The 104,794-nt window shown below is 38.5% G+C and overlaps 5 protein-coding genes and 1 pseudogene across 12 annotated transcripts in view; 4 read left to right on the top strand and 2 right to left on the bottom strand.

Moving 5' to 3' along the window:
* Positions 1-11,176: 11,176 nt before the first annotated feature.
* Positions 11,177-17,804, bottom strand: PIERCE2 (piercer of microtubule wall 2). The gene is made up of 2 exons (XM_027123081.1): positions 17,525-17,804; positions 11,177-11,731 (listed from the first exon to the last, which is right to left on the bottom strand). Exons 1-2 carry the CDS (start codon positions 17,540-17,542, stop codon positions 11,384-11,386), a joined length of 366 nt encoding a protein of 121 aa, XP_026978882.1. The 5' UTR covers positions 17,543-17,804; the 3' UTR covers positions 11,177-11,383.
* Positions 17,799-56,605, top strand: CCPG1 (cell cycle progression 1). 5 transcript variants are annotated; one of them, XM_027123074.1, is made up of 11 exons: positions 18,054-18,428; positions 21,672-21,728; positions 33,911-33,979; positions 36,759-36,879; positions 38,576-38,652; positions 39,617-39,821; positions 42,047-42,142; positions 43,944-44,195; positions 48,601-48,722; positions 51,422-52,830; positions 55,314-56,605. In XM_027123074.1, exons 3-11 carry the CDS (start codon positions 33,920-33,922, stop codon positions 55,501-55,503), a joined length of 2,532 nt encoding a protein of 843 aa, XP_026978875.1. In that variant the 5' UTR covers positions 18,054-18,428; positions 21,672-21,728; positions 33,911-33,919; the 3' UTR covers positions 55,504-56,605. The 5 variants fall into 5 exon arrangements, with proteins under 5 accessions (XP_026978878.1, XP_026978876.1, XP_026978875.1 ...); XM_027123075.1 differs by lacking the exon at positions 21,672-21,728 and having other exon boundaries at positions 18,006-18,085; XM_027123073.1 differs by lacking the exon at positions 21,672-21,728.
* Positions 55,314-84,015, top strand: PIGBOS1 (PIGB opposite strand 1). Of its 4 annotated transcripts, none has more exons than XM_027123083.1 (2): positions 55,314-55,411; positions 82,978-84,015. In XM_027123083.1, exon 2 carries the CDS (start codon positions 83,033-83,035, stop codon positions 83,195-83,197), a length of 165 nt encoding a protein of 54 aa, XP_026978884.1. In that variant the 5' UTR covers positions 55,314-55,411; positions 82,978-83,032; the 3' UTR covers positions 83,198-84,015. The 4 variants fall into 4 exon arrangements, with proteins under 4 accessions (XP_026978884.1, XP_026978885.1, XP_026978883.1 ...); XM_027123084.1 differs by lacking the exon at positions 55,314-55,411 and adding an exon at positions 70,063-70,889; XM_027123082.1 differs by lacking the exon at positions 55,314-55,411 and adding an exon at positions 80,652-80,874.
* On the bottom strand, positions 56,074-80,570 carry PIGB (phosphatidylinositol glycan anchor biosynthesis class B). Its single transcript, XM_027123078.1, has 12 exons — positions 80,323-80,570; positions 78,547-78,682; positions 78,006-78,123; positions 74,302-74,406; positions 72,584-72,714; positions 69,891-70,031; positions 68,552-68,603; positions 63,073-63,284; positions 62,392-62,456; positions 59,796-60,009; positions 56,787-56,967; positions 56,074-56,458 (listed from the first exon to the last, which is right to left on the bottom strand). Exons 1-12 carry the CDS (start codon positions 80,453-80,455, stop codon positions 56,321-56,323), a joined length of 1,626 nt encoding a protein of 541 aa, XP_026978879.1. The 5' UTR covers positions 80,456-80,570; the 3' UTR covers positions 56,074-56,320.
* Positions 81,687-82,720, top strand: LOC113629350 (methyltransferase-like 26 pseudogene; annotated as a pseudogene).
* Positions 84,016-95,066: 11,051 nt separating the features above from the next.
* The window catches only part of RAB27A (RAB27A, member RAS oncogene family), a 74,185-nt gene continuing 64,457 nt past the window's right edge, over positions 95,067-104,794 (top strand). Inside the window, exon 1 of the mRNA XM_027123070.1 lies at positions 95,067-95,190. The gene's annotated coding sequence lies outside the window, so the exon portion shown is untranslated. The remainder of the gene's footprint in view (positions 95,191-104,794) is intronic.

Below are 104,794 nucleotides of genomic sequence, written 5' to 3'. Positions count from 1 at the left end.
ATCTTCAACTTTAGTTGTGGGAAGTGTTTGCCAAAGTGTCGATCATATTTCATAACACTATCTGGTGATGATAAATTTTCTAGTGAGATTTTTTCTAGTACCTTCAAGTACATCAGGAAAAAAACAAAAGAAGGCAGCAGGGACTTCCTTGGTGGCCCAGTGGTTAAGAATCCGCCTGCCAATGCAGGGGACATGGGTTCGAGCCCTGGTCCGGGAAGATCTCACATGTCGCAGAGCAACTAAGCTCACGCACCACAACCACTGAGCTTGCACTCTAGAGCCCGAGAGCCACAACTACTGAGCCTGCGTGCCACACCTACTGAAGCCTGTGCGCCTAGAGTCTATGCTCCGCAACAAGAGAAGCCACCGCAATGAGAAGCCCACACACCGCAACGAAGAGTAGCCCTTGCTCGCTGCAGCTAGAGAAAGCCCGTTCGCAGCAACAAAGTCCTAACACAGCCAAAAATAAATAAATTTATTAAAAAAAAAAAAGGAAGCAAAGGTGAAAATGTTAACTTCGAGTATTATGATACTGACACTGGATTGCACCACCACTTGTGTTGTATCTCTGTGATGATGCAAGCATTAAGCAAAACCAGTACAGCTTCCCTTTTGCATCCAATAGTTGTCACATTTCTCTGTGATTATATGTAGAGGATTTTTAGGAAAACAAAACAAAATTTTTTGGAGTAAGTTTTATAGTATTTGTTCATCAGGTGTCATTCAAGTGGATCATAAAACAGCCTCTTTCTTAAAGAAAAAATGCAGTACTTTTTTGAATATGTAAGAGTATCCTAGTTCAGCAACCTTGAAATTTTTACTTCTATAAAGCAACTCTTGATAAATTCTATAGCAGTTCTGCCCAGTTATCAGACCTTCTGGTGAGACAGGATTGCTTTTTTCTTATAATCAACCCTTGTTTGGTTTTTTTGTTTTAATTAATTAATTAATTTATGGCTGTGTTGGGTCTTTGTTGCTGCAGTGAGCAAGGGCTACTCTTTGTTGTGGTGCATGGGCTTTTCATCGCGGTAGCCTCTCCTTTGCCAAGCACGGGCTCTAGGCACACGGGCTTCAGTAGTTGTGGCACTCGGGCTTAGTACTTGTGGCTCACAGGCTCTAGAACACAGGCTCAGTATTTGTGGTGCACGGGCTTAGTTGCTCCGCGGCATGTGGGATCTTCCTGGACCAGGGCTCAAATGCATGTCCCCTGCGTTGGCAGGCGGACTCTCAACCACTGTGCCACCAGGGGAGTTCCCCTGGTTTGCTTTTATTTTTAAAAATAAATGTAACCAAAATAGAGGTGGTTCTTCTGTTTGACACATACCAGTTTGACATTCAAAATACTTTAACCAAACTAGTCTTTCCTCATGCTCTTCCTGTTGCAGGAAAAATGGGGCACACGAGTATGGTCATGTCCCAGGTCTTGGGTGAGTCCCTGGGACAGGCCGCCGAGTGAGGGTCCTTGGCTTCGCGCAGGAAAGAATTCAAGAGTGAGCCATAGTAAAGCGAAAGCAGGTTTGTTTAGAGAGATACACATTCCATAGTCAGAATGTGGTCCGTCTCGAAAGGCAAGAGTGGTGCTGAGGTGTGGGGGGGATCGTTTTTACGGCTGGGTAATTTCATAGGTGGGAGGATTATTCCTACTATCTTGGACAAGGGGCAGGGATTTCCACAGCCCACTTTTTGGCCTTTTATGGTCAGCCTTGGAGCTGTCATGGTGCCTGTGGATGTATCATTTAGCTAATGTATTGATATTACAATGAGCGTGTACTGAGGCGCAAGGGCTACTGGAAGTTGAATCTTCTGCCATCTTGGACCTAGTTGGTTCTAACTAGTTTTTTTCCTGCATCCTCAATGGCTGTGTCATTCTTTTAAAGGTTGTGCCCTGCCCCCTTCCCTCCTGTCTCATTCCTATTACTATCTCAGTCAGAAAACAAAAACTGGCCCCAATAGCTACCATAAGAGCAAAAGAATCTATTTTTGGAGGAGGTAGAAGAAGGGAGTCTTAAGTAGTTATTTATTCTTTTTGACCCTATCCTCTAAGTCTTGGTTTAAAAGCAACAGACACTCATTTGTATTCACTTGACCTTTTTTTTGAGCAATCTTCTATTAAGGGACTTCTGTCTTAGACTGAAGTAGTGATAGAGTTAAAATATAGATATAGACATTCCCATTTCATTTATGATAAAAACATGTTTCCCAAATAATAGTGTGATCATTAAAGCCTATGAATAAAATTATTAAAAGAAAAAATTGTCATGGTAGTCCTTTGACATGACCAAGCCAAAGAAGGAAGGATTTATTACTTGCAGCAAGTAAGGAGAACACTGGGGATCTTTCCTGAGGCAGTGTCTCCCAGAACAGCAAACTTGGGGAAGTTTTAAGCTAAGGGTCCATGCATATTCATGAAAGAGCTTGAGCAGAGAATTCTGCATGGAATTGGGCAAAGGTCAACAGAGTTCCAAGCTTTAGTTGATTGAAGTCATGAAGGTCAGAAAAGGTCAACATCATCATCCCTTAGCTTCCAGTAGATAATGGTGGTTGAGCCCTAGAGGGGGGTTAAATTCTTCAGAACAGCTCAAGAAAGTGCTTCAGGCTAATCTTTACCATTGAAACAGATCTGGGAAGTCTTTCTTATCTGATTTGTTGTCTTTGTTGTTGTTCCTTCTCTTGCCTGATAAGAGTACTTTGTTCTTTTGTTCCCTTAAGATTATTATTACTGAGGGCAAGCATTGTGGCCAGGCTTAGATCACAAAATGGCTTAGGCCTAAAATGGCTTCTCTTATGTCAAGAAAACCATGCCTGGATCTCTTTCTCTGAGGACCCCCTACCATAACTGCTTATTACATAAATACACAGTGTACACATTAATTAAAGAAAACTTTTCCGCTAAGTTGGTAATAAATATCAAAGCTATATCACAATTTTGCATGCAAAGGAAAAACTGCTAGTTAGTCCATTTTGCAATTGATCCTTTATAGAAATAGGAAATGTTAAAAAACAGAGTTCAAAGTCTGAAGACCTAATTGGCCTTATTCAGTGATTCATAATTTAAGCAGTATCATATCTAGGAACTAGAAGCGCCCTCTGAAGGGTTGTACAAAAGGGAAGGTTTTTATAGAAAGAAGGGTGGGGCACAAGGGAGCTATTGATGAAAAAAAATAATGGATTATTTTTAGGCTAAGACATCTTTTTGCTGGGAAAGGTTTTGTCAGGCAGATTGCTTCTTCTTCCTTTAGGGGGTTGGCGGGAGTTGGAGAGGGCCCAAGTGACAGATTACCTCTTGGTGCTGACCAGCAAATTCCAAACTGATTGATTAAGATTACATTTCTGGGAAAGGTCAAAACTGCAGTTAGGTTAGGTATTAAATCATGGGCTTTTAACACAAGTGCTGCCATTTTGGGCCTGTGATTTTTCTCTTTAACAGAAATAATAGGAAATAGGAATAGGAAATAATTAGATTATTGTTAGACTAGATTTTTATTTTAGTTATTTATTATTTAAAATATTTATTTATTTATTTATGGCTGCATTGGGTCTTTGTTGCTGCGCGTGGGCTTTTCTCTAGTTGCGGTGAGCAGGGGCTACTCTTCGTTGCAGTGCGCAGTTTTCTCATTGCGGTGGCTTCTCTTGTTGTGGAGCATGGGCTCTAGGTGCACAGGCTTCAGTAGTTGTGGTGCGCAGGCTCAGTAGTTGTGGTGCTCAGGCTTAGTTGCTCCACAGCATGTGGAGTCTTCCCAGACCAAGGCTCGAACCCACGTCCCCTGCATTGGCAGGCGGATTCTTAACCACTGCACCACCAGGGAAGTCCTAGACTAGATTTTTAAAAAGAGTATTTCCTTACATGCCACTTGCCTCTTGACTGACAATTGCGTGAGAGTCAGCTAGGGTGGGTAAGTAACTAGTTTCACAAAATGTGTCTCTATCTCATTAAACGTGCTTAAGCATTTTGTCAGGGATGCTCATTTCCTCCTTTCTTTCCAGAAGGAGAATGACATCAAGCAAAAGAAGGTTTGTCCCAGACCAGGTTTGGGATAACTTTGCTTTTATACATTTTAGCTCTTTACTGACAGAGGTAAAAGTATTACTCCTAATAGATAAATGCTGTCTAATAGTTAAATGGAAAGTAAACACATGTATTTAAGTAAACATATCCTGTTCCAGTTTCCTAGTATCACAAAATACTAGAGCTGGACAGTAGTTACAGCAGTAAAAACAAGTATTACAGAAACTATTACAATAGGAGAAAAGAGCACTCAGTATAGAACTGGGTTCAGTTCCTACTACAGAATGGACAGATGATGATTTATAGCCAAGGAGCAATAGTGGGGTTGGGGGGAAGTGGGGAAGGGGGTGGCTTGTCAGTGGATAGAAAATTACTGAGTGGAAACATCAGGGGTAGGGAGATTCTGGCTAAACTAACCTAACAGGATTCCTGCTGAAGGCAGGCCATTTTGATCAGATATCACCTGGGAGATGGTGAGAGATGAGGAATTTGGTTAGATATTGAAGGTGATCAGATGTTGATGGTGGGATTGTGGTTAAACCGATTTAACAAGATTTTTTTTTTTTTTTAAGTCTTATTCTCTTCAACTAATCAACATGACCACCGGTGACACAACACTGTTATTGACACACAACACTCAAAAGTGGGGCCTCTTTTCACTCCAGGGGGACAAGTCAGGTGAGTGGGGCTTCCCTCATGGGGGCAAAGGAGTCGGGGCTGCTCACCTGAGGGGCGGGTGTCATGGAACCCACCTCTTGGTTGCGATGGTTTCGAGTTTCCCCACCATTCAGGATTCATGCCCATGCTCCCTTCTGACCTCCGTATCCATAGCAGTTTCAAGTTTCAGCCTAAGCTCAGATCAGTTTCTACTCTCCCCTTTGCTTTCACCAGTGACCCTGTGACCCTGTGTTGAGCTCCTCCAGGAGGGCACTTCTTAAGAGTCAGGCTTGCGTGGAGTTGAAGGAGAGGGTTTAACAAGAGTTTTTTTTTTTTTTTTAACAAGAGTTTTGTTACAACTAGGCTCTTAAGGACAAGGCCCAAGTGTTACCCAAAAGCTGGGTTCACCTCTTGGTGATGTCGAGCCAAAAGACGCAACCAAGGGAAAGAGCGAAAGAAGGACCCATTTATTATTTGCAATAAGTAGGGAGAACACGGGCGATCTTTCCCAAAGGCGTGTATCCTTGAACAGCAAAATTAGGGAAGTTTTAAGCTAAGGGTACATGTATATTCATGAAGGGGCTTGGCTGGTGTATGCATATTTATGAAGGAGCTTGAGCAGAGAATTCTGCATAGCATTGGGGCAAAGGTCGACAGAGTTCCAAGCTTGATTGAAGCTATGAGGGTCAGAAAAGGTCAACATCCATTAGCTTCCAGTAGATCTGGTGTTTGAGCCCTGGAGGGGGTTTAAATTCTGCAGAACAGCTCAAAAAAGTGCTTCAGGCTAATCTTTACCATTGAAATGAACTGAGTCTTTATTATCTGATTTGTTATCTTTACTATTCTTCCTTCTCTTGCCTGATAAGAGTTCTTTGTTCTTTTATTCCCTTAAGATCATTATTACTGAGACCTATTCAAAGGCAAGCATTGTGGCCAGGCTTAGATCACAAAATGGCTTAGGCCTAAAATGGCTTCTCTATGTCAAGAAGCTATATCTAGTTCTTTCTCCAGGGAACCCCTACCCCATCTGCTTACACAGGATGAGGCCTAGTTGAAAAAGTGGCTCAGAGGAGCATGTTTAGAGTTTGGTCAAGGAGAGACCACTTGCCATTGGCAAGCCAGGTTCTTTCCAACAAACCTCATCTATGTGGAGAATAAAAAAGCAAAGGACTTTTGCACATACCATCTGGGGAAAAGGTTGGTATATGATCTCCCAAGAAGCCTGATAACAAGGGTGTGTTTCATTACCTTATTGAATTGATCTGGCTCAGTCTCACGCTCAAAGACCCAAGAGCACCCTCAAGAGCTGGCCCATCTTTAAGGATCAGAGTCACATTAACCAAGCTCAGGAGACAGACAAAACAGATTGCCTACTTATTATTAATTCATAATCAGAAATTGACTGAGGATGTTCATTGTCACGGTAGGTTAAATGAAAATTCATTTCTCTTTATAAGCAGATTTGATATGGTAAATCAAAATAAAGTTGCTTGGCAAACAGGGACTCAGAACACGGATGATTAGTTTAATGAATGGAATGTTTCATGGCATCATATATGCAATTCTACATAACAGGCTTCCTTTTTCCTACAAAGTTTAGGATAATTCCCTTTGTTTACAAGCCTTAAGAGATACTTCACTGTAACTAACTCTGGTGTACTAACAATAAAACCAGGTTAATTCTTCAGGTCATGACAAGGTTACCAGCATCTTCTCTTTGAAGTGTGATTTGCCCTTCTTTTTTTTTTTTTCTCTCTGAAAGAACATTGAGTAATTTATTTAGTTGATGTTGTGATTTGCCCTTCTAAAATGTTTTAAAAGCATATGACTCTAAGACCATCTTTCTCTTAAGATACTCTCTTCAAGGAGCTACTTTTGACAGTACTTAGAACATACTTCATTTTAGCCTTTTTATGACCTAAATGAACATGGTTTTTGTTTAATAAATGAACTGCTTAAACTCAGAATAATTTTGAGCTATTATAGATAGTAAAAACCAACCAACATTATTTGGTCAAATATATTAATTAGATTATTGATGTGGTAAATTATATTTATGATAGTCTTTTAGATTATAGCTAAAAGAGGAAAAAGACCTAAACAAATTGGTAAAATATTCCTTTGGGAAGGTAAGCCTTCAGTTTCATTTGAAGCTGAGAGTTCATGCTGTATTTCAAGAAATGATCAGTCAATAAATGGAGGTAAAACTTCAAATATTCTGATAATTGTGGAAAGGAAGGAAAGTTTGCCTAAAGTATGTGAGTTTTCAAATTAATTTGCTTTAAGTATCTTCCAGGAGAATTGATTGTTCAAACTGTTATCTGAAATGGAGTCTTTCTTTTTGGAAAAATTACAGAGTAAGTTTACTTTTTATACTTTAGCATAGCATATTCCAAATATACTACTTTATTTAGTGTATCTCACAAAATAGTTAAATTAATACTTTACAGTCCATACGCTAATGCTTTTTTTTTATTGTTCTTACGTATCCTAGTTCTAAATATACTATAAATTGGTGAATAATTCTGTGTTCATCCTATCTGTGCCTTTGATTTTATACACTTTAGCTTTTTTAGTCCATACTAAAGAAACATTACTGTGTAGTCATCTTTAGCGACATTTTCTCTATGGAACTGATTACTGTGGGTGAGAGGTTCTCCAAATGTGGTTCCATCAAAATACAAACATGCTATATTATGATCCTGTCTTTAAAAAGTAACCTTTGCCCCCATATCTGTTTCCAGCTATCACCCCATTTCTCTGTTCAGTATACAGCAAAACTAATAAAATGTAGTTTTTACTTCTTGCAGCCTTTTTTTTATATATACACATAAAGAACTGCTTTTATTGAAAACAATACAACATGAATCATGTTCAGCATTAAAAATGTTTCCACTAATGGAACATTTGAAATTAACATTGCATTAGAGGGGAGGGATAAATCAGGAGCTTGGGATGAACATACACACACTACTCTATAAAGATAGATAACCAACAAGGACATATTGTACAGCGCAGAGAACTCAATATTCTGTGATAACCTATAAGAGAAAAGAATCTAAAAAAGAATGAATATATGTATGTGCATAACTGAATCACTTTGCTGTACAACTGAAACCAACACAACACTGTAAATCAACCATACACCAATAAAATTAAGATTAAAAAAAAAAACACTGCGTTAGAAAATTACAGAATATGGTCACCATGCCTATGAAAACTACAGTCAATTTGTCAACAAAACAGTTAAGCTTTGTTCACTGTTCTTCTCCCCCATATGTTTGTGGTTATTAAGACCATTTACGTTAAAAATGGATCAAGGTTTAGTGTCGGTTCTATAGATATGATGAGTATTTTATCCCAGGTTTCCTGGGACACCCCTGGTTGCAAATGACTGTATCCTGGTTTGGGGATGGGAGGATGTGGTCCACACTGTTGGCTTTGTGTGGTGAGGGTCTCCTGATCAAGGTGTGAAGGGGTTAGAATGGATCATTTGGATAACATCTGAGACAGCAACAGAACAAAAGGGTACAAGAACGAGAAAGCTGTTTGAGCGAAACTGGCGGCCCTTGAAGAAGCAGGCAAAGGTGTCAGGCAAGCATGAGGCCAGGATGTGTCTGGGCGAAACAACTTGAGGGTAGATCAGGCAACCGTCTTGGAAGAGGAAGTTGGTTTTCTTGACTCAGCAGCTTAGTCACCTTCCGGCATCATCAGTGTCAAATACTCTTTAGCCTTCAGGGCCTGGCCACGGGCTTCTGAGGTGGTTTCATCACCTTGGAAGGTGGGGATTTTAGAAGGGTGGGCCTACGGGTTCATTTGTGGGAGAAACCTTCATTCTTTCTTCACATGAATCCATTCAAGGGCTTCCTCTGTGCCTGGCAGCCTGTGAGAAACTGGGCAGGACCCAGAAATGGCCAAAACCCAAATCTTTGCCTTTGAGGAGTTTTCAGTCCAGTGTGGGGGACAGGCCAATAGAGTAGTAAATTATAATCCCACCGTATCAAGGATTCCTATCTAGATAGAACCAAACACTGAGGGTCATAGAGAGGAGAGAGCCACTAACCACGGGATAGCTGGTGTGACTCAGGCCGGCCATCGTGTAGTGGGCCTCACGCAGTCCTTTCTAAGTCCTTTTCCCCCTCAGTGGGTGAGTACAGGGAATAACAAGAATTGTTCCTCCTGGGGCTGTATAAGTGCTTCTGAGAAGCCCCCTTATCCTTCCAGGCTCCTGTTGATCCTTTTCCTATTTTCTTCCCTTTAAGGACCTGTCAGAGTCCAGGCAGGAAACAGAGTACACTCAGCTGCGGTGTTTAAAAGGCTTTTTAGTGAAGTGACTATTTACAGAGGTTTGGGTAGCTTCCCAGAAGTAGTAAGAGATGTTGTGCCCCCAGCAGCTGCCCACAAAGGGAAGCCTCTCGCCCACCTGCCCTGCAGAGACAGGGGAAGAGGTGGTGGTGGCGGCATCCAGGTGAAAGCCAGCATCCTGGGAGACGGGCTGCTGGACAGGAGCTGCTTGCCCACAGGGCACCATGCCAGGCATTGAGGAATTAAGGATCAACCAGTCAGACTTGGCCCTCACCTTTATGGAGCTTATGGTCAAAGCAGACTGTCCTGCAGGCCCCAGGGCTCTGGTGATTTCTGATCTCTCTCCCTCATTCCTTATTGGCCACGCCCTCTTCTTACCCCATGTGCTCTAGGGCCTAGGGGATACCAGCTGCAGGGCCAGGTGGTATACATATAGACATATATAAATATTTACATGCTAATAACATGCAAATAAAATATTTACATAAATAAAATTTATGTACCATAAATACATAAATGTTATACATATATGGACATAAGTATTTACATATAAATATGTACACATATTTTACATTTACATATTTACACATATGTATATTTATATGTCTCTTATACACACATGCATAACATAAACATATAAACATTTATGTTCTATAACATTTATATATAAATATGTATACATATTTATACATATGTCTTTTGGTCTGTTTTCCCCTACTAGAATTTATTAGAATCTAGTCTCCATGAAGGCAAGCTCTTAGTGCCTAGAATAGTCCCTGGACTTTGATAGGCACTGAATGACTACATAATTGCATTCCAGACAATATGCTTGATTCCAAGATACTCATCCTTCCTAAGAATTTTAGCAAGAACAACAAAACAAAAGGCCTAACCACCTGTCATAGTAAGGAACTTTAGGTTAACCTCTAGATTCTACATATTAAAAAGTTGACTTCACTTTCTACAAATCAAGCACCTACAGTGAAGGGGGAAAAGGGTTTGTATACTTTATGCAGAGAAAAATCTGGTAAACTCAAATTCTGTTGCATCATTTACCTGGAAATCTTGTGCAGTGCCTTGATTTTTGATGTTTTAGAGGAAGTGAACAAAACTAATTTTTTTTTTCTTTCTTGTGCCAAATATCATATTTTGGGATATTTGAAAGAATTTCATGAGGCTGCAGAGTTTGAGCTGTTTCCTCACATCAAGCCATTTTTGTAAATAGAAGATTCAACTTTTCTGGTCCCCTAATGACTCACAAGATTATTTTTTCTAATTGATGTTAATATCCTGAACCTGAAACCAACAGGGAAAAATAAGAACAGTGATTTTTTTTTTTTCCAGTAAAGGTACTCAGATCCAACTGAACAGGAGGTTTCAACAGATGGCAGCTGAAATAAATCTCTCTATATAGTGGAATTACAGAGTTTAAAGAATTGTGTAGCCCATAATCTACCACTGCTCATGCTCTATGTTAAAGATGTAGCAAAGTAATTACATTTGGGGAATTCCCTGGTGGTCCGGTGGTTAGGACTCCTCGCTTTCACGGCCTGGGTTCAGTTCCTGGCCGGGGAACTAAGATCCCTCAAGCTGCATGATGAGGCCAAAAAAAAAAAAAAAAAAAGTAATTGCACTTGTAAAAACGTGCAACATTGTCTCACATTTTCATTCTTGTATAAGTAAGGTTTCTTCTGCCTGGATGGACCTTTCCTTTGATTTGGCTTTACCTTCTCCAGAATGTTTCTTCTGATCTTGGTCTCAATTTAAGCAATTCTCTGTGTCTGAAAGACCTTTTACATAGTTTACATTACATAAATTATCATGTATTATTAATTTGCTACTCTTATTCCCCCCAAATATTGTTTATTGAAACAATAAAAGACACTTTTCTATTTCTGTGTTCCATTTTCATTGTATAGCACCTGCCATAAGTAGGTGTTCAATAAATATTTGCTAAATGAATGAATAACAAGTCCTCTCTTCCACCAGTTTAGCAGTGTGAACTAACGTTCCCCAGGTTCTAAGCTATTAGTTGAAATAACAGAAAAGTAGGAAATTACTCATCAGAATCTTCCTTAATTCAGTTTTCAAAATTACAGTTCCTGTGTTCCTTTGTCTTGATAAATATACTCAGTAGACAGTTGAGATCCTGAAAGCCTTTTGAAGCTTTTGGACTACATGAACTAAATAAAGCTAGGTATAATAAAATGCTTTCTACCTTTTATTCTATTTTGAACACATTTTTATTTAAGAAGTCACTGTCATTCAGTTATCAGTTGAAATGCTTTATTTCTTAAAGGTATTTTTAAAAAAATAATTCAAATCTTCTTATATTTCAAATTAGCTATCCTAGCCTTAGATTTAAAACTCATTTTTCCCAAGTATATTTTCTCTTTATTTAAGAGTAATATATTTTCATAGAGTGTGTTGAAAATTCGGAAAATCAAGGGTTCTTGTTCTGTCAGGTGCAGTGTTTAGAGTGTTATTTTGATAAAATCCAGTAGCTCTGATATTGCTTGAAAATACTTGGTCCTTTGGAGTATAATAGCAGGGGAAAAACTGTGGCATGGTTAAAAATTCACCATAATTACTTGAATTGGTTTTATACATAATCATTTTAGGTTTTGATAGTGAGGTAGCTGTATGGAGTGTCTTTGGGTCCAACATACATGAAAACACAGGATTGCCAGGGTTCACACAAGGAGGCAGTTGTTCAGGTTTCATTTCTGTTTCTGAATTTGAAGCTGAAGTAATTTTCTTATCCTAAAAGATAAATGCATAAAATAATTCTCAATTATAAAGTTCTGAAAAAAACAGAATTATTTAAACTTAGCCCTAAGCCTTTCTTACCCCACTACTCACAAAAAGTGACTCGAAAAAGATCAAAGACAAATGTAAGATCTGATACCGTAAAACTCCTAGAAGAAAACACAGGGAAAAAGCTCCTTGGAGTTGGTCTTGGTAATTTTTTGGATATGACAACAAAAGTACAAGCAATAAAAGCAAAAATCAATAAGTGTGACTACATCAAACAAAAAAGCTTCTGTGCAGCACAAGAACAGCAGAAGGAAGAGACAGCCTTGGAATGGGAGAAAATATTTGCAAACCATATATCAGATAAGGGGTTAATTTCCAAAATATCTTTAGAACTCATATAATTCAATAGCAAAAAACCAAACAATATAATTAAATAATGGGCAGAGGATCTGAACAGACATTTTTCCCGAAGAAGACATACAGATGGCCAACAGGTACATGAAAAGATGTTCAACATCCTTAATCATCAGAGAAATGCAAATCTAAACCACAATGAGATATCAATCCACACCTGAAGAATGGCTATTATAAAGTTAAGAGAGAATAAGAGTTGGCGAGGATGTGGAGAGAAGGGGACCCTCGTGCACTGTTGGTGGGAATGTAAATTGGTGCAGCCACTGTGGAAAACAGTATGGAGGTTCCTCAAAAAACTAAAAATACGGGACGTCCCTGGTGGCGCAGTGGTTAAGAATCCGTCTGCCACTGCAGGGGACGTGGGTTCGAGCCCTGGTCTGGGAAGATTGCACATGCCGCGGAGCAACGAAGCCCGTGCACCACAACTACTGAGCCTGAGCTCTAGAGCCTGCGAGCCACAACTACTGAACCCATGTGCCACAACTACTGAAGCGTGAGCACCTACAGCCTGTGCTCCACCACAAGAGAAGCCACCGCAAAGAGAAGCCTGCACACCACAACTAGAGAAAGCCCGCACACAGCAACGAAGACCCAACACAGCCAAAAATAAATAAAATAAATAAATTAAAAAACAACCAGAAAAACTAAAAATAGAACTATCATATGATCCAGGAATTGCACTTCTGGGTATATATCTGAAGGAAATGAAATCACATCTTGAAGAGATATCTGTACTCCCATGTTCACTGCAGCATTCACAATAGCTAAGACATGGAAACAACCTAAGTATTCATCAACAGATGAATGGATGAAATTTTGGTACATACACACACACACACACAACGAAATATTATCAGCCATAAAAAAGGAAGGGATCCTGCCATTTGCAGCAACATGGATGGACCTTGAGAGCATTATGCTAAGTAAAGTTAAGTCAGAGAAAGACAAATACAGTATGATCTCACATATATGTGGAATCTGAAAAAAAAAAAAAAAGTCAAACTCAGAGCAGAATGGTGGTTGCCAGGGGCTGGGGATGGGGGAAATAGATGTTGGTCAAAGGGTACAAACTTCCAGTTATAAGAAGAGTAAGTTCTAGGGATCTAACGTACAGTATGGTGACTACAGTTAACAATACTGTATTATATAATTGAAAGTTGCTAAAAGAGTAGATGTTCTCACCATACCCACACACAAAAATTTATAATTATGTGAGGTGATGGACATATTAACTAATCTTACTGTTAATCATTTCACAGTATATATGTATATGAAAGCATCATGTTGTACCTTAAACTTACACAATATTATATGTCAATTATACCTCAATAAAGCTGGAAAAACAATAGAGAAGAAAACAAAAACTTAGCCCCATCTACTTTCCTTTTGGGAGTCATTTTCTCTGGAGGACATTGAAGAGTACCCATTCAATTATATATATCTGTACAGAGCAAACTTGTCAAAAGTATGTACAAGGTAGCTTTTTAAAATCCTGTACTAGAACTATGAGAATTTATAAAAACGTGTAACTTATAGAGTAAGACTGCAATAGGTCATAGTTCGAAGAGGACGTACAGCTTAATTTCAGAGTGAAAAGGGAACAAGATAAACATTCAGGGATCTTAACCTTGTGGGGGATAGCCATTAAGCAAATAATTATACAACTGTCTAATTGTGGTAAGTGCTATGAAGAAAAAAAATTCAGGATATTTATGAAGACATATAGGGGGTTCTAACCTAGTGTGAGGGCCTAGGAAGGCCATTCTGGTGACGTGTCGCTGAATCTTAAGACTGGAAGGCAAGCAAAGGAACAGATAGAGGAGGGCACAAAGAAAAAGCATGGCCAAAGTGGAGTAAGTTAGAGTGAAAATGGCTGCAGATGAGAATAGAGGGGCAGGAGCCAGATCCTGAAGGGTCTGGTTGGCTATGTGAAAAGTTTAGATCTTTATGGTAAAAGCAATGGAAAGCTATTGAAGCGTTTTAAGGAGAAGCATGTCATGATGTAATATGCTTTTTAGTAAAATTACTTTGGCTGCCGTCAGAGACTTGAATGGATGTGGAGAGGAGCTTCAGTGTTCCATGTGACTGACAATGATGATTTATAGAAGAATGGTGGTATAGAGAGACTAGTAAATAAATTTGAGACACATTTTGGAAGTAGAATTCATTGGACCTGGTGATTGATTGGATGTGGATAGTGAGGAAGAGGGACAGATCAAGAAAGACTCCCACATTTCTGGACAAACATTTGGGTAGATGGTGGTGCCATTTACTACAATTTAATATGTAATTAACATATATAATAAATTTAATAAAGATTTAAAATATACATAACTTAGCTATTTGGGGAGGGAGGGAGCAAGATATTACAAAGAATGGGTACAAAAGTGCATATTGCTTTCTAGCAATGCATATAACATGCTTATCCTTAGTAAAGTCAAGTCTATAAAAAACATCAAGCTTCAATAATGAAGGTGAAAGAATTCAAATGGAACACACTATATGCACCTTGTTTATCACTCATTCAACAAATACTGAGTACCCACTGTGTACCAGGCATTGTTAGATGATGGAAAAATAGTGATCAACAATCTAAAGTTCCTAGAACTTACATTTTATTACCTAGAAGACAAGCACATAGGAAACCAGCTCAATAATGTTGGGAAACTGGTTATTTAAAAAAAATGTAGGTCTTCACCTTCAAATATTAGGTGTCACCAGTTCTGGGTTCTGATGTTGCCAGTGATAATAGCTGTGTGACTTTGATAAAATTATTTTGCAAGGATTCAAATTCCTTGTCTATAAATATAAAACAAAGGAGATGGATTAGTTTTTTTTCTTTTTCTAATCTGAGGTTATAAGGGCTCTCCAAATGTAGCAATAGGAAAGTGATTTTCAGTTATTTGAAAAACATGAAGGAAGTGTATATTTACTTGTGATAAGGCTCTTAAAAATGATTGTGGTGTCCATGTAGGCAAAAAATTTTGGTAGTTAAAAAACCCTCCAAATTTGGCAACTTCTGGAATACTTAAGATCTAAGTCCTTCCAGATCAGAAATTATATTATTATATCTAACCTCATAGAGATTGGCAGGGTTCTGTAACTCTGACTTTTTAAGGTTGCATTAAATAGAAGGTTGTTTATATGCATTAAAATTCTTTTGCTTTGAAGACTCTATAGTAGATGCTTGTGATTCATGAGGCTGAGACCCTTTAAGAATTCTAAATCCTTAAAACTAGCAAGCATATAATCTCAGTTTCTCCAACTCTAAAAATGGAGGAAAGAATATTGACCAAGTTGCTGGGTCACGCTTAAGTTAGGATCAAATCTGGGTCAGATTAGTTCGGTTCCTCTTAGACTAACTCAGCTCCCTCTGAATTCTTGGGTTATTCTACTTAATGTCTCTGCAAAGTTAAGTTCCCCACTGTCAGGAACCTATTTGTTTTGAAATCTTGAGTTCAAACCTGCAAATGTGAAGTATTTACTCCACTTTCTTTTCTTTTGTTCAGATTTGAAGAAGTATAATAGGGTGTTGGAGGAGTAGCACAGGCAAGAACTTTGTGGCCTAGATTCCAATCCTTTATCATCACTGCACCTTTGTTTTTATATTGTCTGTAAAACTGGGAAAAAAGGGGGAAAAAAAAAACAACCTGCCATAGTTCCTGTGGTTGTGGAAATGAAACAAAATCGGATGTAAATGATACGCTGCTATATAAATGGAACCAATTTTTAACATTTTCTTTTTTGCAGGTATACTTCAATGCATATGCATGATCTTCCAGAATTCAGTTCTGAAATTTACAGGTTAAGAAAACTTTACAGTAGTGTGCTACCATTTACTAACATTCATTATCTTGTAGGAAGCTGGCAAAGCTGGAAGTAGAACTCATCAGTTCTTGCTGTTTATTCTTTTTTGACACTGCTTATTGTTTTAAATATCAAGAGCACAGACATTGGAGAATAGTTAAGTCACCAGAATCCTACGGTATCACAACAGGTCAGCTTTTCTCAAAATGTCTAGGTTCTCTCAGCACATGGAAGGCTTCTTAGGTGGAAGGTGCTGCCCTGTGACTTGTGAGAAAAAGTACCAACCCTAATTTACTTTATGGACACCAGTCAGGTTGTCCAGGGCAACCTCAGTCCCAGAGGTTGTGACTTTCAAATCACCTTCTGCAACTGGCTCTAAAATTCTGATCAACTTTGAATCAAAATGGAATACAGAAAACAGAATCTAGTGAAAATAGAAGACAGATTTTGTTGGCATAATCCGTACCACACAATCTGTAAAAGTTAGTGTCTACCGAAATCTTTTAGACCTCCAGGACAATTCACAAATGTTTACGGACTTGGAAACAAAATACCCCTTGCTTTTACTTTATATCCTAGGCCCTCACTGCAACTTTCTTATTTGGGTTTCGACCTCTTCAAATCTGGTATTCTTAAAATGTAGAGTTCAAAACAGATACAATCAAAAACAAAACAGCCTAATATAAAGAATAATAAAAAGATTACTTTAAATTCTCTGCTAGGTTATACATTGGGTCAGCAACTGTTACTGAAGGAGAAGAAGGTTAATGAAAATTATAAATGAATCTTTTAAAATCGATTAAGTCTAAAATTAGACTGTGCAAGTGCCTTGAAAATCTACAAATAGATGGTATTAGCTTCCTTACTAATTTAATTTTCAGGCTCTCCTAGAATTAGAGAAAACCAGGCCACTTTGACTTTTCCAAGTCTTTTGTTATAAACACACACACATTTTTATAAAGATAAGTAACAAGCTACTGAAATAATAAAAATGCCCATTATAGAAGCTGTAATTATAAAATTAAAAAAAAATTTTTTTTTTTGGTTTTGTGTCACAGTTGATGTTAACTACAGTAACAACAAAAGCAAAAAAAACCCTGTAAGTCTAATTTTGAGGCACCCTTTTGTTTCCCCTCAGGCCCACCATCCTCCTTGTTCATGTTTTTCTTAATTTATCTTTTTCTGGCCACAATTAGGTGACAGAGAATTAAACCTTAACTTTCTACTGTTTCCATCAACAGTGAGTATAAATGCACCATATACTTTTTTCCCCTCATATCCTTTTTTGAACAAGACACAATGTAAACAGATGTCAAATTAACAAGGTACGTTTTTCTTGTTCAAAACCATCACGGCATTTTGCAATGGGGCATGAGTTGCATACCATCCCCAATCATCTTTATACCTTCAGAGGCAATTCTGGCTTAATGCAATGCATGTTACATCTGTGTAGCCCAGCGGTTGCCTACAACGGTGGGTTTTTTTTGGAGGGTGGGGGTGGGTGGGAGTGTGGGGTGCCCAAGTTTATAGTAAAGAGTACCGACAGTCAAAAACATCCAGCCCTCTGCCCAAACCCACCCAGTCGCCCTCGGTCATTCTCGATATCTTCTTTATTTTTTTCGGCAAACGCAGTCTTTTCCTGCAGCGGATGGCAAGGCCAGCAAGCGCCGACTTTTACTACACCCAATTAAAGCAGCAAAGAGAAGGCGAACCGTCGGCTGGATGGATACGTGTAAACTAATCGGCCTAATCCCGGGAGCCGTCCTCCAGGGTGGAATCCTTCGGAGAGGCTGTAGCAGGCCGTCTCCACAGTAACCGGCCGCGGCGCCTCTGCAGTGCCGGGGCCCGGATGTTGTGAGGATCACGGCCGCGGGGCCCAGCTTCCGGCAGCCTGCCGGCGGCGGACTGCGCTCCTCTTCGGGAGTCGTAGTTCTTCCCTCCGCCGCCGCCCGGTATAAGGCGCGGGCGGGACTACGAGTCCCGGCATGCGCCGCGGCGCCCCGCCGCCCTCCGCCTTTCGGCTGCGGTCGCCTGCGAGCAGGTTGTTGTTTTTATGAGAGGCGTCACTGCTCTCGGAGCTGTGACCGTCGCCGCCGCGACAGCTAACGCCGTCGGGCGGAGGTGGCGCTGCTCCTTCAGGTACGGCCCTGGGCGAGTTTGGACCCCAGGAGGGGAGTCCCGGCCGACTGTCGGGGTCCTGGCTTAGCCGCCTGGTGGAGGCGGTCGCGGGGTTTCCGCTGAAGGAGGGCTTGACCCTAGGCGCTCGGTGTTTGCGGCCGCCTGGGTGGCCAACTCGGAAGGCGAGTCTGCATCCCCCGTGGCGGAGCCGGTCCGGTGGTCCTGCAGCCTCGGTTCCCTGCGTTGCAGACGCGAGCGGTGTGCCGGGAGTGTGGGGGAGCCGCCAGCCCAGGGGACGCACCCGCCTTTCTCCGCTGGGCTGGCTTAAGGCTCTCCTCGGTCCTGATTGATGAGAATCCATATGGTAAGATGTTATGTGCGTCACTCCGCTGGGTTTTCAGCCGGCCGGTCTTTTTTGGTGACGTTTGAGCCCCGTGATGACAGGAAGAGAAAGATTAAATAATGTGTTTGAGATTTCTGCTTGTGAGCCTGGCTGATAATGATCAAATCTCCCTGTCTATCCTGTTCCGCCTCCACCGGTCCCCTTCCTAATCGATAAGCCCTCGTAGCAGCAGGTCACACCGTGCCTTGTACGCGTTACTGTTTATTTAACGAATCAACTTTTTGCCTTTGGGAGCGCCAATTTTAACGAACTCAGCCAATTAGGTACTTTGTTGAGTGGGTGAAATTTGCACTCAGTCTGGCTTTATTAAAAAATGGAATGGAGCCTTCTTGTAGCTAGAATAGGTAATTATTTTAGTACTGCGAATTTTAGGAGATTTGCCTCCTCAAATAAGGTCACATCTACTGGACGGTACTTGAAATGTCATTATTAGCGCATCGTATCTTTGGCTTAACGTTTGAATCTTATTAGGCCCCACCTTTCTCAAGGGGGGGTATTTATCACACCTTGGACGCTAGTGTGAATGGTTTACTATACTTCCCTGAGCTATGGTCATAAAGGGGAAGGGAAGGGAGAAAGTGAGGGTATTATTTTAATAAATAATTTTTAATCCTTTACCCAACCTAAGGATTAAAGAAGCTATTAAAAATCGCTCTCAAATAATATTTGAGGGTGTGGGAAATACTAGTTTTTAAATGAAAGTAGGTTAGAAAGTAGTGTAATACTAATTTTGTTAACTAAACCATAGGACTAGAAGTGATTCAATGTCTATTAGAAACAAGACTCAAAGGAGTGTAATAGTTATAAAGTGATTAGATGCTGAAACTACAAATTATTTTTTTCTTTATACTTTCTGGTATTTTCCAAATTTTCTATAGGAAAAAACCTTAATTTAAAGAAAAGGACACAGGTGCAGCAATTCCAGTTATACAGACTCTTTAAACATTAATTTTAAAAAGCAAATAACAACTAAAAACAACATAGGCAGAGCCCCTGTTACTGCATCCACGGACTCTGTGAATAACAAGTTTAAATGTATGTAAGTTAGTTGTTGAGAAGTGACAAGAAATGCGTTGGTTGGACTGGAAAGGAAACAAAAAAATATGACAGTAATTCTTAGCATTTGTACATCTCGTCTTATTTTGATCTGTTTTCATTTTGTACAGTAAAATCAAGACAAGATTGCTTACTTTTCTTCAATTAAGGGAGTGCAATCTTGATTATTACTGTAACTCAAGGTGACAAAGCATGGGCATATTAATCTGAAAAGATCTGGGATGTAGCAGGATTTTTCATTTATTATTTGTAAACATTTGCCAGTGGAAATAAAGAAGTTAAACATTATTATAAAATGGGGGCTTTAAGCTTGTTTTCATCAAGTCATTTCAAGTATCAATACTATGTTTTATATGCCTGATATTTTGGATTATGTTTTTGTTTCATTTTCTATTATGGATATGTTGGATATGGTTGGGTAAGTAGCATATTTAGCCCACATTTTGTTTTCTGTCATAAAGAAAGGGCCACATTGTTCTTTGATAGGAATAGTCCATGTATTTTTGCAGTTACCAGTCTTGAGAAAATGGGATTTACCTCAATTCCAAGTGTCCATTAACTCAATAGAATAGCCATTCTGAAGCTTTGTTTTTATTTTTTTGCTTTTTTGTTTTTTAAGCTGTAGAAGTCATACTTTGTTTTCTTAGGTTCTTTTCTTTGGAGCATTGCTTCTCTCCCCAGATTTCAGTTTCTTTTCAATATTTTCTATTGTTTTATTTTGTGTATTTTGTGCCCTTTGTTGGCTCAATATCTCACTAAAAATTTGGATTCATTTACAGGGCATAAGAAACATTCATAATTACTTAACATGTTTGATTTACTAACTGGTTCCACAGTATTGTGTAGGTTGTGTAATTGTATTTTATCTAAGTTAAATATTTAAAAAATTAGGTGAGTTTGAACTGAGAGCTTAGAAGTAGTAGTTTCTGACATGTAAAGAATATGGACACAGTGCAAGGCCTGTTAAGCCCAGGGTATTTTAAAACAGAAAATGCAGACTCATCTAACAATGCAGAACTACTAGAGGCTGAATTGCTTTTGTGTTTGAGTGGTTAAGATGAGGAAGTTGCCATATTGTAGGCGATAACTTACATTTTCAAGAATTTTCTTCCTGGGAGTTGTGCAGTTTTTGTTTTGTTTTTAAATTTATTTGTAAAAATTTGTTAAACAGTTTTTAAAGGTTACTTTCCATTTACAATTATTACAAAATATTGGCTCTGTTTTCCATGTTGTACGATACATTCTCGAGCCTATCTTACACCCAGTAGTTTGTACCTCCCACTCCCCTACCCTGTATCGCCCCCCCCAACCACTAGTTTGTTCTCTATATCTGTAAGTCTGCTTCTTTTTTTGTTATATTCACTAGTTTGTTGTATTGTTTATGTTCCACATATAAGTGATGTCTTACCATGTTTGTCTGTCTGGCAGTTCTGCAGTTTTGACTAAATTAAAACAGTTAAAAAAAATGAGTTGGTTTAAAAGGTCATGTTCGATGTATTGCACTAGATAAACTTGAAAATAAAAATCTCAGTTTGAGTTCTAAGGTGAAATTTAACTCTGTAATATGGGGAGGATTGCAACTAACTGATAGATTGAGAGGATTTTTTTCCAAGGGGTGTTTAAGGTGTGGAAACCTGCTTAAGGGCTTATAGAGTTTTCTGGAGGAAGTATTAGCAAGGAAGTATTAGTATTAGCAGTAAGTCAGAAATCTAATTTTTCTTCAGTATTTGTCCATAAAGCAGTTTCCTAAAACCTTATTTCTGGTTCATGTTGCCAGCATGATGAAATGTGAAAAAAGAATTGGATTGGGAGTCAGGACGTTTAATGATGTTGACAAATAATTTAACTTATGAGCTTCTATTTTTTCCATTTGTACATAATAAGTAACAGCCATTACCATACTTCATGGGGTATGTGTGAAGATCAAATCAGATATAAAAAGTCGTATCACTTTGTAAGTGGCAGAGTGATCTACCCATGCAAAGTATTATTGGCCTGCGTAAGTAACATTTACATAAAGCATATTATACATTTGAAGTGTGATGACTTAATGTGATATATATACTTTTGGACTGAGAAGTTTGATGGAAAAAAGTCATATGGGATCTTCATTTGATTTTTTTGATAGTGCTTTTTGCCTTTTACTAGGTTGAAGGGAACCTGGCCCCTTTCCTGACTGTGACTTTGTACTCTACTGCATTAAAGGTTTGGAAATTGCAGTGTGCTTTTATGGTTCAGCCTTTAATTTTGGTTTTGATTTGTTTTAATTGCACATCTAAAGTATAAAGAAAATCTTCAGTGTAACTTAACAGTAGGAAGTGGATGTTGTTTTTAATGTTCTAAAACAGTTCTTTAAGTTGATTTCATGAACAGTGAGTCTACACAGAATGTCAAATTCCAGGTCCTCCCGGAGATGCATTACATGTGTAAGCATTTGTCTTTCAGGGAAAGAGATAGTTTAGAGCTTAGACACTCCTTCTGGGGAAGTCAACCCTATCTGTATTACATACGACATCTGCCCCTTGAGATTAACTTCAAGTTGGGTTGACATATAGAACATTCAAGTAAAAAAGTCTTTTAGAAACTTACAAATCAATTCTGCGGACTTTATGAGAGCAAATATAAGCGAAAGTGAAAGGCAAAGAAACATATAATATATCATGGGTTGGTAATGACTGCTTCTATATTTGATTAGTTGATAACTCAAATAACATCTTTACTAACATTTTATCTAATATTACTACTAGAAAGTAACAATGGGTGTGTACTTGTCTATTATGTACTTAAAAAAATGGAAAACAGAATAAAAATATATAAAATCCCTTTGTTTTCCATCTCTCTGGCTTTTTTCCCAAATGAAAAGTAGAAGAGAGTTGTAAAAAAAAAAAAATTAGGACAGATTATCCTTTTGTGGAAAGTATGTTTAAGATAAACAAAAAATATAGATATATGATGAATACGTATATTTTAACAAGTAAAATCATTAAAAAAATGTTTTGAGAGTAGAAAAAACAACATCAAGCTAGATCCCATTAGTTTTACTTTATCTCTGAAAGGGGAAGAGGAGCCAACAGGGCCTGGCAGTGCCCAAGTGAGGGTCGTATGGCGCCTAGTCAAGCTTCTAGATTTACTACTGGCTCTTTCAGGCTTTTCCAAAATTAAGATGTAACAATCCTGGAAAGTCAGGATTCTTTTCAGAATGGGAACACCTGGTGAAAAGGTATTTCCATACTAACAGTTATCTTAATTTCCCCCCAGCATTTTGAATTCATATGGTTTACTGCTTTGTTTCAAACTTTTAATCAAAGGTGTAGCTTCTTTTAGATGGAGGCAAAAAGGGATACTTTTATCTTCAAATATGGCAGTAGTTCCTTTTGTTTCCCAATATGAAGGATGTTACATCATAAAAGAAATCTTGTGAAGAAATTGTGTGTTGACTCACTTCTTGCAGAATTTGTTTTCTAAACCAAAAAGTTAATTTACTGTATGTAACAGTATTGCTGCCTCTTTCTGGTCATGGATAAAGTGAAATTACTACTATTGGAGATTTTTTTCCAGATGCCTATCTTTAGCGATATCGGTGTTTAAATGAAATTCCACTCTATTAAAACTAGGAAAGCCTGTTTGCTATGGAGAGGTTATCTTTGAATCCACTTAGAAGATGCATATAACCAAGAGGCAGGACAGCCATTGGACCCACATCTTGATGCCGTAATTACTACACTGTGGACTCTTCAAATCCCTGGGTTATGCTCTCTCTTCTCTAGCATCAGTTTTCTCCAGTAAACTTCTGATACCTCAGATATAAACGTTTTAATATGATTCCCTTTAGTCCTTTAATTTGTTCTGAAGAGACTGGTCATCCAGAAGATGATTGGATTTTTGTCAGTCATTCATTTACTTAATATTGGGTTTGTCTTTTCATTTAAAAAAAATGTATATTTTTTTCCTGCGGATTATGAAGGTAATAAATAGCTCACTGAAATTTAGCAGACATAATACGTGTAATTTTAGTTTTTTTAGATTTGAAAGATACTCTTTAAAATTTAATTAGACTAATGCATATAAATTAATATCAATAGGGTTTATTATACATATCATTTTCTGACTTGCTTTTTTCACAGAATATATTATGGATGTCTTTCCATGTCAGGACATGTTGATCTATTTTAAATTTTTAATGGCTGCATTAATAATAGATATTATACATTTTAATTTTAATAAACTCACTCTTGATAGACTCTTCACTTTCTAATTTTGTACTATAAAAATTCAACCGTTCTTACACACATGTATATGTATTTTCATATTCATGTGAGTATTTCTACCAGATAAATTCCTAGAAATGAGGTGGATAGGAAATGAAATAGAGATGATAGGTCACAGGGTATCTGCCTGTAAAATTTTGTTATTACAAAATTACTCAAATGATAATAACTATGCATTTTTACTGTTTACAGTACATATTTTTCTGTATCTGACCTATTAACCTGTTTAATCTTTGTTGATCGTTCAGGCATTAAAATAATCTTGCTACTCTTTGTGTATCTTTCGTAGTAAGGTTGAGCATTTTTTTCCTTATAAGCCATTTTAATATCTTCTATAAATTGCTTACTCATATTCCTTGATAAATTTTCTATTCAGTTTTTTAACCTTTTTCTTACTCATTTATTGGTGTACTTTAAATGTTTTGAAAACTGTTATATATGTCACAGGTATTCTCAGTATATCATTCTTATTTTTATGACTTTTGGCAAACAAGTTTATGATTTTTATATAATAAAAAGCTTTTCCTTTACAATTTCTAGGTTTTGTGTAAAGCTTAGTAAAAAGGTCATCTTTACCCCAGGATTGTAAAACTTTTCTGTTTTGTTTGAGTCTTTTTGTGTGTGTGGTTTTATTTTATATGTTTAAATCTCTGGGCTGTATTTTTACCAGGTGGTCTTAAGGTTTTATGAAGCCTTATCTTAAAAATGCCGAACTTTCACAAGGCAAACATGAGAGACGACATCAATCTGAAAGTCTTTTGCAACACCACATTTATGACGTTTAATGGAGAGTATAATTCCTGAGTGATGCAATTTGTCAAAAAACTGATTTTTTCCCCCTTTGGGAGGTAGGAGGGGAAGAACAATGAAATTTACTGTCTTTTTAAATTCAGAAGCGTTTTACGTGAAAATGGCTCTTATCGTTTGCATCTCTTTCATTCTCTACCTTTCACACCAACCATAGAAAGGCTCTGCTGTTTTGAGCATCCAGAATGGCAGCCAGCACTTTAGTTCCATATTCAGAATTACCTGTCAGATCATTTGTCTCTTGATGCTGTTTGGAAGCAATTTAGTTTGGCCTGGGCTTCGTGAAAATATGTTGCAGGATTTATCTGCTATAACAGTTAAAAAGCCATACAAAAACTTACTCTTTTTCAAATAGAGTTTACCTGACCATTCTAGCCAATAAGCCTTGGAATCAACTTCCCTAAGGCAGTCTTTTTTTTTCCCCCACAGCACAGAGGCCTAGTGGGTACTAGGCACTCCTAGGCTAGGCTTATTTATTGCCAGAGTTTGGGGACTGAAATAAGGTTGACATTGTAGATGAAAAAAAAAGTATAAGCTGAGCCTTCACTTAAGATGAGACTATTTGGAAAAAAGAAAGCAACACAGTGAAAGGTTCTTCCCCCACCACAATGAACAGGATTGAAGACCCTTTAATTCCCCAAAGAGATACAGTTCTCACCATTTACTCCAGAAGTGTTTGTCACAGTACTTTTTAAAATGTAAATTTGTGCCAAATTACCATAAAGCATAGTGACAGTAACAGTTTTAGATCCTTACTTAGACAGAAAATCTTAGAATTTCTTAAGCTTTTCTGTTTCAACCTCTTCATCGTGGTGCTTAGTGATTTTAGTGGCCCTAGCTCCCTTTTGAAAATAGGCAGGAATAAAAAAAATTCATAATTGTGGTACATTTAAAAGAGGCAAGCTTAAGGGGTGGGGCTAGACCTGAAATTAGACCTGTAGCTCATTACTATTTCTGATCCTTCAATTCCTGATCTGAGTAAAAATGCTTGTGTGTCCTTTTCTATAGATAAAATAGAATATTAAGCGATTAAAGATGAGAGATTATTATGTATGTATTGTATGACTTCTGACTAGTAGAGAGCAGTTAAAATTTTTGTGCTGTTATAGAGACATTGAAAATTAAATTGAAAGTCCTTATCAAAAGCTTTGAACTTAACACTAACTAGTAAAGTAACTCATGGATAAAAGTAATAGAGGCTGCTCTTAGGCAAGCTATGCTAAGAAGTACAGAAGTTATGCTGAGAAATAAGAAATAAATGTGATACATTCAGGGGAAGGAGAGATCAGTGTGTCAGAAACATGAAGGAAAACTTCATGGAGGAGACTGAGCCTTAAAGATGGAAATCAGAAGAAAGGAAAGGAGGAAAGCATTCCAGGAAGTGTGACTTGAGTAAGTGAAGACATGGAGGTAGGGCTGTGCTCTCTACTTGTAGCAAGTAGATTACTTTGATCAGATGAAATAGCCCTGGAGGAGAGAACTAATCGATTGCAAGCTAGGCTAGAGCCAGGTAGTGGACGCATTTGGATGTCCCCTTAAGAAGTTTGACTTTATTGTACAGAATACTTATTCTCAAGGTCATGGGGAGAGTTTTGCACAGGAAGTTTAAAAAAAAATTTCTAGCATTTGGAATAAGTACTGCATGTAACCTGCAGTCAGTTTCATTGTTGCCTGTATGTAAGTGTTCAGGGTGGTTGTGTGTGTTTAGGGAGGGACCAAGCGAAGAGTTGCAAAATAGCACTGTAAAAAGTGGTGAGTACCATTGTAATTAAAACAGCCTTGTTTTGGTGCTGGAATATAGATCATTGGAACAGAATGGAGACTACAGAAACTGATTCATAAATGTATGGGACTTTATGTGACAGAGAGTGGCATTTTAAATCATAGAAAAAATATGGCATATTTAATAATTGACATAATTTCTACCTCACACTAAAAGGGAGAATACCCAGATTCACACATTAAATAGCTAAATGTAAAAGCCAAAACTGAAAAAGTATTAGTAGAAAATATAGGAGAACTATTTACAATCTTGAGAGTAGGGAAGACTTTCTAAAGCAAGGTGTAAAATATAGGCTATAAAAAACACCTTATTCTCCATCCTCAACATTTGACTGCATAAAATTTAAAGACATCTATGATAGAAGATATTTTTTTAAATTGAAGCATGCTAGAAAAAAATATTTGCAGTAGGTTTAGCAGTGAATTCATTCATGACCCAATTTATGAAGAACTTCTGAAAATCAACAGAGATAGCCCAATAGGAAAGTGAACATGTGAACATTAGATAATTCATGGGAAATGAAATAAGGATAGCCAATAAACATAGGAAAAGATGCACAACCCCACTGAGTCATCTGGGAAATGCAAATTGAAAGAGGAGATTTACTTTTTTTTGCTCATGACATGATCAGAAATTAAAGATGGTTGTTACATTTTTGGTGAGGTTGTGGAGAAATCGGTACCTTCTTGTGTTAGTGGGAGGTCTTCCCTTAACAACCTTATTTAAAATTCTGATCCCTACCCCCTACTCCCTGCATTCAGTTTTCCCCCTTTTTGCTTTATTTTTCTCCACAGTACTTGCCACCAACTAACTTAACTACATCTTCTGCTTGTTTATTTCTGTGGGGTTGTTATTGGACAAAAAATAGAATATAAGAGACATTTAAAAAGGTTTTATTAGTTGGGATCTTGGGTCCTCTTTCCTTTATCCAACAGTCTGGTTTAAAGCAGGCATTTCATATCCTCTTGGGGAGATGAAAGTTCCAGAACCTCTGAAAAGCATGATAGAAGTAGGTTCTTGAAAGCTGTCTAGACTGACTGACTCATCTTTGATCACATTTACAGTACAGCAGCACTTTTGGGACCTTTGGTCACAGCCCATTGGTTGGCTTACCTCGGAATTGTAGACGTGTGGGAGAATAATGCCCCCATTCTTCTCCATCGTGTCTAATTCTAGAAGATACAGTAATGGAAACCGTACCTTTTCCATAGTAAAATGTAGCTACTCAGGAATGATGAGGGGCGCCATCATGTCAGCTAATATTCACTCCAGTTGTATTTTATGAGGTAAAATTAATATTGTTGCTCTGTTATTAGTTTTGACAGCTGCCACCTAAAGTGTAATTTTAAATTACATCTTTGGTCTGTATCTCTCCCCTAAATTCAGTCTCCAGCTGCCTACTTGATGTTTCAAGTTGGATGTGATAATAGCTGTCTCAAATTTAATATGTCCCCGATGAGTTTACCAATTTTCCTTTCATAACCTGCTGCTTTTGAAGTCTTCCAGTCTTAATGGCCTTTCCATTCTTGTATTTACTTAGGACGGGGGTCATCCCTCATACCTCGTATTCAGTACGTCAGGAAGCCCAGTTGGTTATACCTTCAAAATATATGTATAATTTGCCCACTTCTTACTGTCTTTGCTACCACCCTGGTCCAAAGCACCGTCATCTCACGTGGATTACTGTGGTAGCTTTGCAAATGGTCTTCCTGCTTCTGCCTTTGCCCCCTCACAGTGCTGTCTCAATAGGGCAGCCAGTGTGATCCTCAATTATTCCTTTCCTCAAAATTCTTCTGTGACTTTTAGTTTCACTCAGTAAAAAGTCTTAGGATCTGTAAGGCCCTACATCATTTGTCTCCCACTCCATTATCTCTCTGTCCTCATCTCTTTCCACTTTCCCGGTAGCCCACTTCTCTCCAACCACACAGGCCTCCTTGCTGTTTCTCATAGAAATGGTCTTGGTTCCAACTTTGTACCTACTGTTCCTTTGGTCTGAAACACTCTTTACGCAGTTAACTGCACGATGATTCACTCACTCATTCAAGTCTTTGCTCAAATATACCTTCTTAAGGAAGCTTTCGCTGATCATCCTTTTTGAAATTAAGCCTCTCCAACCCAGCATTTTCTATTCTCTTTTCCCATGCTTTCTCTGTAGTAGGAAATATACCATCAAATACACTGTGTATTCTACCAGGTAATGTTGTTTATTGGATGACTCCAGTGTGAAAGAGGAAGTGCTTAGGAAAATTGAGATGATTTTTTTTTCCTTTGGCCACACCATGTGGCATGTGGGATCATAGTTCCCCAACCAGGAATTGAACCCATGCCCCCTACATGGAAGCATGGAGTCTTAACCACTGGACCGCCAGGGAAGTCCCAGAAAATTGAGATGAATTTAATTCAGACTATTGCAATAGGAATATCTCAGTGAACCGAGGAGTTTTATAGAGGCAAGTAAACAAGGGACTCAGAATGGGTGGAAGTGAGTCTTACCTGGGATTTTTTGAGGGCAGGTTGGTCCTTTGCAGTTAGCTATCAGTCAGAACACAAAACAGGATGGGGAAATTTCTCAACCTTCCTTGCTTTCCTGGAGCACAGGGCTCAGATGAAGTTCAACCTAGTCAATTACTGATAGAATTTAAGCTCCAGGAAGGCAAGACTCTTATTTGTTTTGTACATTGGTATATTTTCAGTATCCTGCATGTGCTAAGAACTCAATAAATATTGAATGAACAGATGGATAAAGGAGTAAATTAAAAATGGTACTAACTGTAGGCCCATCTGCTGGAGAGTTTGATTATACTAGTGTAGTATAATCCTTCTATCTTAAGTAACTTCATAAATGAGATACGAACATCCATGTAATAAATTTACATCCTAATATGACTAACGTGCTGTATTCTATGTGGAAAACCGTATGTTTATAATGCTTAGTGTCAAATTCTCTTCCATAGAGTTCTATGAATAAAATCTTACATGTTGTGAAGAAATGTTCCATAGGATTTCTTATGAAGTGAGAATCAATTTAAATGATTTGTCTCTGTTCTAGAGGCTATTATTATAGGATTTTGGAGTTTATCTTGAAGGCACTGGAGACCAATTTTAAGTGATTGATTAAGTGATCAGATTTATGTGTTAGGATAAACAGAGTAGGGACAGCATTGGGAAGGGGTGACTGGAGGGGAATTTGAAACTGCAGGCAGAGATCTCTTAGAGAGCCGTCACCGTAATACAAGTGGGAAATGATGAAGTTGGGATAGGAAGTGAATAAGGATTTAGACCTGATTGGATTTTTGGGTCAAGGCAATTCTAGTTATCCCAAATGTAGTTATCCTAAATCTAGGATTTTTGACCTGATGTTTGGTGGCTTTTTCTTGCAGCCAGATTATTTTTGGCTAATGCTGTTCTCTGAGATGATAGAAACAGGAAGAGGAGCAGGAAGATAATCTTAGTTTTGTAGATGCTTTATTTGAAAGGCCTAGGAAACCTACTAGTGATCATCCAAAAAGCAATGGGGAAATATATGACCTGAGATTGGGGTAAAGAAGCTACCCTGAGGAATAAAACGAAGCCTGAGTCTAGAAAAGGGCTTCAAGTTTATCATCTTCATAAAGTACCCTTAGCTTTATAACTTTGTATGATTTTTTATGCCTTTGTAACTTTCCCATAAACTGTTTATTTCTAAGTTATTATTAGTAAAGCCCTCAAAATGGAACAGGTTTTTGCATTTACCTTTGGTCAAAATAATGGGGAGAGGAACCTCATGGATTCCTCCAGAATTTTGAGTTCCTTGAGGAACAGTTTAGAAGTGTGTCAGTAACTGCATCATCACCCAGAAATGTTTACCTTTTTTCTTTATTGAGTGCTTAATATGTGTTACCGGTCAAGTAAACAAGCAATTACAGCTTAGTATTGTATTTTAAGTAGTAGATTAGGGAATATACTAGTCTTTGGGGATGGGGTCAGGGAATGGTTCACGAAGTGATGCATTAGCTGAGATAGAAGAGTGGGCACAGGAGTTTGGGTAGAAGTAAGGAGGTGAGGAACTGAGATCAGAATATGCAAAGCCCCTGAATTAAGAGAAAGCTAAGCTTTTTAGCAGAATTGAAAAGGTGGAGGGGAGAGGGAGGGGATGGAGGGAGAGAGGATGAGATGCTAGGGACAAAACACTTGATATTTAAGGCCTGTGGGCATTATCCTGAAGACAATATGAAAATCTTAACATTTTTAAGGAATGACAAAATATTACCATTTTAAGAAGATAACTGGCTATAGTGGGGAAGTTCAAATACAGAGGCAGCTTTCAGAGTCAATGTGTCTAGGATGGGGCTCAGAAATTTACTTTTTAAAATTTTGATTTAATTTCAGTGCACCCAACTTTTTTTTTGCGGTACCCGGGCCTCTCACTGTTGTGGCCTCTCCCGTTGCGGAGCACAGGCTCTGGACGCGCAGGCTCAGTGGCCATGGCTCACGGGCCCAGCCGCTCCGCTCCTTGATTTGAGAAATTCAAATATGATAAAGTCCCAGTTTAGCAATGTATGTAACTTTCTTTTGAAATCTTGTCTTTGCTTATCCCCAGAGCAATTAGAGTTCTTGATTGGAAAACAAAAGCTAGGGACCATCTATTTAGAACTGTTTAAATGGAAATTTCCTAGATAAGAGCAGGAGATATATACACATTAAATATCCCTGATCAGGTCTTGTATCCCAGGAGTTTTGGAAGGTTATGTAAGTCTGGGGGTGAGATGGAGCAGCAGTGAGAATGTGGGCTGCTAGAGGAGGTTAGGAACTGGGGGTTTGCAAAGGGAAGAGGAGCTTTCACATGGTGAAGAATGATTGCTTTTTTTTAGGCCAATTTTCCTTTTTTTAAAAAAAATGTTATTTATTTATTTTTGACTGCATTGGGTCTTGTTGCTGCGTGCAGGCCTTCTCTGGTTGCAGCGAGTGGGGGCTACTCTTCATTGCGGTGTGTGGGCTTCTCACTGTGGTGGCTTCTCTTGTCGCAGAGCACGGGCTCTAGGCTCACGGGGCTCAGTAGTTGTGGCTTGCGGGCTCTAGAGTGCAGGCTCAGTAGTCGTGGCGCACAGGCTTAGTTGCTCCACAGCATGTGGGATCTTCCTGGACCGGGGCTGGAACCCGTGTACCCTGCACTGGCAGGTGGATTCTTAACCACTGTGCCACCAGGGAAGTCCTAGGCCAATTTTCTTAATCGTAAAGCCCTACCTACTTGTTCCATATAGAATGGTTTTTCCAAATACCAAGTCACTTAAACCAAAATATACTACACTTTCTCTTTTCTTTGTTATTCTTCTTGGTTATTCAGTCCTTTAAAAATCTTTTGTGTCTGTCTTCCTAAATCTCTCCTAACCCCTCCCCATCCTATTTATCCTCTCCCCCTCATCAATACTGGTTAAATTTAGGTGCTCATCTTTTTCATGGAATATTGCATTGATTCTTTGTATCCCACAGGTCTAGGGCCCTTTAGTTGTTTCCCCATTTTAATATGTGCCCTTTGAAAGATTCTGATTTTCAGATGTCTTCTTTTAATACTTCACTCATGCTGAATTAATTGAATTTCTTAGAAGTGTCATATTCTTTAACTTTTTCTGCCTTTATTTTTGTAGTGCTTTTCACATTATCTCTTGGGAAATCCTTCCAGTGTCGTCATATTTTCTCTTTTGGCAATAAGGAACCAGAACTTAATTTTTTTGTGATAGCTCTCAATTTTAAAATTTTGGCAACTAATTCAGTTAAAAAACATGCTGTCCAGTATGTCAAAAACATTACAACCTTATTTATAAAGCCTGCTTTGACCATTTTCCTTTCTTCCTGCAAAGTTAACTGCTCAGTCTTTGTGCAGTCTAATATGTTAACCCACAACTTTGGAATTGTTATAAAATAATTCAAATACAAATAGTAACATCAAAGTTTTTAACTCATGAAAACTGGTTCAATGAGAAATTGGGCTTTATGTAGTCAGTTTAATAAGGAATGGTGAAATAAAATTGCTATAAAATTGGTTAATATTCTATAGGGAGGGTATTTAAGCCTAGCCTTTGGGATAGTATTCTCTACTGGACAGAAAAAAGTGCATTTCATTGTAATAGTTTTTGTTTTGTTTTGTTTTGTTTTTACAAATTTACCTTTAAATTTAGAAACTGCCTGGGCCCTAATTAGTTGTAAATGGGAAATCAAACAATCAGATGACCTCAGGTGAAGTTATTGTAAAATGTTCTGTCTCGAGTGACATTAAAAGTCACACAGTCGTCTTTAGGTCTTATTTTAGATTTTGAATAATTTGTCTGAAAACATGCTTATTTTATACTATCAGTGACCAGCCACCTCTCTGTATCTTCTCTTTTTAAAATATTAATTTACGAGAGTTTCCAGAATCACTAATGGACGGTCCACATCTATATTTTTTGCCCTGTTTTCATTTGTGCACTGGTTCCATATTAAATTGTCTGCAGTAGAGTTCTGTTAGAACACTAACCATCAACTTGGATATAATGGGTTCTCAGTATATGTGCAATAATAGAAGCATTTATAAGACATATGTATAGAACAAAGTCAGCAAGATACCATTTACTTTAATGAGCTTAATTTTTTTTTTTTTCTAGCATGCGGGCCTCTCACTGTTGTGGCCTCTCCCGTTGCGGAGCACAGGCTCAGCGGCCATGGCTTACGGGCGCAGCCGCTCCGCGGTATGTGGGATCTTCCCGGACTGGGGCACAAACCCATGTTCCCTGCATCGGCAGGCAGACTCTCAACCACTGTGCCACCAGGGAAGCCCAATGAGCTTAATTTTGAAGTTTAAATAGGAGTTTCAGATAGAAAGGGTAGAACAAACCAGATAGAGTGACCAATGTGTGCTGGTTTAGGACTTGAATCTATCTAGGTTATTGCCAATGGCCACAAGTTTCTAACCAACTTCTGGTCTTTTTCTTCCCCTGTTTTAATGTAACTGAAGTGTTACCAACATGGTTATTTTCCTAAAAACCATTTGATCACATTCCTTCCCTGCTTGAAAATATTAATTGCTTCATGTTGACAAAAGTAGATTTCATTTTGCTGGGCCTTGGAACTCTTCTCTTTCCCCCACCTGGTTTCTTCAGCCATGATTTTCACACCGTACTGTTCATTGAAAACATAGGCTTTTGCTCTGGCTGACTGTTCCCCATTTGTCATTCCCTCAGCAGTTGACTTCCTCAGAGTCAGATTGTTTTCATTTACCTTTGTTTCTGCCTGGCCAAATCCTACATTTTCTTTCAGATCCAGCTTGCCTCTTCATTCCACAGTACGACCGTCTACACTGTTTTGGCTCAGGAGGATCTCCTTGTCATAAAGTTTGGTTGTATTTGTTCATATAGATATGCAAGCATATCCTGTCTGGTAAATCTGTGGGTGGGTTGTCTCAGTTTCACCTGGAAGGCAGTAAGCACCACTTTTTGTACTTGGGTCACATATAGTACTTCCTATAGAATTTTTAAAAATGTGTCCCACATATCAATATGTTTTTGTATTTGTAGACCTGAAAAATGTCTGAAAATTCCAGTGACAGTGATTCATCTTGTGGTTGGACTGTCATCAATCATGAGGTATGCTACTGAATACTTTTTATAAGGCAGTTTGTAATATTACAGTGTTAACAGTGATGTAAACTGGGTTCTTTGAAGGCCATTAGTTTTTTACATTTAAGCATAAGGTTCCATTGTCTATAGCTTTTCTCACCTACATTTCACTTCACTGCTGAAAACTCTTCACGAGCCAGCATGTTATTGGACATTGCTTTCCTCAGCTTTGAGACATTAGGCAGGTATTTACTGAGGGCTTATTATTGGTCAGGTCCTGTGCTTTACTTATGTTCTCATAATTTTAAACAACCCTCTGTGGTACAGATTGTTTTCATTCTCATTTCATAGTTGAGAGGACCAAAGCTTACGGAGATTCAGTAATTTGGCCAAGATTATGTAACTAGAAAGCATCAGAGCCTGCGTTTAAACAGACCAAGGAGCATGGAGAACATGTGTTCCACCCATGTTATGTTATGTTACGTTACGTTATATTATCATTTCAGAACTTGATGGAAAAAGGACTATGGCTAGAACTCTTAAAAAATGAATTTGATTATAGAAATGTGATGTTACATAACTAGTACATAATAAACAGTAATTTATTTTCTCACACTGGTAATATATGTTAATTACAGAAAAATCATAAAATAGTGATGTATAGAAGCAGTAAGATAAAAACTATACCTATTTAAAGTGTTAATGGATTTATCTATAATTTTCCTGTTTATTTTTAGACTCAAGCCTCACTTATTTTCCTTCATCAATAAAAATTTTAAACGCTATTTTTTACGATTCCTTTGATAATTTAATATTTAGACAATTGGTTAGTCATGACTTCTAGAAAACAACATTAACCAAAGTTTCTGCAAGAAAGTTTTAAAATTTATTAGCAGCTGTACCAGTTGAAATGAATGTGGTTTCTTTTTCTTCTTTCTTCTTTTTTTTAATAAGTGACTTTTCTATTTTTAACCTGTTTTCTCCAAAGCTTAGATCAACTCTCATAGTAACAATTTCTCCTTCAAGGATAATTGACAGTGTAGAAGTAAGGCAGCTGTGGGAGTCTGTAGTGTGAAGCAAGATAGCAGACTTTTCTGGCATTTAGCCAAGTGTGTCATTTGGGCATTCTGTATTAGAAATACCTTGTCACAGAGTTGATCATATTTGTACCTTTATCCTTCTTCCTTCCATATCTTGTTATCAGGTTCTAATCTTTCTTGCTAATGTCTCTTACATGTATTTCCTTTTCCTTTACCATTGCTACCATTCTGATTTAGGCCAGATCTGGTCTCCCCAGTGACTCACAATTCAACCCGAACCTTGTGTCTGTTACTACCATTCTCCTGCCACTTTAGGCAATCCCAAAATCTTATACTCAGAATTCTCTTTAGGACTCAACTCAAACCCACTGCTTTAATGACGTCTCTTAGTTTTTGCTGTTGTGAGTTATGTATATCAGGAGAACTCAGACCTTTGATTTCATGGATTACTAAATTATAGGAAAATTGAGGGAGGGGCCTGGAGAGAGACAGAATCATTAGTGGATAACTTATTTTGCTAATTAACATGAGAAAAAAACCCTGTTAAGATCCACTTTTATTAAAGAAAAGACAGTCTGACATCAAAGTAAGAAGGAAAACCTTGGAAGAATAAGAGTCTGAAATTTTATAAGGAAAGTTTACTCCATTAATCTAATAGGTTAATTTTAATCCTTGCCCTTAAACCTTTTTAGTCATATGTTGCAATAATAAGTAGTTATTTGCTTGTGGCTGTTTCTCTGAATAGGCTATAAATCTGAATTTTAGATTTTAGTTTTTCATACCCTGTGACACTAGCAAAATGTCTTGCCTAGAGTAGTTCTATAAGTGTTGAGTAGAAGCAAATTAATAGAAATAGCTAAATTTAGAAACTTATCCTCTGGGATTCAGATTTATTGCTTGGGCTTATAGCATAGTTAGAGTGTTGGACTTTTAGACTGACTTCTTTTATTGTTTTTAAGATTTTAAAAAATTTATTTATTTTTGGCTGTGTTGGGTCTTTCGTTGCTGTGAGTGGGGGCTACTCTTCATCGTGGTGTGCGGCTTCTCATTGTGGTGGCTTCTCTTGTTGCAGAGCATGGGTTCTAGGCACGCAGGCTTCAGTAGTTGTGGCATGTGGGCTCAGTAGTTGTGGCATATGGGCTTAGTTCCTCCATGGCATGTTGGATCTTTCCGGACCAGGGCTCGAACTCGTGTCCCCTGCATTGGCAGGTGGATTCTTAACCACTGTACCACAAGGGAAGTTCCAGGACTGACTTCTTTTAGAATCTAAACCTATGGCTCCCCTGCTGTAGGTTTTATGGACTAAATTGAACAAAAGGAATAGATACTGGACTTCCCTGGTGGTGCAGTGGTTAAGAATCCGCCTGCCAATGCAGGGGACATGGGTTCGATTTCTGGTCCAGGAAGATCCCACATGCCGTGGAGCAACTAAGCCCGTGCACCACAACTACTGAGCCTGTGTGCCACAACTACTGAAGCCTGTGCCCCTAGAACCCATGCTCTGCAACAAGAGAAGCTGCCGCAATGAGAAGCCCATGCGCCGCAACGAAGAGTAGCCCCCGCTCGCCACAACTAGAGAAAGCCCACACGCAGCAACAAGACCCAACGTGACCAAAAATTTAAATTAAAAAAGAAAAAGGAATAGATACTGTTCCCTTTGGAGTATAGCAGCATCTGTGACTTTTAAAAATGGAAGCATCTACATGTAGTCACATCCAGCTTTGGGCAGCTGATAGACAAATAACTGATTAACACTTTTTATCTAGGGGTCTGATACAGAGATGATGAATTCTGAACATGGTGTAGCCAGTGACAGCTGTGAGCTCACCCCAGAATGTTCATCTTTATCACAAGAGGAGCTACAAGTATTGCAGTTAGAGCAGGGAGGTAAGTTTAAAGAAGTCTGATTTTTCTTTTTTTTTTTAATAGGATATGTGAGCAACATTATGAATCTTGCCTTCTTTCTAGGTGGGCAGCCTTTCTGGCTAGTCTAAATCATCAAGTCACACTGAAAGACTAGAATTTTCGTGTGGATTAGGTGGGCAGGCCTAAAGAACCCAGTGGCACCAAATTGCCCAGGGGGTTTGTTTGTTTGTAGCTATAGTACATAATTGGGCCTCCATGTGACTCTTTGATACTGCTAGTGTAAACAGTGACTAAATATTATTAACCTTGATTAAGACTAGTGATATACAAAATTATTTATTCACACAAAGGATTTACTAAATTCTTCTCCAGTTACCACACTTCAGAGTACCTTTGGTTATAGGTGGTAAATGGCATTTAACTACTGTATTGCATTAATGTTATATATTCTTCTGTGGGATTTGATGCCCATATTAATTATATAGAGGATTAAGAAACCCAAATAATTAATACATCTTCATATTTAAAAATTATTTCTTAAATTTTCTTTTAAAAATTGCATTAAAACGTAAACAGAATATTTCTCCGTCAGGAGAATAAAGTGCATGTGTCAAGGCCAGAAATATAAAAGATTATACCTGTTAATCTTGTTTTCAGCTTAAGTGTTGATTGCTATTCTCATTTGAACAGTGATTCTCATCTTTCATGGGTCAGAGATCTCTTTGAGAATCTGAAAGCTGTGGATGGTCTCTCCCAAGAAATGCATATATTTAGATATTTAAAAAAAAATTTCCATACTTCCTCAGGCGTCCTTGGACCCTAGTCCACCTTCGTTGAGGAGTCTTATCTCCAAATTAATATTCTGTTAGGAGCTGTATAACACACACAAGTGATGTTTGGGTTTTTTTCCCTTTGTTATTTTGGTGGGGTTAAAATAGAAAAACAAATGATGAGCAAAAAAATTCAAAGCCATCTATAATTCTTTTTATCTGGAAGTAACATTATACCAACAATGCATATACTTTGCTATGCATAAAACCTGATGCTTATTGTATACTGTTTTAATATTTTTAGCTTCTATTAACATTTTATAGCCTTTTTCATTAAAAATATGACATAAAATCTAATTTGTATATTATTTTTTGAGAGTTTCTTATAAAATATATATGCATCTGCTATGGTGACATTATCTTGTTTTTCTGTGTTCTTTTGAGGCCTTGTTTTTTATAGTCCATTTTTTATTGTAAAGATTTGTAATTTGAAGCCATAGTTTTGATTCTTGTGTTACTAGGCGTTGACAGTCATTAGAATAGTGGTACGTTTAAGAATTATGAATAAACTAAGAATTTAGGAAACGTGCCATCAATTATCTGAGAATCAGTTTTCCATATTAACAGGTTTTTACAAACACCTTGGCTTAAGTACTTTGGAATTGTAATGTAGAGATTGTTTATTTAGGGATTATGGTTTTTAGTAGATTTTTAAATGAGTTCAGTTCAGTACCTAAAATTATCCCCTGACAATTTCAAATAGTTATATTTGAAATACAGAGATCTTTTTAGTAACAATAGAGTGACTGTTATAATTACATGTGGCATTTCCTTAAATCCACTTTAAAAATTAGGAATAGATTTTATCTGCCTATATTATATAATATATGCAGACAAAAAAAAAAAGTCGATGAAGTGTAATTAAATTGATCTTTGCTTTATGTCAGAGAGCAGCCAGAATGGCACAGTGTTAATGGGAGGAGCTACTTATCCAGCTTTGGAGGAAATGAAGTCAGCACTCGAGGTAACCTTGTGTTTTACTATGTGGATATATGATAAACAGTATTTATTAGAGAATGCTAATTAAAGCTTCCATTTCTATTTGTGTGTTCTGTTCCTATTTGAATTATAAATATCTTTTGTTGAAAAATTTGGGATTCTGCAGGTTGGTCAGTTTTAAGATTAAAGTTAGCTTCCATATAACTCCTAATTAAGTGAGCTATCTTTTAATTTAGAAAAGCGATTTCTTGGTAATGTGTTAAAGATCTATTCATTTCACCTCTAATATTTTCTTTAGAAATATGTTGCTTTCTTGAATTATATTGAGAAATTAAGGGTTCATATCTAAAATGAAGGTTAGTTTTAAAATTTGAGAACAAACTTTGTCCTTTGGCATTTTACTTGACTTCCAGATAAAACTAGATAGCTGGATGATCTTTACATTACATAGCTTTTGAAGTTTATCAGGAAAATTTAATCAGTCTTTTATGGGCTCCCTGACCACAGAGTTATGCCCAAATAAACCCGTAGAACTGGTGAGAAACAAATCCTCTCCTTTTTGTGGACATTGGGTTGGAAAGGTGGGTTTGTTTCTCAGCTTCTGCAGCCCACGAATGAATGGTAGACAGCAGTTTGATTTAATTCTGAAAGAGAGAGTTGCCAACAGGTTTGATGGTATTTTCAGACTGAAAGATAAGCCTACTATTTGTTTTTGTTTTTGGGCTTGCCACACGGCTTGTGAGATCCTAGTTCCCTGACCAGGCATTGAACCCGGGCCCCTGGCAGTGGAAGTGCAGAGTCCTAACCACTGGACCGCCAGGGAATTCCCTAGGATGAACCTACTATTGCGTAATCCTTTCCTGTTGGGCAGGACTTATTTTAAACCCAATCACCATACTACTTAAGTCCATTATATACTTTGAACTGCCTAGAAAATATAAGGCCCATAAATAATTGTTGAATTTGTCTCTAAAATTATGATTCTTCAGGGAGAGGAAGAAAAGTTACCTGATGACAATCTCTATTTTGGAACTGTCAGTGATGATTCTGATATTGTTACACTTGAGCCACCTAAGTTAGAAGAAACTGGGAGTCAAGAAGAAGCAATAATTGTTAAAGAAGCACAGAGTCCGGAAGACTTCAACATGGGCTCTTCCTCTAGCAGCCAGTATACGTTTTGTCAGCCAGAAACTGGTAAGAACTACATAACGGATACGCTGATAGGAGACTTAGGACTCTTGTGACCACATTTTATATAATGGCTTGTTTTCTGACCCTGAATTTCAAGTTTTGAATATGTTTGGGTAAAACTCATGAAAATTTTTTGTAAAATCTACTGATATATCTAGTGTTTTCCTAGATCTAGGGCCTAGAGCACAGTAGTCCAGTAAATACCATCTTTTATCATTGAAAGAAGAGAAAAAATAGCTTCAAGGAGATTTGTTAATGTCTCAAACACTCCAAAATGCATTTGACAGTTTTTAGGTCTTTAGGAGTGGGAGATTGAGCCATTATACTTAAAAAAGTAGGACAATGTTAATAAGATTTTTAGTTACAGTGGTACAAATTTTATATTATAGAAATAGTGAAAGAAACTTTATTGAAGGCTTCCAGATCCATTTAATTATTAAGTCAGTCAACAAACATTTATTATGTGCTACCATGTGCCAAACAGGGTTTAAGGAACTGGCAAAACAGCAGCATCCTAAAGCCCCTGAACTTTGGATCTTTCACTTTAGATTGAGTTATGAAAATGTACCTATTGTAAATCACATTCTTAATGCAGTGAATGCCTATTGTTCAGACAGAATCATTTGGAGGTAAAATGTGAGTTACTGAGCTAATTCCCTCTACAATTCTTTGGCACAGTTTTAGGGACATATATAACATCTTTCAGGGTAATATAAATATTTAGACACAAAGTTACAGAAAATCTAAGAAAGAGATCTATAATTAACCCACGGTGTTTTTTTGTTGTTTTTTTTTTTGCGGTACGTGGGCTTCTCACTGACGCAGCCTCTCCCGTTGTGGAGCGCAGGCTCAGCGGCCTGGCTCACGGGCCCAGCCGCTCCGCGGCATGTGGGATCCTCCCGGACCGGGGCACGAACCCGTGTCCCCTGCATCAGCAGGCGGACTCTCAACCACTGTGCCACCAGGGAAGCCCAACGCACGGTTTTTAACCCCCAATTATAATTTAGGGTGAATTATGTGAGAGATACCTGGGACATTGCTAGTGATAATAAGAGTTTCCAAATTTGATGCAAAAACAGGAACGTGTAGGGCTTCCCTGGTGGTGCAGTAGTTGAGAGTCCGCCTGCCGATGCAGGGGATGCGGATTCGTGACCCGGTCCAGGAGGATCCCACATGCCGTGCGGATCGGCTGGGCCCGTGAGCCAGGCCGCTGAGCCTGCGCGTCCAGAGCCTGTGCTCCGCAACGGGAGAGGCCACAACAGTGAGAGGCCCGCGTAACTGCAAAAAAACACAAAAAAAGACAGGAACGTGTAGTATTTATTTCAGATCATTGTCTTAGATTTTACCATTCTTTGTTTAATGTGCCAGAATCAGACAGTGGAATTTTTCTTATTCTAATTTAAGCTAGTAAAATTCAAGTAGAGGTTAAACCAGAAGCTGGTTTAATTTAAAAATATTTGTGGGCCAGAATGTATAGTCAGATTGAAGCCAGGAGCATTGCAGAAGAGTCAAAGCAGACATTTAAGAAACGATGCCACACACTGTTGACTTTTTTTCCAGGAACTTCAGTACTTAAGATCACATTAATCTAGTTTTTAATTTCCTTTCTGAACTTGGACTTCTTGGGAATTTTACAGATTCAGTTAAGCAGAGTATTTTTTTAGGTGTATTTTTATCCATTGCTGTTCCTCCCAAGGGAATTAATTATTTCAATAAAGAAAATGTTAAAAAATAATCAAAAATGATTTTGGACTATGTTGAAAATAGTATGTATACATCAATTATCAAGAGTTTTTGTTCTCTTCCCTTAGCCTGTATTTTTCTTCGTTGGTTAATTTCCTGCTACCTATTGCTTTTTTTTTTTTTCTTTCCCTTTCTTCTCCATCTTTATAGGATTTCAACTTCATTTTTTTCTTTTTATAAATTAGATTCTATGGCAATAATCTTTTTGTTGATTTAAGAACATTTCCCACTCCCTCCATATGACCCTCTGCTCCCCTAAGGAACCAGAATTGGTAGCTGTAGAAAAGTTTGTATTGTGTGTGTATATATATATATATATTTTTTTTGTATGTATGTTTTTTAAAAAGGCATGATTATTAGATTTCGATGGAGCACAAGTGATAATGTTAAGTGATAATTAAAACAAGTGTTTTTCAATTCTCTTTTTCCTTTGTATTCTTTATAATAAAGCTTTATACATCTTTTTTCCTGTTTATTCACAAAAGAAAGGTGGTGGGAGAAGCTGTGGAAGATTCCTGAATGCATAAGGGGATGGGATGATCAGCTGAAACACCATGTTCCTAGCCAACTCGCTTTCCAAGGTGGTGTGACTAAATCTGATCAGCTTTTCTAGAGCTGAGTGTGCCTAGTCACATTTACAATTTACTTAGTGCTTTGAAGATATCTGTTGTAATCTGTGATACTCTGAACAGGTGTTCAAAATTGATCTTGTAATAAAGCTGGCTAAGCTTATTGCATGCCTTTGCATTGCTTGCATCTTGGACTGTGTGCCAAATTATGCTTTAAAAGAAGTTTAAAAATCAAAATATTTCAGCTATCATACTTATGGGTTAAAAAAGATGGAAGCATTAGATAAGGATGCGAATTTGTTCATGTGGGTTAGGCTGGTTTGTTTACTTAGACTGTATAATGAAGGCAGTAAGTTAATGTAGAATTGAAAATTTAAGAAATTTTGACAAATGGTTTGTTTTTATATTTACCCATCTTAATAATGTCAGAAAGTCTGACTTAAGTACTCCAACCATGATCATGAATGCCTTTGTATTATGTAATGCTTTGTTTAAGTCTTCCTTTCTTTCTCTTTTTCCAAGAAATGTAACCTCACAGCTGAGGCGACGACATCTTGGAAAAACTAGTGATCAAGAATAACCAGATAAACATGATGGGCATAAGGGTTATGACCAAAAGATCTCTCAGTGGCATCTATTATCACTAAATATTAGGAATATTCATTCATTCAGTAGTGCCTTCTGTCTTTGTGTTTGTTGTTGTAAGTGTGAAAGTTATAAATTCTCTATGATACATCTTTTAGAAGTACTGTCTAACCTAAGTCACCAGCTTTGCTGTGGCATGGATACCCTGTCTTCTGAAGAACTGTTCTGCTTTTTCGAAGCATGAATGTTTGTTGTTTTGGAGCTCTTTGTATCAAATTCATGTTCACATTTTACCCTTACTTTTAGTGCTTTTTTTTTTTCTTCTCTCTGGCCTATGGAAATTATTACTGAGTCATCTAATCTTCTGTGTCAGCATATAGTTTATTGATATATGGAACAATGTTAAGAAATTGTACACTTGAAAAAGCTGAAGATGTTTTTTTCCAATGAATATGCTTCTAGTCCTTGAGATTTCTTGTGGAATTTTTTTTCCAATTTGTTGTTTTTTATTATTCTTTTCATAAAGGAGCAGCACAAGACTAGTCCTTAATATCGGAGATAGCTGTTGTGTCACTTCCTCATGCTGACATATTTACTAGAGGGTAAAATTAATAACCTTCTAGTAAGAGTGGCAGTCGAAGGGAAGGGCTCATCTGACTTCTGGAAACCTGTGTTAAACTATAGTGCTTTGAACCTTGATTTTGGGCTCATAGGATGGAAACAAAACTAGGGACTAGTACACTCAAGGAAACTTTTGGTAGTTGTTGTCTTTTTTAAGTCTCAGGAACTGCTTATATACTTCCCTCTGTTCCTTAAACAGCTGAGCTTAAATTACCTCTATTTGAAATTAAATGAAGAGATAGAGGTTTTTTTTTCCCCTTCTAGAAATAGTATTTGTTTGTGGCTCTAATAGCAGTGAAATTTAATAGGTTATGAGAATGATTGTTCTAATGGTGTAAACTATAAGGGAAGTTAAAAAAAAGAAAACAACCAAAACCAGGCCCTCAAAGGCACAGAGTATAGTTAACAGTTTCTTATGTATCACAGTTGAAATCTTTGGCTTTATGTTGATAAACTTGAAAACTTGAGTTTTTGTTTCTATTCTGTTGTTTTTGTTCTTGGCTGTTGTATGTAAAAAGGCATGTAGGGATGGCATTCTAAATCATATTTACTGGGAAGACTTTTCTAAAATATTTAATATTTATCTACATTTTTCTTTTTAAAATAGTATTTTCATCTCAGCCTAGCGATGACGAATCCAGTAGTGATGAAACCAGTCATCAGCCCAGTCCGGCCTTTAGACGACGCCGTGCTAGGAAGAAGACTGTTTCTAGTTCAGAATCTGAAGAAAGGTTACTTGCTGAACAAGAAACTGAACCTTCTAAGGAGCCGTGTAAACGTCAGTTCAATAGTGGTCTCAATAAATGCGTTATACTTGCTTTGGTGATTGCAATCAGCATGGGATTTGGACATTTCTATGGTAAGTATTTGAAAATTTGTTATATATAAACTGGTGGTAAAGAGTAAGGAATTCTGGGATCCTTTTTCAGTGTCTTCCTTAAAATATATGTCCTTGGAAAGCTTGTACGTGTTTGAGCCTTGGTTTGCTCATGTGGAAACTGGGATAGTGTTGCTTCACAAAGCTGTTTGCACTGAAATGAGATAGTATTTAAGAAATGTAAGGATTGCTCATATATATATTTATTTAAAGAAAATATTGGAAGATTAAAAATCTGAAATGCTCATTACAGGGCAAATCGTTTTAATTTAGAATCACAGTTAAACTAGTTTTAACTGTGACTTTATCAGGAGGATTATTTAAATTCCACTTAAATAGTTACATATGAAATGTCACAATAATAGGTGCTCATTATTTCTACTTTTAGGTTTCATGAAAGCACTATATTTTGTGACCGTTGTTGTTACTTCCATGATTCACATGACTTAAGAATTCATTTGTTTTATACTTTTCTCACTATTATCCTTGTTAGTGTTTATTTACATTGATTAATAATTTTCTTAATGCAAAGCCTTTAAAAGTATCCTGGGTGAAAAGAGGAAGGAATTCCATGTGGTGTTACTTTTCTTTTGGGAGCCTAACCATTCAATCTTATTTAAGGTATATATTTGTACAAAGAAAAGGCTGAGAACTGAATATTCATTCTTTTTGCTTTATTAGAATTTTGAAAAAGACACTTTAAACAAATGTCTTAGATCTTGTCAACTTCACAAATTTCAGTTTGCCTTGTATTAACTACTTTTAGGATTTTTGCCTACATAATCCACAGTTTAGCTTTCTGAGTAAATCTGGTTTTGCTAGTTCCTTCCAACAATGTGTTCCTTAAGATTGAAGAATTACATGTTCCCTTTGTTGATTTGTGGAAAAGATATTATTCAATATAGTGTAATGTTAGAAGAAAGTGAAGACAATCCTGTTTAAAGTCAGAGTCAGTAAAATGTGTTTCTTCTTGTATTTAACTTTATATTAATAAAAATAAGTATTTAGACTCCTGGTGGATGTCTGCTTGAATTTAATACTGGGATCTTGTAATTCGTATCCTCCCTTGAAGTTCGTTGTAATGAGATTTGACTTGAAATACATACTTGTTTATTATCTAGCTGGAGCAAATATATGAATATGTTTTTTTGAGCTTGGTTTTTTCCCCTTGCAGGTAAACATGGAGGTAACAAAGGAGAAGGTCTTACTTTAATCTTCTTTTCTTACTAAAAAAAAAATTGGACAGTGATTTAATGTTAATCCACATTGCATTAAAACTCTACAAATTGCATGACCTTTAAGTATTTTGTAGAAAGATCAATTTAGGAGTGCTTTCAAAGTTGAGAAATTATTGCCCTGTTTTTTAAGAATTTTGTTTACTTGTAAAATTTACTTTATTAATTGTATTTAATAAACATTTTCCTGTAGTATTTCAAATTAGCTTTTCAGAATAGGAACAACTTTCATAATAATAGGTCCATATAATAATATGATTGGCTCAGGGAACATAAAAAAACTTAACCTGAATGATAGCTTTTCAAGGTCACTTTTAAAGGACATCACATTTTTTTTTCTTAATTGTGGCACCGATCTCAATACTTTAAGAGCTCTTTTGAGTTGATTTTAGAGCCAGCTTGAATTTCTCAGGCACTGTGAAGTCAGTCATTGCACTCCATAATCAGTCATTTGCTTTATAATCATTTAACAAGAACTACTAAGTTAATCACTCAGAACATTCACCAACCTTGGTGATATAAATTTGGAGTGTCAGATCTATCTTGGAAGGAAGAGAGAACTAGAAGGACTGAGGATAGTAAAAGAATGTACTATAGGTGTTTGGCACTGCTTCAGGTCCTGAAAGTGCTTACAAAAATTTTTTTAAAAATTCTTGACGAAGCACCTGTTTTATTCTTTCTTTTACCTGTAGACTATCCATGTTCCAAATCAACAGCGGAGTTCAATTGATTGGTTTCCTCATGGAGTTGCTTTAAGTATAGGCTGTCCTGCTTTTCAGCAGACATTTCAGTATAACAATATAACTAGGTGCTAAGTTATGAAGCACAGACAAGAATCATAGCTCAAACTATGACACTGAGTCACCCTAGAGATGGTAGGATTTAAGTTGGGGGTCTGGACTTACACTATGTGGAAGGAAAGTAGAACATTCTAGCAGTGGAGAACCTGATAATCTGAAAGTAAACTTGCTAGGTTTGGGAGCACTGAAAAGACTGGTAGGATTATAGCAGAATAGATATTTAGAGATAATGGAAAATAGGTTGGAATATGTGGGATGCTATTATATTGTAAAACATCTTGGAATCCGAGTAGGAGAGTTTGATTTATAGAGTGAACTGAGAGCAGTAATTTTAGAGGAAAAGTGCAGGAAGATAAATAGTGTGGGAAAAATTAGAACAGTTAACTAGAAGGTTTTGTAATTCAGGTATTCAGTGATCAGGACCTTGACAGTTCTCGTGATGGTGGGGATGGAGAGAAGGCTGGTGAAATAAGGGACACTGAAGTAACAGTGGAAAACAGAACTTTGAGCCTGGATGCTTGAGATATTGGTGGTTTACTTTTTAAATTCCAAGAAGTGTGTTAGCTGCTTTACTTTTGGCGTTGGGGGAGTTAGAGGGGAAGAGTTTTGCTAGATGAGAAAGTTAATAGACGGTGAGCACAGTTCGGTTTGTTTTTACCCAACTTTATTTTAGAATAAATTAGGGCAGGTGCTGAAGTTCAGTTTTTTGTTTTTTGTTTTTTAAATGAAGACACCCCCAAAATTGTGCCTAGCAGGCAGCTGGATATATTGGCTGCAAGCTCTGGTGAGATTGAGACTCTTTACCTGTAGAAGAGAAGTCTTACAGCAGTGGTAGCAAAAACTGACAGTGGGTTAATGTGATTAAGGTAGGCAGATTTGTGGATATAACCAGAAGGCCTTAAACCCTGGGTTGTAACACTTCATAGTTAGGCAGCTGAAGATGTAGAGGGGGAAAAAAATACCTAATTGTTTGTGAGATTGATTGACAGAGGACACATTGATAGTCATCAGACATATGCTATGTAATGGTACTGCAAACTCAGATCTCAACACATTAGTTTTAAGTTATTTTCCAGTGGCCAAAGGAATTCATTCTGTTAGCAGTTTGAAAAAAAGAAGTTTTCAGTTGCCTTGGGAACTATAGATAAATTTATTGCAATATTTCAAAAAATCTGAGATTCTTTTGAGTAATATTGAAACAAATTTGCCATGCAAATTTGTGATTTTTTTTTTTTGAGAAGTGAATTCTAACAGGATATCATAGCTGTTAACTGGTAACAGTTGTCTGTAACTTGGCAGAAGTTTTCTCTTTAGTGGTTTTCAAGATGTATTGAAGAAATAAGTTAATTTTTCAGAAATCAATTAACTATTAATTATTATATTCTTTTTTTAATTCAAACAGAAAGTCACAAAAAATTATAATCATCCTCATCAGTTCACTCAGTCCCATATTATATTCTTTCATTACAAAATTCTGTGATGTCTTTTACATAATGGTATGCCACTCAGTAGATGTAATATTATGGTTGCCAAATGCATTTTGCCTTCTTTTTGATTTAGTGTTGTTGTTTTTCTCGTGCATGAAGCATGTAGCAGCACGTGAACAGCATGTCTTGGCAAATTAACATTTTGATTTTTAGGAGGAAAATATAGCATCCTGGTTGATTTACGATTTCTTTATTACTGGGATAGGGATGGTGATACTCCAGTACAGACCTAACTAATGCAGAGTTATTAAAAGATCTGGCTTTGAGAATGGTGGGTAATTATAGTTAGCCAATTATTTTTCTTGCTATTCTTTTTGGGCTTGTGCTATATCATTTAGGCAAAATACAGTGAGAAAAACTAGACATCTTCATTTTTCCTTAGTTACTTATAACCTGTGAATAGACTCCATGGTTTGTTCCTTTCTCTGTTGAAGTGGGGAATGCAACACTTTATGTACCTCAGCCCTTAAAAACAACAGTAAGACAGAAACTTTACATAAATTTTTTTGTTTGGCAAGGTAATATGGTCTGGCTTGTTTTAATCAAGAGGATAGTGAACTGCTTAAATATCCCTGGTGTATGCTAAATAAAGTAAAAAATATATTAACCTACTTGGCCTGATTTATAAATTAACATCCATATACCACCATTTGATGAATGACACTGTAAGATTTTACTTATTCCTTCTTTGTTTATATAATCAGAATTTTTATAGAACTGTGAAATGCTGATATTTTGAAGAAAATGATCCTGTCTGGATTAAGCAGTTAAATATATGCAAAGTAAATGTTTTATTGTATGTTTAAAAATATTGGTAATCATGACATTTATGTTATATATCCCTAATAAAAATTTTTATTTTTAGGCACAATTCAGATTCAGAAGCGTCAACAGTTAGTCAGAAAGATACATAAAGATGAATTGAATGATATGAAGGATTATCTTTCCCAGTGTCAACAGGAACAAGGGTCATTTATAGATTATAAGGTATGTGCTAGAAATAAAATTTTAAAATTCTCTTAGCCAATAATTATGCTATTCAGATACAACTACAGTGCAGATTAGTAAATCAGTAATAATATTGGTAATTATTGATTGAGTACTTACTGTGTCCTGGGCACTGTTGTACCTCACATACAGTATTTCTCTTATTTCTCACCACATCCCAGTGAATTAAGCAAGTATTAATTTCATTTTATAGTTGGGAAAGAGGCTCAAAAAAGTTAAGTAACTTTCCCAAGTCTAGCAGCCAGCAGAGCTGAATTTAATTCTGTTTATCTGACTCCAAAGATGTTATTCCTAATCACTATATTATAGTTAACATTATTTTAATTGATATTATCTATAAAACATTATTATTATTAACGTTATTTTTATAGAGCCAAGCAAAACATTTTCATTCAGTGAGAGAGAGAGAGAGGAGAGTTTGTAGCTTCTCTAAGGAGCCACCCTTGATCAAGGGAAATAATCAGCCAGTCCTTTTTCTCTGGTTTCATGTCAGTTACGAAGAAAGAGAAAGCATGTTACACTTTCATACCTGAAATTCACCTGGCTCCAACAGGACTGTGCTGTCTATTCTGGGTTTATGAGGATTAGCAAAATACCTGGTCTCCTCTCTAGTTCTTGGCTAAGAAGGGTGTAGGGATTACAGATAAACTCAGGGTAGAAAGGTAAACTATTCCTTTTTCCTTCCATTTCCCTAAATTTCCTTCACAGTTTATTTATATATTCTTTATAGGGTTATGATTGTATTTCTTTGGAAGACAGAATCCCACTTAACATCTGAAATATATCTTTCAGGGAGGCACTACTGAAGTTAATTGTAAATAGTTTAGTTTTCCCTGCCTTGAGCAGTGGATGTTATAAAAAAGAGCAGCTATTTCCTTCTTACCATCATGGTTTATGGTTCTATAGAATGATGTTGGCTGTAAGGAGACTCGCCCTGTATAGATGTTTGCTGAGTCAGTTCTTGCATACCTTTTGTCTCCAGCTGTTAAATGTAGTTTGGATTTTGAAGATCATCATGGAAGACCTGTCCAGCATCTGCTTAGTCACTTGATTCAAGATTTTAGAGTTTACTAGATACAGAATATTGTACCCTCCAGTCATTCTGTGGTGCTCCCCGTGCTTGTGCATTTAAAGATAATGTTACATTAGTCTGTTCTACTCCATAGTTCACTTAAAAAAAAATTGAAGTGTAGTTGATTTACAGTATTAGTATCAGGTGTACAGCATAGTAATTCATGCTAATTCATAGTAATTCATAGATTATACTCCATTAAAAGTTATTACAAGATAATGCCTGTAATTCCCTGTGCTGTAGGATATATCCTTGTTGCTTATCTACTTTATACATAGTGGTAGTTTGTATCTCTTAATCCCGTATCCCTAATGTGCCTCTCCCCCTTCCCTCTCTTCACTGGTAACCACTAGTTTGTTTTCTATATCTGTTTCTGTCTTGCTACATGCATTTGTTTGTATTATTTTTTAGATTCCACAATAAGTGATATCATACAGTATTTGTTTTTCTCTGACTTACTTCCGTAAGCATAATATTCTCCAAAGTCCATTTCTGTTGGGTAGATGAAACTTGTTTTCTCTCACTCAGGGAGAGCAGATGAAATGACTGTAAGGAAATTTTAAATTTTAATTTGTTCTTTGAAGGTTAATGAGCCAGACAGTGAAATATCCATTTCAGATATTTATTTTTCAAGTGGAAAATATCCTCATTCAAAGGATTTTTTTTTTTTTTGGTCTCTGTAATTCAGATATTTTTCTGGTCTGATTCAAAGGGAATAGTCATAATATTTGTAGTAAATTAAGCAAAGTTATATCGTTTTGCTGATTTATGAAGATATTTTAACTGACTAGATAGTGCTCTAACAATTAACTGACTGGATAGTGCTATAACCATTAACCTGTTTAAGCATATTGTTTAATTTCTTGCTGTTGTGATGAAAGTTTGTTACTAATACATGTATTGAAAGAAAGAACATTCAAGGCTACCTAGCACTGCAGCAGAATTCTCTAAACCTGACTGGACATAATTTCTCAGCAAGAATGTTGACTTCAGAGTTGCATTGCTAATCTGGTTACAGTCTCTTCAGAAAATTAATTGAAATTGGAGAAATTAGTTGTAAATGTCACCAAGATTCAGTGTGTTCTCTAAAGTATGGGAGAACTTGTATAACTTATGTGAACTTCGAGATGTTAATTTGCGTATGACCAAGATCTTTCAAATAGGACTAAGATTATTGAAATTTTTTTCCTTCAAAGAGTGCAGTGAGTATAAACAGAACTTTCTGAAGCCTGAAGTCATCTCTAGCTGTAATTTTACTTTTTATAAGAGATAATCGCCCTCACCCAAGGATCAGAGAACCTTTAGTCCTTCCTACATTCTCTCTAGGAGCTTTCTCAGGAGAGATTGGAGTCCTGTAGTCAAAAGATAGAAGGCTGTCTTCCTCCAGTGTGCTATGTTTTTCTTTTGATGAAGCTCTTTGCTGTGCATTTTCCTGCATATGAACCTTGTATTTTCCAGTTTTCATATATTGAAAAAACTACATAAAGGATAGTCTCTGCAGAAATAGACACTAAACATTTATGGGGTATTTGTTGCATCTTAAAGATTTAAATTCAGCCTTTAAAGCTCTTGATATTTTTCTTTCTTATCTTTGAAAAAACTTTAGTCATTGAAGGAAAACCTTGCACGGTGTTGGACCCATACTGAAGCAGAGAAAACGTCCTTTGAAACTCAGAAAAGGAACCTTGATACAGAAAATCAGTATCTAAGAATATCTCTGGAGAAGGAAGAAAAAGCCTTATCTTCATTACAGGAAGAGTTAAGGAAACTAAGAGAACAGATTAGGATATTGGAAGATAAAGGGACAAGTGCTGAATTAGTTACAGAAAATCAGAAACTTAAGCAGCATTTGGAAGAAGAAAAGCTGAAAACACAAAGCTTCCTTAATCAAAAGGAGACTCTGTTGGCAGAAGCAAAGATGCTAAGGAGGGAACTGGAAAGAGAACAACTAATAACCATGGCTTTAAGGGTGGAACTCCAGCAGCTAAGCTCTAGTCAGTCATATAGCAACCCAGACTCTCCCAGTGTAGTGACTGAAAAAAAGGAAATAGAAGTGTTACGGGAAAGACTCACTGAGCTGGAGCGCAAGCTAAACTTTGAACAGCAGCGTTCTGACTTGTGGGAAAGACTGTATGTTGAAGCAAAAGATCAAAATGGAAAACAAGAAACTGATGGAAAAAAGAAAGGGAACAGAGGAAACCACAGAGCTAAAAATAAGTCAAAGGAAACATTTTTGGGTTCTGTTAAGGAAACATTTGATGCTATGAAGAATTCTACCAAGGAGTTTGTGAGGCATCATAAAGAAAAAATTAAACAGGCTAAAGAAGCTGTAAAAGAAAATCTGAAAAAATTCTCAGATTCAGTTAAATCCACTTTCAGACATTTCAAAGATACCACCAAAAATATCTTTGATGAAAAAGGCAATAAAAGATTTGGTGCTACAAAAGAAGCAGCAGCCAAAAAACCAACAACAGTTTTTAGTGAATATTTATATCCACAGTATAAGGCACGTACACAAAACCAGAATAGTAGAGGCCCTACTACGCAAAGAGAGAGAAGGAAAGAAAAGCCTCATTTTGAAGAATTTGGAAAAAATACAAATTCACAGAAATGCAGTGCTGAGCATGACTGTGGTGGAAATTATAATTCTTTCAGAAAGGCTTGTTCTGGTGTATTTGAATGTGCTCAACAGGAATCCATTAATCTTTTTAATGTTAAAATGTTGAATCCTGTAAGGATAGATGAATTTAGACAGTTAATTGAAAGGTATTTATTAGAAAAACTGGATAGTTTTCATCATTGGAAAGAACTTGATCACTTCATCAATAATTTTTTCCTAAATGGTATCTTTATACATGATCAGAAGCTCTTCACTGACTTTGTTAATGATGTTAAAGATTATCTTAAAGACATGAAGGAATATCAAGTAGATAATGATGGAGTATTTGAGAAGTTGGATGGATATATATATAGACACTTCTTTGGTCACACCTTTTCCCCTCCATATGGACCCAGGTCGGTTTACATAGCACCATGTTATTATTATAATAGTTTTTAACATTTATATTGGATAGCATTTGTATCATTTGATAAATTTCTTAGAATGTTACTACAGTTGACCTGTAAACAACGTGGGGGTTAATCTGCATATGACCTGTAGTCAGATCCTCTGTATCTGCAATTCCTCTGCATCTGTGGATTCAACCAACCACAGACCATGTAGTACTGAAGTATTTACTATTGAAAGATATCCATGTGTAAGTAGACCCACGCAGTTCAAACCCACGTTGTTCAAGGGTCAGCTGTATTTGTAAAAGTACTTCTTGTACACAAAAGTACTATTTGTAAAAGTACTTTATTGCCTGAGAATTTAGGATAAATTAAATTGAAAGATAAAATTTTAAGTTAAAATCTATTACAAACTGAAAATTTCATATAATCAATTTGACTTGAGCGAATGGTTTAATTTCTATCTTAAAAATCAGTTAAGGATATATAATCCTATTTTAGCCTATTTTGTTTCTTTTCATTATACTTTATGAAAAGATAATCATTTTAAGTGAAATTATTTTCCTTTAATTTTTTATTTACTCACTTTGGGAAGCTAGGAGGAAAAATACAGATTTCACTTTGAAATCAGAATAACGATTCAGGTGTCCCACTTACTTTCATTTATCTATTCCATTTACCAACTAAATTATGATATCTAATACATTTATTACAGAATTATTGTTGGTAAAGGTAGAGGTATGATCAAAGTGGCAAACTTAGCAAGCCAAAAGTTCTAATGTGTGTGCTTTATATATAATCTCTAAAAGTAATATTGTATCCATTGCATATCAGCTTTCTATTCTGTAACATGAAACTAACCTAATCTTCTTAGCTTTATTTTTTTACCTTTTAGAAAGGGAACTAACTTTGAGATAGTTTTATATATATATCTTTTTGAGTAAATGTAATGTGTCTATAAAATAATGAGACTGATTTTGATGTCTTTAGTCATTAAATACGTATCTAGTGCAAAGTACTGTGAGGCTGCCCTGAGGAAACAAATGAAAAATTCTTGCTGTCAAAGAGCTCACAAGCTTTTGGAGAATTAGGTCAGTACAAGGAATGCAGTGGAGGTATGGAGGCATATGTATATGGTGGCCTCAATCTGGACATGTTTAGGAAGGCTTCATAAGTGAGATGGCCTTTGAACTGAACTTTTTAACAAACTTTTGAAGGAGAAGTGAGAACTTGCCAAGCAGATAGGGTGGGACATTCCACTCAAAGGGAACTTCATTTGCACAGATTTGTAGATATGAAGACATGCTACTTTAAGGAGGCAAGGTAATGCTGGGGTGTGAACAGAAGAAAAGATTCAGAGCATGAAGAACCTTCACTTTATGCTGAAGGACTTGCTTTATTGCATTTTGGGTCACGGGCAGTAGCCTGCAGGGTTTGTTGGAAAGGGTGAAGCTAGATGCTAGAAAGCGGTCTTTTGAAACAGTATAGACATGAGCTGATGGGTATCTGAACTAGGGCAGCAGCTGGAGTAGAAAGGAGGAGGCAGATTTGAACAATATATAGTAAGTAAAATTGGTGGTATTTCTTGTGAAAGGGAAGTAGAAAGTAACAATGATTTCCAGATTTCTGGGTTGGGTCACTAGTTAGATAGTGACATCAGCTACACTAAGGAATACCATAAGGTTTTGCATAAGGGGAATTGGAAATGAGAATTGTGTTTGGAGGGTACCTGTTGACATACAAGTAGAGAATTAGTTGGCTGTTGGTTATATGACTGTCTCTAGCCCAGACTCCGTGCGTGTGTAGACAGTCTAGGCTGGACATATTTATCAGACTCCTGGGGAACACCAACATCCAAGGGGTTGTAGAGAAAGAAGGCTGAGAATGAATGGCCAGAGAGTGGCATCATGAAAATCCAAAGATCTTCTCAAGTAAAAGGAATATTGCAGTGTTAAATGCTTAAACAAAACAAAACAAAAAAACGGAAAAGACTGGATTTCTTGGCTGGGAATTGGATGGCCGTGGATGGCATTGTGGAGTGTTTCAGTGAAGTAGTGACAGAAGCCTGATTATAGAGATGGAGAACTGTTCATGTAGACATTGTTTATAAGCCTTAGCTTCGAGAGAGAGACTCTGTAAGAGATGTATATGTATTCATGAATGAAGCCACTGGGGGGGGATTAATTTTTATAGGAAAGGAGGAAAAATAATGGAAACACATCTCATTATTTTATTGTCACATTTCTACTTATCTATTGAGTGTTTTCCCTCTTTGCCAGCACAGTTTGTCTATTTTTTCTTTCTATAGGATAAAAGTATAAACTCACTGAATCTTTTTCGTATGGTTATAGTAGGATTATACTTCAGATTAATTTAACATCCTTTTTCAGTGTTCAGATAATAGATTAATGGAGAAAAACTTTAAAATTGTTTCTTGTTTAAATAAATTTAACTCTAACATGGATGAAAAATGTGTTTACTGCTTTCAGTCGACCAGATAAAAAGCAACGTATGGTAAATATTGAAAGCTCCAGGCATCGAAAACAAGAGCAGAAGCACCCTCAGCCACAACCTTATAAAAGGGAAGGTAAATGGCATAAATATGCTCGCACTAATGGAAGACACATGGCAAACCTTGAAATAGAATTGGGGCAATTACCTTTTGATCCTAAATATTGACCATCATGATTAAGTTAAATTAGAAAACTGTAACAGAAACTTGGATGCTTTCTATACTGTTTGGTGTTGAAACTAAGATGAAATTATCAAGATAACAGTGTCTTTTTATCATTTCTAAGTATCAGTTTGATGATTTTATATTATTACTCAGAAGCATCAAGCAAAAGCTTACTAACTTGCATTTTCCGGTAGTTTAGCTTTGCTGAATTTTTTTTGGCACTGGAAATGTTCAACTGTAGATTTATATTAAGGAAGCCAGGCATGCAACAGATTTTGTGCATGAAATGAGACTTCCTTTCAGTGTATGAGCTTAAAGCAAGCTCAAATCATACATGACAAAGTGTAATTAACACTGATATTTGTGTTAAATTTCCAGTAGAGCTTGAAAAAAGTACATTGTGATGGAATTTCATCTCTAACATTTTATAATCTTACACTTCTTGTCTTTTTGTGGGTTCAAGAGCCCGTTGACTTGTGAAGAATTTGCTGCCTTACGAGCTTGCTGACTTGTTCTCTTGTGAAATTTCTTGCACATATGAATATTGTAGAAGAAACAATAAAACTACACCATGAGGAAAACTAAAGGTCTTTATTTAAAATCTGGCATTTGCATTATTAATATATGATTTTATATTTTGTGATATTTTTCATATATTTCCTCAGTAGTGATATTTGGTAAAGCAGTTCATAGTGGTTTTTTGCTAGTTCCATGAATTTTACCCAGTATTTACTAGCATATTTAAGCAGCATCTGGATATTTCTGCTCAGCAATGTCTATTTCTCTGAGAAAGATCTAAACAAAGTCAGAATTTCATGTTCATGTTTGGTTGAGTTTCCCTTTTAACTTCCGTTCATAGACGTATATGTGACTTCCAGTTCGACGCTCCGGAAAGTGAGTGTGGAAGAAAACAGCAGTTCTCTCATACTTGTTTGAAATTAGGAAAGGATTTATTTCCTAGAAGTAAATAAATGTTTAAGTAAATAAAGGCTGCATTTTGCTGAGTACTGTTTCAAGAATTTAAGAATGACCTGTTTGTTCTTCTGAAACCCTTTTCTTAATAAAACAATGCAATTTCTTAATAAAATAATTAACTCATGGTAAGTAACATATATTCCTTGGTAGTTATAGAACTAGGGCTGATTTGGACTAGGGAAAAGACCAGTTATAAAATATGGGTTGAAAGGGACCATAAAAAAAGTGATGTTGTCTATTTACCTGAGTGTTTGCTAAACCTGAGGTGAAATAAAAATACTGAGTTATACCTTTTTTCATGTTCCCTTACCTCCTCCAAGATGCTGAAGATGATCAAGTGAGTAGGCAGCGTTGAATCATTTTGAAACTCTTTATACAACCACTTTAAGGGATTTAGATAAAATATATCTGCTTCAGCAAGATAATCACTTTTTCCAGTCAGGTCTGGGGGACACTGGAGAAATCTCATTGGAAGTGGGTGATGGACATGGCTATAAAAAGAAAGTTACCATTATAGTTACAAGAAGTAAAAAACAAATTTTTTTCGTGAAAGTTTTCAAATTACTCTTAAGATACGCTCACATAACAAAATGTGAAATCTGAATCTAAACTAGGTTCCAGTTAAGGTGAGGAGGCACACCTTTAATGCAGTTTTCTCAAAAATGGAGAATATGATTCTCACACTGTGTACCTGTGCAGTAACTTCAAGTCCAAACTAAAGAGCAAAACTCCATTTCAGGGCAGGAAGTAGGTCAGCAGCCTGTGGGACTCAGTAGTCTGTAACATTAGTATGCTGTTCCAGGGATGCATGGGGCCTTTGGGACCGGGTATGTTGCTTGTTAATAAGAGAGTAATATCTGGCAAAGTAGAAAACTGATCATGAACCAGAAAGGATTCTTTTCCTCTTTCTGCTCTGAATCCTTACATGACAAGTTTTTCCTTCTTTTTTTCTTAAATATTTATATAAGTAAGATTTAGTAATAGAGAGCAACGTGGGTTCACTGATCAAAATTCAAATAAGTAATGGTTTTACTGTGGCATAGAAAGACTAGAGTGTATGTAAAAAAGATGGACTGATGAATCATAACAACTTAAGCCAGTTACTTGGGCCATGCAAAAAGCCATGTTTACAACTTTGCCTCAGGAAAATTAATATAGGGACTTCCCTGGTGGCGCAGTGGTTAGGAATCCACCTGCCAATGGGACACGGGTTCGATCCCTGGTCCATGAAGATCCCACACGCCACGGAGCAACTAAGCCTGTGTGCCACAACTACTGAGCCTGCGCTCTAGAGCCCATGAGCCACAACTACTGAGCCTGCGTGCCACGACTAACGAAACCCGCGTGCCTAGAGCCTGTGCTCCGTGACGAGAAGCCACCACAATGAGAAGCCTGCGCACCGCAACGAAGAGTAGCCCCTACTCTCCACAACTAGAGAAAGCCTGCACGTGGCAACGAAGACCCAACACAGCCAAAAATAAATTTATAAAAAGAAGAAAAATTAATAAGTGATAAAAGTTTATTTTTATCTATGAAATGCATACAAAATAAATTTACACAAGACCTTAATACTTCATGACTGGGACTTCCCTGGTGGCTCAGTGGTTAAGAATCCACCTGCCAATGCAGGGGACACGGGTTCGAGCCCTGGTCCAGGAAGATCCCCCATGCCATGGAGCAACTAAGCCCATGCTCCACAATTACTGAGCCTGCGCTCTAGAGCCCCTGCGCCACAACTACTGCGCCTGTGTGCTGCCACTGCTGAAGCCCACATGCCTAGAGCCTGTACTCCGCAACAAGAAAAGCCACCGCAATGAGAAGCCAGCTCGTCACAACTAGAGAAAGCCCACATGCAGCAACAAAGACCCAACAATGCCTAAATAAATAAAGTTATTTGAAATACTTCATGACTTTTATAATTTTGAAGATGAAGGTTTTGCTTCAAGGGGAAAGCAGAAACTGAGAAAAAGCTGCCAGCCTTATATTCCAAAGTAGGTATCAGACTTTTTTTTCTTTTTTTTGTGTGCTCCATTTTGCAAGTTGAAAAAATGTAAGAGAAGAACTAGGTGAACTATACAAAGCCTAAGATATCAACCACTACAACCATGTATGGGAGAGCATCTTGGTGCCTCTAGAATTCCTGTTCTCTTCAGTGTTAACTCTACTGAGAGCATGGATGGAGAGTGAATGTCCCTCTCGCAGCTCTAGTCTTTTTTATATAGTATAGGATCCTCAAGTTAAAGGGATACTTGGGGTCTTAAATCCATCTAACCTGTGGCTTTTGGTAGTCATTTCCAAATTGCGTATTAATGATTGGCATTAATGATTCAGTTAAGTACAGTATTCCAAAAGTGTTAAATTACCTTAAAATGATATCAAGTTTGATATTAAGTTGACTGTGCACATGGAAAAATAACTTCACATTGTTTAAAGCCAGATAGGTAAAGAATTTTCTAAAGGAAAGCTGTTTGCTTTGTCCTTTTACCCTTATTGGGCAATTGGTGAAGTAATACAGCTTCCTGAAATACAAGCATAGGGTCAATGATGTCTTTTTTTTTTTTTTTTTTTTTGCAGTACGCGGGCCTCTCACTGCTGTGGCCTCTCCCGTTGCGGAGCACAGGCTCCGGAGGCGCAGGCTCAGCGGCCATGGCTCACGGGCCCAGCCGCTCCACGGCTTGTGGGATCTTCCCGGACCGGGGCACGAACCCATGTCCCCTGCATCAGCAGGCGGACTCTCAACCACTGCGCCACCAGGGAAGCCCAATGATGTCTTTTTAAACGTCCTGCATGATTAAAGGCAGTTTCAGTGTTATTTCCCAGACACACTTAATCCAAGCATTAGGATGTCATCTAATTGAATTCCCTAATTTTTACAGGCAAGACAGCTGATATCCAAAGAGACTAAAAATACTGGTTTAAGACCAGGGCAACAGTACAACAGTAAATCTGGACTTGAATCCAGTGTTTTGAGATTATTTCAAAATTATGTAAATAATAAGATGTACGATAGGTTTGTACGGATCAATGATAAGTGAATTTCTTTACTAAGAGTACCATCAAATAAGCCTATATGATATTTTAAACTACCTTTAAATAGTATAAAATATCATATAGGCTTTTGATCAGATTATTTAAATGTAAGTTGTTTTGAAAAAAGAATATTAAAGTTTATTTGAAAGTTGTATATGATTTTCATTGACATAAATAGCAGTTTCAAATTTCTTATAATCATTTGATCAATTAATTTAAATCCAGGAATCCAAAAGGAATTTTAAAGTAGTTTTCGTAATAATAGCATATAGTGAACAAATTTTATTACCTATAATAAGGAGTAGAGTGACAAGGCATCATCATAAGTACTGAAGCTGAAGATATATTTGTATTGTTGTAACAGAGTTCTTGAATATTAGTCATGACATCAAGAGTACCTCGTTGATGAACTAAACCAGTATAGAGGGCAAAGAACATATTTGATAGAAACAGGAAACTCAGAGCTGGTTTCTTCCACAATTTCAGGTTGTTTAGGGAGTATCCTATATAAAGATAGACACACTGAATTGTAACACTGGTAATGTTTTGTTTTATAGCTAAGCAAATATTAACTGCAAATCATATTGGTAATCTTTCATGGAAGTGTAGTATAAGCTGTAATGCTGTCATGGACAAACAGAAATCAGCAATACGTCATCTTTGTAATTTCTCTGGCCATTCACTGTCACTGTCCATTATCATCCATGTCTTGACCTTTTTCTAGAAAAAGGAATTGAGGTATAGCGGAAAGATTATGGCTAGAGAGTCTAACAGAAACAGATTTGAATTCTAGCTCTGGAATTAGTTTCCCTATCTTCCCTAACAGTACCTTTTTCAAGTATTAGAAAAAAATGTTATGTCCAGTGCCTGTCCTGGTACATAGTTGCTAAACAAACAGGACTTGTATTTATTCCATTTACCTATCACTTTAATCTCCAAGCACTAGCAATGGATGTGTACATACAGGTCTCAGTAATTCTGGAGGAAGTATAACAGAATATCCTCTTAGAAAAATACACCACTAAGCTCCTGGGAGATTTTCAGTGGTCAGTTTATGAGTGGTGGCATGGATCTCTTTCTGGAAGAGAACGATTTATGTTTTATTATTATTTTTTTCTTTCACTATAGTGTTGGACAATTTGGAGATGCTAAACAATTTTTCTTTTTTAATTTGTAAAAGTAATTCTTGTATGTGGCAAAACAAAACAAAAAAACCACTTTGCTAAGGAAATCTATATTTTCATTTTCCATAGTGAGAAGTCAGATAATGCCAAAAACAGTAACCTTTAAGAGCATTATTACCATTTTATTTAGAGAGGGAGAGAAATAACAAAACAACCACCTAAAAGAGTGTAAGTGATTGCCTCTGAGTATGGTAATGGGAGGGAGGGCAGGGGAACCACCGTTCTTTAAAAATCCTTATCTGACTTTTGAAACAGTACCTGTGCAGTTTTGCTAAAAAGATAAGCATATGGAAAAACAAAGTGGCCTAATCAGAGACCAGCAAGTCTGCACTGGCCACTGTAGTAAAAACAGATTAAGCAGAAACCCAACCCAAGATCCTGCCACTTAAAGACTCACTCTTTTGGAATGGGAATGAGAATTCAGACAACTCAAGTCTTTAAAACACTCTGTAAAGACAGAGCAGAGAAGTGGAATGCTGGAAAAACCAGATGATAAAAATGGAATGAAACCAAGTTCGTAAATTAACCAAACCAAACATGTGCACAGAAATATTTGTCCTCCAGTAGTCTGGCAATGCTTACCTGGGTGAAAAGCAAACAATTAGAATTCTAACTCAAGTTATTGTAAAAAAAAAAAAAAAAGTTTAAATCTGAATAGTGATTTGTGAACATATTTGCTCTGCTAAATGGTCCCACTGTTCTTAAAACTTGCCAAATAGCTCTTAGATGCTTATATTTTTATTTGTGCCTGCATTTGTATATGAAGTAAGACTATAAATAGGACACTAACTTTGGTTTCAGAACTTTAGATGTTTCAAATACATAGATGTGTGTGTTTGTGTCTAAATTGAAGAGACTACATCTGAGATCTGCAGGAGATCACTTATACTTGGTCAAAGAAGGCTGCTTAACTCGATGGGTTGTTTGGAGGTTTTTTTTTTTTTTTAAGTAAAAAGTTTGGTACCATTAACTTCCCAGTTTTTCTGAGCCTCCAGGCCCAGTTGATTACTCATTTCTTCCCTCCTTAGTCCAGTGATTTTTTTAGTGATTAATATTTGAAGGAAGCCAACACTCATTCTGAATTAAACTTGAAGTTAATAAAGTTTTAATTCGTAAATTTTCCAAACCAACCAATGAAAAAATTCATATTTTCCAGAGCCGAGTAATATAAGACTTTTTAGCAGCCATAAGTAAAAAACTTACTGAAAAAAACCTAGTGGAAAAATGGAGAAAAGATTAAAAACTAAGTCAGAGGTGTGAATCACTTTAAAAATTGCATATGCATTAGAGTGAGTCTTGAAGGGATAGATGTGTGTAAAGCATTAAAAACTAGTTTCAATGTACATTTTTCATTTGTGGAATGTAGAACTTTGTAGTTTAACCATAAATTTAAATTAGCTATTCTAAAATAGACATGTTGTATTACTTTTTAGTGAAAGATTTCTGACAGCCAGAAACACCACCACCAAAAGGTGTTATGGATACTGGATCCTTACGTTTTTATCTCACAGGACACAGGAAAAAGGATATTTAGGCTGCAAAAAGGGAATGCTGCAGTAATATACTCAATTTGTAATTAAGGAGCAATTCTTATTTAGCCTAGTAGAAAATAAATAATATTTTAGAGTTTAATAAGCATTGATTGTCTTTTAACTGTTTCTTTATAATTGATTTTTTTCTCTATTATACAAAAATACTTACCACAGAACACCATACAAAATGGTAAAACTGGATAGATAAATCTGAATTCTTTGTGGCTCAACATGCTATAGTAAAAAAAAGATATTCAAAGAAAATATTATTTTTTTATATTAAACGATGGTTTGAGAAGTTAATGTATTTAAAAAGAACATAATTAACCTGATCTGTTTTTGTAATTACTGAGACTGAATTTCATGCTTTAGGAATCAGTCTCATTCTTCTTTAGTTATAAGGTGATGATGATGTGTTAAAAGTAATCCTAACATTTGATGTCAATGCGATATTCTAAAGTACGATTGCATTCTAAAAAAAGGATTTCTATTACCAATCCAAGTAAGTTATTTTACTCAAATTTCAAATAAAGGCGCATACATTTTCAAAATATTTCTCTGGTCCTTCAATACTTAAAATTTTGGCAGTTTCTGTTTTTTAAAAGTACAATTTGTTCACCCTCTTTAAAAATTGAATGTATCCGTCCATATTAAGCAAACTGTATCAAAAGTATTCAGTCTGTCTGAGTACCAGCATAATTATTACATTTTCCATCTGCTAAATAATCCCCACTAACAAATCATAAGAATTAATGCACCTCCAAAAGATAAACAGTTTACCTTTTAAATAATTTAGTTAACTTCTTGGTAACATTTAAGTAGTGAACTATTTGAATAAATAAAATCTTACCTATAAACTAGCAGTGTCCACAGCACAGTCACCAAAAATATCCTGTACCTCTTTGGGGCTAGAAGGCAGCCATGAATAAAGAAGGGTAAGTGAGTACCCAGGACAGCTGGAAATCCTTGACTGAAGTACCAGTGCCATGGATGAGAACCATAAAATGATCCCACATTCTGCAGCACGTTAAATTTCAAAAAATTATATTGAACCAGAGTCCACTGGCATCATCGAAGGAAAAAGAAATAGAAATGTGTTAGTGCCAAGTATGAATCTTTGGCATTAGGGAATTTGGCTGAATCATGAAATTAAATCAGAGTGAAGTCTAAACACCAGACCGTAGTTTACATTAATAATTTTGAATATGAGCTAATTAAAAAAAAATAAATTTATTATTTTTGGCTGTGTTGGGTCTTCGTTGCTACTCTACGTTGTTCTGCACGGGCTTCTTCTCACTGCAGTGCCTTCTCTTGTTGCGGAGCATGGGCTCTAGGCCCACGGGCTTCAGTAGTTGTGGCATGCTGCCTCAGTAGTTGTGGAGCCCAGGCTTAGTTGCTCCGCGGCATGTGGGATCTTTCTGGACCACGGCTTGAACCCGTGTCCCCTACATTGGCAGGTGGATTCTTAACCACTGCGCCACCAGGGAAGCCCGAACTCAGTCTTCTTTATATATTCTTTTCCATTATGATTTATCATAGGATACTGAATATCGTTCCCTGTGCTATACAACAGAACCTTGTTGTTTACCTATTATCTATATAATAGTTTGCATCTGCTAATCCCAAACTGCCAATCCTTCCCTCCCTATTGGCAACCATAAGTCTGTCCTCTATGTGAGTCTGTTTCTGTTTTGTAGATAAGCTCATTTGTGCCATACTTTAGATTCCACATATAAGTAATACCATATGGTATTTGTCTTTCTCTTCCTGACTTACTTCACTTGGTATGATAATCTCTAGTTCCATCCATGTTGCTGCAAATGGCATTATTTCGTTCCTTTTTATGGCTGAATAGTATTCCATTGTGTGTGTGTGTGTGTGTGTGTGTGTGTGTGTGTACACATACCACATCTTTATCCATTTATCTGCAATGGACATTTAGGTTATTTCCATGTCTTGTGAATAGTACTGCTGTGAACATAAGGGTGCCTGTATCTTTTTGGATTAGAGTTTTGTCTGGATATATGCCCAGGAGTGGGACCGCTGGATCATATGGTAATTCTATTTTCAGTTTTCTGAGGAAACTCCATACTGTTTTCCATAGTGGCTGTACCAACTTACATTCCCACCAACAGTGTAGGAGGGTTCCCTTTTCTCCACACCCTCTCTAGCATGTATTGTTTGTGGACTTTCTGATGATGGCCATTCTGACTGGTGTGAGGTGATACCTCATTGAAGTTTTGATTTGCATTTCTCTAATAATTAGCAATGTTGAGCATCCTTTCATGTGCCTATTGGCCATGGCTTCTTTAGAGAAATGTCTATTTAGGTCTTCTGCCCATATTTCAATTGGGTTGTGTGTTTTGTTGTTGTTGAGTTGTATGAGCTGTTTGTATATTTTGGAAATTAAGCCCTTGTCAGTCTCATTGTTTGTAAATATTTTTTGCCATTCTGTAGGTTGTCTTTTCATTTTGTTTATGGTTCCTTTGCTGTGCAGAAGCTTTTAAGTTTGATTAGGTCCCATTTGTTTATTTTTGCTTTTATTTCTGTTGCCTTGGGAGGCTGACCTAAGAAAACATTGGTATGATTTATGTCAGAGAATGCTTTGCCTATGTTCTCTTCTAGGAGTTTTATGGTGTCATGTCTTATATTTAAGTCTTTAAGCCATTTTGAGTTTATTTTTGTGCATAATGTGAGGGTATGTTTTAAATTCATTGATTTACATGCAGCTGTCCAACTTCCCCAGCACCACTTGCTGAAGAGCCTTTTTCCCATTGTATATTCTTGCCTCCTTTGTCAAAGATTAATTGACTGTAGGTGTGTGGGTTTATTTTTGGGCTCTCTGTTCTGGTCCATTGATCCATATATCTGTATTTGTGCCAATACCACACTGTCTTGATTACTGTAGCTTTGTAGTATTGTCTGAAGTCTGGGAGGGTTATGCCTCCTGTTTTGTTCTTAAGGATTGCTTTGGCAATATTGGGTCTTTTATGGTTCCATATAAATTTTAGGGTTATTTCTTCTAGTTCTGTGAAAAATGTCATGGGTAATTTGATAGGGATCACATTAAATCTGTAGACTGCTTTAGGTAGTATGGCCATTTTAACAATATTAATTCTTCCAATCCAAGAGCATAGGGTATCTTTCCATTTCTTTGAATCGTCTTTGGTTTCCTTCATTAATGTTTTATAGTTCTCAGTGTATAATTCTTTCACCTCCTTGGTCAGGTTTATTCCTAAGTGTTTTATTTTGGGGGGTGCAATTTTGAAAGATTTTTTTAAAAATTTATTTTGGCTGTTTTGGGTCTTCGTTGCTGCATGCGGGCTTTCTCTATTTGTGGCAAGCAGTGGCTACTCTTCATTGTGGTACGCAGGCTTCTCACTGTGGTGGCTTCTCTTGTCGCGGAGCACGGGCTCTAGGCACACGGGGTCAGTAGTTGTGGCTCGTGGGCTCTAGAGCGCAGGCTCAGTAGTTGTGGTGCATGGGCTTAGTTGCTTCTCGGCGTGTGGGATCTTCCCAGAGCAGGGCTTGAACCCATCTCCCCTGCATTGGCAGGCAGATTCTTAAGCACTGCGCCACCAGGGAAGTCCCAGATACTGTTTTTTGACATTCCCTTTCTGATATTTCATTGTTAGTGTAAAGAAATGCAACTGATTTCTGTATGTTGATCTTGTATCCTGCTACCTGCTGAATTCGTTTATCAGTTCTAGTAGTTTTTATGTGGAGTTTTTAGGTTTTTCCATATATAGTATCATGTCATCTGTATATAATGACAATTTTACCTCTTCCCTTCCAATTTGGATACCTTTTATTTCTTTTTCTTGTCTGATTGCTCTGGGTAGGCCTTCCAATACTGTGTTGAATAGAAGAGGTGAGAGTGGGCATCCTTGTCTTGTTCCAGATTTTAGTGGGAAGGCTTTCAGCTTTTCACCATTGACTATTATATTGGCTGTGGGTTTGTCAAATAGCTTTTATTATGTTGAGATATGTTTCCTCTATACCCACTTTGGTAAGAGTTTTTTATCATCAGAGGATGTTGAATTTTGTCAAATGCTTTTTCTGCATCTATTAGGATGATCATGTGATTTCTGTCTTTTTGTTTATGTGGTGTATCACATTGATTTGCATATATTGAACCATCCTTGTGAACTTGGGATGAATCCCACTTGGTTGTGGCATGATCTTTTTTATGTGTTGTTGGATTTGGTTTGCTAATATTTTGTTGAGAATTTTTGCATCTATATTCATCAAAAATATTGCCCTGTAATTTTCTTTTTTGCTGGTGTCTTTGTCTGGTTTTGGTATCAGGGTGATGATGTCGTCATAGACTATCTTTGGGAGTGTTCCCTCTTCTTCAGTTTTTTGGAAGAGTTTGAGAAGGATCAGTATAAGCTCTTCTTTGTATGTTTGGTAGAATTTGCCTGTGAAGCCATCTGGTCCTGGACTTTTGTTTGTAGGAAGTTTTAAAATTACAGATTGTTTCACCTCTAGTGATTGGTCTGTCCAAATTATTTCTTCTTCTTTTTAAAAAATTTTTATTGGAGTGTAGTTGCTTTACAAGGTTGTGTTAGTTTCTGCTGTACAGCAAAGTGAATCAGCTATACATATACATATATCCTCTTTTTTGGATTTCCTTCCCATTTAGGTCACCACAGAGCCAGCACTGAGTAGAGTTCCCTGTGCTATACAATAGGTCTGTTTCTTCTTGATTCATTTTTGGTGGGCTGAATGTTTCTAGAAATTTGTCCATTTCTTCTAGGTTGTCAAATTTTGTTGGCATATAATTGTTCATAGTATTCCCTTATAGTTTTAGTATAAGGGAATATATTAAATATATAAGTATTCCCTTATAGTTTTAGTATAAAACTATATAGTATATATAGTATTAGTATAATACTAATACTAGTATATATAATTTATATATATATATACTATATATATATATATATATACTAGTATATATAATTTATAATACTAGTATAAAACTATATAGTATATCGGTTGTTATGTCTCCCCTTTCATTTCTTATTCTGTTTATTTGGGTTCTCTCTCTTTTCTTCTTGGTGAGCCTGGCCAGAGGTTTGTCAATCTTGTTTACCCTTTCAAAGAACCAGCTCTTGGTTTTATTGATTTTTTTCTATTTTTTTAAATCTCTATTTTATTTATTTTCTCTCTAATCTTTATTATTTCCTTCCTTCTGCTGACTTTAGGTTTTGTTTGTTCTTCTTTTTCTAATTCTTTTAAGTGGTAAGGTTAAGTTGTTTATTTGAGATTTTTCTTGTTTTTTGAGGAAGGGCTGTATCTTGGTGAACTTCCATCTAAGAACTGTTTCTGCTGCATCCCATAGATTTTGTATAGTTGTGTTTTCATTGTCATTTGTAATAACAATGAAATCATTCTTTATTAATTTTTTTATGTTCTAAGTACTAATGTGTTTTTTGTTAATTTGTGAAACACTGGGTTCTTGAGATTCAAGCAAATATGAATAAATGTTATGACAGTGTTAAGTTTTACATACAACTGGATGTAAAGAGAATCCTTAAAAGTAATTTTTATGAGTATATGTGTTTGGTACCCATATTAAAATTTTTACTGTTCTACCTTATGGCATCAGATATTACCTATTAAGATAAAGCTTTGAAAACATTGCAGTTTGAATTATAGCATAAAGTAGGTAATGACAGCAGCAGCTAACATTAAGTGCTCACTTGTGCCATGCAGTGTTGTAAGCGTTTTACATGTATTATTTCATTTAATCTTCCAACCGTAAGAGACAGGTATCACAATTATTTCCGGATAAGGAAACTGGCAAGAAAGATACACAACTTGTCCAAGGTCTTACAGCTAATAATGAGGGCACTAGGCCTCAGACAGTGGCATCTGATTCCAGAACCCATGAGTGACTTAAAAACAGGGAACTTAAAAACAACCAAAGGCATTACCAATAGTCATAAGATTAAAATGCCAAATCAGATGCTTAAAGAATATTCTGGTTAATTTGAATTCTGAATAATTGAGGTCAATTAAAATCATTTAAAAATTAACCTTTATTGTTACAAACCTGACAGAAATGTTCAGACCTGACAAAAATGCCTGAAAATGGATTCTTGAACTTCAATTAGGAATATACAATTCTGTTATATAGAAAGCACAGCAAAGTTAACCAAAGGCATATGCTAGTAGTTTTTTTCTAATATATCCCATATCATTAAAAAAATGATTTGCTTATGCTCCCAGATACTCATGGATTAAACAGTAAGGTTGAGTTTTTAGTGTTATAAATGATTACATTAAAATAGTTTTTTTAAATAAAAAATAATTTTACTTACTTGACCAAAAAAAATACGATCAATTATCAGAGAGAAACTCAAAGTGACAAATCTGAAAAACAAAATAAAAGGGTGATTAACATTCTGAACTTGCTGAAAATCCAACAGTGGCATATGGCTTTGCAAAGTGCCCTGCATCAAAAGCCAGTTTAAAAATGCTTTAAAAGTTTTACCAACTGAATATCGTTTTGAAAGATCTTTCATTGAGAGAAGCTATATTTAAGCAAACTTTTTAAAAGTAACAAACTCTGTATTATCTATTGCTGCATGACAAATTACCCCAAAATGTGGTAACCAAAAACTATGAACATTTATTATCTCAGTTTCTGTGGGTCCAGAATCCAGGTGCAGCTTAACTGGGTGTCTCTGACTCAAGGTCTCATAACTTGTCAGGATATTGACTGGGGCTGTAATTTCATCTGCAGGCTCTCATGATTTTTCCCTATAGCACTTATTGTCATTTGAGAAACATGTTAATCATATGTTTCTAGCTGTCTCCCCCCCCCACTAGAATGTATACTTCATGAAGGAATGGACTTTGTTTTGTTAAATTGCTGTATCTCCAGCATCTGGAACGACACCTAGCACATACTAGGATTAAATAAATATTTGCTGAATGAATGCATTACTTCCAAAACAATGCTAATAAATCTGAGAAATGACAATACTGGCAACTTAGCCACCGGATGATTTTGTCCTTTTTTAATAGCTACCAAAAATAACCTGTACAGAGTGAATACTAGTATATTAAAAAGATCACTGTTTTAAGAGTCAAAATGCATTCATCCCTTCAATAAATAATTATTTTGGATATTCCACTAGATACCTGGGATAATTCTGATCCTAGGAGCTCAAAATGTAGTTAAGAGGACTTGGGTTTCAATCCCATTTCCATCAGAGCAATCAACCCAGTGACACTGGCTATAATTCATTTTTAATTTCACCAAGCCCTCCATTTTCTGTATCACAAAGTAAAAACACCTACATTGCCTAGATCCAAGAATTGTGAAAATCAGGTAATATGTGAACACATATATTATAAAGCCCCATACAAATGTGAAGGAGTCAAGTATCTCTAAAAAAAAAAATTTGAAAAATATTTAAGAAATAAAGCATAGGAAAGTTCTAATTTAGAAAAATTGCCAAGATCCTCACTTAAGCAAATTAAAATACTTCAGAATCACAAATAAAAATATAACATGTAAAATTGGAAATACTATGTTTCCTTGGTCTGACAATTCTCATTGACGTTAGAAGATGTAACTGACTAAAAGATGTAAAATCTTGTTTATAATTTATAGGTTTTTAAAATTAATATATGGATTGTAGCCATACTTACCCTACAGGTAAAAACTGATGTAGAATAAGATCAAGCTTTCTCTGTTCTTGCCAGAAATGTCTGAACAGCAAAGGTATCCACAGAATAACAGCTGTGGGACGAATTATAAAGGCAAGTGCCACCAGGGATGAGTACTTGACACTGTAAGCAAGGAAAAGGTATTGTCAAGACAACTAGGAAATGAGTTCAGAAGTTATCTATTTACGCTGTGGTATAACATTTTTTTAAAAACAATGAGAGCATTTTCCTTTTGGTATAAATAGCTATGTGAACTTGGGGAAGTTACTTAAACTTCTGGCTCTTAATTTTTCTCATCCATAAAGAGAGGTAATATGTAAGGTCTTTTCCAGCTTTAATATTCTAGTATTTTCAAGTAAGAAGTTATTCTGTGTCCTAATGTTTATCTTGTTTACTGAAAGGTATACCATCTTTTAACCGTACAACTCTGCCAGTCGCTTTCCTGGTGGAAAAATGATCAAGTCTCTCCTAAAGAGATAAAAGAGATAAAAGACAGTCCCCATTTTATAAGGAAAATCTGGGCACATGTGGTTTTGTTTTGAATGTAAGCTGGTAATTTTGTCCAACTGAAAGATGTGTATATACACCTGATTTTTTTAAAAAAAATCTTACTTATAAAACCCTATATGATCATGGATACAAATGTGGGTTTTTACTATTAGGACTTCTCTCAATAAAGGGTTGAAGGCGAGCACCTGATAACTTAATCATGAGGACTACAGACAGTGGTAAAATAAAACAACTTTATGGTACCATTACATACCTATTAACTAATAAGTAACTATAAAGAAATTTCCAATGTTGGTGAAGATGTAAGAGCAGGGATTTCAAGTTCAAAGGCTTACAGAGACCAGATAAGTAATAAAAATTGTGTGATATTGGCTGCATGGGGGCTCTGATATCATCATGAAGGAATCCTGGCCCAAAATGTTAACAGGCCTTACATTTTTTTTCAAGAGGAACTAGAAATCCAGATTTTAGGTAAGATCTCCCAATTTAAAAACTTTGCCAAGTAGTTAAAAAACAAACACTGTGTAGGTGAAATAAAACATTTGTGGCTTGGTCTGACTTGCAGACAGCCTAATTGCAAATTCTGCCATAGTGAAACTACCTAGGGGATGCCCAGATATATCTAGGCCTACCTAACCTCACTCCAAATTTTCAGACTTGGATTTCTTACTCCTTTCTGAATATTTCTACATAAATTTCTTACTGGCATTCAAAATCAAACTGTATGAAATAAGCTCCACACCTTTCCCTCAAACCTATTTAGTGTCTAATGTTTAAGTTAATGGTATCACTCAGTTTCTCAGTCTTAAAATTTGGAGTCACCTTAAATAGAAACTTTTCATCCCACACATCCACTGTGTTTCCTCCCCATTCTCATTGCCATCATTTTACATCAAGTCCTCTCACTATTCTAGAATCTTTTCACAGTTGTGTCACTTGTTTGGAATCTTTTCATAGTCTTTTTTTTTAATTTCCCAGAAATATTACTTAATATCATTGTCAATCATCAGTACTTACTGAACACTTACTTTGTAATAGGTCATGTGCTATACGCTATATACTGTCCATAGAGTCTCATTTAATTCTTGAGAGCTGTTGTAATATTCTCATTTGATAGAAATCAATGTTTAGATATCCTCATCTATAGGTAACCTAAGTGAATGCCTATTCTTGCAGTCGAGAGTCTAATGCAGAAATGATCTTATTTGACTTGATCCTCCCAAAAACCTTACATATAAGGGAGAATGGATACTAGATTCCCAAATTTTCTTAACTAGATTCCCAAATTTTCTGGCTTATTCCCTTTCGGTATATCCTAAATACTGCTACTAAATCAGATTATGTCATGCTTCTCGAAAGCCACCAGTGGTAAGCTGCTACCTGTAAAGTCCAAATTCTGGAGAAAGGCAAAGTTCCATTCTAGCCTTATCCCTCATTCTTCTCTTCTCCCACACATCCTACCACACATTAGCTCCTCTGGACAACCTGCCCAGAATACAATGAAGCCCTTTTATAGCTCTGTGCCTTTTCTCATGTTCCCTTTGCTTGGTATTTTATACCAATTTATATAAACCCAAACCAGGTCCATATGTTTTCTATTTGCCCATCCAGATATGCTCTCTACTCTTCACCTGCTCAATATGCAGGGAGGCTGACCTTTATGGACTATATCAATGGGCTATCTTGCTTTTTGGCTTCTCATTAGTATTGGTTAACAGCAGGGCAGAAGAGTCAGGGTGTTTTATTCACCCTGCTCTTTCCTTGCTATGGTTAAAGGCTGGCTGTGCCCCTCTCCTGTTGGGGTCCTCTCAAAGTTACAGCTCTATGGATTTCAGTAACTTTCCTCTCCTTGCTCCTTGGGGCCAAAGGGTAATTGAAACTTCCTGTTGTGACTAGCCCTTGGGTACTATGGTATCCCCTTATTAGCTTTTCCAAACATTGTTTACACCTTTGTAAACAGTCCTTTTATTAAACTCTCCTTAATTATCTGGTTTGAGTATATCTCTTTCCTGCTATAATAAATACATCAACTGTGAATTTGTGGTTCTAATAGCCTTCATGAGCATTAGGGGGTCCACTGGACATTGCAATATATTGATAATTTAAGATTTTTCAAAAGCATGCTTTAGAGTTTTGTACATAATTATAACAGTACTGTTACTCACCTGTTCATAAACTTCGAACCTTCCAAAGGATAGTAGAAAAGAGCAGTTATAGTGAGAACAGTTTCCATGGTGTTTGTAAGAGTTCTGGTACAGCAATACCACGTGAACCAAGAGCATAACTGGCAAAAAAACTAAGAACAATTATAAGCAAACGTATATGGAGTGGGAAATGGAAAAGCTTAGTATTCTAAGGAAAATAGCAAGCAAGTCTAAATAATGTTAAAAGTGGGCATGTCCAAATATTGTTTTTAAGAAGTTATATCAAGCACAACTATGATACCAGGTCTGTATTTGTTAAAGTTAAGTTTATACTTTCAGGTACATTTTTGTGGCATTGCATTTGATTTAAATCTCACTTCACACTAATAAAAGACATAAAACACAGATTCTTTGATGGTAGAGTTCAGAGAAGAATGAAATTCATAACTAGAGTCTCACAATCAGCATTCCTCCAATTGTCTTATATTACTGACAAGTATTTTGACTGATTTTTATTGACCTTGCTTGGAATGTTGTCCTATTTCTTGGTGGAAAATTTAAGACAACGTAAGAGAGAAAAAATCATGACTATCAGGAAACATCATTAAATTTTAATTTGGAAATGGACTAAATTAATAAACCACTTTTTGGTAGAACATGCAAACAGAAGCATCATTCAGTCTACAAAACAAATGCCTTAAAAGAAACTTATTAGTTGTTGCAAGGGTATTAAACATCGTACCAGCTTCCTATCTCTTCAAATACAGACTTTAAAATATGTTTCCAATTTTTGTGAAGTTAAAGGCTCTTCCTGAGCTAGAAGATCCTAGTGCTGCTACTTTGGAGGAAGGATTTCAAAGGCATTATGCCTTTGCCATTTTAGGTTCAGCCTTCGACAGTGTGTATTAAGCACAAATTAAAGAGATTGACTTAATCCTTGAATCAATTATCAAGGACTCAATCGCTAAAGCAATCTGTCTTTTTAATGCAAATCAACAGACTACCTGCAGAAATATGTCCTATTAATAATAAATTGTTAATATTAATTAACAGTATTTCAGAAATGTGTTGGTACATTGGTTACTTGGAATTTGGAACATATTTGCTAACAGAAATATAAAAAAGGCAGTAAGATCTCTAAGTTGGCTCATATAAGCTTACTTACGGTTTAAATGGGAAAATCCATTCAAGATTTGAATGGGAGTTTGAGAATCTATCTCCCCACTGTGAAATGAGCCAAATGACAAAAGACAGTCTTCTATACCACATTCTCTTACAAAGTCCAGCTATTTCTACCATTCTAGCCAGAAGAGAAAGAGTGCATCAGTGAAAAGATATGTCTCAGGTAGCTGGAGGAAGAGTGAACAAGGGTTGTAAACAGCTGAGGTGATCTGTGAGGTAGGCAGTGGTTTAGAACTATTCCTACTGAATATTATGGAAAGTGAGGCAAGGACTCAGTTCTGAGTCATGGTGCTTCCCAAGGCTGGGTCCTAGGGTTTAGCCTCTTATAGTGTTGGAGGGTATCAGTGGCTTCTGCCACCTAGGGCTCATTCAGAAGGGAGATAGCATGTCCACTTGCATTTTACTGTTCTTAATTATGGAAGTACCCCTATAAAGTTGTACAAATTACCTTCAGAAACTGTTTTGGGAATCAATTGTATTGACTGACCTGTTCATGTGCTTCATGCTTGTAGGAATGAAGTAACTGACATACAGTTTCTAAAGTGTTTAGGACTTACCACCCATCTTGCCACTTGCTGATTTTCTAGTTGCTTCATTAATGAGAAAAGCCTCAAGTCTGCTACAGCAGACAGAAGTGCTTGGGCAAGTCTAGGAATCCAAATCTTCATTAGTTAAAAAAAAAAAAAGATATTAAAAACATCTGTTGGTTCATACTTTAAAATCATAAGAAATCAACAAGCTGACCCAACTATCAATCGAAAGCCATTCTTAGTTTAAAAAAAAGATGTATTATTCCATTCTTCTGCAAAAATAATTTATACCTTAAAAATTACATTAATTTTCATGGAAATACCAAAAGGTAGTTTTCTCATTCTCATTCTCTCTGTAATATATATATATATTACAACACTACTAATTTTAAATAGCCAGCAGGCCATTTCATTGTGTGAAGGTTCTATTTTAGAAGCACATATAGTTCTTTTCAGTAGCATAACAGTAGGTAATTTTTTATGAAACCTTTACCCTACTGTATGCTAAGTATGATACTAAGTACTTTATGTATATCAGCTGATTCAGTGCTTCTAACAGGTACTGTTTTATAAATGAGAAAACTGAGGCATAGAGAGGTTAATTTCCCCAAGGCTGCAGAGCTAGTTAGCGTGGAGGTCAAGATTCAAACCCAAGTCAGCCTGACTCCAAAGCTCTTAGCTACTAAGTTACATTGCTCCCCTATCCTACGACATAGATGATAAAATAATGTTACTTTTTTTTAAAGCTTTAAGTAATCTATAATTACAGAAACATGTAACATGGTATCCAGTCAGTTGACACTAAAGAATAAATTTAAGAGTAAAAAGAAAGAGTAAATGTATTATAACTTAATTACAGTTAATGATTCTAATGTTATACATTAGCATCTTTGAGTTTTAAAATGTGTCACAGTTATTAACAAAGTAACACTTGCTGGTAGATCACAGCTTAATTTTAGTTTGCTCAAAAGATGTGTTTCTAAAAATTTATATGTAAATCTGTATTTTTGTTGGATCAAACTTCACTAATTTTACATTATAATTAGAGCCGCTTTACTTTCAGTTGTCAGTGGCTTCTAACACTTTAGCTTTACATCCTTTATCAATAATCTGTAAATAAATGTTTAAATCTTAGAGTTAAAGGTACATTGTAATTCATAATTCCACATAAACTGTGCACTGTAAAATACAGTAAAAGGCACCTCTGTACTCACCTTCTGTTTGCCCTGCATAAGAATCTATAAGCTTCCTTCTCACCTCCCAGGTATGAAAGTACTTCATGTAAAAAGTTAATTTTGCTACAGACTTAATAGGAGCTGAGTGTTGAGGTAGCCACTAAAAGACTAAAAGGATTCTTGTGCACTGAGAGAAGTATAGTATTTATGAAGTTAATGGTCTCACTATATTCTGAGCTAGTTACCCTAGCTTTCAATATTCTGTTCAGTTTCGAGACCCACATATTAAGATGGACATTAATAAATTACAAGATGTTTAGAGGACATTATCTGATTATGAGGTTTAGAACTGGAGATTATTTATCCTGGATAAATAAAACTTTTTTGAAGGGTTGTCATGTAGAAATCTTGAATTTAAGAGAAGGTAGATTTTAGCTCAACACAAAAATAAGTGGAGTTGTAAATTCCCAGTTATTAGCAGTCTCTCCAGACTTTTAAGATATCATTTTCCAGGTTATAAGGACCTGACCAGAATTAAACAGTTACACATGGCTTCTGGAAAATACCAACTAGGGTGGTGGGGTAAAGAGGAGCAGGAACATGCCAGGGGTAAACCCTGAAGGTGAGGCCTGTGTTGGCGGCTTACCTTTCTACACTCCTGCTCTTTAAGATCCTCCTCCCTTAAGCTCTAGGAGCCACATGCCCTTGTGCCATCTCCTGACTGTTCAAAGCCCCCACTGTGGTACTCCCACAGGTCTCCCTTCTTATCCCTCTTTCTTCTCACATATTCTAAGCCAGCGCTGTCCAGTAGAAATGCAATGTGAGCCACATACCGAATTTTAAATTTTATAGTAGTCAAAAAGTAAAAAAAAAAAATCTCTAACAGGTAAAATTAATCTTAGTGCTTTTGTTTAACTCATTATATCTAAACTATCATTTCAACATTTAATCTATATAAAAGTTACAGAAATAGTTCACATTCTTATTTTGTATTAGTTCTTTGATGTCTGGTATGTATTTTACACTAATAGCACTTCTCAGTTTGGACTAGCTGCATTTCAAGTCTTCAGTAGCCACAGGTGGCTAGTGGTTACCATATTGGACAGCAGAGCTTTAAGCCAACACTAGGCTGTAAATAAGTAGACCTAGGATCTAGTTTTAGCTTTTAACATGCTGTGACTTTGGTCTATTTTCTTCATCCCTTCTCTGACCCTTCTAGTTTCAAAATTGTACAATCTATATTTTAAAATAATCAATATGAGAGTATGAATGACTGATAGCATCATAATGGTTCTCTATCTGCTGAAGTTCCAGGTAGGATAGAGGTTTTTTCAGGGGTAGAGGGGTATTGGGAGTGGGGTAGGATGGGGACGAGAGGAGGTTTCCTTTAAATCACAAAATGGCCAGGTGGGTCAGCTACACGTTGAGGGCAGTGGATAGATCGTGGAGGAATAGGAAGTTTTTCAATCTTGAAGACTCCTTCATTCATAATATAACCTACTTTCTGGGATGTTATATATATTTGCCCTGTTTCAAGTCTTTATGAATATCCTTCTTGATCTAGAAGCTAGTGGGTAGCCCTGAGAGAAGGAAAGAGAATTCATAGTTCCTAACTTCTACATGTGTTAACGGGAGAAACCCTGCTACTGCTCTCAATTTTCCTTCCCTGTGATATTCCCAAATGAAGCATCAATTTTACTGATATGGTCCTGTTTCTCGATAATGGGTAATCAAATATCGTTGCAAAGGGGAGGGTACAATACAGCCTAAGAAAACCAAACCAAACCAAAACCCAAAACTCCAGAACCTCAGTGTCTTTCCAGGCTTCAAAAAACCCTTCAGGATTTAGACTGCCTTTGGAATTCTGGGCCACTTCCCTAACAGAAAATGGGGAAGGCCCAAACTTCTGAGTCCAACTTGATGATAGCTTAAAGATATTGAGAATGAGGTTAGAAAAACTTTTGCACCATTAGTTCTTTTGTATCCTCTCCTGGTGACTGACCCCCAAAGTTCATGATCTAGGGATTACAACCCTGCTCACTATTGATGGCTAATTACTACATAGCACAATGATTGTATATATCACTATATTTTTGTCAAATTAATTTTCTTAATTTGTAATTTCAACACTAAATCCTGAGTGGGTTTACATGTATTTAGTCTCCATAGGCTCATATAACATGATCTTCTGCTCACAAGTTAAAAAAAGCAAGATACAACACTGCTCTTAAGTGATCGTTTTATGACGGAAATTTACTTCTAAAGTACGAATAATATATAATGTAGTCATTCTGAGAATCTGTATATCTTAACAGGATTGCTCACAGCAGAACACTTTCGTGCTCAGTCTTATGTTTTAGCACATATTGAACAGTTACACATCACAGTATGTCTTTGAACCCTGAGCTTCCCAGATGCGGTCTGAGTTTAGCAACAGTAGTCTTTTAAAAACAAACTTCATGATACCAATATTATCATTTAGTTAATATACATTAACCTTAAAGGGATGGAATAAATCTGTTAATGACTATTTTGATTACTTTTATTTAAACTTACCAGCAACTGAACACTATCTTTCCCCAAAAGGTGCAGAATCTTGTATATGCTTGCAAAGATTAAGGGGTAAGTGTAACCCCTCAATCTTTCTCTCCATTCCCAAGTCAAATAACCATAATTAGTAATATTAAGGACTAATGTTAAATAGCACTGAAACAAAACCTCTTTTCAGTTCTATATATAAAACACTTTTATTTTTTGGCAAAGAAGCTTAAAAAAATAGTATTTTACACTGGATATCTGAAGTAAAAATGCGGTTGGCCAACTAAACTGTTAACCTACTTCATAGCAGGAATGCATTTTTTACTTCATCTATATCCTCCACATTACTGAACCCTTTAGGAATATATGCTAAAGGCTGAGTCAGGTACACTAACATCAAAGAAAGATATAGAAGAAATATTAGCATAAAATAATGGCACACTTTTATAAGTTAAAATTATTTGGAGAAAATATGGAAAATTTATTGAAAATATGGAGCTGACACAATTCCTAAGATGAATACACATTTCTAGTCCAGAAAAGAAACTACAAAGGATATTTGAAAACCATGTGATGTGCAACTTCAAGAGACTGCCAATATTCATCTGGAACAAAACTTGTTTGGACTAAAAAGCAGTTACATATTCGTAATGCTATGGTAAACAAGACCAGATAAATGTTTTCACCAAGAAGATCTGAAAAAACAACAACAACAAAAAATGAACAAACAGGTAATTGAAGCACAAAAGTCAGGCAAATTCCAGTTGGGGAACTAAAATCTGCTGCTCTGGTTGGCCCCTTGCTCAGGTTCTGTTAAAGCAGTGGTGAACTCTGGCCCCTCCACACTACTCTCAAAGCAGACCTGGGTGGAAAGTTAGACAAAGGCCAGAGCTTCACCAATCTTTCTGGCAACTTATTAATATAAAGAGAATATTAAGATACATTTTGAAAAAGATTGGGTTAACTAAGGCCTTAGGCTAATTAGGTTATCCTATATGTATATCTAATGAAAGAAACCAGCTAACAAATTACTAACATAGGAAGGGACACTTTGTATAATGTGCATATACTAGCATATAAAATGGTCCTCTGTGCATTTTAAAATAGTCTTTACTGATACTTTCTATATGCTAGGCACTGAGTTCGTTCCTTTACATGCGCTATCTCATTTAGTCCTCAATGCTATGGGGAAAATATCGTTTGCCCTATTTTATATATGAGGAAACTGAGGCTCAGAAGTTAAACTGCCTTCTCCCAAGTCAAACGGTTGTAAATAAACAGGATTCAAAACCGGGTCTGTATGTTGACTCCAAAGCCCTGCTCTTAATCACAAATGGACTGCCTGTAGACAATATTTTTTTTTTAATGTGAATTTAGTTGCCAGCATTTAAAAATCAGGTTTTATATTAACATCTGTATTGCAGCATATCAAAACTCTAAGATCTGGCAACACAGAGCTCAACTGGGAACAACTGGCTGGTACTGAAATATAGGGTGCTTTGACTTCTTATGTATATAATATTTAGCCTTGCCTGTCCGGCCTCCTGAGGACTTGAGTTTGCAACCTGCCTCTGATCCACTGTGAGTCTTTGCTAACATTCCGGGTTCCTGCCACTCTCCTTCCTTCTTCTCCAGGAACACATTTTAAATGTTTCTCAGACAACTGGTACGTTCAACACCACATACGTGCCCCTTCTGAACTTTCATCTTTCAGAAACAAACCTCCCGACTGCACTGTATCTGCTGTCCGAAAACCTTGTTCTTTCCTTTCCTTCTCTCTAGTCCGTAGACTCAGGCAGAAGAAACTGTACTCAGAAGTGGCCCTTGAACAACCGCGCTTGGCACATAAAAGGCGCACAATAAATACTTAATGAATGAGGAGCCCATCTTTATAGTAAATACCCCTCCGACAGATCAAAATCCCACTTGCTGGGATGATTTTTCTCCTGTCAACATTACATCAGGACCAAAGAAAAGGCGGAGGGGGCAGTGAAGAAAAAGCAGTGCGGCGGGGGGGTCAGACCTGGTCCCACTCCAGGAATCAGCCCTTCCGTAGCTACGAAAGCTCGGGAACACTGGGCCAGGGTGACGACCCCCTCTCTGAAAAGGGGATGGCCACATCATGCCTACTCACTTCACACGGCTGCGGGGAGGACGGCACAAAATAATGCAGAATACACTGCCGCGCAAACGACAGGGATCGAGGATCCCTTCTCGAAAGCAAAGTGATTTATTGCCCCCGCCCCCCCCCAACCCCAGCAGATGGAGCCCTCGCTCAGTGTCGGCGATTTCCCGCCACCGCCACTCCGCTCGTCTTCTACACCCACTCACTCACCTCCGCCGTGCCCAGTGCTCTTCTGCTGGCTGAGGTACAACGTGGACTTTCTCGTTCTCAGCTTCATCTTCTCGTGGGAGCGGTTCTGGAGACCACGGAAAAAGAGGCTGCCGCCGCCGCCCTCTCGCTCCATCCTGCATCTGCTTCTAGGTCTGCTGGGGACAGCCAGCCGTCACCGTCCCCAGCCCTGGGTAGCTGAAGCAGCGCGCTCTTCCGCCCACTAAGTTTGGCCTTTGCGAGCGGCCGTCTCTGGCAGGCGCGGAGGTAGCCGGGAACGGCTAACTTGGTTACGCCCACGCCCGCGGCTGGTTTCTGCTGCGCGTCCCTGTGGCGCAGTGCTGCATGTTCAGGCAACGCTTCTGCGCTTCGCCACGGGCTAGTCCCTGCTTTCCAGCCTACGTTTCTTTCTCGAGGGATTGTTGCCCTCCTTTGGCTTCGTGGTCTCTGCGGCTGGCGGTCCGGAAACTGCAGAAAGGAGCCGGATCTCGCCTCTGCGGCGGCAGGCGGGAGGCGGCGCGGAGCCTGAGCAGAACTGTCAGAGGTCTCTGAGTGGTAATGATAATAGTAGTCTTCACTACAAACGGAAGTGTTGGTGTAACATTGTACTCTTTGGGTGATCTCACAATAAGTATTTGTTGAACGACGTAGGCAGGGTAGGAGTAATTTAGCCTGTGGGAAATGAGGCCCCCAAACGTTAAAGGACTTGGTCAGGGTTACTTAGCGAGCTAGTGGCAGAAGGGGAACCTTGCCGTGTTTGTGTGGTTTAATTGTCTGTTTTCCAAGGAGCTGACTTGCAAATGTTTCCTTTTCTTATACCTAGCGGTCATTGAACCAAACCAAGCTTGGCGAAGTTGTCATTTATCCAGTTAGCTGTAGAGTCCAAGAGAAAACAGTCTCCCCCCCACCCCGATTAGTTCAAATGACAATTTTAGCAATATATTAAGAGCAAGCTACTAATTATTAAGCTCCTATTGATTTTTGTGACCTTGGGAGCTGTTTAGGAGGCTGTGAAATATTGTTGTAATAAAGAAAACGTGTAAATTCTTCGCTCTGCTTTCCTCGTTCATAAACATCTGCTTAGGGTCTCCTGCAACTGTAGGACTTCTCACAGACTATAGACTATAGCAAGGAGTATAGTTTTCTGAGAAGTTCTAGAGCCTTAACTCCTCAATTGTTAAAAGTAAAACCAGCCAAATCCTCATTATATTTTTGTCAAAAATAGATGGCAAATGACTTAGAGGTGATGTCAATATGTACCTACTACAGCATCAAAAGGAACTAGAAAATCTTTTAGCTTGTTTTTAAAAATTGTTTTTAATCATACATATTGCCAAAAAACATAAAATAGTAAAGAAAGGCTAATAATGAAAAGTAAGAAATCTCTTTCTCCTACTTCCAGATGGGATTGGCGATCACTTTCAACTTTTTTGGGGGGCTGTTTCTTTCAGTAGGTTTGGTATGCCTTTAAAGACATAAAGAGTATGCTTCTCCCCTCTCTCACACTATTGCCATTTAAAAAATCATCCATTAAAACCACTGAAGACTCCCAACGCGCCCCGCGGTACTGCACCACCACTCCCGAAGGGCCCAGCGGCGCTGGACTACCACTGACAATGGACCACGCCGCTCAGGACTAGAAAGACGCTGGTGGCGGCAGCCGCGAAAAGGAACAAGGAACCCATCCTAAGCATGCTGCGGCTGTGTGCGGTGGCCGCGTGCTCGAGCTGGCCTCTGGCTCTGGCCAGCACACGGCCCACTTTGGGCGGGCCTTCCCCCATGCCGAATGGCAGCCGAACCACGTGGGTCAGAGCTGCCTGGACAGCATCCTGGCCACCACTCAGGCCCAGGGACTATCCAACGTGAAGGCCCCACTGTACCTGGACGTGAGGTGAGATTGGGAGCAGTGGGGCGGGATCCTGCCGCAATCTCTGGATCTGCTACTCTGCGTCGACATGAGCCACATCAGCCCCCTGAGCTGCACCGAGGGGCTCTTCAGAGCAGCAGGACACCTGCTCAAATGCAAGGCGCTCCTCATCACCTATGGGCCCTGTGCCATCAACGGGAAGATTTCTCCCCAGAGTAACGTGGACTTTGACCTGACCCTCCGATGCAGGAACCCAGAGTGGGGGCTGCGGGATACAGCCCTTCTGGAGGACCTGGGCCAGGCCAGTGGGCTGCTCCTGGAGAGGATGGTGGACATACTAGCCAACAAGTGCCTAATTTTCCGGAAAGAGTAACCCCCTTCTCCGCCCTGCCTGTGTCCCTGGGACAAACCCAGACCACCAGCGCCTGCCACCCTGGGCCAGACTATGGGAACTAGCCCTCCCCACACTGGGGATTCTTAGCCAGTGGCCACAGGGCTGCTGAGATCCTGGGAATAAAGTGTTTCCTGCTGCCCAAAAAAACAAAAACAAAAAAACCCCCAAACCACTGAAAACGTTCTATAATAGGATTTAGCTTTATTTTACCCCATCCCCTAACCGTCATTTCTCATATTCCCTGTGTATCTGGATTCCTATTTTAGTTACATCAATAAGCATATTTACATATTATGACAAAAATACTGTTCATGCAGGAGCAAAGTTGTGACATGAAGGCTTTATAAAGGATATTGTGCTAAGTTACTGCTTTGCTTCCCATTTTCTTTGTATACAGATCTGAAGAGATATCCTGGAAACCACCCTTGCACTGTGCGGTGTTTGTTGAAAACATGTTTGGAAGATTGACTTTTCCACAACTGCTTTTTGCTACCATCCTTGGAATTGCTGGAGGAATATATATTTATCAACCAGTATTTGAACAGTATTCCAGAGATCAGAAGGAATTAAAAGAAAAGTTGAAATTGGTACAAGACTCAGAAGAGAAGAAAAGTTAATACTACATGGAGTCGAACTGTAATTGCTTAAAGTTCCATTGAAATTATACATTGACTATAAATAATCTAGTAAAAAGTTATAAAATATATTTTAATTGTAAATAAATCATAGATAATGATTTTAAATTAGTTTTAAAACTAGCACTGTCAATTTTAATGTTTCCTGTATTCTTATTTACCATTTTATGTCTTTTCACCAGGACAGATTAGTACTTTCCTTTTAAGCAAAAATGAATGTCTTAAGGAATATTTTATTTCCTAGTTGAAGCTTCTTTTTTCTGGGAATGTGGCCTATACATTGGCAGTCTAGACTGTATAAACTAGCTGGGAATGTTGTTTACAGTTGTGTTTGTAGATTAAATTAACCAAGTTAACTTCAGGCAGGATGCCCCTCAGTTAGCCTACAATTAGCCTGCTTTAATATACTTTAGAAGTCTTTCAATCCCAGCCCTTTCTCATCCCAGGCAGAATGGAGGAATAAATTGAGAATTGGGGTGGCTCAGATCAAATGGAGGTTTTTGAGAAGGTAGGTGGTGTCACATAGGGTGGCAAACAAGCCACAGCTCTGTTTACTTAACCCACCAAGCAAATTTGCATTATAATGGTGGTCAGGGAGGAGTTAATTTATTATGAAGCTATTCACATAGTTAAAGGGTTTTTTGGAAATCGCTAAGAACTGATATTTAACAATGAAAGCTTAAGTGTAATCACATATGTATAAAATGCTTTAAATCAACTCATTTCTTATTATTGATTTTTTTGAAAAGTAAATTCATTGTAACTTAATCTAAACTATGTTGAGACCAGCATAGGTAATTTTTAAAAAAAAATGTGAATAAGAAATTACAGAGTAGTACATGTTCACCTCATTAAAAAAACCCAAACAATACAGAATGAACAAAGTGAAAATTACGGTTTTTCAGTATACATTGATTTAATTAGCACCTTCAATAGTTTGAGCTTTTGAGACTGTTTTTCTTCTATGCACACTGAAAAATATATGTAAATTTAAAACACATACCAAGTATCTACTGTGTGACAGGCTTGGCTTGTCTGTCGGTAGACTGGGGTTCTGTTCTGTGTGTCTTCTCATTGTGGGCCCCAGGCTCAAGGAGTAGCCCCTGTCTAGGATATGACAGAGTTTAGGATTAAGAGAGAGAGAGGCTGAAAGGAAACATGAATTGTAAATGTCTGCTCAGCTGTGGCAAATGTCTCTTCAGAGTCTGCTGGTTTAGAACATGTCACAAGGTCCTGCCCAAAGGTGAGGCCAGGGAAAGACTCTTCCCACAGGATACACAGTCAAGTGTATTCCTGCCTGTGACCATAGGCAAGAATATATAATCCTGTTATCCAAGGAATGATAATCTTATTTAACATCGTGCGAAATTGAACTGCTTTTGATCCTCCTTTTGAGAAGGATTGGTTTGTCAGTTCGGTAGTCACATAACAAGTGCCAGGGAATGAGTTGTTTTTTGTTTTTTGTTTTTTCCAGTAAAGGTACTGCAGCCATTCAAATCAAAGCCGCAGTGAGATGCCGCTTCACGTACACTAGGATGACTACAGTCAAAAAGGTCAAATAATGAGTGTTGACAAGGATGTGGAGAAGTTGAAACCCTCGTATATTGCTGGTGAGGATATAAAACAGTGCAGCTGCTGTGAAACAGTTTGGAAGTTCCTCAAAAAGATAAACATAGTGATACCATATATGATGCAGCAATTCTGCTTTTAGACATATGTCCCAGAGTAGTGAAAACATATGTCTACACAAAAATTTGTAAATGAATGCTGATAGAATCATTATTATAATAGCCAAAAACTGAAAATAACCCAAATGTCTCAACCAGTGAATGGATAAACATGTTGTGGTATATCCACACAATGGAATATTACTCAGCTATAACAAGGAATGAAATACTGATATGTGCTGCAACATGAATAAACTTTGAAACATGAAAGAAGCTGAGCACAAGAGGCCATATATTGTATGATTCTATATGACGTGTCCAGAATAGGCAAATGTGTAGAAACAAAGTGTATTAGTAGTTCCCAGGGACTAAGGGGGAAAAGAGATAGGGAGTGACTGCTAATAGATATAGGGTTACTTTTTAGGTTGATGAAAATATTTTGGAACTAGATAGTGGTGATCAATGACAGCTTTGTGAATACATTAAAAACCACTGGGCTTCCCTGGTGGCGCAGTGGTTGAGAGTCCGCCTGCCGATGCAGGGGACATGGGTTCGTGCCCCGGTCCAGGAAGATCCCACATGCCGCGGTGCGGCTGGGCCCGTGAGCCATGGCCGCTGAGCCTGCGCGTCCGGAGCCTGCGCTCCACAACGGAAGAGGCCACAACAGTGAGAGGCCCACATACCACAAAAAACAAAAACAAACAAAAACCACTGAATTGTACACTTTAAAGCTTTATTGTGTGGGATTATATCTCAACAAAACTGTCAGAGAAGAAAAAAACCCACTGCATCCGGAATGGTAGCTGCAGTTGAGGTAGTCCATAGTTTCCTGCCATAATCCATCTAGCATGTGTGTGTGGTGTAGAATATACATAACATAAAGTTTACTGTTTTTACCATTTTTAAGTGTACATTTCAGTGGCATGAAATATATTGACATTGTTGTGTGACCACCATCACCATCTGTCCTGAGAACTTTTTCTGTTTAGTTTTTGCAGGGCGCAGAGTGGTGAATTGAATGGTGTTATAGAGAGAACCCCCCCCACATATACGTCATATCTTTGAAGGTGGCATTAACGTCTGCAATTTTTTGCCTGAATTGCTTCTAATTTACTATTGGAGCCAGGGAAAGCAGATTTAGGGGCTTTCAGTTGGTTCTTTCTACAATAACGATGTGGTATGGACTGAATGCTTTTCCCCAGTCATATGTTGAAGCCCTGATCCCCAATGTGAGGGTATTTGGAGGTAGGGCCTTTGGGTGGTAATTAGGTCATGAGGGTGGAGCCCTTATCAATGGGATTAGTTGCCTTATAAGAAAAGATACAAGAGAGATGCTGTTTCTCTCTCTTGCCCATGTGAGGATACAGCAAGAAGGTGGCTGTCTGCAAATCAGGAAGAAGGCCTCATCATACACTGAATCTGCCAGCACCTTGATCTTGGACACCATAGCCTTCAGAACTGTAAGAAAAAAAATACCTGTTTTTTTAAACCACTCATTTAATGGTGTTTTTTTTTAATAGTAGTCTGAGCAGACTAAGGCAGGGGCTCTTCCTTTAAGGTCAGTGTGGGATTTCTGCCAGCTACTGAGTATATGTATGTATCCTATGGAATGTATCCTATGGAATGACAGAGTGGGTCCTGTAAAACAAATTTGGGCCAAACCTGCACATATCTTATCACCCTCACAAGCCCCCACTCTAAACTGAGGGACTGTGGTAGCATTTAGAGCCTCCTTGTACCAGTTTCAACTCAGATCTTGCAGTCATCAAAGTCTGAATTCCTCTTTCCCCAATGCACATTTATCCTGGTTGAAGGCCTTGGTCTCTTGGTAGGAGCAGAGGAAAGTTTACGATATAATTCTTGTGGCATTGGTATAATTCTTGTGGTATTCACCTTCCTCAGGTGAATACAGCTTCTTCAGTCATTGGCTCTAAGTCTGTGAAATGACTTAAATCAGGAAACTGGTGAAAGACCATGATTGCCATTGTGGAGACTGACAGCCTTCTGCTCACTAGTTCTTGATTTTCTCTAAAAAATATTTGAGTCAAGAAACACCCCTTCTCTCCTGAAAACGAAAACACCCCATCTATCTTTTCCTTCAGAACACCATGACCTGTAAGCCACCATCACAGATCTCTGTGGGTCAAGACACCCTGGTTGCACCCCAGCCTGGCTTCCCATTATAGTACTTATGGCCTGCCATCTGTTCTTTGCCATTTGGGCATTCTTTTGTTTCTAATTGATACTCAGGAGTCCTGTTGCAGCAGCATCTTCTGTCAGTCTCAGCTCATAAAGGACTTCCACCATTGTGCTTTTCAGAGATGTCAGTGGCCTCCTCACCAGTGCCTCAGTGAAAGGAGTATCATCAGGGCCTTCCCAGGTAACATAATCAGGTGGTGGTTCTGCAGTCTCATCACAAATCCATTCTAACTCCAAGATCAGGAGGGCAAGATAGGGAGAATAAGAGAATTAAAGGGGGAAAGCCTAAACAATGGTAGATTTTCAAGGGGGCCGCTAAACTTGATCCTATGGGATTTGCTGAAGAGAATTCTAAAAGCTTTTTAGATATTATTTTGAAATAATTTCAGACTTAAATAAAAAGTGCAAAAATAGTACAAAGAATTTTCATATACCTGTTATCCAGATTCCACACATGTTAACATTTAACCGCAGTTGCTTTAATCTCTATATATGTGTGTGTATGTCGATGCACACACACACATTGTTTTTCTAAACCCTTTGAGAACAATAAGTTGCCCATGTGATTCCCTTTTACCCCTAAGTATTTCAGTGTGCAATTCCTAAAAACAAGGATATTCTCATTTATAAATATAGTATAATAATCAAAATCAGGAAGTTAAGGTTGATAGGATATTATTATCTCATCTCAGATTTTATCCAAATTCTACGAAGTCCCATTAATGTCCTTTAGAGCAAGACAAAATTTTTTTTCTGGTCTGGGAACTAATTCACGATTACATATGAGTTTAGTTGTCATGATTCTTTGGTTTCATTTATTCTCATTCCTTAGTCACTGCCTTTCATGATCTTGAAATTTTTAAAGAATACTGGTCTGTTTTGTAAAATTTCCCTTAATTTGGGTTTGTTTAATGCTTCCTCATGATTAGACAGATTCAGGTTATACCTTTTTGGTAGGAATACTGCAGAAATGATCTTTCAGTATGATTCACAGATTCCTATTTTGTTCAGTGAGGTACAGTCTATTACTGTCACCAGTGCTAGCCACATGATTTGTGGGGCTTAGTGCAGAATGAAGATGCACAGCCCTGGGTGAGGATGAGAAAGTCAATCTCCTCTTCTCATGGACCCACCACTCCAACCCATGGTGAATGTGCACCCCCCAGGGATTGTAGCCTCCATGCTGGGGTGCTCTTGATTCCTGGGTGGTGGTGGCAGGAGCCCCCTGCTGAGTGGCACATAGAATGTACTGTGGTGCTACCAGACTATGGTAGTGATACCTGCCTTCTTGCCCGCCCCATGGTGCCATGGGGCATGGGCTCAACCCTGATCCCTTCTGCTCTCACATCCACGCTCCTGGCCAGGTGGAAGGTGATGGCGGAATGTGAGCCTCCCGCAGCCAAGGTGACTTAGTCACTGCCCTGGAGTAAGGTAGTGAATGCAAGGCTGGGTAGGGCCCAGGGGACCAGGGGGTGAGGAGTGGGCAGTGGCAGGAGTCAGAGCCATGTGTCTGCAGAGGCTTCAAGCCTCCAGCATCCTCCATTGTGCCATCAGATTTCACTTATAAAACACAAATTCAAAGGTAAAATTATTAAGAATTTTAAGACAGTGACTGTAGAGCATTAAAATTCTGAGTGCAGAGCCCTGTGTCAAGTTCTAGTTCCATGCCCCTGAAGACAACCCTGACAATCACTACATGTTCAAATTGTCCCAGATTTGGCTGGTTGGAGTCCTTTCAAGCTGGCTCCTGTATTCTTTTTTTAATAAATGTTTATTTCAGATATAAAATGTAATGTTTAAGCATTTTCTGAAAATAATTTTGTAGTTTAACAAGTGTAAAATAAGGCTTCTTAAAAAAGTTTACAACTAGGTATAAAATACTCAAGAATATACTTTGACATTCACAGTGGACATTTTTGAAAGGTAAGTTTTGTTAATGTAGCTTATAAACAAAAATATATTGACAGTCCTAGTTAAAATAAGCAAGCTCTTAGCTGAGGAATAATCCTCCCCCAGATGGGTCTGTGTCCTTTTGATATGTCCTTGTCATTCTCTGAGCACTTCTTTACTTTCTGGCTCATCCTTTTCTTAGACGAAGCTTTGACTCTAGGAGTTTGGTTCTTTTTTAAAAATTGAAACAAAATTCACATAACACATTTTAAAGCATACAATTCTGTGGCATTTAGTACATTCACAATGTTGTGAAACTATCACTTCTGTCGAGTTCCAGGACATTTTCATCACCCCAAAAGGATGATGTACAGTAAACAGTCATTCTCTATTCCTCTTCCCTGCAGCCCTGGCAACCAGTCTGCTTTCTGTCTCTATGGATTTACCTTTTCTGGATGTTTCATTTAAATAGAATCATACAGTATGTGACCTTATGTGACTAGCTTCTTTTACTTAGTATACGTTCAAGTTTCATTCATGTTGTAACATGTATTAGTGCCTCACTCCTTTTTGTGGCCAAGTAATATTCCATTGTATGGATATACCACAATTTCTTTATCCATTCATCCATTGATGGATGTTTAGATTGTTTCTACCTTTTGGAACCTTTTGGAGTAGTGCTGCTATGAACATTTGTGTACAAGTATTTGTTTGAATACCTGTTTTCAATAATTTTGGCATATTTCTAGGAATAAACTTGTTGGGACATATGACGATTCTCTGTTTAACTTTTTGAAGAACTGCCAAACTGTTTCCCAAAGTGACTACATCATTTTACATTCCCTCCAGCAATGTATAAAGGTTCCAGTTTCTCTATATCTTACTAACACTTGTTATTTGTCTCTTCTTTTTTTTTTAAAGTTATGAAGTGGTACCTCATTATGGTTTTGATTTGTGTTTCCCTAATGACTAATGCCATTGAACATATTTTCATGTGGTTGTTGGCCACTTTTATATCCTCTTTGGAGAGATGTCTATTTTAGTCCTTTGCCTGCTTTTTAATTGGATTGTCTTTTTGTGGTTGAGTTGTAAGAGCTCTTTATATATTCTGATACTATATTCTTATCAGATATATGGTTTGCAAATATTTTCTCCCATTCTGTGGATTGTGTTTTCACTCTCTTGAGAGTATCCTTCGATGTGAACAAATTTTAAATTTTGATTGTCTAATACAGTTTTCTTTTGTTGCTTCTGCTTATGCTATCACATGTAAGAAACCATTGCCAGATTCAAGGTCATGAAGATTTCTGCCTATGTTTTCTTCTATGAGTTTTATAGTTTTAGTTCTTATGATTTAGGTCTTTGATCTATTTTGAGTTAATTTTTATATATGGTGTGAGGAAAGGGTCCAACTTCACTCTTTTACATGTGAATATCTATTCTCCCAGCACCATTTGTTGAAGAGACTGTTCTTTCCCCATCAAATGGTCTTGGTACTCTGTTTGAAAATCAATTGGCTATAGATTTATGGGCTTATTTCTGGACCCTCAAGTCCATTCCACTCGTCTATATCTCTGTCTTTATGCTAATACCACACTGTTTTGATTACTGCAGTTTTGTATTAAGTTTTGAAATCAGGAAGTGTGAATTAACTTTATGCTTTTTTTTTTTTGTGGTACGCGGGCCTCTCACTGTTGTGGCCTCTCCTGTTGTGGAGCACAGGCTCCAGACGCACAGGCCCAGCGGCCATGGCTCATGGGCCCAGCCGCTCCGCGGCATGTGGGATCCCCCCGGACCAGGGCACGAACCCACATCCCGTGCATCGGCAGGCGGACTCTCAACCACTGCACCACAAAGGAAGCCCTATCTTTATTCTTTTTCAGGATTTTTTTGGGGGCTATTTGGTGTCCTTTGCAATTTCATGTGAATTTTAGCATCAGCTTTTCCTTTTCTGCAAAAATAGTGTTGAATTCGATAGGGATTGCACTGAATCTACAGATTGCTTTGGGGAGCATTGCCATCTTTACAATATTATGTCTTCCAATCCAACAACATGGTATATATTTTCATTTATTTAAGTCCTCTTTAATTTCTTGCAGTAGTGTTCTGTAGTTTTTAGTGTATAAATCCTGCATCTCCTAAGTATTTTATTCTTTTTGTTGCTATTATAAATGGGATTTTTTTAGAAAAGTTCCCTTTTTGATTGTTCATTCCCAGTGTGTAGAAATACAACTGATTTTTGTGTATTGATCTTGCACCCTGCATCTTTGCATATTTCATTTATTAGCGCTAATAGTTTTTTAGTAGATTCTTTAGGATTTTATATATAAAAGATCTTGTCTTTGGTTGCTTTTATTGGAAAAGGGTATTTAGAAATCAAGATCTGAGTGCTAAGTGTGTTCATAGCTACTATGATATACTTGCTTCTAGGACCTCTTAGCAGATGGAGCTGGAAAATATATACTTAATACATATCTATACATAACTCTATTTCTCCATATTAAAAATCATGAGTTTGTACTGATACCTCCCATTTCAATCCTATTAATGTAACTGGAGCTGGGACTCTGCATGTTTCAAGCAGCAGCCTGCAGTGTCAGAGAAGCTCCAGAGCTGGAAGCAAGAGGTATACTGTGACCAGTTCTGTGGCTGGAGTAAGAAGTGGTGTGGGGAGGATTTTGAACTGGTGCACAAGATGGGTTTAATATACTTAGTTTCTGTAATAACTTTCTCTCTTTGTTTTCCTCTGGACACACTTTTCTCAAATTCCTTCTTGGATTTCCTCTGCCAATGCCTTAAATACTGAGTGATCCTCTGGGTTCTGCACCAAGCCCCCTCTTTGCCCTCTCAGCACATTTTCTACACTAGCTCATTGCCTCTCATGTCTTTGAGTCCCCTTGGTAATAGCTCCAGTTCACATCTTCTGTGCTTCAGACCAACTTATTCAACTACATACTAAACAGTTTCACTTGGATGTTCTGCTGGTGCTGGTATGTCAGAGTTGAAATGTCCTAAACTTGTTTATTATTGCCTATTTCACTCTCCTTCCCTGTTGCTTTCTTCCTTTTGCTCAAGGGTTCCTAGTTGCCCAAACCAGAAATCTGGGCGTCTCCATGGATTCCTCCCTCTTCTTCACCCCCTACAACAAAGTCTTCCTCTTTTTTTTTTTAATTAATTAATTTTTATTTTCGGCTGTGCTAGGTCTTCGTTGCTGCACATGGGCTTTCTCTAGTTGCGGCGAGCGGGGGGCTACTATTCATTGCAGTGCATGGGCTTCTCACTGCGGTGGCTTCTCTTGCAGCAGAGCACAGGGTCTAGGTGCACGGGCTTCAGTAGTTGTGGCGCATGGACTTAGTTGCTCCACGGCATGTGGGATCTTTCTGGACCAGAGATTGAACCCGTGTCCGCTGCGTTGGCAGGTGGATTCTTAACCACTGCGCCACCAGGGAAGTCCCTAACAAAGTCTTCTTGATTCACTCTCTTAAGTATCTCAAATCTGTCCATTCATCTTCATCCTCAGAGCCACTGCCTTAAACCAGATATCCCGCACTTGGACTTCAGCATGCTAATTGGCCTTCCCAGCCCATTCTTCGCCTTATAGCCATTAAGAAAATGGGTTCAGGGCTTCCCTGGTGGCACAGTGGTTGAGAGTCCACCTGCCGATGCAGGGGACACGGGTTCGTGCCCTGGTTTGGGAAGATCCCACATGCCGCGGAGCGGCTGGGCCCATGAGCCATGGCCCCTGAGCCTGCACGTCCGGAGCCTGTGCTCCACAACGGGAGAGGCCACAACAGTGAGAGGCCCACATACCACAAAAAAAAAAAAAAAAAAGAAAGAAAATGGGTTCTAAGTTCTGGTCCTGGCTTTGCCACTTATTAGGTATATGAACTTAGGTTGCTTAATCCCTTTAAGGCTCAGTTTCCTCATCTGTAATATGGGGACAAGAATAGTGCTTATTTTATAGGGCAATTGTGAGACGTAAATGAGGTGATATATGTAAAGTTCTTAGCATATTGGCTGATTCAGAGTAAATGGTCAATAAATGTTAGCTAATATAAGCATTCCAGGGTTCTTCATATTCCAGCCTCTGCTCATTTCTGCAGTTTCTTTGATTGCTTCCTTCCACTCAGTTTTTCAGCTTTTCCGAACTTCTTTCAGTTGCTCCAATATCTCATTCTCTCTTTTTGCCTCCAGACCATTCCTCTGCTCTCTTTCCTAAAATTCTCTCCTCTGTCACTTTCCCCTCTTATTCATCCTTCTGAATCTATACATCACTATCTCTGGGAAGTCTTGACTTGGTGTCACTTATCTGTGTTCCAGTTACACTCTTTAACTTCCCTTATCAAGGATCGTATCTCACTGCACTGGAGTTAACTTGGTTTCTCTGAGGGCAGGATCCCTGAGGGCAGGGACCAATTTACCTCGTTCACTATTGCCTCTCCAGTACCTAACACAGTGCTTGACTCACTGAATGAAATGAATGAATGGGTGACGACGAATGGGCCACAGTATCGCTATTTTCTGATCTCCTGCCTGGTAAACTCCTGGTGACAGCCCTGCCTGGCTGCAGGAGTGGGGAGGGCTGAAGGGGGAGCTCTCCTTATATGAGCCATTAGCGGTTGCTGCATTGTTGGCCCCCCAGATCTTAGCTGATCAGTGACTCCTAAGACTTCCTCTACACATGAATATCGGGCTACTTTTCCTGTCCTAACCTCCATCAACAACAGTTTGATGGCCTTTCTCTTCCCTGGAAAACATCCCTTGAAAGCATCACCCTTTGGTGAAATCTGTTATCCCTAACTTTGAGATCACTGTGTTGTATTTAGAACTATTAAATTGAATGTATATTCAATATTTGGCAATTTCATATGGTTCATCCTATATGTGAATCTGAGAAGCTGATTGTACTGTAGTGCAAACTGTGAGTAGTTATAGACTGAAAGAATGATGGAGTTGGGCAGGTCGCCCTGAGACAGCTGGAATTTGTGGTGCAAGAAGAATCAGTGAGATAGAACAGATAGTAAGAGACAGTAGACTAGGGCTTCCAGTCATTTTCTTTTGCTTAGAAGTAGAATTATTTGGTTCAGAAGTGCTTTGCCGGAAAGCCCACGGGGCAGGCCCCAAAGCCACTGTTCAGACCCCCAGGGCACTGGAGGAGAATTCGGCTGCCTCTCAGTGGGAACCTGGTGGCCCCAACCTGCCTCACAGCCACAGGTCCAAGCGGCCCACACAAAACCGTCGGCACTGAGAGAAGGGAGCCGCTGGGGGGCAGCAAAGGCTCGCAGATTTCTCCGTACAGGGGCTATTCTTTCAAGTACTGTACTTTTTTTTTTGTTAACGAATTGCTCTAATACTTGGAAATTTAACTGAGAGCGATTTTATAATCTGAACTAGACTGTACGAGTAGACTGTACGACCCCGTTTGTCATTTCCTTCCAGAAATATATTTTTTTCCTGCCAGAATTCTACTACTCTCCCCCCGCCCTCGCTTCCCCCGGTCATTTTCAAGAATCCCAGAGCTTTTTCTCACTCCAGGAGGGCCATGTCCAGGCTCCCTGAGTGAGGAGCTGTTGGGGCGGGATGGACAGTGGCAGAGCCGGATGCCCAGCGCGGATCCGGTCCCTGGGGAGCCGGACCAAGGGGGCACTGTGAGCTGGAGCGCCCCCGGGCCTCAGGAACCGCGGGCAGGGCTGACTTTGCAGCCGCTCAGCACCTCTGGCTACAAGGTGGACACACCGACCTGATGCCCTGGAAAACACCTTTAGAAAATGGCTTTTAGGGGAGCAGATTTGGCGAGAGACACCAAACTACCTTGCAGTGCCCGATCCCGTGGCAGTTTGTAAGTGTCACCACTGTGTCTCAGAACGAAAACAACCCCCTAAGGTTTCGCGCCTTCCGGGAAGCGGCAGTGGAGACCCAACTTGGATTAAAAAGAGGCGAATGGGGCCTTTGCGTGGCAGGTGCGGCGGGGCTGGGGGCGGCGCGCGGGGAGGGCGCCCGCAAAGCGCTCTCGCAGAGTTGGGCGGAGGTGCTCGCCGAGGTGACAGGAGGAAGCGGGAGGTGGAGGGTGGAGAGGAGGTCCCGCCCCCACCTCGCTCTCCTTTACGGGAAGTGATGTGGGGCCCGACGGAAAATACCCGCCGAGGACCCAAAAAAGGCCGTCAGCGGGTGGACGCGGCGCGCGCAGAAAGAGCGGCGTGGGGACCGCGGGCGAAACAGGTGAGGCGGCTGGCGCGGGCGGGGGAGGCGCGCTTAGGCCCGCGGCTCCTGGAGGCTCCAGTCACCCCGCGGGGCTGAGCGACGGAGAGGGCGAGCGCAGGGTCTGGCCCTGGGGCGGGGGGTGGAGCTGCAGCTCCTTCTCTCCCCGCCTGTGGGCGGCTGAGCCCACCAGAAAAGCTGCTTTGCTTCTCCCGGGCCCTCAGCACAGACCCCACGATGACAGTGACGGGGGTGAGGGTCAGCTTGGGCGAGGTGCTGATTAGGTGGAGTCCCAGGTTGGGACGGGGCTGAGGTCACCTCCGGGCGGCATCCAGGTGCGAGGCTCCCCATCTCGGGGTGGGAGGAAGGAAACTTCTCTGGCAGGAGAGGAGGAAGGTTCCAGACCTCCTGCACGCCCTCCTCTCCGCCCCCCAGCCCCCCGCCGTTCTTTCCTCCCTCCCTTTGTTGTCGGTTGAATGATTTAACATCTTGACACCTTTGCTGGTGAGGGTCTGGACGGGCAAACTGCACGGGTGGGAGAGGGTTCTCTCTTTCCCTGCCAATCAGACAGAAAACCCTACCAGGCAGCCAGGCTCTCGGGTCTTGACTGGTGGTAGGGCTGGTGTGATGACTCGTTTGCTAACTATTGCCAAAGCTTTTGTCTCTGTCCCAGTAGATCACCGATTAAGCAAAGTCAGGCCTGAAGTGAAGGAAAGCTTGTGAGCCCTTGACTTCACCTTCCCAGCATTTCGGCTCCTGCGGGCCACATGACTTCCTGCCAGGGGGTCCTCTTTCTTACCTCTATGGGCTAACAGCTATTTTTCCTACTGGATGGATTATCACTTTTGGCTCAGCTCATCATTCAGATGTTGAGAAGGGGAGGAGTGTTATGCTGTATAAATTTTCTATAATTATTGGTGATATAACTTGTTGGTGCTTCACTGTTCTTGTTCCATTTATTTATTTATCTTAAACTTCTTAGAAACTTGCTTTAGGGGGGAAACACAGTCTGGAAAACAGAATTTCTGCAGATGGTTACAAATGAAGAAAGGTTAATGTAGTGCTGGAAAGACTTGACTGACCATCATTCTTTTCTATATTTTATGTTAGTTTTTCATTCCTACTTTCTTCCTTTCCTTTATTCTTTCTTCCTTACTCCCTCACTTCCTTAATTTCCATGGCCTGCCTTGATTTTTAACTTTGATGAAGTACAATTAATTTATTTTTTCTTCTGTTGCTCTGCTTTTGGTGTCAAATCTAAAAAAGCATTGCTAAATCCAAAGCCATGAAGATTTATGCCTATGTTTTCTTCTAAGAGCTGTATAGTTCTAGCTCTTACATTTCCATCTTTGACTCACTTTAAGTTAATTTTTGTATATGGTGTGTGGTAGGGGGTCTAACTTAATTTTTTTGCATATGGACATCCAGTTCTCCCAGCACCATTTGTTGAAAAGATTATTTTTTCCCCTCTCAATGCTGTTGGTGCCTGTGTTGAAAATAAATTGACTGTAAATGTGAGGGTTTATTTCTAGACTCTCGGTTCTACTCCACTGATCTGTATGTCTATCCTTATGCTAGTATCATACTCGCCTCTTTATTAGCTGTGTACATGGTGAGTTTTGAGATCGGGAAGTGTGAGTCCTCCCACTTTGCTTTTCTTTTTTGAGACTGTTCTGGCTATTCTGGGTTCCCTGAATTTCCATATGAAATTTAAGATCAGCTTCTCAATTTCTGTTGCCTTGGTTTTAAAAGAGATCTAAGGGTCTTGAAGTGGGCAACAGTCTCTAGGAACCAGACTCTTGATTTTCCTCTTCCAAACCCGCTTTCGCTTAGTCTCACCTGTCTCCGTTAATGGCAACTTCACTCTTCCAGGTGCTCAGGCTAAACACCCCAGGGTCACCCCTGATTCTTTTCTTTCTCTCACACTCCACATCTAGTCCCTCAGCAGATCTCATTGGTTCTATTTTGAGTCTATACCTAGGATAGGAAATTTCCACAGTTTCCCCAGCTTCCACCAAGTTCCTTTCACTTCTGTCGCCTGGATTACTCAAAAGCCTCCTACAGGGCCACTCTGCTTCCACCCTCACCACTCTACAGTCTGTTCTCAACGCAGCAGCCAGAGTCAATTATGTCTCTCACTCCGGTGCTCAAAGCTCTCCAGTGGCTTTTTATCTCAGAAGGAAACCAAAGTCCTTACTGTGGCCTGCAGTCCCCTTACATGGTGTGGGGGGCTTCATCTTCTATCACTCCCCTCTTTTCACACTCTGCTTCAGCCACGCCTCAGGACCTTTGTATTTGCTGTTTCCTCTGCCTGGAATGTTCTTCCTTCAGATGTCTGCACAGCTTACTCACTCATTTCTTTCAAGTCAAAAGTCATTTCTTTAGAGATGCCTTCTTGTACCATCCCATCTAAAATAGCATCCCTCACCCCCCACCCCCGCCCTGTCCCATCATTTTCTTCCCCTTTCCCTTGCCTTATTTTTCTTTAGAGTATTTATAGCACTTACTGTCATCACACACACACACACACACACACACACACACACACACATACGTTGTACACAACATCTATCTCCCATTGGTGGAATACAAGCTCCATGAAGGTCAGGAATTTGTCTTGTTCACTATGGTGGGCAAAGCACCTAGAATGGTTTCTGGCACATATTAAGCCCTAAAAAATCATGTTGAGTGAATGAAAAGGGAATGAGAGGCTGAGAAATGGGGATCACTCTGCTATTTCTTTCTCACTCTTCTTCCCACTTTATCCGAGAAGCAATGTCCATAGCTATACCACAACTCCTAAATCTCTCCTCTTCTATTCTCTCCTCAAGATAATGGCCTTACCCTCCTTGGAAAGGGAAAGCTCAAACAAGCAGAAAGGTGAGGACTTTGGGTCCTTCCCACCGTGGCAGTGGGGAGCCCTCTTCTCTGGGTGGGGGCATTCAGCATCTGTCTCCAGTGATTCGGTCTCTTGTGCTGATCTAGGGAGAGAGTGAAATCCCTTGGAAATTTGAGAAAATGGAATTTCATTTCCTAATGAATATTTTGCAGTACAGTGAATTTAATCTTTTTCTGACTTCTAACTGAAATTGCCAGTTCTGAGACTCATTTTGGCCTTTAATGACGTGACGACTTTAGACTGTCAGCTGATTATGTTTACGTGGCCTTAGACAAAAAAAGAAGTGTTCAATAAACTCTTGCTGAATGTACCCATAAGTTAATGAATAAACTTGGATTTGTTTTCCTCATTAGAAACCTCTAGTCCATATATTTAATTTTTCTTAGTGTATAGATATAAGTATCTGGTCTCAGTCCACCTCATCCTGCTGCTCCTGATAGAGCAATATTGGCAACAGTTGAGAGGGGTTTCCTGCGGACCTCTCTCAGTGAGAATTGAATTAACTGGCCCAGACAGCACAGTAATCAATCTTCTGTGTTATTTTGAAAACTGAACTAGCCTTCCATCGTTATTTAAACTTATCTTGGAATGTGCCCTGTTTATATCTTCACTACCAACTATGAAAAAGGATTATTTTTACGTACATGGAATATATATATATAAATATTTTTTTCTCTCTAATAAATTATGATAGGCTTGATACCACCTGAAAAACCAGACAGGGCTCACATGTTTAAAGTGTGAGTCCGTAATTAACTGGATGGGTGGGAGAATCCCTCTCACAATGTATATGTATATCAAATCACCATGATATACACTTTAAACATCTTACAATTTTATATGTCAATTATGCCTCAATAAAGCTGGCTCACAATAATAAAAAAAAAAAAAATGTGATGCCCTAGGCAGCAAGATGGCCTTGCCATTGTTAGAACAAGATTGCCTTCTGAAGAGAGGAATTTTTCCCTTTCACTGCCTTCGCTTTTTATACTGTGTGCAGGTTTTGCTTGGATCATATTTATTCCTCTGCCTCTTGGTCAGGAAGTTCCAGTTTATGGTCTGGTTTCCCTTAAGCCGATTATCTTGGGAGCAGACGTGAGCACTGAGTTGGAGGAAGAGATAAAGGGCTTGTAATTAACTTTATGTCCAGAGGGTGAGAGGTGTGGAGCTGTGAGCATCCAGCTGGTTTTGGCCTCCTGTCTGGTTGTGCAGTACACCACATTGTTTTTCTTGTATGATTGAGGTCTACTAACACTCATACTTCACTCACTGTTAAAGAAAACTTGATGCCTCACTTACTCAAAAGAAATGTTGAAAGTTATTCTTCCTTGCCTGTTTTTGTTTTGTTTTTTGCCTCCGTGTATGTTACCCATGAGAAGGCCTCCCATTTGGTGCCTCGGCCACACTTGGCACCACCCACAAATATGTAATCAGACTTTTGAGTCTTGAAATTGAACTTTTAACGTGGGGTCAGAGGTAGGGTGCCAGATTTAGCAAATTGGAAAAAAAAAAAGAAATTTGCATTTTGGATGACCAACAACTAATATTTTACTATAAGTATGTCCCATATAATATTTGGGATGTACTTATGCTAAAAAAATTAGTTGTTTTTATGAAAGGCAAAATCAACTGGTGTTTTGAATCTAATCTGGTAACCCTGGTTTGGTAAACCTAGGTTTATGCCCAGGGAATGCATTGAGCATGATAATGTCCAAAGAACGCCTGAGCTATGGCTCACTTTGGTGATTGCACATGTGTCCGTCTTCAGGAAGGAGGGGGCTTGTAAACTCAAGGAGTATTAGAACTAGAAGGAAGTAGAAGATTATCTTACTCTAGTGTTTGGTAGTTAAGGAAATTTTTATCCAGAGATGTTAAGTCATTTTCTAAGGTCACACAGTTAGTAGCAGAGCCAGAACCGGAACTCTGGGTCCAGTGGTTGGTCTGCTACATAATGTCTTCCCTTAAGAGATCATGTGTAAGTTGCTTATGTTTTCGTGCTGACCTTTAATCACTTCTTTTGCCACCCTCCCATGATCGCTCCATTCTCCTGCTGTCCTTTCAGTCCCTAGATCCGTTATGTGGCAGGCAAAGCCATCCTCATGGATACCCTTGTCTTTTCTCTGAGAACCATAGGACTGTTTAGAGCCACCACAGGTTGTATTTCTGTGGTGATGCCAGAAAGCCAGAAAGCCTGTCTTTCCATGTGTTTTTATTCCTTTTAAGGTCTGGTTAATATTTTTGTTCCTTGGAGTGTTCATTGTAAGATGCTTTGATTTAGGAGGACTTGCTGAGAACAATTCCACAGCCACCAAGTACTGTCTCACTGTAAGTCACTTGCTTTGTGTGGCCTATTCCTTTGATACTCCGTATCCTTTTGTATTTTGGTAGAATAAATATGGAAGCTACATGGTAAGGACCAATGCAGTAGATAGGTATATGTGACTTCCTATTTAGAGATGTGTCCTTTTAAAACACTGGGTTATTTTCTTACTGTTTAAAAGTTATTTGTACTTATTTGAGAAAGCAGTCTTGAAAACGAATATGCTTCCTCTGACTCTCATGAGAATACCATGTTTCAGAGCCACTAATCCTGTTTTTTCATAGCTTTGTTGATTAATTCATATAAAACCTTACCAGCTGCCAGGTCAAAGCATAACAATAAAATCGGTTGCCAAGAGACTGAAAAATCTGTTCGTTCTTAACTAACTGCTGCTCATCTATCTTGCTCTGATCCCACCTCATGGGCAGCTGGTCAAGTCTTAGCTGAGTATGGCTGGTTACTTATCTCCTGTATATGTGTATCATTGGCAACAAAGACAGGGTCTCAGTCAGCTAATAAAACTTATGGTAAGGTATTGTTTAAATTCTTGCTGTACTAGCCCTAATACGGGAAGGAAGGAATGAGACATACACCTGAGAATTTTAAAATATAATCCATGGTTGTGGTCGGGATTTCTTTGTTTCCTGCAGTGTGTGAATCATTTTCATAATGAATCTCACCACTGCAAGGGAGCAACCCCAGGCATGAGTAAAAAGGTCTAGCAGCCCTTGAAAAGATAAGGTATCGTCCTTCTAGTCAGATACTGGAGACCACATGTGGCCAAACAAGCTGCTGGCTGTTCCAGGCTGGGCTTCCTTCATCAGAGACAAGGTCAGTTCTCCATTGCCCCCACTCTGCTTAGGCACAGAGGGCCGTGAAGTGGGTTGTGGTACTTCTTCAGGGAGTGACTCATCCCTGTGTTCCACAGCTCCTGCTGGAATGTGGAGGAACCAACACAGGCAGGAATTAGTGGATTGGTTTTTAGCTTCTAACACTGCCAATAATTAACTAAGTGATATTACACCAGCGTTCTCAATTGGGCTGGTTCCGACTCGCTCCTCCCGCAGAGGGCACTGGGCAATGTCTAGAGACACGTCTGGTTGTCACACCTGGGGAGCTATTGCTGGCATTTAGAGACCAGGGGCGCCTCTAAACATCCCACAATGCACAGGACAGCCCCTCATGGCAAAGGGTCAGTCCTGCCCACCATGTCAGTAGGGCCAAGGCTGAGAAACCCTGCGTTAGACACATCGTTGAACCTCTCTGGTGTGCAGTTTTTCCTGAGTTCCACATTCTCTCCATCATGTAAAGTAACTAAGCCTAACTCCACCACTCTTGCCTTTCTAACCTCTCCCTCACCCCAATTCTAAGTCATTAAATGTGAAGTAGGACCCAGGCATCTATATGTGTACATAGTTTTTAATCCCCACCAGGGATGCTGGTGGGCAGTTGGGACTGAGAACCCTGCCCTCAGGGATCATGGAGTGAGGTCCTCACCAAGGTGCCAGGTGGACCATTTGAGGGGAGTGGATGGTGTGGGGAGAGCCTGCCAGTAGGAAGTGAGAGCCGGGTGGCAGGGCCTGGCTGCCGTGTGACTCAGCGCAGGTGGAAGGCTGCCAGAAGGGCCGCAGGGAGTGCTGTGACTGAAGGCTTGGTTCCTGAATTCCTCAGAGATGGGGCCCTCAGCCCCTCGGCCTGACGAGCTCTCAGCTTCCTGGGAGTGTCTGCTCCACAGATTCCCAGCTGGCCACCGTACCCTTGTGCCAGAGGTGCCACAGACCTCAGAGTTTCCCAAGGAAATAGTAGGACTGGCCAGTTTCTTCATTAACACCCCATTTCCTGCTTAGCTAGAGCCTCTCTGAGAGATTAAAAGTCAACAGCAAAAACCCCAACCCTGAGTCAGCAGCCCATTTTGCCACCCAGATAAGGTGGCAACAACCTCACTTGTGACACTTACGGCATCGTGTAATTTAAGGGCTGGTAGGCACCTTAGAAACAAGGGGGCCCAGCCTCCCCTCCACCTCAGAGGTTCAGAGCGGTCCCCAAGGTCACATGACAAATTGATGGCAGAGACGGTTCTAGAAGACAAGTCTGCTGGTTCTTTCTATGCCCCTGTGCAAATGTTTCTTAATTGTAACCAGCAGTGTCTCTTCCTTGAACTCTTCTGAAATATCACAGGAATTGAAGCAAGTATATTAATGATTTTCCCCTATGTTAAAGCAGTCCAGAAATATCTGTCTGTTATGGCTGTGTGCCAGCTGCCAGTTAAAGGCCACCATCATTTTTTTGTCTGTACTATTGCTTTTCTTCTTCTTCTTTTTTTTTTTTTTTTGGCCACACCACGCCGCATGTAGGATCTTAGTTCTCCGGCCTGGGGTCAAACCTGCACCCCCTGCTGTGGAAGCGTGGAGTCTTAACCACTGGACCACCAGGGAAGTCCCTGCTGCTTTTCTGGTCCCGTTCTGTGCCACCCATAACCCATTCCTCACACAAAGCCAGTCATCTTTAAAAAATGTAAATCAGATCATATCCTTCTTCTGTTTAAAATTCCTCAGTCGGGGCTTCCCTGGTGGCGCAGTGGTTGAGAGTCCGCCTGCCGATGCAGGGAACACGGGTTCGTGGCCCGGTCCAGGAAGATCCCACGTGCCGCGGAGCCCGTGAGCCATGGCCGCTGAGCCTGTGCGTCCGGAGCCCGTGCTCCGCAACGGGAGAGACCACAACAGTGAGAGGCCCGCGTACCACAAAAAAAAAAAAAATTCCTCAGTCACTTCCCATTGCAGTTGGTGTAAAATCCAAATGTTCTAACTGGTCTGGAAGTCTCCGTGATCTGAGCCCTGTTGACCTCCTTGACCTCAGTTCACCCCTGTGCCTCCATCTTTCAGCCTTATCTACTTCCTTTCTGTTCCTTAAAAATGCCAAGTTCTTTCCTTCGTCAGAGCCTTTATACTTGCCTATAATTCTTTTCTCTAGATCCTCACCTGGCTGGTCCCTTGCAGCAGAGTAATCCCTGATCACTCTGTTGAAAGTAGTCTCTAGTCAGTCTCTACCCTATTGTTACACTATTGTCTTCACAGGACTTAGTACTCTTTGAAATTATTTTATCTCTATCTTCACTTATTACTGTCTGTGTCTTCCTACTGAATTGTTCTGTCTATGAGAGCAGGGACTTTTTCTGTTTTGTGAACTCTATGCTTAGCACCTAGAATAATGCCTGGCACATGGTAGATGCTAAGGTAATAAATGAATGATAGAGTAACTAGGGAGTTGGTGTTAGAGAAGGTTGCCTGACAGATTGTCCTATGTAATTCCTATTTTTTCCTACATTGAGCTTTATTTATTTTTTAAACTTGTTTCTTTTTTTAAAATTAATTAATTAATTAATTGTTGACTGCGTTGGGTCTTCGTTGCTGTGTGCGGGCTTTCTCTAGTTGTGGCGAGTGGGGACTACTCTTCCTTGCAGTGCGTGGGCTTCTCATTGTGGTGGCTTCTCTTGCTGCAGAGTACGGGCTCTAGGCGCGCAGGCTTCAGTAGTTGTGGCACATGGGCTCTAGAGCGCAGGCTCAGTAGTTGTGGTGCATGGGCTTAGTTGCTCCGCAGCATGTGGGATCTTCCTGGACCAGGGCTCGAACCCGTGTCCCCGCATTGGCAGGAGGACTCAACGACTGCTCCACCAGGGAAGTCCTGGACTTTATTTTTTGAACTAAAACTGGAATGCCAGTTTGATACATGAGAAAAGTGCAACTGTTAAGCAGACTAGATTCCTTTCTTTGAAGATGAATGTACTCACTTCCTCTGGTAAAAACTCTGTGGGAAGCAAGTATAAAAGGACAAGGGTACTTGGTAAGCACAGACTCAGACACAGGGACTTAGAAATCAAACAGGTCCAAGAGCTTTAGTGCTGGATGGGGCCTGTAAGATCACCATGGGAATGGTTCCTCAAAACTGGCTGCCCATGAAAATCACACAGGGAACTTTTATTTAAAACATACTCACGCAGGGACTTTCTTGGCGGTCCAGTGGCTAAGACTCTGCGCTCCCAACGCAGGGGACCTGGGTTTGATCCCTGGTCAGGGAACTAGATCCCACATGCCGCAACTAAAGATCATGCACGCGGCAACAAAGATTCCCGTGTGCCACAACTAAGACCCGGTGCAGCCAAATAAATATTAAAAAAAAAAAAAAAAACCTAAAAAAACATACACATGCAAAACCACACGTTTTTCAGTCTCTCCTTTGGAGATTTTAATTTGCTATTCTTGGCATTAAGGCTGGGGAATCCATGTTTTATGTAAAATGCTGCTGTAGTGATGGATGGTGCACAGCCAGGTTTGGGAACCAGTGACTGAGCCCACTTCTGTTCCCAGGTGAATACACTGAGAGGTTCAAAGAGATCCCCTGTCTCACTC

This window comes from Aethalodelphis obliquidens, unplaced genomic scaffold, assembly GCF_003676395.1.
Source record: "Aethalodelphis obliquidens isolate GAN/ISIS:26980383/991018 unplaced genomic scaffold, ASM367639v1 scaffold26, whole genome shotgun sequence".
Taxonomy (NCBI): domain Eukaryota; kingdom Metazoa; phylum Chordata; class Mammalia; order Artiodactyla; family Delphinidae; genus Aethalodelphis; species Aethalodelphis obliquidens.
Note: the sequence above shows the minus strand (reverse complement) of the source record. Positions and strands in the feature narration are given on the sequence as shown.

Coding starts and splice junctions, on each gene's coding strand:
- PIGBOS1 (XM_027123083.1), top strand. CDS start 83,033: ATGTTTGGAAGATTGACTTTTCCACAACTGCTTTTTGCTACCATCCTT.
- PIGB (XM_027123078.1), bottom strand. CDS start 80,455: ATGGAGCGAGAGGGCGGCGGCGGCAGCCTCTTTTTCCGTGGTCTCCAG. Junction 60,010..62,391: donor ATTTTGTATGGTGTTCTGTG/GTAAGTATTTTT, acceptor ATCTTTATATAG/GATACTCCCTAAACAACCTG. Junction 56,459..56,786: donor TCTTCAGCATCTTGGAGGAG/GTAAGGGAACAT, acceptor ATTTACTTCTAG/GAAATAAATCCTTTCCTAAT.
- CCPG1 (XM_027123075.1), top strand. CDS start 33,920: ATGTCTGAAAATTCCAGTGACAGTGATTCATCTTGTGGTTGGACTGTC. Junction 33,980..36,758: donor GGACTGTCATCAATCATGAG/GTATGCTACTGA, acceptor CTTTTTATCTAG/GGGTCTGATACAGAGATGAT. Junction 36,880..38,575: donor ATTGCAGTTAGAGCAGGGAG/GTAAGTTTAAAG, acceptor GCTTTATGTCAG/AGAGCAGCCAGAATGGCACA.